Genomic DNA, 144,179 nt, shown 5'->3' on the forward strand with positions numbered 1-144,179 from the left:
ATGTTTTTGCATTTCAACAACAGATGGCGACATTATCTCTGTTGTAGACTTATGTTTCATTTCTCATTGTTGTTACGGAAGAAACGGAGTAAACCAATAAATATAAGCTAAGTTATATTAATAGCTTTGTTTATAAATTAAAGTTATATAATTGGCTTCATATTTTTAAAATGCATAAATTCACTTAGCTCTTATCTCAATTTATTTTATTAAGTTACATTCACTTTTTTATAAATTTTGAGTAAAATTGTGTTTAATCAACATATGCACTTATAATGAATACAACACTCTCTAAACATTATTAGGAAATAAATTTTCGTATAATTGCTAAGCAATCTTTTTGGCGGATTTGTATCGTAATCAAAAATTAAATAGAAATTCAAGATGGTAGTCGAAATTGCATTGGTAACAGAGTAAATTTGTTATGAAAATAAAGCTTTTATTTTAAATTATATTTTAATAAAATGATTATTATAAGAAATGATTAAAGTTCACATATAATTACAGTAAAGGATTTTGGGAACAGGCCATAGCCTAGGTGGGGAGTATACTAAACCCCTAGTAGTTTTCTTCGCTTCCCCTTCCCTAAAAGATTTTTAAAAAAATTATTTAAATCAATATTCTAATTGAAGCAAAAAAAATCATTAATAAAAAAATTTATAATATCACCGTCTAACCCCATTCATAGTGAAATTTCCTATCTATAAAGCGTGGTCATCCCTCTTAAATAGAAATTCTGGCTACGGACCTGGATTGAACGTGGGAAGTGAAAGAATGAATGGAAATAAACAGAATTATTTTTAGTACATATAATTTAAGCAAATTATTTCAATTTTAGAAAAAAAAAATCTATTGAGGAGCAATAATCTAGGGGTTGGTGAGCTGCAGCAAACAGGGTATTTAAATATATTCGAGTTTAAAATAAGAAGATATAAATAAATTAAAAAAAGAATGCGATATTAAAAGCAAATTTATTACTGAGTGATATTCCATTCTTTCTAACCTCACAGCAAAAAGCACTTTGGAAATTGTATAATATCACCGAGGTAAAAAATATGAATAGATTGTGTAGAAAATACACTCAAACAAAACAAGAAAAAGAGAAAAAAAATCTGATTTTTCTTTGTTTTTTTGTTGATAAAATTGTTCCCTTCAAGTCAGTAAAAATTTCAATAAATAATAAAAAATATTAAATGAGAGAGAGAGGAGAAGAGAGAGAGGAGAAGAGAGAGAGGAGAAGAGAGAGAGGAGAAGAAGAGAGAGGAGAAGAAGAGAGAAGAGAAGAAGAGAGAAGAAGAAGAGAGAAGAAGGAGAGAGAAGAAGTAGAGAGAAGAAGTAGAGAGAAGAAAGAGAGAGAGAAGAAAGAGAGAGAGAAGAAAGAGAGAGAGAGAAGAGAGAGAGAGAGGAGAGAGAGAAGAAGAGAGAAGAGAGAAGAGAGAGAGAGAGAGAGTAAAAAATAGTAAAATTGTAAACTATGTTGCCAGAAATAGCAAAGAAAAGTTATTAACCAAGTTAAAAATATATACTTAATACTGTCTGACCAGGTGATTTATTTTTGTTTTACTGATTTTGGGAACATTTTTATAAAAATGAGCAAAAGAAAGACTAGTTGAGTTCAAATACCTGAGTTCGAGATTTCACAAGTAATATTTATAATTTTTATTTTTAAATTGATTTACTGTTATTAAAACCTTCTTGGTATGGGATAAGTATGTCTAATAGATACTAAAAAAAGTGGGAAAAATAGATGTTCATTGAGTAGTAAATTGTTTTATTTTATTAAGTAAATTGAGTTTTAAAAATTATCTTAATTTCGAAGTTCTTTATTACTGCTTCAGCTGGCAATTTCAATGTTGTCATAAAACTTAACATTATCATAATCATTATCGATCTGATAATGGGTAAGTGTCCCAGACCGTCAAGTTAATCACGGTAAGCATTTATAATTGTAAAATAATTGGCTAAGTTTTCAACACAAATCTTTCAACAAGAGATTTTTCTAATATTTGACATAGGTATTCTCTTGTCTTCTGAGTTCTGCTCAAAGTTCAAAATGTGTAGAAGTGAGAGTTTTTTGCTTCAAATACATTACCTGGATAAGCTATTTATGAGAAATAGTATAGTTTGCACGTCTATATTAGCAGTACTGTTTATAGTGCTGAAATATTATCGCGCTGCAAAACAAATTGCGTTGATCATCGTCACACATGTTCAGAGCAGATTTAGATTTTAAAATGTTGTATTGCAAAACAAATAAATGTGTTTAGTAAAAAATTACTTTTATATGTTTAGTCAGTAAATCACATTTTTTCGAAAAAATTTGTGATACTTTTTTGAAAATTTATGATATTTTTTGAAAAAATTTATGAAATTTTAAACATGTTCCTTTGTGTGCACCTTATTACTAGACAAAATCTGTCGTTTTTGCTAGTTAATTTAGTAGCATTTTCGATTTTATTGGTTTTACTGTTTCCATGTATGTCCATGAGGAATTAATGAGTTAAGAAAAAAAGAAAAAAAAAAAAGATGAATGAGATAAGAACATAAAAATGCCCTAGTTATTTCTCCTCATTTCCATTTCTCTTTCTAATTCCTTTTACTCTTTGGTTTTAAAAGTAACGTTCCACAGCATATTGGAGAGTTGGAATAAAAAGATGAATAAGAGAAGGAAAGAAAGATGTCCGTAATGCAAATAGTTTGATAAAAAAAATGAGCGCGAAAAATAATCTACGATCTTAACAAATGGTAATTATTGCCTCTCATTCTCATTTTTCTTTCTTGATGCTTTCTCTCCATTCGTTTTTAGAAGTAATCGTTCCACTGCGTATTGACGATTAAGAATAAAAAGATGAATGAGATAAAGACAGACAAATTTCCGTAGTGCCAACAATTTGAAAAATAGATAAAGAAAATGAGAGTGAATGAAGGAGTTATAAAATTATCTGAGATCTCACCAACATGGTAAGCGTTGTTCTACATTCTCATTTCTCTTTCTTTGTACTTTTACTCTTTCGTTTTTAGAAGTAACGTTCCACTGCATATTGACAATTCAGAAAAAAAAGATAAGGGAGATAAGAACAGAAAAATGTTCGTAATGTGAACAGTTGGAAAAATGGAGAGAGGAAAATGACCTAAAATCTTAACAATATGGTAAATGTTACTCCTTACTTATTTCTCTTTCTCGTTACTTTTATTCCTTCGTTTTTTAAAATTAACACTCCACTGTATATCTGGGGAGTATAAGAAACAAAAATAAAAAGATAAATGAAATAAGGACAGAAAAATGTCCGTAATGCAAACAGTTTGAAAAGTGGATAGGAGAAATGAGCGTGGTGGAAAGAGTGAGAAAAATGATCAAAAATATCAACAACATGATAAATGTTACTCCTAATTCTTTTTTTTCTTTCTCGTTACTTTTATTTTAAGAAAGTATTATTTTTATGCAAATTCAGGAGGAATTGAGGAGTAAGAAAAAAAGGTGAAGGAGAGGGGAACAGAAAAATGTCCGTAACACAAACAATTAGAAAAATGGAAAGGGAGAATGAGCGTAAATGAAAGAAATGATCGAAGATCTCAAGAACATTTTAAATATTATTCCCTACTTTTATATATCTTTCTGTTGTATATAAAAAGAAAAAAGGCAATATATTTTAAATATTAAGAAAAATCGAATGAAATTCCAATTAAAAAATTATTCTGCAAATTTCTTATTCCGTTGGATCTCCGTTCGAGGAACTCTAAGACGTAGTCTTTAAGTCCTTCCTCGCATTCCTTGAGTTTAAAAATGTGGAAAATAAAGGCGTTCCTTAGTTGGATTAGGAGAAATACCGATTAATAATTTATAAAACTTCTATGGATTTCTCTCAAAACTGTAAAGCAATAAAATTATGTGGTTGTTAATTTTTAGTAATTAATTTAATACTATAGGGGAGAGTGGGGTCAATTGTAACATTTTTTAACTAACGAAAAATCCAATATATTATTAGTACTAATTGACAGACGAGTAAAGTAGACTATCCTCTACTAGAAAAAAAATAAATACCTAATTTTAAATATTATTATATTAGTTATTAACAATTTTTGACAGTCGTGCACCTGTTACAATTGTCCCCACTTACGGGGTCAATTGTAACAGTTCATAAATTCAACTAAAACATAGTTAATTATACATATTATCATAGTTGTGATAAATTTTTTATTGATCAAAATAGTAGTGATATTTTAGGAGTAAAAATAATAATGAGCAGAGACCTAAAGGGTTAAACTTTTAACTTTAAGGGGTTAAAAAATTTAATTTATGCTGTGAAAGGTGACAAATAAAATAATGCACATGCAACATAATATAAATGATATAGGAAACTATTGGTGGTTCTTAAATAGTTAAGTAATGGTTTGTAAACATAAGATTATTTATTTTCAGCTGTTACAATCGTCCCTTTACTTATTGTTACAATTGTCCCCAAGACGCCATTTTAGCTTCATTTGTTAAAAACAATGCTAGTTAATTAGCAAAACTAATCTTTTTTTTATTGAAATGTTAATTAAGGTGTCCACTTACATATTCGGTTACTAATTTTTATTTGTTTAAACGAAATTACTCTGTTACAATATAATATTCTAATACCAAAAAAAGTACTTGCGTGCCGTGAAAATATCTTTTGTGATGTAACTCTTTCAAAAGTACATAAAAATGGTTGCCATCAGGGGTGTACATGTGGATTAATTAAATACACCTTGTGCGCCACCTAGGAACCAAATCTAGAGCCCGACACTCGAAATTTTTGCTCTGTTACAATCGTACCCTGTTACAATTGACCCCACTCTCCCCTACAGTTGTTTGATTAATAGTTCTGAATAGTTATTATTGTTTAAAATGATGAATACCAATTTAAATGATGCGATTTAGCTTCTTTAGTGCAAATTACGCACAAACCAAGATGCATATCAATAATCTAAAATCAAACAAGCGTTTAATAGTTTACTAACTTTTTAAAAATGATGATTGCAAAATTGCACAGGCATAATTTAGTTAAAATTTTTTTAATTGAGAACAATACCAGATATCTTCTAATAACTTCTTCTAAATGAAGGAAGACCTTGCATTTTATCTGTTCCAAAAGATATACCGATTAGAGTAAATATCCAGCAATAGTTCATTTGTGAAAATTCAAAAGGATACTACCCTCGTGAGGTTGCAAAAAAAAGCGAATGTAGCAGTAATGGGTTCTAACTAAACAGGATATTCAGTAAGGACTATCTTTATTATGTATTTTTTGAATCCTTGCAAAAATAAAGTCAATGAAGTACACAAATTAAGGTCGCAAATTAACATTTAAGGGAAAACATTATCGAATTTTGAAACTGAGGAAGACGGGTCTGAAAACATCAAAACCTGCTTGATTGCTGGAGTAAACAGAGAGGAGTTGAGTGTCGAGTATATTAGAAACACCTCTAAATTACGAGGTACTCTAACGAGGCAATCAAACTAGTTTTGATACTTTTGTTGAGTCTTCCCAGTGATACTACAAATTCTGATTGCATTTTTGATTTCTCTCGATTAATTTGCTACCCCAAATGCGTATTTTTGGCTTTATTTTTGACAAGATTTTTAAAAGCAAATATTCAGGATAGTAATTAAGAAATAACCTGTATATAATAAAAGCAATCTTTTTTCTACTTTCTCATTCAATTTCTCTTAAGTTTAGCATTAATTGAAGCTGAAGACCTCAATACAATTTGAAATATATACAAACACATTTAATAAGAAAATTATATAAATAATCTTTCAGTTTAGGGAAACAAAATCTAATAGTTAGATAGTTTGTCAACTGCTTTAGAGCATTCAGAGCATGGAATACTACTAACTACTTTGATAAACTATGAAATATGCATTCTGAATTTAAATAGGAGTTACAAAATCAATACTTGACAATATTATTTACTTTTAAGTATAAGTTAGTGAAACTATCTTTTAGCTTCCAAGTAAGATGCAGTTTATCTTAATAATGCAAAGTAAATAATTATACACTAGCTGTTTAAATGCTTCTAATTTGAAGTTCAGTCACAAATAAGTTAAGGGAGTGTGAGAGTTAAATTTATGGAAAATCAGGTGACATGCAAAATTCCAAATACATTTCAAACCTGTTTAAGATTCAAAACGCATTGCTTGAGTCTAATTATAACAGAGACAATTTAGCTGATTATCACGATAAATTAATCTAGGACGCAGTTGAATTATGAATATTCATTATGGCCTTTCTTAGTGTATTTAAATTGCAAATTTTAGATTAGGCTCGTATGTAATTACAGTCAGTCTCGAAATTGGACATTGTATACATTCTGTTTTTAAGGGGGAAGTAAGCTGGATAATTTCAACAATTCCCAATTTTTTTATTTACATATTTACAATAGTCTTAAAAAAATAGTTTTTTTTTTTGAGCCTTAAATCACCAATAAAGCAAACGAAGTTACAGCGGATTTCTTAGTTGAGTGCCTAGTAGAGATGGGTCTGGGCATGCTTTTGACTGTCAGATCCCTTCCGAGTTCGAAGAATTTTAATCCAATCCCACCCGAACCCGATAGGATTACTTAGAGTTTTTGCCCGCCCGAGATATACGTCGAATAAAAGTAAAGTTTTAAGGTCTCGCTATTAGTTTATTTCTGAAAATTCAAAAAGATGATTGAAAGTATATCTGAAATTTCACACTTCGTCTACTACCCTTGAGAGGTTGAAAAGAATGTGAATGTAACAGTAATGGGTACTAACTAAACAGAGTGTTAAGTAATGACTATCTTTGTTATGTAATTTTAGAACCCTTGTAAAAAATAAGTCAATAAAGTACACACATTAAGGTCGCAAATTATTATTTGAGCAATAATACTAATAAACTTTTAAAGGTGTCGGGTCTGAAAACATCAAAAGCCGCTTGATTGCCGGAGTAAACAGAGAGGAGTTCATTATGGTCTTTTTTAGTGTATCTAAATTGCAAATGTTAGATTAGGCTAGTACGCAATTATAGTCAGTTTCGAAATTGGGCATTATATACATTCTGTTTTTAAGGGGGAAGCAAACTGTATAATTTCAACAATTTCAATTTTTTTTAAAATAGTTTCAGGAAATTTATTTTTGTCCTTAAGACACCAATAAAGCAAAAGAAGTTGCAGCAGCTTTTCTAGTTGACTGCCTAGTAGAGATGAGTTTGGGCGGTCAGACCCCTCTCGAGTTCCGACTACTCACTCGTGATCGATAGGATTAATTAAAGCCAGTGTCCGCCTGAGATATACGTAGAATAAAGGTCAAATTTTGAAGTCTCGCTATTAGGCCTTTGATGCCTAAACAAGGAAATAAGTCAGTAAAACATTTTTATCACAAATAAATTTTACATTTTTTATACTTATTAACTGTACCGAACTATTGTTTGAAAATAGTGCAGAAGTTAATGAAAATTTTATCATGAATCCGAACCCACCCGTGCATGAGAACTTTTTTTCAGTAAGCAAATTCACTGCTGCCTCGGGCTCGGGCTGAGCCAGTCTTATCTCTAGTGCCTAATAGACTTTTTCTGTATTTTCTTAGGATTTAACCCTAAAATACACAGACAATTTTAGACTTCTCCCCAAGAACACAATCAAGTTTGTTATACTTGAAAATAAAAAACTTAACTTTCTTTATAGTTGTAGTAGAAGAAAAGCCAATATCTATTCTTTCAAGTTCCTAAAACATGAGAGGGCTGGGATAGCCTGACTGGAAGGACTTTGGGCCCATGTCTGAGAGGTCGTGAGTTCGATCCCCGCCGGCTGAAGACTCCCTGTGCACAAAGTGGTGACTGTTGCACCCTAAATCTGTCGGGTTCACAAAGTTCTCCCCGTTCACATAACAAATCAGTACCTCATGGGGTACTGGATCGGAGACTGATCATACTCTGGTTCAGGTCAAAATTACGATCTGCGGATGGATGGTGCGTGAATATGTCTTTCCCGTAAAACGGGATGTGAAGTATGTATGTTGTGTCCGGATCATCCTCAGTTATGTTTCTCAGATCGTCTCAAATATCTCATTCTACAGCTCTAGTACGACGTAAATAAAAGTACCGTACCGTTTTTTTCTTTGTTTTTGGGAAGAAAATGAAGTTCTTGTTGAAGCAAGAGCATTGCTTCAATGTGTTCGGTATATGATTCGGGATATTGTTGGTTAGATCACCTGCAGGGTTTGTTGATTTAAATCAGCTCGATTTAAATCAAGTGATTTTTTAAAAAAACTCATTGATTTAGATCCACTGATTTATATATATATATATATATATATATATATATATATATATATATATATATATATATATATATATATATATATATATATATATATATTATTGAATTATTGATACTTTAATTATTTTCTTTTCTTAGTTTAAAAATTTTTTTTTAATAAATAGTTGCATTAATTAATTTTCGTAAACAAAATTACTTTTTTTCTTGGTGTGTGTTAAATTCCAACACATGTTAAATTACATTTTTAAAAATCTTTTGATTGTTGAGATTGAAAGTACAGATTAAGGTAAAATTTAATGCTGTCTTAATATTGACTTGCATAGCTGTAGAAAGTAATTAATAAACATGAATTTTTTTAAACAAAGGAATAGAAATAATATTAATTAAAATTCTACCTTTTGATTGAATAAGCATGGAAATGAAATCTACATTATATTTTATTGGTGGAAAATGCATATTTCTAAAGCTTGAGGTTATATTAAAAGGAAATTATCCTAATATGCCAAAACTAGAACAAAAAAAAAATGCTGATGAATTCAGATATTTTTTTCCTGATATAGTGTCATTCTTTCCCTGATATATAGTGTCATTCTATTAAATTAAATAACCCTGAATTAGAATTATGCTGCCTTTTTTATCGAGTATTTAATATTTTTTCTCATAATATGTTTATAGTACCTTTGACATTATCATATTTTCTATAAAGAAATTTTGTGAAAACTTATCTATTTTGCTTAACTTATCTATTTTGGCTTAACTATTAAGCTAACTTAACTTATCTATTTTGATATAGAATTAAAATTGAATGTTTTAATATAAAAATATATAGATTAAATATTTATTTAGTATTTGATGAATGACTAAGCAAAATCTGCTATATTTATTTTGTCATTTTAAAAATCAAGAGAAGAAAAAAAGATATCACAATTTTAAATTAAAATTATGGATTGCTCATTGAAATTTTGTTTTGATTATTAAAGTATTCTTTAAATTCTCTAATTCATCTAGTCTTTAAATTTCAATTATGCATTTGTTTCAAAATGGTTGCTATGCATTCAAATCTATGTAATATAAAAAAAAAAATTGTTTTAGGTAGTCAGAGCTTCGAAATATTGTTATAATATAGTTTTAATATCAATTAAATTTTTTGTTTAAACATTTATAAAGGTTTTATAATCATAAATCAAAGTTCTTACAGTGTATTTGAATAAAAAAAAATTCGATTTAAATAAAAAAAATCTGATTTTTTTTGATTTTTTTAATAAAAATCAAAAAATCACGAACCCTGCTCACCTGGAAATAATCTACGAGAAGAAGCTGAAAAAAAAAAGGAAAATAGAAGCTAAAATAACCTGAAAAAAAGAAAAAAAAAATAACAAAAGAAACGGGGTTGCTCATGGAAATGCATTCTGCCCATAGATGTTACCCTCGGCATCTTGCTTTTGTTTTCATTAGTTTTCCCTTCCATTCTTTCGCTAGTAATCGTACCTCTAGTTGTTTTTAACCTGCTTTTAAATTTCCCTCATTAACGGATTGTCTTGAAGAAGAGGATCATATTTCAAGTGATCGAAATATATTGATTTTTCTTCCATTTCAAGAATAAAGCAGAAGTTTCTACTTTTATTTTCAAGCTTATTTTTGCGTTAGTTTTCTTTTCATTATTCATTTTAGAGTAATTATAGTTCGATAAAGAACTTGCATGTTTTAAATTGGCAAAAGTATCGAAAAAGATACGTTTAGTTTATGGCGTTTTCTAAAAAATAGCAAAATTGGCGTTTATTTTTGTTGTATAGTTTATGTTTTAAAATGAAATATTATTAATCGATTGTTTATTTTGAGGCTTTTTATCTAATAAAATTAGCACCTGACTAGCATAAAATCAGCATAAATTAAGCATGATTCAGAATCGTACGGAAATTGACATACTGAGTTGAAGTAAAAATTTCATCTGAAGAATTAGCACACTCATCTTCAAGAATAATATGAAAATTGCAAGAATGTAGGCATACTCAGATGGAAGTATCCTCAAGCATATTCAGATGGTCCGCTCACGTCATATCACTGTCGCCTGCGATTCGTCTGAAGTAGAGGACATGCAATGTGGAAATGGTTCCAGTGGGACTGTGTGATGTTTTCACACAAGCTGAGGGGAGTTCAGGTTTAGCTTGCAGTCTAATTCACAATGGACATTAATATGGGGAAATCCTGGCACCCATTACTACTAAGACAACATCATTGAACGACACCATTAGGGTGGTGCAGGATTACCCATATCGGGTGGAATTATACTGGGAAAAAGAACAGATCTGCATGTTCAAATCGGAACTATTACTGGGTGGTTCAACGGGACATTATTCTGGAACAACATGTACATTTGTTAAGGTTTGCCAGAGGCGCAGAATTCATGTTTATGGATGACAGCACCTATCATTACCGAGAAAATATCATAAACGAATGCCTTCAACCAGAGCATCTCATTCGTATGGAATGTCCAGCATTCTGATAGAGCATGTGTGGGACATGCTCGGTCGACATATTGCAGCCATCAACCACCTCCTACATGAGTATCAGAACTTCCGGGAGTATTGCTTGTTGAGGCGAGTAATCTTCCCCAATACCAGCTGGATTATTTCATACTCGGAATGCATAGGGAATTTCATCGCAAAGGAGACGTTCAATGTGTTAATTATCATACCAACCATGTAGTATTAAATTTTTATAAAGGAGGTATTTTTTATAATTGCTCCAGGGAGAATAAATCGTAGTTTTTATGAATGGTATTACACATGCACCATCTTTTTTGTTCTTTATCTTTTGTTTAATAAATGGGTTTTATAAATAAGTCACGTTTGTTTTGTTTTTGAACCTTTATTTGTCGGAGCTGGCATATCCTTAATTTCTGAGCATAGAGTGTTTTCATGAGAAAAAAATTTTTCTTTTAACATACTTAGAAAAAAAAATTAAAATAGCGTGAAAATTTCGCGAGATTTTGACGAAGGAACAAAATCATGTTAGGCAGTCATGCTAGGAGAGTCAGATAAAAATATTCAAAAACCAATGAAGGATCCCTAGTTTTTGCATAGTTGTATGAGCTCAAACAATTTCCCATTAGAGTAACTTTTCAAATATTAAAAAAGTTATGTCACTAACGCTTTCTTTTTCACATAAATGTAGTCTTTCTTTTCGTGTTGGCATTTTGCATAATTTTTATGAATAGCTTAGAGAACGCAAGAGAAAAGTCATGAATAATTGTCGCATATTCATAGCAGTTACAAAAGTGTTGTAAAGTGTTATTTCATATGGCGGATGAATCTTAAATAAAAATATTTGAAAGAAAACCCCAGCTAATTTGTCAAAAATTTTTTTTTGGCACAAAATGCTTCTACAGTGATTTTCATCATTCATGAGCCATATGACCCACAACCACAAGTGAATTACCACCAGTGTAGGCTTTAGAAGCAAGTCGAGAGTCTAAGCCAAGTCTTTAGATCTAAAACCAATTTCTGGGAGCGATTCCTTAGACATAGTGAGATGTGTCGATGTTTTTGAGTTCTCTTACATTTTTCACATCTAAGTGAGTGCAATAAAGTTATTTCAAAATTTGTCATCATATTTTTTAATTTAATTGTTAGCGGACCTCAAAGTTTCTTATTTTTTATTTTATAAAATTAGTGATCCGGTGGTCCGCAAAACAAAAAAGGTTGGGAACCACTGATATAAAAAAGAATTTGAAAAAAAATGTACCTATAAGCTTATAAGCAATTTAAATAGATTTTATGTCAATAATTAATTATAATATTCTGTCAACCCGATAGCAAATAAAATATTCCTTCGATTAAATATGCGTCAGACCACCTTTATTTTGCATATAGAGTTTAGAAATAACTTTCCAGCTGTTTAAAAATATTTGAAATTCCTACTTGCTGCATCACGTGAAGCGGAAACGGGTGTCAGAACAAATACTTTATTCTTTTAAGATGACAAACCAACTCTTGAAAACGATACATCGTTTATGAATTGGAGCGAAAATTCAACCTTCAAATATCTATCGATACAAGAGTGGCGCCGAAGTTTGAAATATGCGAAAAAAAATTCAATTCGAACATTTTAAACTTTATAGTAAAAGGTCTTGAATTTTTTTTGACTGAGAAATGAAACTATTTGAGCTATGTATTAAAAATAGCTTTTGAGAATGTTAGAAGTGAACAAAAAAAAGGAGATAAAATAGCTATGTCAAAAAATGAATGTATTCCTATTATAATCTGAGAAAAAAATGTTTCTATTTTTCGAACAACTAAATTATTTAAAATACTTAATCACTATAATAGAATTATTCTAAGGAAAAGTATAAATAAAGAATATTTTCGAGCAATATTTACAAGAAAGCTATTTTTTCTAATAAACCACATTTTCTGACAAAAAAACTAACTATTTTTTATTCTAACTAACAAAAAAAACATTGTTTTAAGCTTTGTGAGGTTTCTAAGGTACACAATGGTACACATTTCAACCATTTAGTTTTTAATATAGTACTTTTTGTCATGTTTGAACATGTCGTAGGACAGGCTGAAAATTATTGTGCAAATATTATGTAGAATATGAATTTTTGTGCTTAATTAGTGTTTAACTAAAAATCAGAACTTGTTGAGAAATTGCGATTATGGGAATAGACTATGATGATTTTATATTTAACCAGGCTGTATTAGATAAGACTAATTTCACCAGGCTAATTTTAATATTTTACTGAAGCACTATTTCGAAAAAGAATTTGTGAGATATAATTAATTGCTTTATAATTTCGCCTATAAACTTAACTGCGCATTTTATAAATTTAATGTTGAATGATTAAAAACTTTTGAAATGCAATATAATTTTGATAAGTTTTAAATTTAATCAAGTTTAAATTTGATAACCAAAAATTTCAAAGGAAATGTCTTTTACTGCAAATAATAAATTGAAATCGTTTATTATGACGTACTTTTAGATCTCCTTTCCAACACATTTTTTAATTTATATAATAAAATGTAAGCATATTTCAATAATAACGTATCAAAGTAAATTGAAAAATTTGATTTTGCAATTTGGGCTTTTGAAATGCAAAATAAATGCTGTACGAACAGTAACTTTAGAGTAAATTCAACTTGGGAATTAAATTTCTTGAATTATAAAACTTTTAAGATAAATAGAAAAGGCGTAAAGGTAATCCTATTTCAATAATAATATTTCTTTTTTCATAAAACTTTTAAAAGCTGTTTGAAAAATGATTTTTACGTTACTAGTTAAAATGTAATAGTTAAAATGAAATAGTTAAGAAAAATGAGTAGATTTTCAAGTTTTATCTATCATTAATCACTATTGTGTAAGCTAGATAGTTTTTTCAGTTACAAAATATTTGATTCCAAAAAATTTTGTGTGATTGATCTTACGTTTTCTCAAATAAGGAATATGGCATAAATGCGATTAAATAAAATGAATAAGTTTATATTTTAAAGACCTTGATTTTCTTACTAGAAATGAAATTGCTTTTAATCACGTTAGGTGATTTTGCTGCAAACAAAATTTAGATTGCGAAGAGTTTCGGAATTACAAATTGTTGCTAATAATTTGTTTTTCCTCAGATTAAAACTTTTTTACGAAGATTGTATTAATACGAAAGCATTAATACAATCAATACAATAAGAAGCATTACAATAAGAAGCATTATATTAATACGAAAAATAGTTTTCATATTAAATTATGTGCATGCATCAATTAAAAATACAGGAGGTAGACCTTTTTAAAAATAAGATTTATGAAATAGGAATGATTCAAGTTTTTGAAGCTTTAAAATACAAAAAATTATATATTTTGACGCTCATATATCACATATGTTAGTTGCAAAATATACACATACAAGTTTTATATATTATAATTTGCATTTAATATAATTTTCTTTTGTTGAGATTCTTTTGTTCAATTAGTTTACTTTATGAATGAAATTTAAAATAAGAATAAATTAGTGTGAATAGAATTTCAAAAATTACTTGTATAAAGATGAATTTAAAATTTATTATTGAAATAAATTTAAATTGAAAGCTATACGCTGCTTTATTTATTGAATTGTAAATGATACATTGCATTGTAATTTTCTGTGCTTTGTAGATCTTAGGTACAGGAGAACATCTCCTTGGAAAATAAATGACTTTTTTGAGCTTTCCTTCAAGGTTGAGGGGAGTCACAACATTTAGTTATGATTTTATGTGTTGGATGCTTACAAAGAACTACACTTAATTGGGTATAATTTTAAGCCCCCCCCCCAAAAAAAAGAAAATATTATTTAAGATTTTCTTCAGGAAATATCATTTTTAAAAGAATTCTTCACACGTTAAAAGTTATTTCATATATTTTACTTCTTTTTCATCTGAAGATTTTTATAGACAGTTCTTAGTCTTTTGATTCAAATGCATTTACATCATTCATGAATTATTTAATTATTTTCGCAACATTTGTCATACGTTTTGATATAACAGTAACCGAGAAGGTGAAAGTTTGTTTACGTTTCACCCGATGCTGAACATTCCATAGAAGCAGTAGTTAATTTTAATAAAAAGACATGCATGTTTATGGTTGTATAATAAAGTTAAATATGTTCTCAAAAGAAGATTAAGCTGTCGATTGTATTGAATAATTTAAAAATAGGTTGATTTTCAAAATATTATTTTTGGAATTAATATATACAGGGTTATTCATAATTCCCTCCTGGGTTTCGAAGCGTTATAGTAAAAAAACGAAGACGAATATGGCAAAAAAGAACCTATGAAATTATTCCGAAAGTACTCAAGTTTTAATTTAAACAGTTGCCGGTAGATGGCAGTAACCTGTAGCACTGAAGTCAGTTGTAGTAAATAAAAATGGCGTTTACAGGTGGAGGGAATTACGAATAACCCTGTACATATATATATATATATATATATATATATATATATATATATATATATATATATATAAACGATTGACAGACTGCCTTTTGGGCTGTTCCCGTTCTACTCTCTCATATCAAAAATATATCCTTCTAATCTTTACCTATTGCAGCGAGCCTCTTATCCCCATGTCTGAAACACTAATACAAAAATTGGAAGTTTAACAAAACCAGGCTCTTAGACTTATCACTGGCGCTGTAAAAAACTACACCTTCTGATTCAATGTTGCTACTCGCTGTTATAAAAGTCTTGGGCTTTGTCTTTGAGGAAAAGGCCATTTTGTTGAGCAAAAAACTGAAGCAGACATATATTTTTGGTTTGAGTGACACACTCCTCGCAAATTTAAAACAGAAAGCGGAGTTATTCAAATCGTGGAAGAGTGAGTGTCAAGGCTGGACATGGATACCTCCTTCCATTTGAAAATCAAATAAAACTTACAAACCTTCCTTGACAGCTTTAAACTAAATGTAAATCTATGTCTTGGATAGAGATTGTAACAAAGGATACTCCCATTGCTGTTTTACACATACTTGCTATGGAAACAATGGACACCATTTACTCTGAACTTCATTGGTTGAAAGTTTTTACCGATGGATCCTATTTTCCTGATCAGTTTAATGCCGGCATTAGGGGTGTTTAGCAATCTATTCGCCATTTATATCCCCGTGGATACTGAAGGAACAGCTAACGATGGTGAAATTACTACAATCTTGGTCACCGTGGAACAACTGTTATACTTTCTTGAGGGATTCGAAAATGTTGTCATTATTTCCGACTCGTTAGCAGCTTTTTACTCAATAAAATTTGTGTATAGTCCCTCTCCTGGTGATATATTAAAATCTAAAATCTCATTTAATAAATTACAACAACTAGGAACTGTCACTCTGCAATGGATCGTTTCTCATTGTAGAATTAAAGGCAATGATTTGCCAAAAAGTATACCTCCATACAACAGGTCAATAATTACCCGGCCATTTTTTTTGACCATTAAGCAAGTTCTCAAAAGAAAAGTCTTCTCTAATCTCCGCAAGCAGCTAATGAAAAGAAATTCTAACAAAAAAGGGAAGGATCTCGAACCCAGTAGCAATCCCAACTGGCAACGCCACGAGACCGTGACTCAGTTCCGGCTATTTTTAGAACATGACTTTTTTTATTTCCTCTAGACGTGGATAGGTACCTAGGTTTGCAAAACCCTTACCCGTATAGTCCACGTCTGGCTACCAGTCCAGCTCGCCACAACCCGGTGAGCTAGCCTAATTATTCTCACTGAATTTTAGAATATGACTGTCTTATCGCTTACTCATACAGATTCAAGCTGACTTCTGATCCATGTTGCTCGATATGGAGCTGCCAATTTGCTATTTGATGACAGCCTTGTTCTCCTTCGCAGTGCCTTCTGTGGAGCAACTATCGCTGACCGATACTGGGAAGCAAGGCGTCGAATGAGGAAATGATCGTTTTTAATTTTTATATCCTTGTTATCTTGAGTTGTGTTAGTTTCAGCCTGTGTAAATTCCTTCTGCCATTAGAAGAAAAAACTTTACATTGTATCTTAAAAATAACTTAACTGTCTTTTAATTGTATCTAATCTTACTGTAATTATAAATTTTAATGTTACTTAATACGAAAAACGACGGTAGCTACTCTATGCCAAGTAGTGTAAAAGAATATTCTCCTGGAAGAATATTCTCTGTAGTGAGGCACCAAGAGCCAGGAGATATCTTTGGGATTTCACTACACCATTTTGGTGTAAAGTAGGTGATAAGATACCCAAAGTGTGACATGCGTCAATATGGTGCAAATCTGTTAACTAAATATTTAAATGTAAAACATAAAGCCTCTTTATGGTCAAATTTCCTATGTTTCTTCTACTTAATTTACTGTCATCATTAGAGAAAATTAGTAAATCTTTAAACAGTTGATTTTTAAAAATATGAACCCTAACCTATTGCGCTTCTAAGGATATATTTTCATCTTAGAGCTCAAATAATTGATAAAAGTTTTTTTTTATGTATAAATAATCTAAAGAAATAAGCGATTATTAAGTTTTGAGACACACACTTTACATTTCATGCTTTTTGACAAAATGTTTCCTTATAATTATTTCGAAAAATGTTTGGTTTCTTTCTTTTAGGAGCGTCAGATTTTTATTAATTACGTGTAATTATGAAAGGAAAGGATACGTTTCGAAATATATTTTTAAGTCATTATTCAGAAGGGAATTGAATAAGATTCTAAATACTTTTTTAATACGTTATTTTTACAGTTAATTAGGGTGTTTCATATTAAAAAATATTTCTTAAAAAATAACAATAAATCCTTTAATTCCCAAATACTTTCTAATGAAAATAAAAAACGAAAAAAATTTCTAATTAAGATATCGGATTTAATAGAGCTTTCAATTTTTTAATATCTAGAATAAAAGAATGTGTAAATGCATTTATTAATTTGATAAAGCTTAAAATAGGTTTCTTGTTTAGAAAAACACATTATATTTTATACTAAATGGGATTAATATTAATTAATAATTATAAATTGTTATATGTTTTGTTTCATTAAATAAATGTTTGGAAGTTCTGGAAAAAATATATGAATGAAAGGTTCTGAGTTGTTTTTTTATGCACTGTAATAAAATATCTTATCATTTTCTATTAATATTTTGATTCATTTATAGCAATTTATATCAAGAATATGTTTTGAATAACAGTTTTTTTGAGGAAAAAAAAGCTAGGTTTCATTTTTCTCTATAAAAAACTTATACAAAATATATTGAAATTAATTAGCAACAAGAGTGAATTACTAATTGATATTTTAAGGTCATAATTAACGAAAGTCAAAGTTCTTCTTTTTTTTTCTTTCAAGAAGATACAATACCAAAAATGCTCACATTTTTATTTGAATAATAAATTAACCCTTTATTTTTAAAATAAATATTACTTAATGTAAAAGAAGATGGAAATTGCATTTCGGACGGTAAATAATTATTTTTCAGAAGTATGCTAGTTCCCGGTTTTATCCAACCTGAACGGATAAAACCGGGTATCTATTGAAATAATTATAAAACCTTGTTTTTTTCCTACTGAAATCTTTATTTTTAGAGTTCAATTAATCCAATTACCTTTGTACACTGAGAGTAATTTAAGGGTTTTTAAAAAAGGAAAATAAGCAATTTTTAATTTAATATATTTGTAATCTTAAATGACTTAACTTAGTTGATCACATTTAAGAACAGAAGTCACAAAAAATCTCCGATAATTGTGGTACCGGGGTTCGGAAAACTCCAATGTTGGCGCATTTTAATTTGAGTGTAGCAATTGTTAACAATCGATAACGAGTTGGCTATTATTCAGGCTGTCTTCAATGTTACTTTTCATCTGCAGAAACTAAAGGTTGCAACTAAAAATATGTATGTATGTTTTTAGCAGTGTATTAAGGACGTTTGTATTTTAATTTTCAAGTTTCTGGAAACTGCATTAAGTAATTTCATAACATATAATTTCTATCCACTCCTTTTCTTTTAAGCCAAGTTCGAATTCATTTTAACATTCTCTGTGCTTCGCGTATGTTTGATATACGAACTCATTTTATTTTAAGAATTAGTGTCAGAGAATTTTGAACTTCAATATGGTTTAAATTTGCTGCATCCTTAATGCGATTCTAACTTGAACCATATGATGGTTCGAATCAAATTATCTTAAGCTTGATTACGCGATACTATGGCTAATTTTGGAGAGAAATATTTAATCTCTTTTTAAGTTTGCATAAATTTTTGAACACTACTATGATTCACCGTTGGAACTTTTAAAAAGTGTATTAAAAATTTGTTCAAACACTTATACATTCTTATAAGTTACAATACTTTTTTTTAAATCTTTCTATTAAAAAACCTTTTTTCTTCTTTTTTTTTGAAAAATCTTTTAAGCTTTTTTTTTAAATTTTCTAAAAATGTTTTTAGATTTTTTTAAATCTTTTAAAAAATTTTTTTTTAAATCTTTTTTTAAAAAAATCTTTTTAAAATATATTCTACAAAAAAATATAATTTTCCTAAAAATTAGATTCATTGCTCCACTCACACACCCACGTGATAGCTTGGAATGTACCTAACTTAAATTACTGATTCTTTCTTAATATTATTTCTCAAAAATAATTTTACCGCTTCTAATGTGTATCATATCTTACTGCAATTATAAATTTTAGAGTTACTAAATAGCAAACATTGTCGTTGGTATCGGCTATTTACACCAAGTGCTGTGAAAGAACATTCTAGGTGTTTCACAGCACTAGGAACAATCCTTGAGTTTTTCTTAGTGGAGCACCACTTAGATGTAAAGTAGTTGCCATTATTTTAGGTGTTCATATACGCGAAAAGTTTTTAATAGTGTTGATTCTACGAAACTTTGGTGTAAAGTTGTTACCCCTATTTTTGGTGTCATTGATACACAAACATTTTATAAAGTGTTGGATTTCTTTTTGCTTTTCCAAGAGGAAGAAAGTTAAGCAGAAAAAAAGAGATGCAAAATATTTCTATTTAATAAGTCATTTTATCAAATGTAAAGTGCAAAAAAAAAAGATTCGTATTGGTGGGTGCCAAGTGAAAGATAAAACTTGCAAAAACAAGTTTTATACAAGTAAAGTTAAGTATAAGATGAAATCATGAGAAAAATGTTTATAAAGTATGAGATATCATTCTCTAGGTCAATTTCAGTGATAAAGGTATTAAAAACATCAAAATCAGCTTAATTGTTGGATTAAAGTGAAAGGCAAAGAAATATGGCAAGCTAATACAAGTTATCAATTTACTCCCATAATCAAACTGATTTCAATATTTTTGATTTTTAATTTAAATGTGATTGACTTTTGACAATGATTCATTAAATTTTGAAAATGTTTCCTCTCCCCCTTACTTCAATAATATTTTCTGAACCCTAATGAATACACCTTTTTTTTATTTTTTGATAAGGAACATAAAAATATATGTTTAAAGCCTGTGGTTAGAAAAAAAAACATACATTAAAATTTTTAAATGGGAATACTTTGAAATTTGTGTAACAGACTATATAACAAACTATAGAAACTAGAGAACGAATTTGCAGGTGATTTTGAGTGTTGTTGCAAGCACCTCTCATTTTCATGTTAATTAGGCCTAAAGTGCCGAGTGCATTACTAAATTTTATATTATTTTCTTTAAAATTTTGTAGAAAAAATTAACCTTTTATCAATCCGTTACCTTTTTGTGATGAAATATTATGCAATATGGTGTTTTATGCACCCAGGTTTTAAACATTTTGTCCTCTACGCCTTGGTTTCCTGCTTTCAAAGAGAAAAAAAATAGCATTAAAACAGGTAATGAGTTAAATCGCTGCAATTTTGTTATCTTCTTACAATTTTAATTTCCATTCCTTGCAAATAGAAAAGCAAATAGCATTAAAACATGTAATGGATTAAATAGTTGCCTGTCTTACGATTTTAATTTTCATTTTATAAAGAAAACTAGAAACCAAAATACCACATAAAAAATTCTGAAACCATCAGAGAAGTCTTTATACTGATAACCTGCAACTGGCTAGAATTACTTCGATTTTAGAATGAACAAAATTCGGAGTAAAAAGAAATACTATAATACTGACGATATTTCTTTCCTATTTCTCTTAAACTCTTTTGGAAATGCTTTGAATTCCGTAGGGTTTAAAATTCACTACCGGTGATTTTGAAAGATTCGGATAGGAGATAAGTATAGAAGGAGAGAAATTGAAGAAGAAAAAAAAAAGAGCGCGAATAATGTTGAGTGCAAAAATGGACGGAAATGGAAATAAGAATAGGGTAGGCATAGAAGCGCGAAAACAAATCATAGATTCCCTTTCTTTCTTGTGTAAGAACATTTCTTTACGCGTCTAACGCATTGAGCATGGATGAACATCGGAGATAGGGGATCTGAGAAGTTTAGTATCCTAAAGACCAAAAACAGATTGTAGACAGAAATCAAAGAGCTTCCGAGAAATGTTTGGGCAATCTTTGACTACGACAATGCAATTTCATTTGCTCTGAATATTTCCTGGAAATGACCTGATATAAGTAGTAAGATAGTTTGAATTCCATAACGTGTATATACTACGTTTCTTTAATGTTCTCTGAGATAGAGGAATAAAAACTATTAGTTTCATATAATATAGGTGCTTTGGCATTTCTTTATAGGTATTTGAATATGGAATGATTATAAGAATAAAAATACTGGTCGGATGCAGAACTATCATCTTTTTAAATACAACTTAAATCAAATCTTAATACAAATTTATACAAATTTTTTATACAAATCTTAATCTTTTTTATACAAATACAAATATTGCTTTTTAATACAAATCTTAATTTCTTAATTTTTTAATACAAATATCTTAGTATTTTTTCAAAAGCTTAGAACAATTTTTTAGTTAATATTAGGTGTCACTCAAGTTTTATATATAAAAGAAATAAAAGTATACAAACGCCTTTGAATGAAACTAAAAAAAGTTTTTTTTTCAAATTTTTGAGAACAAAATATTTTAGGGCAAATAATTTTTTAGTTATAACCGTTTGTTTCATATTGTATATTTTGTTTCACATTGTATATGAAGTATACAACATAGTTTTGCAGCAAAGCATTAGTTGGATAATGCAAGGAGAGACTACTACATGAGCACTTTGGCGGTAAACCAAATAAAAGGAAAAGTTCAACTAAATAGTAGAGCATTAATTAATGGAATTTTTTCATGTTTATCTTCGTATCTTTTTATGCTAAATGCTAGATCGGAACTAAAGGTTAAATAGTCTTTCGCTTTTTCAATCACAGTTTATGGAACAGTAGTTTAGTAATTACAAACAATATATTTGATTTTTAAATTATTATTGTGAGCTGAAAAAATATAATTTTTAGTTTAAGCAAATAGAAAATAAATAAACGTAATTCAGCAAACGAACAAACCTAACTGTGTTCCTCTCTGTCACCCACGTGTTATCCATACTCCCATGGTTACTTCCGTAAATGTCCGAAACATTTGCACTCATAACAGCAATTAACGACATTATAAATGCACTGATGGTGAATGCTGAACAGAAGAAAACATTCATAATTTTCCTCACTTAAAATCCTCCCATCAGCGTCTATTGAATGCCGATATTTGCAGTGTAAGTAAAATATTACAAACGTCTCATCAGTGCAAAATAAACGTCAATAGTTGCAGGTGCATGTCAGTAATAATAATTAACTAAATTATATTTTTTTCGAAATTCACTATTTTTGAAAATGTGAATGTCGTCATTTATTGGCATAAGGGAGAAATAATGACAATATGACAAATGTTTAAATCAACACTTAAATCAACATGCTGAATTTACCGGAGAATGTGAAAAATAATGAAATTTAACAAGTGTTAAATTCAACACTCACAATCAGTGCAGGCTGAATTCACCGGTGTAAATAAGAAATAATAACGTGAAACAAGTAATTCATTCAGCATTCACAATCAATGCATGCAGAGTATGTGCAAAATAAGGACATTTTGCAAATATCCAATTCAAGATTCATAATGCATACCCTCCAACTGCTACGGAATTTCCGTAGTTTCAGAAATCTTCTTTTCAGACGGTAGCAAAATTAATGTCTTAATATTTAAAAAAAATTAATTTTAGCGTAACTTGTCCACTATTACTTATAAAAGTGCATGCCATATGGCTAGATTCTTAAGTTCTGATAAAAGTTTTATGAGGGATCCATTTGCTTTAAAAATTTCTACTTTGGTTCGCTACCACTAGAAAGAATTATTTTCAAAATCTTCATAAGTTGGAGGGTATGATAATGAAGGAATGCTGAATACACCATTATGAAAAATAATGACATTTAACAAGTATTTTACGAACAGTGAATGCTGAATTTACCAGTATAAGTGAGAAATAATGTTAGCTAACAATTATTTTGGGAATTCATCAAAGCGACTATGCAAATATCGACATTTAGTCTTTCATAGTTACATATATATTGGCATTTCAAAACGTCCCCCTTCTATTTTGAATTATCATGCTTTTCATAAGTGAAAATATTTGCTTACATTTATAATCTAAAATAGCTTTTAAGCCATTTAAACGGTTTAAATTCCCAGATGCCATTGTCATGCAATGCAGAGCGGAAATGATATTCAGAACAATGTCTTTTTATCCCCGAAATGACAAATTGGCTTTTAGAAAAGATACATCTTTTGAGAATCGTTGCGCATATTCTTTATTTAAATAGCTATATATCATTGGAACAAAAGATCATCTAAGCCCTTCGAGAAATATCAATGTCATACAAATATTTTGGTACTATTAGATTAATTTTGAATGCTTTTTAAAAGAAATTATAACATTTTGTTACGAAAATGAGTGCGTAGAATTGTTTCATTTAAATGACTTTTTTCTAAACGGAATATATTCCATTTTTTTAAATCTTTATTTTAAAGATTAAATTTTTTATATTTATATCAACGTACTGAATAATACTACAAATTTACAAATTCTTCTTATACTTTTAAATTTCAATACTTTTTAAGTTCATTCGGGTATTGTTTTTTGGTAATAAAAATTGTTGATAGAGTAATTTATTTTAGAACTATAAGTATTTTTTATAGCAATATACATGAATGGATTAAGGTTGCAGTTGCTGGGTGATGCATTACCTACTGCGAGAGCAAAAACGAGTTTACTGGCAATTTTCAGAAACATATTGAAACTTTATCTGACAAACCAACAGGTTTTGAGATCTTCAATCTAACTTTTCTTACAAACTGTTAAAATCTAATTCGTCATATTCCTATAATGTTTCCGATAATGTTTTTCCTAGTTTAAATGCCAATTTGGGACCCCCCCCCCATTGTGTTTACTTTTTGCCTTTATTTTTGACACGTATTTTAAGAAATATTATACACATCAAGGGTGGTGATTACGGAACACACAATACACTGTTAGAATTTTCATTCTAAAATTATGGTAAAATAACCGGTAGCAGTATGTTTATCCAATTAACCGTAAAGTTTACGGGAAAGGAAATTTTTTACCTTTACGGTTTTGAAACAGTTTTCAACTAGTATGGTTAAAAAACCATTATTACAAAACTATACGGTTTTTAACCATTTGCAACTAGCATGCTTTCAAAACCGTAAGAAAAGAAAATTTACTGGTCGGTCATTGGAGCTAGGCTTTCTGTTTGGTAATGGGCGTTGGATTTAGGTTGCGGTTGTTCAAGAAAAAATATTGTGGTATTAAGTCTAGGACTCGAACTCGGCAGATATAAGATTGACAGATCAGCCCTTTCGGTCATATTATGTACCCAGCTGCAAGGAACTAAGTGGCTTCATCAAATGGGCCTAGTTGATGCGATAAAATTTAGGTAGTTTAACCGTATTAGGTCAAGGCAGTTAATAAACGGTTTTTCTCACAGTTGACAGTTTGAATACCATTTTATTTATCGTTATTTGACTGTTTCGCTTGAATTAGTAAAGAAAAGAAAAATATTTAACTATTTTTTCCGAGAAATTTCAAACAGTGTAAAACATATTTTCAAAAATACATTTTTTCGTATATTTTTAAATTTTTCTGAGAAATATGTTAAATGATAGAAAGATGAGTTTTTGTGAACTGAAACTATCCTCCGATTTTTTAGCATATACATATTTTTTAATTTTAGCAAAAATACATTCAATAATTTCTAATATTTCTTAAACAGACTAGAATATGTTTCTTTCGGTAAAGATATCATAAAATGATTTCTAAGGTAAACTTGTTCTGGAAGGGGATCGATTACGACTACAAACAGCAGAATCATCTTAAATGGGGTAATCCAATATTTTTTTCTTTTTTTCGATGTATTTATCTTGTTAATAGTCTTTTCGCTGAGTAGAATTGATTGTATTATTTTGTGATGAAGAATATCATTAAATCAATAAAATATTTATTACGTACGAGTATTTATGTTTTTTTTTCTGATTACCTATAAATAGAAGGATTTTTTTCCTTGGCTCTTAGCCTTTTGTTTTCCAACATAAGATTAAATTATTTGAGTTGCATTCATATAAAATATGCTGTTGATGAAATATGTAACTAGCACAAGAAATTGCATGATTTTATGTAGAAGTAGTGATAAAACTTAGAGAATGAACTTTATATGGAGTTGTGATGAATATTTTTTTGTTTAAATACATGGAATTTTACAAAATTAGCAAAACTTTGAAATGTAATATTTATGTTACAAAACTTTGGGGTGTTATAAGGAAATGAAGAAAATTAAGTAAAAGTTAAAGTTTGAAAGGTTCAATTTTTATCAGACTATTTTACTTTTTTCATGTTTTTACATCCATCGTTGAACAGCTGACCCAATTTTAGGGTCTACGAATGCTCAACTCCGTAGCCATGTAATTTTGAACCAATCCAGAAGAAAAGGAAACTCCTGGATCAGTACCCCCAGAGGTATTGATTTGTTATGGGAGCATGGAGGACTTTGTAACTCGTCAGATTTAACGTGCGTCAGTCACCATTTACTACACGGGGAGACTTCGGTCTGTGGGGATCGAATCCACGACCTCTTGGACATGGACCCAGTGCTCTACCAACCAGACTATCCCGGACCTTAGATTATTTTACTACGTAAAATACTTTTTTGTAATTTCATACTGACCACTACTAATGTATATTTTAGCATTGCTTCTCGAAATTTTGAGTTAAAAAATAAGCATATTCGTGAATAAATATCTAAGCGAGATAAGAAAATAGAAAGTTTCAAAATCGTATTTGGTTGCTGGAGTGAACATAGAAGGTTTAATAGGTAATTATATGAAAAATAGTCAAGTTTCATCAAGCTATCAGATTGGCTTTAATAATTTTCATTCCTTTCTACCTTCATTCCTTTCATTCCTATAGATAGTGATTCGACACGTTTCAAAAGAGGTTTTAATTTCGCTTAAATATTAAAATTAAATTGCCTATAATAACCTAAATTAATTTTACATTATTCTTTTGTCAAATACTTAATTTATTAATTTAAGACTACTGATATGTATACTTCTTTTACTTTAATGTTTACTGAAGAAAGATGATTGTTACTTTTTCTGCTCTGTTGATCCTACTAATAATCTTGTTTAGATAACAATCTCATTTGTTCCTCTGATTTGATTTTTCTTACTGGGGTCAATAATACACGAGTGTATTTTTTTTCTTGCTTAACGTAACTTTATGACCTAATCACTGACACACTCCTCTAACACATTTAACATTTTGTTTCGATCTCATCATTGCTTTAGTGTTTTATCCCGTATTGTTGAGATTACACCAAGAATAGTTTTCTTCATAGAGTACACTTTTCCGATCTCTAATTTCTCGCCAAGGATAACGCCAAATTTGAAAAGTTCTACAAGTGCTTGTGATTTGAGCGAATTATCTTTATCAGAGATTTTCTAGCTTTTTCTTGGATTATGTAGCTTAAGCTGAAGAAATTGGCGAATTTGAATGTCTTTCAGGAAGTAGACAAATTCTTTTTAACCTACTAAAGAGTTCTAAGAATGGTCAATTTTTGACATGTATATAAAAAGGTTATCATGATGCAAAGATAGTTATTGCATTTTTATTCTAATTTAAAAATAAAATTTTTATTTCATTTAATGTTCTTCTCTATAAATATAATACGTTTTTCTCAGTAATCGTCATTCGATTGACAATCAAAATTTATAAATAGATTATCCTTATACAACTGCCTGAAGCATTAAAATAAAAGGTTTGCTACATTGTAGCATGCGTATAAGTTTCAATTTTCGCCAAATTATTTCAAACTTGTTCTAGTGAATGGATTCTGAAACCTATTGCTTCAGAATTAATTTTTGATCTAACACATGGTTCTTTGCGCCCGAGGCCTGTTTATTGTATCGATCGTAATTTCAAAATTTCAGAATTAAATAAGGTCTTTCAAACAATGTTTACGTTTCTGAAAATGACAATTCCTACTGTTTTTCAGGTGGTCTCATCGGTAATGATTTTCTTGGAAACAAGATATTTTCTTTAATATAAAATGATTGGATTTTTAAAAAAAAATGATTATGGACTTCAGTTGTTAATTGGGATTTTCTTTTAATGGAAAAAAGAAACAAACAACAAAATTCTTTGATACATTAATCATCATTTACAACAATCACCTTTGAAAGGAGGAAAAATTATTTCGTTTAAAATTTTCATATTGTTATATGAGATTAATAATATAATTAATAGATTAATAATATTGAAAGGGTTTAAATTTAAATATATGTTTTCCTCTTTTTAGACACTTCAGCCTGTTACCGGCTAAGGCCGTTTCAGCCAGTTCACTCCATCTAGATCTATTCGATGATATATTTCTCCATCTATTAACTCCCAAGTCCTTTAACCACTTCTCCACTCTGTCTAACCATCCTAGGTCTTCCTCTTTTTCTTTTCCGTTTTTCTTTTAGAAGTTTATTTTTGAATGGGATTTTCATAGAGATATCGAAATACATGAAAATATTTGAAAAATCTTGATAATTTTTACTATGTTAGGCTCTTTGTATTTTGATTTTAATTCATGGTTGTAACGAATTCTCCAGGTTCCGTTTCCTCTTAACTGCACCAAACATTTTTCTCCCAAAAGTCATCAGTTTCTCTTCGTCTGCTTCGTTAATTGCCCAGCATTCGCTGCCATGTAAAGAAATTAGTCTCACTTATGTATTTAGACTTGAATTGGTATCTCAATCCATGATAACATCAGTAGCCATGTTCATTCCATCTTTAATTTAAATTTTTATGTCATTAATTTGCTGACCGGCCTGTGTAGGGGTTAGAGAACTGCCCTTGCATCAGAAAGGTCTGGGTTCGAATCCCGGGCAAGGTATGGATGTTCTTTCCTTCTCTGTACTATCTGTCCTTACTGTGAGAGCAACGTTGGCCCACCTAATATGGTGCCCCTGAAAGAGAGGTCAACAAAATTGTCCTGTAAATGCCTGAATTGATGAAAAATGTTAACACAGGTGGTCATTGGAAAAAAAATGTCATTATTGTTTACTATTGTACTTAAATATTTAAATATTAAAAATATGTTTTAAGTAATGTAATCAGTCATTATTTCAAAAGCCAAAAATGAATGATGCTGATGCTTAAATAAAAAGTCAGAAAACAAAATCTTCAAGAAATTTTTATGCATGTTTTAGGTAACAACAGTAAAAAAACAGCTTTATAAGGATAATTAACTTATGACGCTAATATTTGAGCAATTTGTTAAAAAAGCACATTAAAATGTTAAAATAAAGAAATATTTCAGTAAACAACTTGTTGAATTTCTTGGCATAAATATGTTATTCAGGTACTTAAAAATATATAAAAGAACTAAAATGAATAATTTGATTTTCTTTCCTGATCAAATGCCGGAGGATAATAAAATAGTAAGTTATGCTTCTCAGTTTACTTTGTGGATGAATATATATGCTAACTAAAATGAAATTCTAGGTAAGTTATATTTCATATCCGAGTTCTTTTTCGATTGTTATCATATCATTCGTGGTTGGATTCTTTTCCTTTTATGAAAGTAGATATGAATCGATTTCAATTTTAAGAAGACAATGGAACAAAATTTACTTAAATTTCAAAGTAGTAAAATACATTTTCCGAATTTTGATATTATTTCTTTATCAAATTATCATCTTAATTTCTGTTCACATGGTAGAACAATGGAGCTTTAGCATTCAAAATATACTGTAATTGACACTCTTAGTACATACCTTTAGAAACCTTGTTAAAAATGAAGTAAAAAAGTGAGCTCATTAGAGTTAAGGTAATAATTTATCTAGGAAAAAACATAATATTAATATATGACGAGTCACTATTGAGGAAAGAAACGGGAAAAAAGTTTTAAAGATAATTATAATGGACACCTTCAAGTATCAACCGGTTTTGGGGACGAAAAAAAAAAGCAGAATGATAAGGCAACTGGTTTTGGTTTTGTCCTTACGTGAACGTGTTTTTATTTTATTTTTTTACCACTACGACATTTTACTCGAGCATTTTACAGTAGAAATTAAAACTATGAAAAATCATTAGTTTAAAACATGTCACATTTATGACATATTTCAGACAAAATTCTGTCATATTTGACAGGATTACGCACTATTCTTAAAAAGTAGAGTTAGTTGGGAAAGGAAATGTACAAAATAATTGTTAGAAGTGAATTTTCAAAAAAAAAAAAAAAAAAAAAAAGTATATTTGGTTCATCGTTAAAAAATTATATCTGTTTAAAGACTAGTGTTTCTCTTCCATCATTTTTTCCTTACCTTTCTTTTCAACAAAACAATAAAAAGCGAATGGTTAAAAGTTCACGGAATCATGCGATAAATAATTATATTTCTGATGCATGCCAGTTTTAAAAACATATTTTGGAATAAAACTTTGTTGTGATGTTTTAAAATTTCAATCTAAGTGTTGGAGGGCTTGGTTTACTACATCGTCGCTAAATTATGCTTATAAAATGCTAACACCTATAAATGCTGAAAAATTTTATTAGGTTAAAAGTATTCGTAATTTAAACATCGAAAACTGCATTTTATTGAAATTTTTATTTCAGATATTTGATTGAAATTGTTTTTCTTTAAATATGAAGGTAAAAATAGAAATTAAATTGAAGTCACGACTCAGCACTTTTGAAAATTCACTCCAGTTATTTTCTATTTTTCTGTATTGTTAAAATAAAATAATGTACTTAAAAAGTTGTTTTTCTATAAACAAAGTTGTTTATTCCGAAGAGCAATGCAATTTTCCTGTTTCCAAGGCAAGTTGATAAATTTGAACCATTAATTAAGTTCAAATTCGGGTACAATAACATATCGCTCATTTGGTGAAACAATGACGTAACTGCAAAATCAAGTTACGTCATTGTTTCACCAAATAAGAGATATATAGAATCCTCCATTCCCGCTAAAATATAGAAAGAGATGTTAAAAAAATAATAAAAATAAAATAAATAAAAAAATAAAAAATTAATCCAAATTTATAGTTTTTTTTGCCATTGGTCGTTGTTTTTCAAAGGAAAAATAATATTTTGTTATATCGCTCATTTGATGAAACAATGACGTAACTTGATTTTGCAGTTACGTCATTGTTTCACCAAATGAGCGATATTTTCTTTGAATAAACATTAGATATTTGATTTTATTAATACAATTTGTAATAAAATAGTTTGAACTAATAAAAGTTTTTTTCAAATAACCTCGTAAATTTCACAATTGTTGACAGTTCTATAAAATGATAAAATTAGAAAAAACTTTTGCTGCGTATATGACGATCCTTTAATATTGGATAAAAATCTCAAGTGTTAGATTTCGCTTAAGGCATGTAATGCATTTTTTTAAACAAGAACTACCTACAAAGTGAGTTGAATAAGACTGATGATTTTCAAACACTTGTGGGAAGAAAACCAACAAAATAAAAAATGTCAAGCATCCAAACTTGCCTAATTTGGCCGATTTTTTTTATAAAAACTGGCTCTTAGCAGTGATTACGGTAAATGACAAAAATTCGAAGGTTTCAAATAATTTAACACCTTTTGAGGCAAGAATTAGCTTGAACATTTTATTTTTTTAATTAAGATGTTCCCAGCGTATATTAATCTTTCTGCGTAACTTCAGTGGTATTTCATACGTCTGGAGTCTACTTTTAATATTGTTTCCTATTTTCTGCAATTGCTTCACCGAACGGATTGGAAATTGATGCATCATATTAATAAGAAATCATTTTATTTCCATAAAATATATCTTCAACAAATTTATTAGGATTATACCGTCTTTATTTAATTGTTTTTTAAGAATTTTCACATCTTTCATTTAATTAGTAAATATGAATATCAGGTGTCTCCACATCCAACGCTTAAAAGAATAAAGATGAGATTGTTTTTTAGTTTTTTTTAGCATTGAACATTGATGACAGCTTATTTTTCGTACTTAATTTTATTCTTGTCACTAAGAAGCTGATTCGCGCAATGAATAAATAAGTTCATGTCTGTAATGGTAATAAATCCCTTTGTGTTTTAGTAATTTTGTACACAGACGACAATGGAGTTCTTTCAGTTTAATGTAGTGACAGATTTAGCTTTATGTTAGTGCTAGTGTTCAATTAAGGAGAAAACTATGAACATTTCGAAGGTACATACATAGTAAATAGCCCAGAAAAGCATTAAATGTCAGCGTAACAAAAACTGGATATTTTTAATCTCCACCTAACTCCTATTTAAAAATTATGTGAAAAATCTATTTATTTAGTTCCATAATATTCTTTTATAATCGTAAAAATGTTATTCGACAAAAATCACGATTAAGTATTAATGAAGATTCAAGATAACAGAATTTTAATTGAAATTTAAGTCCCTATTTACACCCTTGCCAATAACTTTAATGCTCATGTTATCTTAATTTGATTAAAATAGACTTACTGACATCTTATCTGTTCAGAGGAGAAAACTTATCAATGATAAATTGCATTAAATTGATGTCACATCTTTTAAACTTTTTGTGCATTTCGTCATTTTGAAGTAACTTATAATTGATTTTTTTTTCTGTTTGATTGTGATTTAACGTTGGAGTATTATTTTTAAGAAAAACTGTGTATTTTTAAAGGACTGTCTTGTTATATCTTATGACGTTAGGTTTAATTCTACTGTCATAATTAAGTCAAATGTTTGTCTATCGTGGAACTTTCACTAAATTTAAAATAATATTTTTTAGTAGCGGGATACAATTTTAGTTAGGATAAAATTTCAAGTTTACTTTGCGTGGTTGCTACTAAAGCTAGTGCTTTTTCTTGAATTATATTTTTAATAATATCTTTTTAATAATATATTCTTAATAAATATACTTTGCAAATAAACTAATAATTTAAAAAAAAATTGCTAACACTCTTACTTTTATCCATATGACTATATATAGAAATTGCCAACTTTCATATTGAAAAATGTGTTATGTTTAAGTTGTATACGTGAAATCATCTCATCTTTTTCTAAGTAAGGCTTTTTTCCAGTATTGTAGCGCTTGTTAAACTTTTCGGCAAATATTGTCTGTTTTAAACAAAAAAATTAAAATAAAAAATACCGGAATTTGTCAGTTGGTATTTTTTATATCAATTTAACAATTTATAATATTTCAAAATTTAAAAATTCATTATTGTTTTTACAGTAACGGTACATATAAAGAAAAATCTGATTTTTCGAAAAGCTTTAAGCAAGTGAATTTTTATGTCAGACTAAAAGGACCCTACTCAGACTTTATGCTCAAAAATAGCCAATGTATTTTTTACAATTACTGCATAAGCTGTGCATAAAAAATAAATTTTTCTGAGAAATTTAAAACAAGTAAAAATCTATGTCAGATTAAAAGGACCTTGATCAGACTTTATGCTCAAAAGTAGCCATTGTCCTATTTCTTTTAATAATTAATTAATTAATTTTTACAATTTCTGTATGAGCTGTGCATTAAAAAATCAGATTTTTTTAAAAATCTTCCAATAGGTGAAAAATATGTCAAACTTAAAAGAACTTGGTTAGGCTTTATGCTCAAAAATAGTCAAAGGAAAAATGGTGATCATATTAAATTAAGATTCAGCATATATTCTGAGCCTTGTGGTATTTTTAGATGCACTCTAAAGAATTTTTAAATACCTGAATAAATATTATTTCTGAGAGAAATACGAAAGTTTTTGTGTATTTGAAGGAAAAGTTTTCGAGGGGAAAAGATTATTCTTAACTCAGCAAATGCTGTTTTTGAATACAGAGATCAGTTGAAATCGAACGGTAAAGATTTTCGATTTTAAATTATCGTTTTTGTCAGAATCTGTTTTAGGTCAAAAGAAACTTATATTTTCTGTTCGTTCTTAAAATATCATGCCAATTCTAATGTGTGAGGCATGTACCAAAATTTACTTTGAAACGAACACAAAAGATAAAGTTTACCACAAAAAAAAAATTAGAATTATATTTTTATGTTCTTAGTTTGGGCATAAGTAAGCTTATTATTAAACTTTAATTTGAAAATATAGTTATGAAAGCTTTCACTTTTTGTTGAAGTAGAAATAAATTAATTTCCTAATAAATAATCTTAAAGTACTATATTACAAGCTTTAAGATCTGTATTGGATAAAAATTACAATTCTGAAACGGAGGAAAATGCGGTTTACTTGAAAAGTGTATTTTATGAAATTAAAACTTCACTTCAACAGAAATATTTGATAAAAGTTGAATAAAAAACATATTTAGATTTAGGTGCATATGTAACTTGTGCATGAATTTTTCAATTTGAGTAAGAAAATAATATTTAGATTTGCTAAAATTCCATTTAGTATCTCAAGGATTGTGGTGTAAGGGTTCAATTTCGGAAATTTTAGTCCTGTATAGTCTAAAATTAGTGTCATCTTGTCCTTGTGAGGACATATGCTTTAGTGGTATATTTTATCAATATAATTTTAATCATAGAAAAACTGAATATTTAAACTTCATTTATGAAATATAAAAAGATATATATTTAATAATGCAAACCTTTCCAGTAATATATCCTCAAAATTAATGGCCTGCCACCTGGTGTGGTTTCGAAGAATTAATTGGAGCTTCCAAAAGAGGACTACATTCAAATTACAGCACAAATGTGAATCTTAATAACATTACGATGCAAAATATGTATGTAGGGGAGAGTGGGGTCAATTGTAACAGGGTACGATTGTAACAGAGCAAAAATTTCGAGTGTCGGGTTCTAGATTTGGTTCCTAGGTGTATTTAATAAATCTACGTATACACCCCTGCTGGCAACCATTTTTATGTACTTTTGAAAGAGTTACATCGCAAAAGATATTTTCACGCTACGTAAGTACTTTTTTTGGAATTAGAATATTATATTGAAACAAAGTAATTTTGTTTAAACAAATAAAAATTATTAACCAAATATGTAAGTGGACACCTTAATTAACATTTTAAAAAAATATTAGTTTTGTTAATTAACTAGCATTGTTTTTAACAAATGAAGCTGAAATGGCGTCTTGGGGACGATTGTAGCAACTGAAAATAAATAATTTTATGTTTGCAAACCTATGTTTACAAACACAGAAGATATTTTCACGCTACGTAAGTACTTTTTTTGGTATTACAATATTATATTGTAACAAAGTAATTTTGTTTAAACAAAAAAAAATTATTAACCAACTATGTAAGTGGACACCTTAATTAACATTTCAAAAAAAAAGATTAGTTTTGTTAATTAACTGGCATTGTTTTTAACAAATGAAGCTGCAATGGCGACTTGGGGACGATTGTAACAATTAGTAAAGAGACGATTATAACAGCTGAAAATTATAATCTTACGTTTACAAACATAACATAAATGATACAGTTTCCTATATCATTTATATTATGTTGCATGTGCATTATTTTATTTGTCACCTTTCACAGCATAAATCAAAATTTTTAACCCCTTAAAGTTAAAAGCTTAACCCTTTAGGTCTCTGCTCACTATTATTTTTACTCCTAAAATATCACTACTATTTTGATCAATAAAAAATTTATCACAACTATGATAATATGTATAATTAACTATGTTTTAGTTGAATTTATGAGCTGTTACAATTGACCCCGTAAGTGGGGACAATTGTAACAAGTGCACGACTGTCAAAAATTGTTAATAACTAATATAATAATATTTAAAATAAGGCATTTATTTTTTTTCTAGTAGAGGATAGTCTACTTTACTCGTCTGTCAATTAATACTAATAATATATTGGATTTTTTGTTAGTTAAAAATAGTTAAGTAAAAAATGCTACAATTGACCCCACTGTCCCCTTCTCATAGGCCCATATACACGGGAAATTAAATTTTTGAACTTATAATTTCAAATTCGATTTGAGATAAATATCCATTTTTATAAAGAAATGTTTATTTTTCTTTAAAGCTTTGTTAACTACTATTCAAACGTAAAATCACATAAAATTATATATTAGCTTAATTGTTTGAAAATTTACCTTTAGTTTTATGAATAAACGGATTGTAAATGCTAAAATTTGTCAACTGTATTTTAATTTCTCGGGCGTATTGAAATGGCAAAATCTTTTGAATGAAAGCAGACATTTAAAATATTTAAAATCTATTTTCAACATAATAATGCGTATAAATTTATTATATTTCATAACTGACATTGTCAAAAATGAACAAAAACTAATTTGCAATAGAAAAGAATTTTAAAGTTCGCTGTTTTCTCCTCTAAGAAAAACCATACCAATATAAAAATGAAAATTTTTAGATTTCAAGTACAGAAAAACTCCATTATTATGCCTGCTATTTATTATAACGAACATTTCCTGAATTCTAATAAAAGCCTTAAAAATATCCTTGAGAAATTTTTTTTGTTTAAAAAATAATGGTTTTCTTGGTGATAAAAAATTCAATTCCGAACAATAAATGAAGAAAAATTGAAGTTTGCAGGTAATGTTTTTTTTCCACTATCATTAACTATACACAACGCAAAGAAAGTTTCTTTTTAGCTTTTTTTTGCATCGTGTCAAAAAGTATCACAAAAAATTACATAAAAGTTTTAATAAGAAAAAGAAATAATGAAATTCATGATTAGTTTCTCAGCATTCGACTTAGAAATATAGTTTCAGTCAAAATAAGACAATTCCAGCGCTTAAAAGAATGAAGGTGAGGTTTTTTTTAAAGTTTTTTTTTAAGCAATGGACATTGATGACTGCTTATTTTTCGTACTTAATTTTATTCTTGTCACTAAGCATCTGATTCACGCTATAAATAAATAAGTTCATCTCTGTAATGGTAATAAATCCCCACAATCTCTGTATCTTAGTAATTTTGTACACAGAAGACAATGGAGTTCTTTTAGTTTAATGCAATGACAGATTTAACTTTATCTTAGCGCTAGTGTTCAATTAAGGAGAAAACTATGAACATTTCTAAGGTTGGCATGATTTCAATAGGAGCCTAACGTATGATTTACCTACCATGACTGATTTTTTATGTCTCTGATAAGCGAATCGTTTCAGGTAAGTCGATTGCATCATATTGAAATATTTAGAATCAACGGAAAAATTAAAGAATTTAAAACTCTGAGAAAAATGTTGAGTGATGGTCGAAAATTCGATAGTGGATATTTCTAAAGTACTGCAATGTCATTTTCATTCATTGAAAGGCTTCGAAAGATTATGATGTGATTTTCAGTTATTTTTCTTTGATTCTCAGGTCTTCTACTTTACGCGTCATAAGCTGCAGGTTTTTGAAAACGAAACAGGAATTCTGGGAAGAAAATCTTATGTTCTAGCACCTGAATTTGCAGCAAGAATTTTTTGTAACCACAACTGTTTTTCTGTAATATATTTTTAAAAGCTGTTAGCTTAATTTAGGGCACCTTGTAGGCACCAGATTGATTGCTAGCAAAATTAGAAAAGAGTTTAAAGGTGGTTATTAAGAAAAAAAAAAAACTCCAGTTTTACCGAGCAGCAAACATTAGTGCAGTAATAAGTAATGAAAGCAAGTCTGTTTGCCCTGTGAATACTTGTTCTAAGATGAATTTACAGGCTGGTTACATTTTTGGCGGAAAACTGCTACATGACGGTCATATTAAACCTGATAATTTTTTAATCGAGCAAACACGTTTGATATTATTATTCACGTCACTCTCAATACATATTTGTTAGATTTCGATAGCGTTCTTGTTTTACTCTCATTTAAATATGTGATCATACTTTATGACCGATAGTGGTCATATTTTATGACCACTATTGCATGTATTTCTTACTTTGTTTTTGAGTAGGATTTTAAGAACAAATAGAGTGGTTATTAGGGAATACTAATAACCACTCCGCTTTTAATGTATTACAGAGTTCTAGTGAAAATGAAGCGAAAGAAAATGATTCTAGCCAAACACTTGAAAGAAACTTATAAATGATAAACGAGGGACAATAGATACTAAAATTATCAAAGCCAAATTAATTGTCAGAGGAAACAGAAGTGGTAAAATTTTATTATTAGAAACAAGTTTCATACGTAAATCAAACTGGTTGTGATTTTTGTATTCCTGCGATCTAAATAGCAATACACGGTGTCCTTAACTAATGTTATTAATTAACGTAAAATTTAACAAAAAATGCAATACAGATATACTCATTAAGATATTTAAATTAATATTTAATTTAGAAAAATATTATAAGAAAAAGTTAACAAAATTGAGAAATTAAACTGAAAAGAATTTCTGATCATATTCTTTTTCCTCCAAACGACAAATAAACTGGTTCCGATTTTTTTTAATCCAACTTCTCCATTTTTGAATTCTATAATGATTTGTCCTATTTTAAGAATATTTTTTTTTTCATTTTTATGTGACGTACGGTCTTTAGAATTAATTGGTTTAAAATACTAAAAATAATTATTCAAAATCCGTCATAGCCTACTTTTAATTAATTTTACTTTGACGTAATTAGTTCTAAAGCTTATCATTAATGAATAAATATCTTAAAGTAGTGCAAAAACATGATTTTGGGCTAATTTTTTTGAAATTGAGTTTATTATAAATTTAGAATCCTTGTACTCAATTAGCTTTCTAAAAATAGTTTACTTTTGTCTGCACTCTAATTATTTACTAAGTTATAGCAGTTTTTGTTAAAGGTGATAACGGTGTTTAGACTAACGATTTTAAATCTTTTAAAAGGCGTTTATCTCAAAATCAGATTTTTTCAGATTTTACATCATCTTAAACACGATATCTCGTGTTGTTTTCAAAATAATCGTCTACAATTTTTCCTGAGTGTTTCTGAATAGAGAACATATGTTTTGAACTATAGACTGACAAAAAATGTGGAATTTCATTTCAATGCATTTCCTTTCGCAAAGAAATGTGCGGAAATTTTTAAAAATCTGCTTTTTTAAGTACATTGATCAGTAACTCAGTAGTATATGCATTTGCTTTTCAGATAATAGTTCAAAACATAGTTGATAGCCTTCTAAATAAAATCCTCAAAGGGATTTTTTGTCTTAGGTTATATAAAGTTTTTACAGTGCTTAGCGTAAATGCAAAAAATGCTTTATTTTTTTTTATGAAAATGGCCATTTATAAAAAAAATAAAAATAATAATTTTTATGATAATTTTATAAAAAATGATAATTTTTTTGCTAGTTTTATATGTTTTCACACAGAATAAAACCAATAAATTAGCTTTTAAAAACTTATAATAACATACAAAAAAAATTTGTTCAAAATAGTCGAATACTTTAAATGAAACGAAGACATCCCTTTATTTGAACTGCAAAAAATCAATCTTAGATTTTCCTAATCAATTAGTAATACAAAAAATACAATGATTTATGATGCAAGAGTTTTCAATTGATTATAGTCTCCAAAAAATTAGAAATGGCAAATCGTTAGAAATGAAATTAAAAGAATTTTCGCTGGAAGACTTTCGAAAGTGTTTTTTTGTTTTTGTTTTATGTATACTATTACTCCTGATGCGTTTTCTAATTTAAGAGTTAAAAAACGAGTTTTAAAAATGTTTCACAGAATGTTTATTCCGATAACTTAATTGCGAACATTTTCTTAGAGTTCTACATTTTGCTTCTCTTTCGTCATGTCTGTAAAAAAAAAATAAACTCATTGTGAAACTACTCCAAAATACTGTACTTCACTAAGAAAGATTGAAAGTCTTGTTACTGGATTTCTAAGACTGCTTCCTAAAAGGTTGTTTGATATTTTTTTTACTTTTTAATTTTACTTTTAAGAAATAATTACGAATTTTCTTTGAAAATCTACGTGTAAGTTTCTTTCTTTCGCCAAACGCATATCGATTGTAAGTTATTTCTAAATGATTTTTTTTTTGGAATAATTGCTTCATTTGAAAATTAGATCGTATTGAGAGTTTAAATTGATTGAATATGCGCAAGTATTCGAAACTTAGTGTTATTACCGTTTTCAATTAAACAAAAATACTAATTAAAAGAAAAACATGTAAATGAAATATACAAACAAGTTTTGTTAACGATAAGTGTTATACCAGTTTCGAATGTTTAGAAACAGATGAAATTGGTTGAATGAAGCATTTAACTTTTCTTCTTGTTAAATTGGATTTAGAGTAAATGCGGTATAAAATAACTTATAAAACATATTATATTTTTGTTTTTCCACATTTCGTTAACTCTAAATAAGGGAAAGGGCTTCCCCCAAAACATTACGAGTTTTGATATTTTTCTTTATTAAAAAAAGTGATGATAATTCCTTTATGTTGATAATCTCCCGACGTAAAATATTTTCAGAGGTAGACGGATCATCGGTTAGAATCTTCCGGTCAACGAACCAAACGTGGTAAGTTTCGTGGCTTTCCTCTCCATGTAACGCAAATGTGGTTTAGTTCCATCAAATGTCCTCCAGGAAGGCTAGTTTCTTGCCATTCTTGCTCCAGAAGTTCCCTTGTTTTATGGTTTGGGTTGAAAATTACAGGGCTACGGAGTTGAACATTGATAGTCATAAGCTCAGATTTGGGGCTACTGTTTTAACGCCGATTATAAAATAAATGAATGTGGCGCCTATAAAAAATATTTTTATTTTAAGCTATTTTAAATGCAAAAATCATGATTTGCCCCCTGAATATTTACTAAATTCCACTTGTGAAGAACAAGGAGATATACAAATGGTTCATTACTATTTGATAAAAATATGTAGCTCTTAGTGGCTAATTCAATAATATTTTTAGTCAGTGACAGTTGAAACAAGTAAGCTAAGAGAAAGCTAGGTACTTGGGGAAATATGAATTAGTAATATACATTTCTAGAAACCTAAACATTAAGCTACACAAATATGTAAAATATAAATTTAATATGCTTTGTACTTACATTGAAATTTCGAAGAAATATCTGACCGTCAGGTTAGGGGCAGCGAATGAGTGTGACGCTTTAAACATTTAAATTCAGCTGATATTCAAAATAATTATGATGTATTAAGTTTAATATTTTTAAAATGCGTAATTGGGGAACTTTAAAAATTTAAATAAATCTTTATAAGGAAAGTAAATTTATTATAGGCAAGGAATACAGATATTATAGTTTTTGGAAATATACCCAGGCATTTTCTTCTTTTAAAATGATATCATACATTATTTTAGTTATAAAATTGAAGGAAAAAATAGCAACTCTAACTAAGCTAGAGGTAAAAAGATAATGCAATTTCTAAGTTTATAAAAATTTTGCTATGAAGATTATTCTAAGCAATAGAATATATTTTTTTCTGGAAAAAAACATTTTCTGAATTTATTCGAATCAGTACTATTTGCATAGCCAGACAGCTAAGAAGTAAATTTAAGATGTTTTCCTGAAATAGTTCGAAATGATCAAACAATGAGATTGGGCAAAATTCAGATTTCTTAGTACTTCGAAAAACACAATGTAGAAATTGAATTCTACATTTACAATAGAAATTTTGCATTTCTTCAACTGCTCAGATTTCAGGATAATTTTTTTTCTGTTTAGTTCAGTTCAAATAGTACCGTTAAAAATTTTCGAACAGTTTTTCGCATATGTCTTTGAATTTATTATTAATAGCTAAGGAAAAAAATGTTTTTAGTTTATCACACAAGTCTGCCGCTTTTATTACAAATCTCATGCATTGAATGTGAGTTAAGAACTAGAGAATTTAAAAAAAAAGAAGAAAAGTTAAAGATATTTGAAATTTAAAATAGGCGACATATCGGAAATGTCAAATGTTTGCATACTGGCATTAAACGCTTTATTCCGCAATCATTGTTCTAACAAAGATCAGATACTTTGTAAACCTTACAATTTTAGAACCTATTTCTTTTTAAGGTTAGATCCCTCTAAAATTTTTGAAAAAAAATAGTTTTTTTGCTTAAATGGTGTCTTAGTTCCTTAAAGAGATATAATCAAAGGTTTAAGAGTAGAAAAATATGTAGCTAGATCAGTGATCAGTTATTTTTGTAAAACTTACAATTGTATATTTTTTATTGTTGCTTAAAAGATATCTTAGTTTCTTAAAGCAATAAACCCAAATATCTATTGAATAGAAAAATATCTATTATCTACACCGAATGTATTTAGATCAAAGATCAGTTATTTCCGTAAACCTTTCATTTGTATAATGCAATATTTTTTAAGGTTAGATCATTCCAGAATTTAAAAAAAATAATTTTTTTTTATTGTTTTTTAAAAGGTGACTTTTTTTTAAAGCGATATACGCAAAGGTAAAAGAAAAATATCAAAGTATGCGATTCTGAGAGAAATTTCTCAAATTCCAACTCATGTGTCATTTTAAAGATACATATTTTAAGATATTCATTTTTATTCTAAATTCACTCTTACACTAAATACAAATACGCTTTAAAAACTGTGGTGTAATACCTATCCGAATTTGGTGATGAAAAAAATCTAAAAATTTTGTGTTATTTGAAGTCAACACCGAGTTGAGAGTTCATGCATGCATTAAAGTGTTTGCAGTTAAATCTAAACTCCAATAAATGAGAAAGCTTACATCGAGGATACATTAACTCCATTCATGATTTATTTTCGCCAATTTTGGCGTATGTTTTGAAACCGTCAGACGATAACTATAGATTGTAGTCAATTCGAGCATGAGATGGTAAGAGTTTTCGCCTTGCTGAGCATTCTGCAGAAACGGAAGTAAAATTTTGTAAAAGGCATGTATGTTTCCTGTTGTAAAATAAAGATAATTATATCCTCATTAGAAGATTTACATAAATTTATCAATTGTATTAAAAAAAAGTTTAATTTCGATCAGCTTCGGTTTTGTTAAGCCTAGTTTGAATAAATTCATATTAGTATTCGCTTTGTGCTGTGTGAGTATTTGATTAACAAACGAATTTCATTTTAAGGAATATTGCATCGATACATCCTAAGTTAATGATTTTACTTTATATTGCATCGTAAATTAACTTTACTGACTCTTACAGGTATCTCACTGTATTTATAAATTTCAGTGTTTCTCAGTAACAAAATTTGTGGCGGCTGCTTTATACGAAGTACTGCAAAAGAACATTCTTGGGGTTTAACTACACTACACTGTAAAAAAGGGGTGTAGTATTTTATTATGTAGTATTTCAAATATGATGATGACCAACCCGAAAAATTGTGTGAGGAAAAACTTTGTTCCAGGTTTGCACCAAATTAAGCTTTCATATACTATTTAATGGATGTAATTTAAATCTTTACATTTCAAATGGAATAAGCTTACATCAAACTTTCGCTCCAAGCAAAACGAGGATTATATTTATTTTCAAAAACACAGATGTTGGCGATCTTTTAACATCGCTAAAAGTTCGTTTACAATCGAGAATGAGTTGTGAGTAAGTAAAGGTCTTTGGCGCTGCTATGCATTGGAAAAATATCGTTAACTAAATGCATCAACCAAAATGAAAGTTCGTCTTTAAATTATGTATGTATGTTCATAATTGTGTAATAAAGATAATTATATTTAAATCTATTTAAGCTGTACTAAATAATTTTATCATGCATAGTTTCAATCCAATAGTTTCAATCTCGAATTTATCTTTAAATTCTCTCTGTGCTACGTGTATGATTGTTGTACAAACTAATTTTATTTTAAGAATTAGTATATATATGCAATATAAATTGAGGATTCTTACTTTATGTTGTATCGTAAAAATAACTTTACTAACTCTTATGTGTATTTTATCTTACTGTAATTATAAATTTTAATGCAGCTGAATGCAAAAAAAAAAAAAAAATGGTGGTGGTATTACTTTGCGGCTACTTCACACCAAGTAAGTGCAAAAGAACATTTTTCATGTAGTGGAATACCACTTTGCAGTAAAGTTGTTGCCTCCATTTTAGGTGCTAAGATCATAGATTTAAAATATAGAAGACTGCTCAGGATGCATTACATTCGGAAACCAGCAACTATATAGTTCATGCAGGAATTTGAAAGATTTATAATGTAACTGATTCATAAATTAAAATCTGAATAAAATGTTCCTAACCGCATTAAATGCTCCTTTACGGTTTTAATTTAATCGGATTTGCAATTTATGAACTGCTTAGAAAAATTATTATCTTAATATATATTATTAAATTATTAATCATATTTTATGTGTACATATTTGCAAATAACAAATTTCTTGAACTTTGATAAGCATAACAATTTCTCAATGAGAAAATTGTGGCAGAATTGAAAGAAGAAAGTTAAAATATATAAATATATTTATTTACCCAATAACATGTACTTCAAAGTTAAGTTATGAATTGTTTAGTGATTAGTACATTAAGTTATGAAGCGTTTATTAGAAGTTACTAAACTTTGCTCAAAGTATTCTAAAATTTTGCCCAATTGCTAAATGCCAGCGATAAAAATATACGAATGAAAGCTGAATGTTGGAAATATTTATTCCATTTTTGATTTTCTTTTAATAAAAAGCAATTTTGTCATTAATGGTAGTGAACATTTGTCTTTTCTCCGCTATGAGGAAAATGCGAAATTCCAGATGCCTTCTCAAAAAGCATTTGATGACATGCAGAAGATTAGTTTTTCTACCTACTATTACCGCCAAATATAGAAATAAGCCAACATTGCTTACCATTCCTTCGTTTTTCCTGATTTGCTGATTGATTAAATCAGACAAGTGTTGATTTCAAAGTATGTGTGATTTTACCATTGCGAGGGCAGTCTACTTATATTATTAGTCTATGGTTTTATGATGTAGTGAAATACGTAGCTCCAAGAGCCATGTATCCACCATACCACCTTGGTGTAAAGTAGTTACTACCATTTTATGTGTTGTTTAGATGTTTTAACAGAGTAAGTATGTTCTTTGGACTTATGAAATTACTTGATAATTGATTATTGAATTTCAAAATTACTTGTTACTAATAAGTAAGCCGTAAAAATAATAATAATGAATTCAGCAGTATTGAATAATTTTACTTTGGAAAAAAGATTAATTTAGTCTTTTTATTTTCTTATTCTTAATAAAATATTTTTTTTGAAAGAAAATAAAATGAAATATAATACTTTGGACTTTTCTTTTAAAAAACACTTTTTAAATTTTTTTTTCTATTAAAAGTTTGGTGACGAAAATGCAAATCCTATTTTAAGAAAAGATTTTGTTTAAAAATTTGTTTTACTTCATACTTAAAACATGCAAATATGAATAAAGAAGAGAATTTAATGATGCGAATAAACGTCGCGTGCTTGTAAAAGTATGTTATGAACGTCAATTATTGCGAAAAAATGTCTCAAAAATATCCTTTTAAGAACCATATCTATTACTTTAGATAAAAATAATTTACCTCGTTATTTAATCTTAAAGTGGGAAACTGAATAAAAGTACATTTTTATTTTTCAAATGTTATAATTCTTCAAATTAAATAGATGCATTTAAGTATGTTAAATAAATATATCTAGTTATAATGACATATTTTTCATGAATCTTCAAATTATCATCCCATTCTATCAAATGTAAATATATATGTTTGTCATTTGATATGAAAAAAAAATATTTTACTGATAGTTATGAATGGTTTATTTTCTAAATAAGTATATTAAAACAAATTGCTTTGTGTATTTTTGGTTATTTTTTTTAGATATTCACAGATGAATGCTATTACTTTAATTAGTCATGACATTGATAACCGTCATGATGGCTTTAATATAATTATCAATATGTAAGTTTATTGAAACTTATTTATAAAAGCTTATGAATGATATTTGCGATTATACAGTAAAATTTTTCGTTTCTCATTGCACCATATTTATAAAGAACAATATAAATTCGTTTTCTACCTTAGTATCTTACCATCTGTATTGTTTTTTACCTTTAATTTTATCTGTTTATCTTAGTTTTTGATCCGTTGGGTATTTTTTCTTTGATGGCGTTTGAATCGCATATTGCATTAATTTTTTTTATGTAATAAAAGAAGCAAACGTTGAAACGTGCTGACAATAGCTATTCCTTGAGACGAAACATCTTAAATGACGAAAAAAAAGAAAAAAACCCCAGCCAAATCAAAATATTACGCCTGATTTTTAAGGGGTTTTGAAATCTAACTACAGCCTAAAAGTGCATAAGATTTACAGATCAGTTATCAAAGATAATATACCTTCTTCGGCAAAATTAAATTGGATACATTATACTGTACAAACTGTGGTATAATACCAAACCGAATTTGGAGTAAAAAAATCCAAAAAACAATGTCAATGAATGATTTATTTCAGAGTAATACCGAATCGAGCATTCACTCATACTTTAAATGGTGTTGATAAATTTAAACACCTATTATTGAAAAAGTTTACATCAAGCTCAGATGCATATACATTGCAGATGCATATACATTCTTGAATTATTTTCGCCTGTTTTGTCAGCATTGTTGTCAGACTACTGTCAGACAATACTGCTGGATTGTTTACAAAACGAGCATGAGAAGGTTGAAGCTCGCGTGGAACTCACATGATGCTAAACATTTCACAAAAACGTCATAGTAAACTCTTTTAAAAGTCATAGATTTTTTTTAGTTGGATAATAAAGATAATTTTCATCCCATAAGATTTTTACAAATCTGACAAGTGCATTAGATAATTATATAATGTTTAATTTTCATCCGCTTTGGTTTTGTAAAGTCTAGTTCAAATTCATATTAATATTCTCGCTGTACTGTGTGTAAATTTGATAAACAAACTAATTTTATTTTAAGAGTTTCTGAATATATGAATCTCCTGAACTAATAATTTTTGCTTTATAATGTATCGTAAAAATAACGTTATTGATACTTATATGCATCATACCTTACTGCAATTATAAATTTTAGTGTTACTGAATAGCAAAAACAGTGGCGACTACTTTACACCAAGCAGTGTAAAAGAAAATTCTTGGTTTAACACTATACCAGGAACCATCTTTGGTTGTGGTGTAATGAAGCAGATAAATCCAAGAGTTACGTATGGTGCTTCATTACACGTTTTAGGTGTTAGAGTTTCCACCATTTTTGGTATTGAGATACTATAAAATTTTTTTCTGTGTTTAAAAGGAACAGAGACTATGAAGAAAATGATTCTGATGGTAGTGGTTTCTTAAAATGAAAGTCACTGGCACAGTGCTTTATAAATAAAACTAAAATAAGTATCAATTAGTCTTATTGTCTAATTAAAATGTCCTGAAATTATTTTTTAAAACAAAATCATATCGCTTAGACTTCAATTCTTATTTCTGCACTATTAATATATCGCAATTTATTGGAGATATTGGAAGCTTATATGCAATATTTTTTAATTAAGAGTAAAAATAGCAAACACTTACCATGATCGATGTAAGGATTTGCTTTAAAAATAAAAACACTTAATACAATTGACGTCAGATTTCGCTCTAAGGGTAAATTTTTGCAATAACAGAGCTCAGATTTTGCTCTAAAAGTGAAAACTTACAAAGCTATACGTCAGATTTTGTCGATGAATTTGTAGCTAAGAATAATTTTTTCTGGTGTACGCAAAAAAATAAGGAAATAAATAAAGGCTTAAGATTATGGACTCATTTTATTTTTCAGTAAAGATAATTTTCATAAATATGATCCAAAATTTTAAAATAAATTTATTACTTTACCTCTATTGGTTATTAAACAGTGCTGTTTTTTCAAAGAGAAAAAAAATTTCAACCATTGCAAACCAGTACAGCCATTAGTAAAGGTTTTTTTTCTTCATGAATTGGACACTTAAAAAGGCATTTTCTTTGGAATAAAATGTTTAAAGTTGAAAATAAAATACAAAATCTAAATTATAAGCAACAGAAAAGTGATTAGAAGTAAAAGCAGATTTTTAAGTTGATTTTAATGGATATAAATTTCATGCTAAGACTAGAAAAGACCAAATAAAATTTAAATGCGTACAAAAAGAATAAACGATTGAAAATCAGTAAATAAAGTCTAGAAGGTTAAATACTGAAAACAGACTCAAAACCATTAAAGTGAGGTTTCGAATTCAAATTCAACGCATTTATATTCAAGAAAAATACATTAAATGTACTAACGATTAATTCTTTCGCAGTTTCTTCTCAAGAAAAAAGTAAGAAAATATTTCCAAGTATTTTAGAGTTTACTAACGCTTTATTTTTACTTATTTTAAATGGAAACAGCTTATAAATGAAAATAAAGGATTTAAGGGGCACTGTTTCCCGTATTATACATAATGTGGCATTATGCTTTCTTTAGAAATTACTATTTTATTTTTAGTAGGGGAAAGTGGGGTTAGATCGGGAAGCAAAGACTTGAAGGCCTATTGTGCTGAACTATTTGACCTAGCAACTGTCAAATTTAATCAAGATGCTCATTGTTTAGAAGTGTATAATATATTATTCCTGAAAATTCATTGACGTCCTACTTTTTCTTATACAGGATTTTTTTCTAGAAAAAATAAAATCAATCAATCAGTCATATCTCACTCATGGCGTAAGATTGGGTACGCTTGTTAACTCTATAGGAAACTTTAAAATACCAAGATTTATGTGAAAAAGGAGCAGATATTTTTGTTTTGTCTGACAATATAAGAAAATTTTGCACGTCATTTGCATGCTATATAGTCAATTCCGTACTCAAGGAGGGGAGAGAGAATGACAATCGTCCTGAGATCTGAGGCTGCTGAGGGCCCAATAATATTCTTTGCATAAAATAAAGTGCTAATTAATTAGTTTTTTTAGAAGAAAATTGCAAATAATTTCTTTATACCAATATAAAACTACAATTTTGTAAAAAGGGTCATCAAAAAGTCTACAAAATAGGAAAATAAGTCTTGTGGTTTGAGGAAGGATCCCGTAATAAATTTCATCCTGTTGCCCGTAAATCCTTTGCTCAGCCTTGCATGATATCTTCTTCCTACTCTACACTGCAGCTTTCGTGGGCCCAGCATGCACACATCAATGCAAGGGAGCAAGACCGGGTAGTACTTGGCCTTACCCTGAGAGAACAGGTAATTGAAACGAAGCAGAACAGTGCTATTATTGGACTAAATCTTTATTGCTTGTTGAACCGTATAATAAGCTGGACTAAAAACGTATAATAAACGTCTAATGAGCTAGACTAAAATAATGTTTGTAAATGTAATGACCAATAAATAAAGTTAGCTAAAAAATGAACATTAGAGAGTTAACATAGTAAAGCAACTTACCTACACAGACGTCGTAAATTAACAACAACTCGCTAATAAAATAAGTTCTTTTTAACTATTAAAGTATAATTCGTTAGAGAGAAAACAGAACTAATTTTTTTCACCACCGAGCTATCCACTATCCCTACTTAAATATAATAAATCTAAAATATAATTTTATTTCAAGTTTATTTTAGTTAATTTTGTGAATGCATGTCAAAAAATTCTGGGTAATTTCATTTACTTTTCTAAAAAGGCTCTGGGGCAATACTTTAAGTTTCGTTTATGAATTCTTATTAAAAATTCGAAATGAGTAAAAATCAAAATTTGCACAGGTCATTAATTGCTTTTGAATTATTTTTCGTGAAAATATTTTTAAATTGTTTTATGTTTTTTTGTACTATACTCTACTTTCTTTCCATAATGGAACTCATTTTAGGAATTTTTTTCCAGAAAAGATTAGGATTAAAGTATTTCTCTTGTTTCGAATCTTTATTATTATATTAAATTTTTTTTCGCTTTACAAAATGTATAAATGCACAGTAAAATAGAATTATCTAAGCATCTTTGACACTCAAAGCAGCTTAAAAATGTAAGTATAATTAAGGTTGCTTATGCATAAAGTGGCGTACAAAAGTTTTCGCCCAGTAAATTGTTAATTTAATTTGATTACAGTAAAAAAATAAAATGAAAATTATTTGTCTTTCATTACAGTCTTATGTTTTCAATACATCGTAGTTTTTATAAGAATAATTTACAAACTTACATTTCTTTTTTAAGTTACTTGTTAAATTGCCAAAAGAAAGAAGTTATGAAAATATACGGGTTGTAAGCTTTTGCAAACCACTGAATTACATATCGAGTTTTTTTTCTGTAAGAATAAATAATTTTAAAAACATAAATTAAACAAGGTAACATTTCTAAGAAAAAAAAGAAAACTGAGAAACCATACAATTAAAATGGGTTAATACAAGGAAATATATAAAGCAACTTATAGGAGCACGTGAAAAAAATGAATCAATACATAAAAAAAACTGAAACTTTGTAAATATATAAGGAAGCTAATTTATTTTATTTAAACATGCACTGACGTGCTGAAATCCAGTCCATTATATTGTTATTTTGATTTAAAAAGATTAACGCACCGAAAAACCTCACACGGGTGATAATCCTGTATTAAAACTTCATGTATTACTTTAAAATCTAAAACTTCATGTATTGCTTTAAAATGAGGAGGATAATTCCACCGTTAGTTCTGCTCAAGGAGCTGACAAATATATGTATTGAAATTTACGATTGTCCCGTACTTTAAGTGAAATTTTAAGAATGATATTTCGCAATAAGGAAGTTCGGGGAACTACAAGATAAAGATGTCCTCAGTAAAACATTCAATGTGCAGTCAAAGTGTAAAGTTTAAGAGCAGCTTAACAAAAAACAACTTTTCCACTGAAAATAATGCAGCAGATACCGTGAATAAGAAGGTCTCAGTCGCATACATTCAATATGTAGAAGTTAAAGTGCAATGAAACATAAAATAACTTTTGCACAAAAATATATCTTGTATTGAATACTCTTGAATTTCACTTTCATTTGTACGTTTGAATTTCACTTAATCTGATAAGTTATGTATTTCGAAAATAAATAAAATTTTAATGTTGAACTAAGAACTGTAGCCTATCTACCACTACAAAATTACAACTACAATTCACTAGTATGTAAGACATGTTAACTCGACTCTATGTCGGGGTACCTTTTCATAGATGAAGGTTGACATGGTCTGTAACTACTATCACCACATTGGTGACCTTCGGACGTGATGTGAACACGCCTACCTAAGCAGTAACGCCCACTTCGATATGAACACGCCTACCTAGACAGTAACGCCTACTTCGATGGAGGATCCACATTAAACACCTGCTACTTGTGACTGTGACATTATCCACCTCCTCGCACTGTTGCTACTCAGTCTCGTCTCGATCACGCACAACGTCGGCTTGCATACTTGTGATTACTCGACTGCTAACGGCAACAGAGGAGCGACTACGACCGTGAAGTTAATACACCTCTCGCATTCAGCACTAAAAAAATACGGTGATCTTAATGCAGCTCTCCCGGCTTCTCACAAAACAGCAATGAATCAACTAGTGGTATTCGTTCATCGAATTCTATCGCAGATATAATTCTAGTGCGGGAGTACTGTAGCCTATCTACCACTACAAAATTACAACTACAATTCACTAGTATGTAAGACATGTTAACTCGACTCTATGTCGGGGTACCTTTTCATGGATGACGGTTGACATGGTCAAAAGCTACTCTCCCCACAGAGCTATTACATGCCCAGAAGAATCGGTTCAACCTAAAAACCATATTATTAGTATCCGTATACATTAAACGATGCAAAATTGCTCCAACTTTAATTAGGTGTTTAATTGAAACATGCTACCATTCAAGTTGAATTAAAATAGTTAGAACCCGGATTTAACAAGTACGGTAACAGATTCGGTCACATGGCTAAAAACTGCCTAAACTATGAAGTGTCTGCCTACTGTAGTACGGTGGGACACAAACGTGCAGCATGCAACAATATGAGCTCATTCATTAACTGCAGTGAAGCCAACTTGAGGTTCAAGCTTGGACTAAAAACGCACCATAGTGCATTGCATCCTAGCAGCCCTTCTACCCAGTGGGTTAAGAAAAAGATTCAGTCAAGAATTCGTTACAAATTCGGGGATGGTTTCGGAATTATCAGCCTCTTGGGACACTCTTCAATCTGCTGCGCTATATCCTTTTATTGATTTTAATTATTTTTAGCTGTTTTGTAAATTTTATTTTAAGCCACGATTCTAAAGTCTTTTAGTCGGAGGGCTACTTCTGTTACTCGGGGTGTGGTGGCTCCTGTTCTGAGTGCAGTCCGGTTTCAGGCCGTCGTCTGCTGCCTGTTAGGCGTCTCCTCACTGTGTGTTCTGTATCCGGAGTCTCGCCCATTGTTGTCCTCCTTCGCCAATTTATATGACTTTTCGTCGGTCGTGTCTTAGGGCCCTGTGCCCGAGTGACCGAATTTCCTGTGTCTATATTTCCTGTGTTCCTGTGACCCAAATGAGCAACATGCAACAACAAGAGCTCGTGAATCCATTGTAGTGAAGCCAACAAGAAGTTCAAGCTTGGACTAAAAAACCAACCTAGTGCTTGACATTCCAGTTGCTCCTGTGCCCAGTGGGTTAAGAAAAAATCTAGGCCAGAACTCGATATTTATTCAAGAATGGTTTAGGAATGGTCAGCGTCTTGGGGCATGTCTTCAATCTGCTACCCTCCATCCATTTTAATTGTATTAACTGATTTTAGCTGTTTTTGGATATTTTGTAAACTTTAACAATAAAGATTTCGATTCGAAGTTTTTCCAGGACTGGGCTGCAGGACGGCCGAGTTTTTGATCATCGTCTGCTGTCTGGTTGACACCGCAGCCTTGTGTGTTCCTTGACCGGAGCTCCATGCGCATGGTTGACATGATTTGTATTGCCTTTTGTCAGGCGTGACTCGGGGCCTTGTGCTCGGGTTAGAGAATCGGACTTCGGTAAATAGGGACCGGGGTTTGATCCTCAACTCCGCCAAGACAAGAGTTCTCGCGATATACATGCTCGTAAAATCTGTGGAATCGAAAGTTAAGAGATCAGTCGCTAAGCATCACCATGGTTACAGTGATCAGGAGATAATTTCCTTCCCTTTCAGATTCATGTCGAAATTTAGAAATTGGCTTCACGAATAAATGGAGCCGCCATCTATCCGTGAGGCTCTTCTCTGAGCTAGGACGTACTTCCCGTAATACGGCGCTCTCTTGTCAAACGAAAGGCCTTCCTGTCTTGATTCGAAAAAGGCCCATGGCTGGCGAGTTTGGCTTGTCCAAGTGTCATTAAAAACAACAACATAGTTGTTTTTCTAATATTTATTAGGAAAACTCAGTCAGTTCTGTAATTATTGCACTTAACAACAAAACATTTATAATGATAATAAACTAAAATTATCAATTCTTAAAAAATCATCTTTTTCTAATACTGCAAAATATTAGATTTATACTTTAAACATTTTAAATAGTTTTATCTACACACGTTAAGTTGTAAAAATATCATATAATACATAGAAATATTTATAATGAACGAATCTTTCTTCTCATTTTGAAAGGTAAAATTTGAAATTAAATAATATATTACTCCGTTATCCAAAGGGAACAACTCATATTTTATATTATAAATTTGTATTTAAGTATTTAAAGCCAGTCTTATAGCTTAAGCTTTAAAACAATTTCCTTTTTCACAAAATTTAATAAGCTTTTGAGTCCTTTTCAGATTTAGAATGTAAATAATAAAAGACTGGAATGGAGTTGAGCTATTTGTTTATTTTCATAATAAAATAACTAAATCAACAGTGTTCTTCGAGATGAAATAAAATTTAATTAGCGTAAGCAATGTGTTTGTGGTGTTATCTAAATTTATTTAAATAATGCTATTTTAAAGACTTAAATTTGTTATAAATTTATTGATTTTATTTTAATTTATTATCTACAGAAATTAACTTGCTGCTTCCAGCAACTTGTAAGAGAATAATTATTTACTAGGAATGAACTCAATTATTTCAGCATTTATAAGATTTGAATATCTGACTGCGGCCAACACACCTAAATTGTATTCATTAATAATTTTACATGGCTGAACAAGTTTGATTAATTTAAATGGAAACTTAACACAAATTCAACAAGAATCTGCGTTATCTTAATAATTCAATCTTACTAGAACCTCTCCGGTCATACTACAAGGAAATAAATTCATTAATAAATAAATTTCAAATTTCACGCTGAAATTAATTTATCGATTTTAGATGCCTAAGTTATTTGCTATTTTGCTCCATATATGAACTGTATATTTGATCAATAACATTCAATGTATTCGTAACTTTACCATAAATGAGTTTTATAAACATTTATATACAAAGAACATATTATTCATTTGTTTTCAAATAAGCTTTTTTGATCGTTATTTACGATATACATTTAACATGTTAACTTAAATTGCATACATTTAACATGTTAACTTAGGAAAATGACTTTAATGTAGGGTATGAAATGAATTTATCGATTTTAGATGCCTAAATTATTAGCTGTTTTGCTCCATAGATAAACTTCATTTTCGATCAATAAAATTTATTGCATACATAATTTTTTTCATAAATGAGTTTTATAAACATTTTTATAGAAACAGCATATTATTCACTTGTTTATTAATAGGCTTTACTGATCATTATTAAATTATACACGTTGCATAAATTTAGCAAACTAGCTTAAGAAAATGATTTCAATGTAGAATATTAAACGTAGAGTATGAAATTAATTTATTGATTTTAGATACCTGAATTTATTGCTCCATAAATGAACTATATATTTGATCAGTAATATTCATTGCATCCCTCACTTTCACATAAATGAGTTTTATAACTATTTATATGCAAAAAGCATATTCATTTGTTTTCAAATAAGCTTTTCTATGGCTATTTACAATATACAGGTTACATAAATTTAACGAGCTAGCTTAAGAAAATGACTTCAATGTGGAGTATTAAATTAAGGTTAAGTAAGTAACAATATTCAATTTTAAATTTTAAGAAGTTGTAAATGGATTTCAAATAATATTTAAAATATTTGTATTTATTGTTTTATTTTGAAAGTGTTCTGTTATGTGTTCATTATGTGTTACCGGAGAGGAAGTAAAATAATATTCTGCTTTAATTTATACTTTAGCGATAAAAATAAAAAATAACAACTAAATTTGACAAATCACTCTTGAAGAAGGCAGGATCAAAACCAATTTTATTGCCGGATGAACTTTGAAGGTGAGTCTAATAATTACCTCTGCAGTTTCTTCCGGCAATGAGAAATGTTTTTAATACTATCTTTCTCAATGGTAATTAATTAGATTTTGATAAAATTTCTGCTCTCCTTTTAATATAAGATTTTAACTCCTAATGCGCGTACTTTTTTGACCAGGATTCTAATAATACATATTATGGATGGTTATATTGGTTTCTAACTCAAAAATTACTTTGATATCATGATGATGTAGATACGGTTTAAAACACAATGTTTATTAATTTGCAAAACTTTGCACTAGCTTATGTTAAGGTAAATTATAATATTATGTAGTTTGGGAAGTATTTTAATTTTTTTTGTAACAAAGGATTTAATTGTATTTTTTAATTGCCAACTTCCTACTTAAGCCACATAATAATTATATATTTTAAAAGCTAACATAGAAAGACTTGCTTGTGTGAACGTTTGACTGATTCTACTCAGTAGAGTTTGGTTGATGCCCTTTCAAATATGGAAAGTGAAAAACGGAATTTTTGGTAGATTTTTCCTTTTTTTTTTAAAAAAAAAATGCTGTCAAGCAAGAAAAAATTATCGATTCGTTTGAAAATAGTTTATTGGCAGTACGTCAGCGTCAAAATTGATATTCAAAATTTCGTTTAACATACACGATGATGCATCACGCCAGTTTAAGCTAATAAAGACGTAATAAAATCATTAATTGACCCTCGAATAACAAACAACTCTTTAGACTGCTAAGAGCTTTAGTAAAAGCTTATTAAAGTTTCTCTTTTTAGCGTTTTCCTCCACTGAATATCATAATAAATTAGTGATTTGTTCGTGCAGTATAACTGACAAGCCATATCTGACTACATGCATTTGGGTATTTGTATTTTGTATTTTGTAAAAGTTTAACTTATTAAAATGTAATATTGTGAATTCTAAAAATGCATAAGAAGCTGAAGAATTTAAATAAAAAGGCTGCATAGAAATTAAAATTAAAGCCTAAGTCAAACTCAAGATAGCGATAAAGCAGCTAATATTTATCTTTGAATACAATTTAAAATTTAAAGTAAATGCCTAATTAATAAAGTGAATAAAAAATTAGAAAAAATTCAAAGATTTATACCGAAGACAAAAAAAATATTTATATTTCAATGAACACTTTAAATTGCATTAAAAATGTCCCCGATGAAGTCCTGTTATGCATTCATATTTTGTTAATTTTTTTTTCTTCAGTATACATTTTTCAATTTTTTTCTGATTTTGTTATTCAAATTTTATAAATTTTTCATTAATTTTTTTAAAATTGCATTTAGCAAGTTAACTTACTGTCCAGTACTAAAAGGTATATTTCATAATCACCAATAAACAGACCATGCAAGTTCTCGTAAGTTAATGTCAGGAAACAATGCTTTCCTCAATATGCGTGTTATTTTGCTCAGTTCTTAAGAAACCAGCAGTATTCTTTGCAAAGAATAGGAAAAACTTCATTGCGTGACATCATTTGCCTTTTGTGTTACACTGAGAAAACAATGACTTGAAACAATGAAAACAACTCGACTGCAATGTTATCCGATGGTCCTCCAACTACTGTAGATAGTATACCTCAACACTGGAGTTACTGTGGTGCATGAGTGTTATATATGATTCCATGAGCAATAAACGAATGTGCCAAGATTTGAAATTAAAAATTCTGTTTCTGACAATACTTGAGAATACTGCCAAAAGTGATGAAAAATGTAATTTGCAAGAATTAGATATTGTATATAAATCACTTTCGTATCTCTTAAATTTTTGGGAGATAGGCTCATGTAAACGTACTTACAGTTCTGTAGTATACAAACTCAAAGTATATTAAGCTTTAATTCCCAAAAAGGTTACAGACGATTAAACAATTTAGATACAGTATCTCATTTCGACCAATTATTGACATGACTTCTTTTGGCAGCATGCTTTTGATATATTCCATGAGGTACTTCATACATTATGAAATGTTTCACTTTAACTTGAAAGAAAAGTTGAAAAAAATTCAAAAAATATAAAATGCAACAATTATTGGGTCTTTTCTATTATTAAATTTTTCAAATTATTTAATATCAATACCATAGTTCTTAAAACTAATACAATCAAGGGAAATGCATGAGTGAGCATTATATTGCTACAACGCATTCAATAGTAGAATTTAAGCTGTAAGTCCTAGAGAATGGTTTCAAAAATTTAAATCGCGCAGCCATCATTGAGTCCTACTATTTTCTGGTCAGAGACCGCCTCTGTTAGCCTTTAATTTCCCTTGAGATAAACGATTCTTTCATCTTTCTGGTAAGCGGTAAACACGTATTTTCTTCTTTCATTATTTATAGTATAGACCATTCTTTCATTTAGGGAATTCCTTATCCTCGTAAATAACGTAATTTAATCAAACATATATTGGTTAGAATATTATCAGAAAATATGTGCCTTAACTTAATCGATGAAGTTAAGTATAGTGCATTATGCTCATTTAAGTTTAATGATTTAGGTTACTTAAATTATTTATTGGTATGAGGTAAATTTCAAGTAATTTGATACTTTTGTACGATTTCTTCCGTTTATGAATATTTTCATGCTAGCATAAGTCTACTGACTATTATAATATATATACAGGGGGTGGGCAAAATAATAGAAACACTTCTATACTATTAAATTTTTTAATATTTCTCAAGAAATTCTTAAGGAATAATTTTATAAATCAGAAATGTTTAGATCACGCGATTTATGATATTTTTCAATGAAGTTTAAAATTTTCAGAGGTTTAAGGAACCGACAATATATTGCAAACTGAAAATAGTGTTTTTGAACACCCTATGCCTAAAATGTAACTTCAGTAAATTATAACTTGTAACAATTGCTTTGGTTATTATATGAATTAATTGCACAAAATGTTGTAAGTTTAGCTTAAATATTTATGGAGACCATAGACATTTTTATAAAAAAAAACTAATTTTTTCATCCGAATTTTTTTTTGTTATAACTTTAAAAATATTCAATAAATATAAACAAATTGTTAGAGACGTTTAATATTAATTATAAAATTTTTGCATTGAAATTTGAACAAAATTCGTCGAAAACTGGGCAATATACGAGCAATTTAAGTAGTTCTCTTGTACTTCGCTGGTGCAGAAAAAATGTAATTTTTTCTTTATAGTTTTGTAGTGAATCGTATTTAGTAACTAATGAAAAAAGTCTAATGTGTTTTTTAAGTAGTTTTTTATTTTTTAAGGGATACTCAAAATGATAAGGGGTTTTCTGCAAATATTATTTTATATCATAAGACAAAATTAAATAAAAATGATAATAACTTACAATAAACGTTCGTACTGCGAAATATGATTGTATATGGAAAGAAAACATGCGAAACAAAAGATGCTGTTATGGAAGATCATTACCAACGAAGCCGGTGTAATTTTTATTAAATCTTGTTTAATAGCGCAAATAAAATTTGTGAAAAATCTTTCATCGTTTTGAGCTTTCCTTTTAAATGTACGAAAACTAATTAGAAAATTGCTTCAAACTTTTTAAATTTTTTAGATATTCAAACGGACTTTTTTTTTATTAGTTGCCGAATTCCATTCACTATTAAATTAAGAAAAAGCAAATGTAAATTTTTCCCGCGCATGTGCAGTATAAAGGAATTACTTTAATTATTCATATCTGGCACAGTTTTAAAAATTTTTTTATCACATTTTAAGGCAATAATTTTGCAATTAATTTTCAATTGCTCCGAAAAGTTTGTTTAGTTTGTGATTAAAAATAGGAACAATCAAATGTTTTTAGTTTTTATTTTTCTTTATTGTATTTAAGCAACTTTAACCTACTTCTAAATGGAAAAATCTTATTAAATATTAATGAGATATTTACACGAAAACAATTAAATAAACATAAGTCATTTAATCTGAAAAAATTATAAATTATTTAAAATTTCAAGTCTTTAATATCCTTTCAAATATTAAAAAATAAAATCATGAAACCTATTCCTTTAAGAAAATTCTTTTCAAATTCTATTGAAGAGATTTCAGAACCTCAGAGAAATTTGTTTCGATTCAATTCAAATTCACTACGAATATTTCCATTTTTCTTAATGAAATGGAAAAGAGAAAAAAAAATGAAACGTTCCTTTTTGGAATATTATCTCTCTTTTCTTTCCCCAGTGTAGAATTTTATATAAGAATATGAAATACAATTCTGAATACGAGCTTCATAGTCATTGTGATCTATCCCTTCACGTTCAGCATCAACACTGCATCTCCTTTCCGCATCATCTCTTTTTCTCATCTAAGTTTTTCGAAGTATTAACAGACGTTTTCTATTCTTTAACGTATATTATGGAATTCTAAACGAACGCAGGGGTGCGGTAAATTACATTCCGTAGCGATGAAAACCTATCATTTCATTTATTTTCGAAATGTCTCAGTCAGCTGTCTTTTTAAAGTTGTCGGTGGCTGGAAAATAGATATCTTTTTCTTGCCCACGCATTCTATTAACCTCTTCAAAATTCCCTGATTCCGTAAACAATAGCGAACTGTAATATCTTATATTTATCTTTTTTTTAAAAAAGAAATACTGACTTTAAGTTAATAGGTTTTTAAAATTTAGAAGTATCATATCTATCTGCTTGCTATTCTGGAAAAGAAAATTTCTAAACTTGTTTTGGCGTGTTTTTGACATGCAATAGGTATTTGAATCTTTCATACATCCACAGAGCGCTTGGAATTAGGATCATGGTTATAAAATAAAATATGTTTTGAAATTCGAAGATTATGTTTTTAATATTAAATAAGAGGGCTAGATGAAATAATAGATTGTGTCATTTCATAAGGCCGATACCATTATTTAAATAGGAACTTTATATTATCCAAAGTTAAAATTATGGAAATAGTTTTTTTCTTTGCTTCACTTTTGTTTAATGTAAATTTCATTAATTTATCACTAGATATAATCTATGTTAAATCTATATAAATTTTTTGAGCATAATAATATTTATAAAGACTTTAAATATTATGATGAAAATAAACATTTTCTCGATTTTCTTGTACTTTTTAAAACATAATTATCAAAAATAATTTTCACTATAACAAAAACTATGGAAAATCTTCGTTAGTAAGTCATCTTCCATATGAGTGAAAAGACGATTAAAAAAATTTATTATAAGTGCATAATTGATGATGACTTCTTTATTGAATGCTCCCATTTCGGGAGCTTTGGTCTGAAGTAGCAAGTTGTTTTATTACTTACTCACCTTACAGTTAAACCCTTTCAGGTTAGTTTTACTCTTCTAATGTCAAAGAGTTAATAGCAAATCTAACATATAAACTCCTCTTATCATCAAGTATAGACAAATATTTGTTTTAATAAGCTTATGAAATGAGATGGAGTGGAGAGATTATCTGAGAATTTAATCATATAAATCATAACATACATTTTATCATATACAGTAAAAATTCTGGATCAAATAACGGTAAAAAATACCCTTACTCAGGGTGCCGGTACTTCTTACCGAAAAATCCATTTTTACCCGAACATTTTACGGCGCAAAAAATCCGTTATACCGCAATTTTTACATTAATAACTACCTTAAATTTACTGAAATACTCTAATTAAATAAATAATACTGTATACGTCATTGTTTTTACGGTAAAATTGATTTTGCAGAAGATGCTCCGAAAGTGCCGGTACTTTATATCCAATTTGATCCGGAATTTTTTACAGTTTATGTGTTTATACGTTTATAATAGGAAGTATGGTTGACGATATTTTGAAAATCTTGACCATTTGTTTGTGACCTGATTTTCTCTTATTTCAAAATCCTTTTTACCGATTGATGATTGTTATGGGGCCTATATACGGGGTCGTGCTCAGGCATTGTGGAACATTTTTTCTTTGTTTGTGAAACATAAAAAGATGAAAAAGATGTAATCCATCCTATCAAATGGGAAACATGTCAAAACAAAATAATTATGTGAAGTTTAGTGGATTAAACTATTTTATCGAAAATGGCTGTAAATGATTGATGTAAAACAAGTAAAATATACTATCTGGTTCATTCAGGTCAATATTAACTTAAGTGAAATCCGTTAAGACGTTACATCATAGAAAATTTAAAAGGAAAAATAATATGAAAACCAAAATGGCAACTTTATTTACTGAAAAGTATTTTTTATTTTATGTTTTAGAACAAAATAAAAAAAAGCAAAAGGTTTTTCATGCCTTGGATGAAAAATCAAAGAAATTGAGAAGAAAGCGGATAAATAGGTTACCTACCGATAGATGCAAAAGCTCCCATACCGAAAACACATAATAAAGATAAAACCATATATTTTGCTCAAAATCTATTGTTCAGCTTCACCCCACTCTAAATAAACCTTGTAGTTTTAATAACTAAAGAAATGTTATCATAGCGAAGGTTATTGAACTTTAAGCCTCCTGAATGTCAATTCAACATCATTGAATAATTCCTGTCAAGAAGTATGTTGTAACTTATTATTTACAGTAATTTATTATAAATTATTAGACGCACTATAAGATTCTATGTAAAATCTTAATTTTCAGGTAATACTAAACTGATTTATTGATTTCACGTGACTGAAACCGGTTTGCATTTGTTTACGTTCGTGTATCAATTGGTTAAATTAGATTATTTTCGTGTATCAATTAATAAATAATATAAATTCCACTATTTAATATATTTTATAAATATATAATGTTTATTATATCAGGTATTATATTAGTATATTATAATAATTAGACCAAATTATTAGATGCAGTGCAGTGTTTTAATAATTACATGTTTAACCTGATTTTGTATGCATTTTTTTATGCTTGAACATACATGTAATGTGTTTTAATTTAGGAGATTTTTTGTGTACTTTCAATGTGTACTTATTTTTAACATATTGCATTACAATGTTAACTAATTGATACACGAACATAAGCAAGTGTAAACCTGTTTCAGCCGTGCAAGAACTATAAACCTGTATAATATCATCTGATAATTAGGAATTTAAATAGAATCTTAAAGCGCATCTAATAATTTGTCCAGGGTCTGTGTATAAAATATAAAAAGATTATTAACTTAATATCAAAATTTATATATCTACCTAACATTTTTTACATCCTTATAATTTTGAAGATTTCTAAGTTCAGCTTTTATCGCAATAATCAGGAATAATTACTGGATTACACTCAAATTTTTGCATGAATTCAACCTCCCAATAGCAACCGATAAAAAATACTTTTAACTTGTTTTAATGAGCTGGAACATAAATTAATATTTTTTTTTCTTAAAAAAAATATCTGTCTGAAGTACTTATCCAGATAAATAATTCATTAAAAAATTTATGACCAAATAAAACTGGCGAAAAAAATTATTATCATACTGAATATGCATGATAGTGTGATTTTGCACTAAAAAGTTTTTCATAAGAAAATATTTGCTTTTAAAATTAGCCTCCGCATTTTCTTAGTTGAGTTATAGAGATAATTTCTTTCCCTTCCTTTCCTTTTTTCACTTTCACTCTAGTGTTTTCTTCTAAGACCTGTGAATAATTTCCGAAGAAATTTTAGTTAAATATGAAGACGGTCTTACTTTACGTTAATAGATGATTACTTTAAAAAAAGTTTATTTTTCATAATTAAAATAATGGTATGCGTAATAACATCGCCATTATTCCTGAAACTTTAAGTTAGGATATATGGAAGTAAAGTTGGTTGTTTCTAATTTTTTTAGGGATATAATTAATAAATAGCTATTTTTTTTCCTTTTAAATTGCTTGTAATAGATTCTATTTTTTTTCCGCTTCAATTCTTTTTTGTTTGCCTTTTATTTTCTTGTAAAATTAATATTCAACAATTATGCAGTTACGAGTTGTTTGTTTCTTTTGCTGACAAAATCATATCACATGCCAACCGGTCTGTGTAGGGGGCAGGGAACTGAATCCCGGGTAAGACATGGATGTTTCTTTCTCCCTCTGTGTGTTCTATGTCCTTTCTCCTTTGTGTGTGGATGTGAGCCGCCCTATAAACGCGTTGTGCTTGTGTGAATGGCGGGGCAGAAGTTGAATTCCTGGCCATAGATGGCGCCGATGAAAAACACGTACAATCGCACCCCCACTGCCTAAACAGGCATACGACAAAAAAAATCATATCCCATCCATAATTATTAAATAATTCCAAGAAAAATATGCGGTAAGATATTACCTGATTAAAAACTTCATTCGCTTCAAAAATATATAAATAGGAAATAATAGTCGACATATTTCAAGCGCTTAAAAACAGGCACCCATCCTCAAGACTCGTCAGATGTGAATGAGAAGAAACAAAAGGGATTTAATATTTAAAGGGTAAAGTTGTTAACGAAAAATGGAAAAATAAAGGTGAGAAACAAAACCAGTAAAACTATAGTAGCCGAGTGTGAGAAACCATAGCTGTCGAGAGGGAAAAATTAGATTAAAATGCATTTCCAAGCAGTTTAGAGAGATGGTGAGGAACTAATGTTATTAACAAAGGAATCGGCATTAATATGAATGTATTCTCGGAGATGGGCTTTAATATTTTAGCGCTTGAAATATGTCATGCTTGAGACATGCCATCACAATTTCAATCTTCTGCAGAGGGGATCACTTGCAGTTGAACAGTTTTAACGAGGACCAATACCGCACAACCTGAGTCCCTACGCAGGCTTATCAAAGTGTTCACCCACCCGCTGACTAACCGCATCCAATGATGCTTTACTAATATATATATATATATATATATATATATATATATATATATATATATATATATTTGAGTAAAGTTCAACCGGTTTGGAACTCTTAATCGTGGTTCCATCAAAAGTTCAGAGTACGGCGTTTAGAAAAACAATCCCGTGCCTTTTTGTATGATACCTAGCTAGGAACTTTAGTTTACAGACTACAAGAGTTATCTCATTCTAGAGGTGCAAAACATTATGAAACGTTTACCAAAAGAAAATAACCTTGATCATCAGAGGCCCAGCACAGTTATCTCATTGTTGCACATACAAATATGTAGGCTTCTATGCTCAATAAAAAAGAAGGTTTCTAAGTCCTTGTTAAGTTGAGAAATAGATGGCACAATTTAGAGAAGAACTGCATTAATATGCTTCTAGGAATACGTTGGGATTCGAACTCCTCCATAACTCAATGCTTCATAACGTTTGGCGATACCCCGACATAGTTGTTTGTTATTCATATTTTAAAAACTTGACTCACAAGATACAATATAATCTAAAAGAGGGCCCAAGAAAAAAAGCATGCTAGATTGATTTCGGCAGAGAATGCTACAGGTTCATGATACTAAGTTACGTATTTTTCTGCGCCGAAAAGCAAATAGCATATAAATACTTGATTAGAATAGAGGGTCTTGGTAGCCTAGTGGTTAGAGAGTCAGACTCCAGTCCGGAGGGGCAGGTGTTCGATCCTCGACTCTGCTAAGCCTAATCGAGACTTAACTGAGAACCGATACACGTGCTCGTACAATCAGTGAAAAAAAGTCTTGCGGTCGGTCGGTGATCAGTACCATGGGTACAGCGATGAATTGTGATGGCATGTCTGCGGATCATCCTCAGGGATGTTTCCCTGATCTTCGTCAATAGCCCATTGTGCAGCTCTAGTGCGACATAAATAAAAAGGAACCTACCTCTCTACCTTGATTAAAGTAGAATAATAAACCATTGCCTGCCTTGCACAATGCTCTCGCCGTTCTGGCGAACGCTGTTCAGCTGTATAGGTAGAGGGTTCGAATCTTGCCGTAACCCTAGAAGTATTTTTGTGATGTCATCCTGTGTGCTGTCTCAGCTTCAACTTGACAAGTGATTACAATCAAAGCTTTGTAATGAGCTGATAAGCCTGTATGTGTAACTCATATTGTATTTTTAACTCATAATGCATTCTAAACTCATAATGTAGTATGTGCAACTCATAATGTATGTGTAATAGTAAAAAGGACAATCTAATCTAAATAAGTCCCACTGTGAATTTGTCCCTCAGTGGACTGATCGTTAAAACACGGTTCTCAGCAGATTACCGAAGTCAAGCATCACTTAATGCGTTCAGTGTGCGGATAGGTGACCACTTAGATCAGTCTGCGTAGGGACTGAGGGTGTGCGATATCAGTTCTCGTTAAACTGTACTACTGTGAAGTGCTCGACACACAGGTGGTCGGGTTACTAACGTGGGGAAGCCATCCTCATTGTAGATGATTAAAATTGTGATGGCATATCTTCGGATCATCCTCAGGGATATTTTCCAACCCTTGCCAACAGCTCATTCTGCAGCTCTAGTGCGACGTAAATTAAGTACTACTACTACAATTCAGAGATAATTTGTTTTTAATATTGTACCACAAATTGGAAATACAGAGCTCTAAGAGAAAGCAAAGAGCTTGTCGCACCCTACAAATAATAAACAAATAATAAAAATACCTTGATATGGGAGTTCCCTGTTGGATTCCATTTTAGCATGTTGCATTTGAAGAAGAGCCTCAGAGCTCAAATAAATCTTCATAGGCTAAATTAAGCCTTACCTATTGAAACGCAGTGCTATAAGCGAAAGCAGAGAGCACGCCGCACTTCACTATACTCAATACTCAACCTTGATATGTCGGAAGACGATTGCTTGAGTTTGACGATAGTGAACTGTGATAGTGAAAAAATCTTTCGAAGTTTAAATAATGTGAATCGACATAGACAAATTGTTATAAAGTAGTTTCATTATATTACTAGTAACGGATACTTCACCTCGGTTACTGATAAGAACTTTGCAATTTTTTTTTTCCCGAGTTGGGAGTTTTCGCTCGTCGGGAAAGGAACCGCCCCCTTTACCGACAGACACTTCTGTTTCTTCCCAGGAAAACTGTAAGTTACAATTTCCTGTATTATTTGGAAATGTAAATTATGGATCAGAATGAATTAATGGATGAAACTGTTGCAGAATATAGCAGTCGTCCTGTGAAAACTAATACCAACATTCTCTTAGAATATGACGATACGATCCAGGACAAACTGACGTACACAACGGACAATGGTCTAAATTCGCACGCATTATTTTTCTCGCCAACAGGAGTTAACTCGTTTCTAGTTCTAGATCAAGTTCTAGATCACGTTACTAAAACCGAATTTTCCTTCGTGGCCGACACTGAGTCATCCACACTGAACATACCCACCTACTTCGAAGCAGAATCTCGTCCAGAATCTTCAGATACTCAAGTGCAGGGTCCAGTTACACCAGTTAGAGGCATAACTTCAAGGTCACAAAATAGAGGACAAACTCAAAAGGTCTCGCAAGTTCAAACAAAATCATCGACCAATAAAACAACAAGTTAATATCTACTTCTTTACTGAAATTGACAATACAACTTTCTAGCTACCTTATGTACATTCTTCAACATACTAATTAACATCACTTCCTGGAATTGCCGAAGTATCAAAAACAAACTTCAATGGCTTAAAGTTAAAACTTTCTCTCAATCACATATAATAGCTCTTCAGGAAACGTTTCTAAGTCCAGCTGACTCATTTTATGTTCCGTCCAAAACAATCTTCAGTCAGGACCGAACTAGAGGTCGAGGTGGCGGACTTATCATCGCAGTTGACCGTGACATTTCATCGAAAATCATTCCAACACCAAATCTACAAACATCAGATAATCAAATCTTAGCGGTGCAGATCACAATGACGGATTTTTCATTTTTACTAGAGAATATTTATTCCCCTAAAGGTCAAATTTCAAAAGACTGGCTGCAATCCCTAAGACGAACGTTAACGAACTCATTTATTTTAATAGGGGATTTTAACGCACACCATGGTGCGGTAGGAGCTCAGACAGCATCAAGAGACGCGGATAGGCTCATCGAGTGGATCCTAGATGCACAATTCTCTCTACTAAACACGAAGGTCTCCACATGCTTCAAACCAGCGTGCCAACCCTCCCTTCTAGACCTCACAATCACATCAGATGACTTAGTTCCCAAAATGAATTACGTAGTGTCCCCAGACACATTTTATAGCGATTATGCCCCTGTGAGCATGTTCCTTAATATCCCGAACAACAACCCTTCTTCGAACAGACAAACTCGAGTGCACTGAAAGAACCTAACCCGTGACCTGGAAGAAACTATTCTAGCCGAAAATACTCTCTCAACTCAAAAGTTTCAAACTATTTTCCAGCAAAAAATAAAGAAACACACCTCTTTCAGACCAGCGATTAATCCACTCTTCCCACCCTTCTGGAACAGTCTGTGCTCCTATTTATTAGGTAAGAAACGTAAATATCTAAGAATCGCGCGTAGATCCCTCAACCCAGATATGTGGAAAACATACAAAAAAAAAAAAAAAAAAAAAACAGCTGCTGAGCTACGGAAAACAATACACTCAGCCCGAAGATAATATTGGAATGACGTTTGCGTCAACGCATGCCAAACTAAATCCATTGGAAAAGTACTCCGCTCAATTACTAACCGCCCAGAGAACCAAAATACTTCGTCGAAAATGCAAGTCCCCTGGGCCAGATGGCATTCCTTTAAAAATTCTTCGCTCCCTTTCGGATGCAGCTGTTCAGAAGCTACTAGATGAGTTAAACTATATCTGGGTCTCAAGACAGATCCCAGAATCCTGGAAATTAGCCCACATCATCCCTATCCATAAGAAAGGGAAACCACCTGATCTAGTATCATCATATAGAACCATTTCGCTTACATCCACCTTGAGCAAATCCCTTGAACGCATGCTCTTAAAGAGACTCGTTGATTTTTCACTCAAAACTGGAATTTTCCATCCCTATCACTGTGGATTCCTGCCATTTAAAGGTGTAGACTCGGTTCTCACCATTCTTCATCATGAAGTTCTCCAAGCTCGGTTCAAAAAGAAATACGTAATATGCTGCTCCCTTGACATTCACGCTGCGTTTGACAGTATAAACCATGAATCTTTGATCCCCAAACTTTTAAAGTCTGGAATTACCGATCGAGCCTCCAAATTTATCCACAACTTTGTCAACCAAAGAAAAATAGACGTGCGATGGAGGAAAGCGCTTTCAGCCAACTTCCCTATGAACAGAGGCGTTCCACAAGGATCAGTTCTTTCCCCGTTCCTCTTCATGATATATATGTCAGACCTGCATCCCATCCTCCCAGGGGACATATCTTGCCTTATTTTTGGAGACGATATCTACCATATGGCAATCGCTGAAACCACTTACGAAGTAAGACATAAGATGCAATTCTCACTCCACCTTATTCAGAAATCGTGCAAGGACTGGAGCGTTGAAATTGTTCCGGAAAAAAGCGCCGTCATCAATTTTTCTAGAAGACGCTCAGGTGATAACTTCAGTCTCAACATCTTCAATAAACCCATTCCCTGGGTTCAAAATCTCTGAATTCTCGGGCTTCACTTCTCCAGCAACCTGAGCTTCCACCACCACTTCAGACAATTAAAACAAAAAATCTTAAAGAAACTCTCCGCTCTTCACTGTATTTCCACCCCCCGTTGGGGAGCTCAGTCAGATCATCTTCTTCAAATTGTAAACTCATGCATCAGAAATGTTTTAGACTTCGGTTCTAACATCTTTACCTTCTCAAGTGTAACAGGTTTACGAACCCTAGAAATCCTATACAACGCGGCTCTTAGAGTAGCAACAGGTCAGCCTCGATGGACACCCATTCCATTACTTCTCAAAGAAGCGGGAGTGAGTAAATTAGCTTCACGTCACAAATGGCTAGCACCTACATTCTACTTCCGCCACACCTCCCTCCAGTCATATTCTCCAGTTTTCCATCACCTTAATCTCCCATTATCCAACCTTCCACAAGGTAAATTGGATCCTCTTATACCATATATGCATAAATGGATGAATAGCAAGAACCTTTCCCAAAATAACATTATTAAATACCATACCCATATTCAAATTCCCCCAAACGTCTTCATTAATTTAGACAATTTTTCATTCCAAGAATTTAGCCCAACCTCAGATAAGAGCCTTATTTGAAGAGTTTCGCTATCAAAATCTTACCAACAGCATTGTTCTGGCAACAGAAGGATCAAAACAATCGGGCAAGACCAGCGTGGGAATATATTCCTCTAAAGGTTATACGGTCTCTGGCCGAATTCCTTCACAAACATCAGTCCTTACCGCAGAAGGATTGGCGATCTTCCTCGCCCTGAAGCATTGTGTTACCAGCTGCGAACATTATACCTTACTGACGGACTCAATACTTCAGTCTCTCTCCAAAGGCACTAGATAATCTCCAAGAATCACACTCCTTCTCCTAGACCAAGACCAAATAGCCAAATCAAGTCAAATTGTGAATTCTCTCTCATTTATTTGGGCCCCATCCCTTACTGGTATTATAGAAAACGAACAAGCTGACCAACTCTCAAAACAGGCACTAAATCAAGATTTTATTTCGCACCTTTCATCACCCCAAGATCTTAGTCAAGTGTTTTTGAAAGAAGAGTTCAATAAAGAACACAGAGAATGGAAAGAGTGCAAATACTTCCATTTCTTTCCGCACCTTGACGAATCTCAAGATTACCGCTCACTTATCAAGTCCCGAAAATTAGATGTACTAATAGCCAGACTCAGGACTAAATCTCTTCCAACTAATGCGATTCTATATAAGTGAAAGTTAGAAGAAAGTCCTAAGTGACCCAACTGCGGACATATAGACACGAACGAACATTATCTCCTGGAGTGCTCCTTTTATCAAAATGCTCGTAAAGACCTCTATCAAACCTTATCCCTGCAGAGCCCAGCTTTCACTGATCTGGTTAACTTGTCTCTCAACCCCCGGACCAAAATCCAATCCATCTTAAAATTCTTCCAAGCTACTAACCGATTCTAGCAGTTCGCTCCAACCTTGTGCTATCTACTCAGCCCCAACCTTAAACCTTACCTATTGAGATACAGAGCTATAAGCGAAAGCAGAGAGCTCGTAGCACTTGACAATACTCAATCAAAAATCAGTAGAATTGTGGATTTGATTTCTCGGAGTCGTCAGTGTCGGACGTTTTCTCGTCAGCGAAAAATTTTGTTTGAAATTCTTAGTGCCAACATCTGTTTTCATCCATCTCGGGTGAGCAGATTAAACATTACCCATTGGATTAAAATACAATCTTGTACTTTGGAATACCGAAACTTGGATTATTTATATCAGCAAATTGATTTTCTTATTTTGTGTACCGCCCACTAATGCGGGCCGAAGTAACTGTTGGCGACAACAAGGTAAGCGAATTTCATGTTTTCTCAAGTATAATTATTTCCCCTTCTTTCCTCAACATGAGGGAGGAAGAGATGGATTTGTCTACAAACCTACACTACTCTCGAAAGATTAAAGTGTCCTCTGAAACAAATTTGGAATTTAATGATACGGTCACTGAACAACTCGAATATGCTACTGCCGGTGGAGTGTCTACTTACGCAATAATGTTTACCCCAATGGGACAGAATTCTTTCCCGAAGAAACCTATCATACTGAAAGAGGATCTGACTAAAGCTGTCACAGAACCTAGAAACATAATATCTTGTATGCACACTAGAAATGGCAAACTTCTTATTAAAACAGCAAATTTGAACACGGCAATCGAAATCTCTAAGCTAACTAAAATTATGGAAGTCCAAACCCAACCTAGCATCTTAACAGAAAATATCCCCTCAAAATTCCTACTACAAGAAATCCCCCTTGACCATGCACTCACCGAACTAGCAGCCGAATTATCATATAATGACATAACCGTGCATAGCATTCGCAGATTTACAAGAAGAGGCTCTTCAACACTATCTGAGACATGCCTTATCACAATCTACGGCATTTCAATACCAACGGAAGTAAAATTTTGGTACAACCTCGTAAAGCCAACTCCTTTCTATGACCGACCTAGACAGTGCACCAAATGCTTTAAGTTCAACCATGCAACAAGAAACTGCTCCGCCAAACATCAAAGCTGCTCTTACTGCAGTGGGACACATGCCTTCTCAGAATGCGCCAGCACTGAACCAACCTGTATTAACTGTGCAGGGAATCACCCTGTGGATTTCCCGACATGTCCATCTCGGTTGGAAGAAGCAAAATTCTTAGAGTTCAAAAGCAAAAACCACCTATCATTCTCAGAAGCTAGACGCCAGTTCAAGCCCATACAACACACCTCTACCTACGCGTCTATATCAAAATCCGAGCAAGTAACGACAGTGGAAAATATAAAGTCCATAGTCAAGAGCGTAGTGTCAGAAGTAGTTACTACATTCGATTCCAAATTGCAAGCACTCTCCCAACGGCAGGACGTTCTATTTGAAAAGCTATTTACAGTCATTGATAAATTAACTTCCCGATTAGACAATTCAATCGAACCTCACTCCTCCAGAAAGAAATTCCGCTCTCTAGAGCAAAACAACCAAGCCTCTCTTCTGACGTCTCTCGAACCAGTTCCCATTCCTCCAGCTAAACCTACAAAAGATCAAGTATCCCAAAACAGGGAATCTTCTCTCATCCCCACTTTGGAGCAATCGCAACAAAGCATTTCAAGCCCGGCCTCATCCCAAACCTCCACAGATACCACAACTAAGAGCTCTCTCAAAAATACACCACAAGCCAGATCAAATACTTCCATCAGTGACACAGTGAAGTTGGACAAACGACACACTAGAAATCTTAAGCGATAATAATCTCCCAAATTTTTCTCTGCCGTTTATAATTCAAATGATACAAGTGTCTTTTTGTTATCTCTCTGCCTTTTTACTCTCCATTAATTTCATGTTCCAGATAGTTTCTTGGAACGCCAGAAGCCTTGCAAATAAACGGCAATGGTTACGAACATCTTATTTTAATCACGCAAAATGTTTATGCATCCAAGAGACCTTTTTAAAGCACTCAGATGCATTCAACTTACCACCATTCTCTATTTATCGCCATGATCGTAATGGACAACGAGGCGGTGGTCTCATCACTGCAGTTAACAGCCGTTATCCCTCCAGACTAATACAACCTCCTCCTTCCCCCTCCATAGAACATGAATGCATTATAGTAGAGACGGGTGTCGGACCACATCTACTAACTATTATTAACGTCTACTCCCCCCAGGAAGGCTGGATCTACATTGGATCGAACTAATTGTCCGCCAATCAAAACCACAATTTCTGATAGTAGGCGATCTCAATGTACGCCATCGGGCCTTGGGCAGCTCCAGTGACTCACCAGGGTCTGCTCAATTCCTCGACTATGTAATATCAGAAAACCTTTGCATGCTCAATTTATCGACCCCAACCCGTTATGATCAGCACCATAGACCATCGCTGCTTGACGTGGCTCTTGTATCTCCCGACTTATATCTACTCTGCACCCATGAGGTCCATGCGGACAGCTTCGATAGTGACCACGTGCCCATAAAAACGTCCATCAGCCTGGGCCCCGGCCATGATCTGAATTACTCTCGTCCTCGAATTCTTTGGAACACCTTTTATACTCAAATCAACGCTACCTTAAAAAATGTGGCAGTAACACAATCGCAGAATTCACTTCGACGTGCACTAACACACTGCAGGAAAATCGCAGATGGCAAAAATTTCCGAAGGATAAATACCCCCCCCCCCATGGTGGTTCTCCTACCTCTCTCACCTACTTGGAAGAAAAAGACAAGCATGGAGGCGGGCCAAACGCTCTGGTGACACGGCCCTATGGATCAAGTTTAAGAAAATTGCCGCTCACCTCCGACTCACGATTAAAAAGGAATAAAAAAAATACTGGTCTCAACTTTGTTGCTCCTTAGGCTCCTCCCCAAACATCTTTAGGTTACTTAAAAATCTTCAACGCACACAATCTCATGTGTCCGACTCTCATCTTTTCCTATTGCGGGGAAATCAGCACATCTTTGACGTAAATCAACAGGCTGACCTTTTTGGTCAGTTTTACGCCAGAGAACCAATAGTTATGTGCATTCCGTACGACTCCAGCGAATCAGACTCATACTCAGCTCTATCAGAGCCTTTCCAACTCGTGGAACTCCAAACAGCCGTATCCTTAGCCAAATCAAGATGGCCTTGCATACAAACTATTACAACATAACATCAGGGGATCTCCTCATAAGTGGATATGTGGCTTCGTCACGGATAGATCCTTTCGAGTGCGCTGGAGGCATACATACTCAAGGGCTTTTAGCAGCAGCAAAGGCGTTCCACAAGGATCAGTGCTATCGCCTCTCCTCTTCATCTTATATATAAATGACATCTTTGATATCCTTCCCGACGGCGTCAATTGCTTTATCTACGCAGACGATATATTCCTCCTAATCTATTCCCCGAATATGCCGTCTCTAACCCGCAAACTTCAGCTATCCCTTCTACGTCTACAGAAGTGGTTAACAGAATGGCACCTTTCTGCAGACATTGGGAAATGTCGAGCAATAGATTTCTCCTATAGAGCCATCGAATCCCTTCCCACCGTTCACTTCCAGGGAGAAACCATCATATGGACGCCACATATCCGCATTCTAGGGGTTTACTTTTCATCGAACCTCAGCTACCGCCATCATTTTCAAGAAAAAAGAATCTCCACACTAAAAATGCTTAACATACTAAAATGTATATCAAGAAAATCCTGGGGCGCACGCTCCTTCCATTTACTCCGAATTGTCCAGTCATACATTATGCCTACGCTCGATTTCGGCTGTCACCTGCACTCCCTCGCCAGCAAAAGTGAACGCAAGATATTTGACACGGTGTACCATGCCACCTTGCGGATAGCTACGGGCCTACCGAAGTGGACTCCACTACCGCTACTTTACCAGGAGGCAGGCTGTACGAATCTCCAAGAACGGCATAACATGATCTCCACGCGGTTTTATATCAGACAAATCTATTATCAGTCACTAAGTGCAATAACTTACCAGAATCTGCACATTCCGAATACCTACAGGAAATCAGCTCTCCCCTTACAAGCAAAACGCTGGCTAAATGATCACGGCATAACCATTAATCATATGATTAAAATGCACCATCGAACTCCGAAAATACCCTCAAAAGTCCGTATACATCTCACAAATCTCCCCTATCAAAACAAGAAACTACCACCGAACTTAATACCTACTATATTCTGGGACTTCGTCCGCAATAATTGGCAGCACCACACTCTGATCTATACAGATGCCTCCCGAATATCAGACAAGGCAGGAGTGGCAATATACAACTCCTGCTCCGGGTCAGCCATGTCCGGATCCGTTCCACCCATTTGCTTGGTCTTCACAGCTGAGGGAATAGCTATATTATTAGCACTTCAAAAATGCCCTACAAGTTCCCGAATTATAATTTTTACAGACTCACTCTCTGTCCTGACAACACTAAATTCTGCTACAGACTCTCCTCAAGGAATCATACACCAAATCATAGTCTCGATGGAAGCGCTCCCATCCTCTTGCCAGTCTGTAGACATAGCATGGGTTCCTGGGCACTCCGGGATACTTGGCAAGGAAATCGCTGACGAGCTGGCAAAAGCAGCGCTCTCCAGACCGAGAATTTACGATAAATTTACCATTGAAGATACTTATCAATCAATTAAACGAATCCACCAACTATCCAGGCAATCAGCCTTCAAGCATAGCAAATACTATACTGATTTTCTTCATCTGAGCCAAAATAAAAACGAACTTCTACCCCTCTCCAGCAGGCACCAAGACGTTACGTTCTCCAGAATCCGTACTAGATCCTATCCAACTAAAGCAAAGTTATTCCGCTTCGGACTCGCTCCAGACAAGAAATGCAACTGCGGTTCGATCTCCGATATCGATCACACTATTCTAGAATGCCCTCTCTTTGATCAACAGCGCACCATCCTAAAAATACTGCTTGGACCTGGGGCATTGTCGTTCTCATACCTTATGGAAACAACGGATAAACGAAAGCTACAATATCTTATACATTACCTAAAATCTATCCGCATACTATAACCATCCACCTATCTCCGCCACCTTGGATATAAGCGAACTATAAGCTGGAAATTGCAAAAAGCTCCAAAACTGATCGTCGATAATCATCATCATCATCAGTAGAATTGTGTGGCCGACTGATTGATATTGCAGTGCATGATCTGAGAAATGCTGTATTTTGATATTTTCTCTAAAAATTGAATCACAATAAAAGTAGTGATCAAAACATCCCAGCATAATCTGCATTCGACCATTAAGTTTTTACTGAATCTGGCCAACGAATCGAAATAGTCCAGTCTTTTTGATTTTATCACTCAAAACATGCCAGTCTGTGTATGTGTGTATGCAGTATTTTTGTTAATAATTTACAGTGACTTTTAAAAATTTGTATATACACGTTTATCTCAAAATGCATGAAACAGAGTTATGAAATAAGCATAGACAATTAAAATTCGAGACAATGCTTAGTCAAAGACTTTATTAGTGATATTTGATAACCAAGTTAAGCTAAAGGAAGTATTCGTTATTTTCTGACAGACAATCAAACTGAAATTACAAAAAATGGTATGGGACATTTCGCAAAGTTTGTTTGTAAAATGGAAGAAATAAATATCAGGGGATATCTTCAAGTAAATACGAATTCTACCATTCCAATTTACGACAGTCTATTCCTTCGTCAAATTTGGTTTATGATACTTTTATTTCATAAGTAATGTCGTCAAAGCTGTAAAGCCGATTCTTTCCCTAGTGCTATAAACACTTTTCACTTAAATGATTCCATTTTTGAAAATTTTTTTTAAGTCAATAAATTTTTTACATATTTTTCTCATGATGAGTTTTACTATATTCGATCTCCGTTTTAGTGATCTTGCATTTTCTTCTTGTAAGTTATACGAAGATGTTTTCAATTGAAATTTCAAGTTTTAACTTAACACTAAATTAAACTTATGAGAATTTTTTTCCCTGAAACGTTCTTCCATGGTTTATTGTTTTAAAGCTTTTGAAAGTTTCACAGCAAAGAGATATAACAGCAAAGAGATTATGATAGCAAAGAGATATAACATTTCAGCAAAGCAACATCATTTAGTTTAAGGTAAAAACTTTATCTGGAAAGTTCTTAAAACATCATTTTAAAAACGTTTCTATGAAAAGTTCAGCTGTATTATCCGTAAAATTTTTGCATTTTTTTTTATTTACTTCAAAATATTAAAAGGTTTTGTAGAATAAAATAATAGCATCAGCAAATTTTAATTTATGGTAGAGGAAACATAGTACAAAATAAAGATTTCTGTAAACTGTAACTAACTTCTTAGTTTCTAAGTGTGAACTACGAACTACGGTTTTGTTTGTGGCTAATGTTTTGTTTATGGAATTGACTCCAGAAGACGAGACTGTGGTGCAAAATATACCTCAGCTCGTTCTATATCCTACGTAATTTTAGCATATGTGCTAAAGACCTTCAAGACTATTTACGAATTTTAAGTAAGCAGAATATATTGTATAATATTAAAACTGTTTTGTGAAAGCTTTTTATCAATTTACTTTCATTAAATATTTCGGACCAGTCATGTACCAAATTATTTTAGCTTTGTAATTTCAGTTTGGTTTCATTCCCGGTTGTGGTTTGAAGTTATAGCTTCAAATAAATGAACATTAGCTTGCCTGGAAAATAAAGGCGGTTTATGTGCACTGCCTGCTGCCATAATGCAATTGGTCACAAAATTAATGAGATTAGAGCTCCCTCGCTCACAACAGGCTGTAACGGGAATGCTTGGAATGCCATATTTTTGAACTTTTTTTGTTGAAAACTTGCTTACGTTTCTACTGTAGTCTATGGTCGAGGGTAAAGAAAAAAAATCTCTTGATATAACTTTTGAAAAAGTAGAAAGCTAGGATTACTTATAAAGCTGTCTGCCCACTTCATATTCTAAGAGCATGTTCATGGATATTTAAACTGGTCATCTTTAATACTTCAATGCCTTTACCTTCATAATATTACCATTAAGTTTGCTCGACTTAAAATTTTTGTCTATATGTCAAGAGACAGTGGCTTTGTAACTTTTATTCTCTGGCAAGGACAAAAAAATATTCATACAAAAATACTAATCAATGTAATTGTAATTTAAAAGTATACCGTAATTCTATATTTGTTTTCAAGTACTTTTTTCTTACGGAAAATTTACTTCGAAAAGTTCCTCAGGGAGATTGCTTTTCTGGATGCAATTGCGAATAACATGCACCCGAAGTTCCCTAGTGATTTTAAATTTTCTTCTTTAGCATTTAAATGCATTTTCCCTCATATTACTCTTTAGTGTACTTAAAATTTATGGCTGTTTATAAAGCTGTAGTGGTTTTGGAAATTTTTTCTTTGCTAAGGACCATAAAATACTTTGTTTAGGGATATAAAGAAAAATCTAATAAATGGAGTTTTATTTTAAATAGTTTCATATTTGCTTTTGCCTTTAAAAAATTTTCTTTGAAAAGCTCCTCAAGGGGATTGCTTTTCTGGAAGAAATTATGAGTATTAGCAATTATGGGAGGTAACCCAGTGATCTTTTTTCTCACCTAACATTTGACTAGCCTAAATCTGATGTCTGATCTGACAAAAACATCTTTACGTACATGCTGTAAAGTTGTTAACTATTGTTTAAGCATGTCATTTTCAACACTGCGACCTTTTCGCTACAGTGAAATTTTTTTTCAGCAAAGAGGAGCAAAAATTAATCAATTTCGGATATAGACGCCATAATAATTCAAACGCATATTTAATTCGATAGCTATGAGAATGCATGTTGGCAGTCGTTTTCTTTCGTCCTTGGTAAAAAATTTCTTACTTTTAACAATACAAGAATTAATTTAGTTGCTTCAGAATTTTCAAAATTTTGAGCTGCTAAACTATCTACCTAGTTTAGATATCGATGCACAAAACTCTTTATAAAAATGCGTCATACTTTGTAACTGAGGTGAAATTTTCTGAGAAAATTTCAGCTCAAATTTCATGTTTTATTTTATGTTTAATGTATTTTATTATCTTTATGACTTGATTTATTTTATTAACATTCTAATGAACACTTTTGAGATAGATTACACAAATTTGCATCACAAGAATTAAAATTTTTATGTTCAAAATTTTCTACTAGCACTATTTAATTTTGTATTGAATTAGAACTATTTTCAGGTGAAAATACCTCAATTTCAACGTTAAAAAGGTCACTCTAGATGTAATTTTATAAATTTACCTTGCAAGCATCATATCAGCTTATGAGAAAGCAATGTTGTTTAAATCCGGAGCAGTATAATCGATTCAGGCCCGTGTCCTTAACACTAGAAAGGAAAAAATTTACGAAAAATGTTAAATTCTTTAGTAAATAAAATAGTATTTTGTTACACTCAATTTATTTTTCATAACTTATTATTAAATTCTTATAATAAATTCAGAATTTTCAGAAAATTCATGTCCCGCAGTGGATTGATTGTTAAGACACGGTCCCAAGCAGATCACCGAAATCAAGCATCACTGGATGCGGTTAGTGTGCGGGTGGATGACCACTTGGATCAGTCTGCGTAGGGACCGAGGGTGAGCGGTATTTGTCCTCGTTAAGCTATTACACCGTAAAGTGCTCGACTTCTCGTGCAGTCCGTCGGGATACCGAAGCGGGAGTGTCAGCGCCTCTGCAGGGGATCAAAATTGTGATGGCATGTCTTCGGATCATCCTCTGGGATGTTTCCCAGACCGTAGCCAATAGCCCATTGTGCAGCTCTAGCGCGACGTAAATGAACTACAACAACAACAGAAGATTCATTTTTAAGGTTTAGATAAGTTTCAGAACATCGAAACATACATTTCTATTTTTGCGCGCTTTCATTTCTCTTATCTAATTTATTACGTCTGAAAATAAATGCATCCCCATCACTTGAAAGTTATAAATAGCATTATTTTGATAAAATGTAAACAGCCTTTAATTATGGTTAACCCCTAATGGTAATAAAATTTTGCAAAAAGAAGAGGGTATATTGCAGATACATTTTACTAAGGATAAGCATATATCCAATTTTATTGAAAGGGAAATTTCACTTTACTATCTATAATTGTAAGAAATAATTATAAATTTTAGATCATTTTTGCCTCCTTTAAATTATTTTTAGTTTTTACACCTTTACTACCATTATTAGTTAATTATGCACCGAGATTAGTAAATATACTGTTTTAGCTTGGTTCCCAAACTAGTTTTATTTTAATTGAGAATGTCGATCGATGCAATATACACTGTTCGAAATTTTTCAGAAAAAAATGGTTATATAATTTATTTAATTGTAGTTTTACCATATTCATCCAAACCAGTTAAATAACCATAAAAAAGATATTCAAACTGTAAAATGTGAGAAAATTCATTTATATACTCTTTTTTTACATAAAAATGGTTAAACAACTATAATTTTATCGCGTCAACCTTATGAAGCCACTTAACTTCTTGCAGCTGGGTACATACACTAGCCGAGATTGCTAATTCGTTCCTATCTGTTAATCTAGTGACCGGCTGAACCGGGGTTCGAATCATAGCCGTGACACCACACTATTTCTGTTATTCCTTAAAACACGAAGATTTTCCAATGCCCATCCCTTTTCAATTGGTGTTCTTGGAATATTGAAATACGAAAGTCTCATTTACGCATAGATGCTAGCATCACATAGCTGTTTAACACAAAACCTTTGGAATTTAGATGGACCGTATCATCTGCAGATAAACCATTTAAACCACCTTCCATGATTCATTTAACAAAATATAACTCAACACATCCTAACTCCAATGTCTATTGTCCGACACAAAAAACCTTACATAACCTAACTCTAATGGCTAGTTGAATTTCCTTTTTATTGTCTTGAAGACATGCTATGTATGAATCACGGTTTTTAAACCTTACCAGTTTTAAATGGTTTCATAACCGTAAAGGTAAAGAAATGTTCCTAACCGTTAAATTTAACGAATAATTGGATGGACAATCAGCTGCTGGTTATTTTGCAGTAATTTTAGAAAAAAATTAACAGTGTAGCATTGACTGTTTTTTGAGCCAGTAACTTCTGTGAAAGAACCAGACTTCATGTGGAATTATTTGAATAATAACTTTTCTCTATACTTCTAAAAGTCAAATAAATAGAAAAAAAAAATAAACGGTTCACCCTAAATAACTTTTGATCTAAGAAACGGATCTTTACCTTCTGGGACTTAATCTTAATGGTTAGAGAGGGTAAGCACAAATATTCCAATTAATTGGTGCAGATAATATTTTAAGTTACGGAATCAGCCACAAAAACGTAATTTTTCTGAATAAACTCACCTTTCGACTGATTTGAAATTTTTGCCCCCCAAAATATTGGGGGGGGGGGGGTAGCTGCAATCCGAGAAATATGGTCCGAACAGTTTAGTCAGGAAAGCGATCTAAAGTTTTAACCTCTTACTGTTAATTTGATTTTTTGAATATTTCTCCATCTCTCGAACTGTTTCAAGTGAATTGAAAAACTGCCACACATAATTATAAAATTAGTTTATCCTAAGATAATATCATGAATTTTTACATCATTTTAAAGAACATAATTTTAAATAGCAAAATACGAGTTTGAGTGAAATCGGCCAAGTAGTTCCTGTGAAATCAAATTTTAAAAAATGCGACTTAAAATCCGATTTTCCATGAACTATTCATCTGAATTCACTCACAGTTTGTCCGTTTTTAATTTTGTGCTCTGTACATCTAACTAATAACGAATAACTACTGACAAATTCAAAGTATATACCAAAAAAGAACAGTTTTGAAATAAATGACCCACTTGATTTGAAATGAATTACACCGCAAAATAATTTCCATTTTTTAGATAACTAGGTTTCTATGATCCCCAGTGCAGAAAGAATATTTTCTTTTATTTGAGTACCCCTTTTTCAGTTTTTAAGCTATCTTTATTCAATTTTCCTAAATACAGTCTTCCGTTTTTTGCACCAAATTCAGTTTATAGCACTATTTGATTTGTGTCAAATTACATAATACCGTTTTTGTCAGGCGTAGTGTAGAGAATTTCAGAACTTGTACTATTAAGCTCTACATTTAATGCAACATCATTTAATATTTTTAATCGTCTAACATATTCTTTTAGCATAAAAATAAATCTGTATTTCTTTTCTTTTCCCCTATGATCTTTGTTGGGTAAAAAGAATTTGTACAGTCACTCTTTACATTAATATTCATGACTGATTTTATTATTACATTAATATTCATGACGATTTAAATTTTATTTGAATTGTCTCAATGTCATTTCACAATGATATAAATAAATAGCTCATCAGAATTTTTTGTTTTATATGTATGCTGTAATCCTTTAAAGCGCGTGTTGCATAACTACATTTATTTCTCTAAGAGTGTCTCATAAAATATTTGTTTTATTGCAAGCATCTGCGCTAAAACAAACTATATTACATCGAATTTAGTATATAAACTTATAGTTTTGCTTAATACCACAACAAACAATTTCACTGATACTGAATTGTTTTTTATTCTTTTCAATTCGGTAAGTAAGAGGCAAATGCTACTTTAGTATTTTTAAATTATAAGAGTTAAGAAAATCACTATTAATCATTTAAAAAAAAGTATAAAAAAAGAGAAAACAGTAAGAAGGGAAACTATGCATTGGTAGAAATATAAGTAATTATATTTAGCTACATAGTGATCATTTTTTTTAATTTCTGATGTAGTAATTTTAATTTAATTTTTTAACTTGAATGTATTTTAAAAAAACATGAAAATGCTATTGATATAAGAAAAATACTGAAGCCAGCACATTTAAACGAATGAAGTTATTTGTAATAGCTGTCGTAAGATCCACCACTTGGAGTGTCATGAAATGTAACGAATCTTTGTGATGCAAAACATGACTTATTCGGTATTTTTAAGGAAAAGAGCTGAGCAGAATACTCTTTTTTTTAACTTTATTAAACTTAAATACTTGAACAATCATCCATGCAAATACAATTTTGAAATTTCTTGGAAAACCCATTTTCACTTTTGGATTAGCGATAATTTTAACGGTATTTAAATGTTGGTTGCTTCTGTAATTAAATATGCATTGTAGACAATTGTAGAAAATGACCTATTTTTTCTTTGGCATCAAAATGATCATGCGTCTGATATAAGTGCTCAGTTTTTATTTTAATTCTCTGAGAATTAACCCAGATGTTCACGCTACTTAACTGAAAAGCACACCAGCTCTGCAAATGCGACACCCTAAAGCCAAATTTTTTCTTAAATGATCTTTGCCGCCTAATCAGGGGGTGCGTTGAGTATTTGTCTAGCTCTCTTTGGATTGGGGTTCAATTCCCCTGCTAATCCTAGTTCTTACGCCAAACAATTTTAGCACTCACACACAAGTTCTGAAGGCTAGGTGTTGGATTGCGCCTTAGCTGAGTTAAGAATTCATTTTAATGTAATTTCCCTGGCGGCTTTAAAGTCTGAAAAGTCCATGCATGGTTAGGCAGTTGGGAGGCATGGTTCAGTGTTCGGGTTATTACTATTATCATCTGATTTCTTATCTAGTTTGTAGTAGTGAAATTCTCAAATGCTTCAGCACCGTCTTTGAATCATTATTAAGAAGGGATTCTTGACCGTCGCAATAATCTATTAGTACGACGTTAATAACAAAATAGAAAACCTAAATATACGATTTTTTTTAAACATTTCGAATCATTCTTAAATTTTGTCTATTTATAGAATCAGAAAAATCTAAATCCAATGCAGAGATAAGTTAGATTGAAATTCAAGTTGCCTCAAACCCTTATTTGATGTAGATAAATAAATATATTCTTATTTCCTGCAATATTTGTTTTTCGAAGAAAGTGCTATATCATGTATGGAGAAGTTTGCATCAGGCGCTTAAAGATTGTGTAAATTCTACGTAAAAATTGCCCACGTGATAAAGCCCAGGGGACTGAAACAATATATCTCAATCTCTTATTTTATTATTGCCCCAGAAAGTTTCTTTTTGTTTTATATTTTATAGTGTATATTTTATGCAACTTACAGTTCTCTTTTTTATTTATCTAGAGTTCTTTTTTGTTTTAGAAGTTTCTTATTTAGGTAGATGAAAATGATGTGGAAAATACTATTTTTGGGGCTGATTGGATTGACTACTGTCAACGCAATAGTTTGTCCCCCTGGATTTTGCGATAAACAGAAATGTCCAGAAAATGTTAAATGCGGTGAAAATCAACGCCTCAAGGAAAATGCTAGTTTTTGTGGATGCTGCAGTCAGTGTATAACAGTATTGCGTAAGTTAAATCTTGATATGGTTTTCTTGAAGCAAATACTAAACTTAAATTATTTCATTACTTGTGTTTAAGTCCAACAGTGGACAGATCGTAAGACGCGGTTTCAGTATATCATTGAAATCAAGTATCACTGGCAGTGGTCACTGAGCGGGGGATAGGGGTCACTTCTTTGAACTGTCTGCAAAGGAACTGAGGCTGCGTGGTATCAGTCCTCATTAAACTGTTCGACCGTAAAGTGCTCAACTTTGAGCGCAGCTCGTCGTGCCACCAAAGCGGGAAATCCATACTCTAGGATAAAAATTGCGATGGAATTTCTTTGGATCTCTCGCAGGTATGCTCCCTAGACTGTTGCCAATAAACCATTTTGCAGCTCTAGTGTGACGTAATTGAAGCACTACTGCTACTAATGTTCACAATAAAAAATACTTTTTATTAAATAAAAGAGAGTATAGATCTTGTAAACTATTTTTACGTATACCGTCGCCTCGTAGGCAGGTGATCATACTGCATCTGCAGAGGTGACGCCTGACGAGATTATCACTGAGGAACTACACCCAGAGTATTCAGTTTTACAATGTGAAGCTTGTGCATCAGAAATATATACTTTCTCAAACACATGAAAAATTGAACATCTATACAGATTCTAAAAGCTGTATTGTTTCACTAAACAACAATTATAAGTCCCATTCTATCCACACAAATGAAACTACACAATTCGGGTTATATAATTATGTTATCTTGGATTATTGGTCACTCTGATATTCTGGGTAACAAATGCACAGATGAGTTTGTTAAATTCACCCAAAAACTTACGAGTAGACCATTAACCTATTCAGGTATTAGAAACATACTCAGTCTAAACATTGCTGTCAGAATGACAATAAAATTGGAATGAAAAAACGAATAACAAATTGCACAGTCTTCGATTAAAATAGAACCATTTACGCGTTTTACTCTGCCGAGGAAATATGAAGTCATTGTGAATTGTTGACGCATTGACCACACATGCATAAGTATCTTCTACTAGAACTACTACTAGGCGAACTTGCACGAGACTACCCTAACTATAATAAGCTTTTAACAGTAAAATACTTTGTAACTCAGTGCCACAAATTTAATTTTAAAAGACAGCATTATTTTGGCTATTACTCTACTTTATATTTATTCGTTAGAGACAATCCTTACTATAAACTTTTCTTTTACTTTAAGGACGTTGGATTCGATAATTCGATCCCCCCAGGGGCACACTCTTGTGTGACGGGTACGGCGCACCCGGGGCCCCGAGCTGAACCTTACCATACTTCAATTTCTCTCTTGTGACGGTCCTGTTTCGAGTTCCTGACTTTCACTTTATCATTTTATTGACCTAGTGAGCGAACATTATTTTATTTACTATAAAATTCTGGATATCATTTACAGAACATTGGTTTCTAAACTTTTGATTAGTTTTTTCATTACGTTGATATATTTATTCCTTTTTTTGCAATTCATTATATGTTTATGAATTCTCATCCTTATCGTGGTTGCCAGTTTAACTGGTAAGGACTTTTCGTCTTGGCTCGGTGTTATATTGAACCCTGATGAGAAGAAACCACCCGCGTGTTCGCCGTGCGTGGAGACCCGTGTCCTTGGAAAAGGGGATCCTGGTAGTTGAGGGGCATCCTGGTACCCCAATACACTGCTTTGGCCCCTGCTCCAGGTAAACGGGAGGTGCATATTGGCCTGTATGCATCAATCGGCCAGTCACGAATGTCATCTGTTGGCTAGGGTCAAGCCCGGGGTCACTTACTGAGCACCTCGTTAAGGGTGGAGGCTGCTCCAGGGGTGACCTTCGGGCGTATAGCTATTGGCTAGCATCGTTGTTGAGTAACAGATTTCTATCTATTTCTCACATCCCCTAAGTTGGACTCTGTGGTGGGTGGTGCCGCCGATAGTGGAACTTGATTTATTTTTTTGTATGGCAGATAATGAACAGATGGTGTTGAGTTCCGCACACCGAAACAAAAGCGGAACAACCCCTTTACCTAGTTTTAACCTATCTAAATGTCCAATTTACGACCCAGCTAAAGCCAGATTCCTAATATTGAGCTCAACCGAAAAAAAACTATCTAATGTATCCCCATTTCTTGTCCAAAAGTCTCTTGAATCTTCAATAGGCAATCCCAAACATGTTAAACAGCTTCCCTCAGGTGATTTATTAGTGGAAACTATCTCTGAAAAACAGACTACTTCACTCTTAAAAACACAAACTATAGGCAACATACCCATAACAGTCACACCTCATAATACATTGAATATTTCTAAAGGTGTAATTTCTGATAAAGCTCTCCAGTCCCTTCCAATCGAAGAAATCCTAGAAGGACTATCAAACCAAGGTGTTATTGACGCCCGCCATATAACAATTAAAAAAGGTACAGAGATAATAAATACTCAACATCTAATATTAACATTCAATACTGCTCAATTACCTACTGATGTCAAAGCCGGTTATCGCAACTGTAAAATCCGTCCTTATATTCCTAATCCAATACGCTGCTTTAAATGTCAAAAATTCGGTCATTCAACTAGTAACTGCCGAGGAAAAGAAACTTGTTCACGCTGTAGCCTACCTGACCACACTTTTAGAACATGTAACCTTCCCGAAAAATGCATAAATTGTTCAGAACCCCATTCTGCAAACTCTCGAATTTGCCCAAAATGGAAACAAGAGAAACAAATCCTAAATATAAAAGTTACACAAAATCTGACCTATTTCGAAGCTAAAGCAAAACTACTAGGCTCCCAACCAATACCTAATGTTTCATATGCAGCAGTTGTTGCCAAAAAACCAACAAAATCAATAGGAACACAATATGACATAGCTGAATTAGATGCGCAAAACATGAGATTAAAAATTCTGAAACTAAGACAAACATCTACTAAATCGAAATCAACGGCATCCCAAGTTACTCAACAAGCACCCAGCACTTCAAAACCCACATCAACTCAATCTAAAGCTCCAAACAATACAGAAAGTAACAAATATCTAAAATTAACTCCTCAAATAGTAAATGCTTTGCATAAAAAATTATCTCAACCTTCAAGTTTTAGCAAACATACATACATCCCGAAAAGCAGACAAAATAAATTTAAATTCCGTCAAAAACAGTTAAATGGTACTCAGCAAGACCAGCAGTTGCTTTCGGACGCAATGAGTACAGATGAAGATAATACAAATGACCCGCCAGAACCAGAAATGCAAGTAGATGAAGGGTTAGAAACGCCAGCTAACCTCATTCCCAAAAAATCAAAATTAAAACTTAAAAGATAATGGAGAGGAAAGTTTTAACCTGGAATTGTCGTGGATTTTATTCAAGCTGTTCGGACATTAAAAATTTAATAGAGGTGTATAATCCTGCGTGCATTGCTCTACAAGAGACATTTCTTAAACCAACTCATACGGCTACTATACGAAAATTCTCACACATAAGAAAAGACAATATTATTGGAAATAAAGCATGTGGAGGCGTATCTCTTCTCATTTCAAACAGTTATCCATTTTCAAGTATTAATCTTCAAACAAACCTTCAAGCAGTTGCCGCTCAAATAACAATAACTTCGCTTATAACTTTCTGTTCTGTTTACCTTCCCCCAAACGAACATGTTTCACAATTAGACATTGACAATTTAATAAATCAGCTCCCCTGAGGGGGTTTACCTTCTTTAGGTAAATACAGGGAGTCACGCCCCGGGGTACCCTAGTGGTCTATCCTCCCTTCCGTTTCCTCTCCCTTTTCTCCTACTTTCTCCTTTCTCTTCCCCCTTGTCGTGGTTGCCGAATTTACTGGTAAGGGCTTGTCATCTGTGTTCGAATACCACCCTGTTGTATCGAACCCAGATGGGAAGATACCACCCGCGTGTTTGCCGTGCGTGGAGACCCGTGTCCCTGGAAAAGGGGATCCTGGCAGTTGAGGGGCATCTTGGTACCCCAATACACTGCTTTGGCCCGTGCTTCAGGTAAACGGGAGGTGCACATTGGCCTGTGTGCACCAATCGGCTAGTCACAAACGTCATCTGTTGGCTAAGGTCAAGCCCGAGGTCACTTACTGGGCAACTCGTTAAGGGTGGAGGCTGCTTAAGTGGTGACTTTTGGGCGTATAACTATTGGCTAGCATCGGTGTTAAATAGCGGATTTGTGGCAGCACTAATTTGTTATTTGCACCCCCTTAGTTGGACTCCGTGGTGGGTGTTGCGGCTGGTAGCTGAAAGTTGATTTAATTTTCTATGGCTGAAAATGAAATGGTGGTCAGTTCCGCACACCAATACAAAAACAGCGGAACACCTTTAGTACCATTTGAACACGCTCAGTTCTTCATGATAGCTTTGACAAATCCCACAGTACCTAATACGTCATTTAGTAAAGTTTCTCCATTTTTGATACATAAGGCTCTTCTTTCTCTTCTAGGAGATGTAGCCTCAGTTAAAAAATTACGTTCAGGTGACTTGTTAGTTCAAGTCTCATCCGAGAAACAAGCTACTACACTGTCTACTTGTACAAACATATGCTCGTTCTCTGTTAATATTACTCCTCATAGAACTTTAAACACCTCACGAGGCGTTATATCGCAGTCTGAATTTATCAATGATACCGAAGAAAATATTGTAGAGGAATTGCGTGACCAACACGTTATTGCTGTTCGAAGAATAAAGATTCGTCGAGATGGTCAACTTATCCCGACAAAACATCTCATTCTTACCTTTGCTACTCCAAACTTACCATCTGCCGTCAAGCTTGCCTGGTATAACTGCCCGGTTAGACCATATGTTCCAAACCCTTTGAGATGCTTCCAATGTCAAAGGTTTGGACATTCAAAGGCATCTTGTCGAAGCAAGCCCATCTGTGCCCGCTGTTCTAGCAGTGACCATGCTGATACAACCTGTGAGTTACCGCCCCATTGCGTCAACTGCAATGGTGACCACGCGGCCTACTCCAGGAATTGTACAAAATGGTCACAGGAAAAGGAAATTCAGTCCGTCAAAGTTTTGCAGAATGTGACTTTCAATGAGGCACGCCGAATAGTAACCGCCCGAACCCCACGTCCAGGCGTGTCCTATTCTGCGGCTATAAAGGTAACCAAATGCTCTGTCAGTACGCAAACGAACCTTCCACCTTTGCCTTCTACATCTCATCAGGTTAAAAATACTGCTCAAAAATCGAAATTTAACTTTAATGCACCATCAAACAGAACAACATCTCCTCCTCCTAAAAAAACTTCAAAAATTGACAACTCAGAAAAAACCTCACCTTTCCCCAAGCAGCTCATATCAACAAAAATACCCCTAAGTAAAAAACCTGGCATATCTCGGAAGAAGAAAGATCCTAAGTACAATCAGTACGTCAACCAATCAACTTCTGGTGCTCCGAAGAAGATGGATCTTGACGTAGAATTGTCCCTTCACCCTTCCGACGATGAATTCATACTTGACTGATCTTTTTACTTGGCGTTAAATTACAAAAATATCAATCCATTCCATAATGTCTATTAATTTTATATCCTGGAATTGTCGTGGCATAAGAAATAAGCTTTCAGATATCAAGGATATTATTCATAAATATCAGCCTGCATGTTTCGCTCTGCAGGAAACTCATTTAACGTCATGTCATAATTTTAAATTTCATAATTACTCTTGCACCCGACATGATTTTGATGATGGAAGTCATCCTCATGGCGGCGTTGCAATTTTAACCTGCAATGCATTACCATCTACTCATTATTTATTATCAACTACATTACAAGCAACTGTTGTCCAAATTCACATTAATGTACTCCTCACTGTTTGTTCAATTTATCTACCTCCTAATACACCTGTGTCTCAAACAGAACTAAATTCATTGATTATACAATTACCTTCACCTTTTATTTTGCTCGGGGATTTTAATGGCCATAGTGAATTGTGGGGTAGCTCCGTCTCCAATGATCGAGGACGTAAAATAGAGCAACTTATACAGGACCATAATCTATGTTTGTTAAACCAAGACGAGGAGACTTACTTTCATATGCCGACCCATACCTTTCACTCCATCGATTTAGCATTATGTTCACCATCTCTCTTGCCTTTCATAAACTTTTCTGTGAGTAATGATCTTCACAATAGTGATCATTTTCCACTCATAATTTCATATTCTAATAATGTTCCCATGAGTCCTAAACCATCAGTTTTCATACATCATCGCGCTAATTGGCACTTATTTACTCAACTTGCTCAGATTACTGATGCTATGGTAACAGGTAACAACGTAAATGCCGCAGTAAATACAGTTACTTCTGTAATTATAAAGGCTGCAGAAGACAGTATTCCAAAGTCTTCAACTACTCCTCCTCGTCATCGTAAGCCTTGGTGGAATTCAGAGTGTTCTACCGCTTACAAGGAACAGAAACGACTTTGGAGCCTCTTCCGTCGTTCACCTTCCACATCCAATCTTGTAGCATTTAAAAGAGCTAAAGCGTTTGCTCGTAAAGTCCGACGCCGTAGCCAAAGAGAATCATGGAAACGCTATGTCTCATCTATATCATCAATGACATCTCCCAAACAAGTTTGGTCGAGAGTAAAAAAGGCAAACGGCATATACCGCGAATTTCATTTCCCTATATTAGAAAAGAACGATACAGTCTTCTCTGCTCCCATTGATGTATGTAACATGCTAGGTGAGACATTCGCCGCTATCTCTAGTACAGAGAGTTACAGCCCGGTTTTCCAAAACCATAAACTCAACGCTGAACGTCATAATATCAATTTTCACACTCGTCGATCATCTTCATACAATGGCAATTTTACATTTCTGGAACTACAAAAGGCCTTATCAACAGCTGCGAACACAAGCCCTGGTCTCGATGGGATAACTTACCAAATGCTCCGCCATTTGGATATTACGTCTTTGGATAACGTCCTGGTTCTATTTAATAGACTATGGACGGAACAGACTTATCCATCATGTTGGCGTGAGGCAATTGTCATCCCCATATTGAAACCAGGCAAGGATCCTAAGGACCCGGAAAGCTATCGCCCTATAGCTTTAACAAGCTGTCTGGGAAAGACCTTTGAGCGCATGGTTAATACCCGCTTAGTATATTTCCTAGAAAAGAACCATCATATACCTGAGTTCCAGAGTGGTTTTCGAAAAGGAAGATCTACTACTGATAACCTTATTGCTTTAGAGTCACGAATTCGTAACGCCTTTGTCCGACGTAACCATTTTGTCTCTATCTTCTTTGATATTGAGAAGGCTTACGATCGGACATGGCGATACGGAATTCTTAAGACACTCTACGATATGGGACTTCGGGGAAATTTACCCATCTTCCTGAAGAACTTTCTGATGAAACGGTATTTTAGGGTAAAATTGGGTTCTACGTTTTCAGACCTCTTCGTTCAGGCCGAAGGCGTTCCTCAAGGCAGTGTTTTAAGTGTCATTCTTTTTATTACTCATGTTTCACTCATTTCAAACATACTACCACCTCATGTATTTGGCTCACTTTATGTGGACGATCTAAATGTTTCATGTTCTGGCTCTGATATGCGCGTTATTGAGCGTCAACTTCAGCTGGCCGTCAATAAGATTTCAAAATGGTGTGAACAAAATGGTCACACACTTTCACCCACAAAAAGTTCTTGCATACATTTTTGTCGATTGCGCAGATTACACAATGATCCAGTTATTTCTATTCATAACGTTAATATACCTATTGTGTCGGAGACAAAATATTTAGGCGTAATTCTTGACAGCAAACTCACTTTCCTGCCCCATATTCGTTATCTTAGAAAACGTTGTGAAAAAACTTTAAATGTCCTACGTGTTCTCTCAAACACTTTCTGGGGTGCGGATCGCATCGCCCTAATTAGAATCTACAAAGCGTTGATATTATCACGCATTGATTATGCTTGTTCAGTCTATGGCACTGCAACTGCGTCAAATTTGAAGCTGTTAGATACAGTGCATCATACTGCAATGCGAATCTGTAGCGGCGCATTTCGAACGTCCCCAGTCGAAAGTTTATATAGTATATGTAATTTATCATCTCTCTATTTTCGACGTATGCAGCTCTGTCTTGCATTTTACTTTCGTGTTATGTCATCTAAATATCATCCTCTTCGACAGGAGGTTATTCCATTAAGCTTACGACGATTATATGATGCGCGACCCTCATACACACCTCCTTTTAATGCTCGTATGCGTACAGTTATTCAGACATTCAATTTTTGCGAATCACCATCTCAATCAACCGATCACTTTCTTAACAAACCTTGGATTATTCCATCATATCACTTTTATTCTCCATTTGCTTCATACAAAAAATCCAGTATATCTCCTAGCGTGTATATTCAGCTATTCATCTCTCATCGTCATGAGTATTCTCAGTATGTTTCTGTTTTTACGGATGGGTCAAAATCTCCAGGGCATGTTGGATGTGGAATCATTATAGCTGATCGAACATACAGTTATATCATACCTGCCATATGCTCTGTATTTACTGCTGAAGCTGTGGCCATTCTCATAGCTCTACGACTTATCTCATCTCTGACCGCACGAAAGTTTTGCATTTACTCTGACAGCCAAAGTGTTTTACGTCAGCTGAATAATCATGTAAACAACGAAGCTCACCCTATTTTATGTATCATTAAACATCTGTTAGTTAGTCTTCACAAAAGTGGTTTTAACATTTTATTTTGTTGGATTCCCAGCCATGTTGGTATTTCAGGTAATGACATGGCTGACTCTGCTGCCCGATCTGCTACGACTCCATTAACACTATCAGTCCCAATTTCTGACATGAAGAATTACATACGACAGTTTACTATGTCCTTGTGGCAACAACACTGGGATTTACAAATTGAAAATAAACTGCACACAATTAAATCCACGCTAGAACCTTGGCCTGTGTTGCAATTGCGCGGAGCAGATGTCAAGCTCACCCGTCTACGTATAGGACATACTCGGCTGACTCATCTTCACTTGCTGTTCGGAGAACCGCCTCCTCGATGCGATACTTGTAACGTTTCACTTTCAATTCATCATGTCTTAATCGCTTGCCCATGTTTTAACCAACAACGCCTTACCTTCTTTGGAAGCACGATTTTATATATAAAAGACTTGTTAGATAAAAATCACCATCCTAACATCTTTGCATTTTTACGCGCTATTGGAATTTTAAGTTGTATATAATTGTTTTATACTATTTAGTGTTTTAGTAAATTTACCGTTTTATTGATTTGCATTTGATTAGTAAATTTACCGTTTTATTGACATGCAGTTTTATTGATTTTAATGTATGTAACTTTACAACATTGTTTTAGAATTTTCATTATATCTGATTTTATACGTGTGCTTTACTTGACCTCTTAATCTGTTTTTAAAACCGTGTGTTTGGCGCAGTATGTCCGTTTTTGGACCTTGTGCCACTAAACCCCACATTCAATCAATCAATTAATAAATCAGCTACCTGTACCTTATGTTTTATTGGGAGATTTTAATGGTCATAATACTATTTGGGGAAGTAAAGATATTAACGCTCGGGGTTCACAAATTGAAAAATTAATAGATGATCATCAACTGTGTTTACTGAATAGCAATGAAATAACTCATTTCCACTTTCCATCCAGAACATATCATTCTATTGATTTAGTTATTTGCAGTCCCAACATTTATACCTTACTGAACCTAAATGTTCACGATGATTTAGGTCAGAGTGATCATTTCCCTTTACTTCTATCTATTACTGGATCTGGACAAAGGAATCTTCCCGCATCACCTAAATTTAAGTTTGAACGTGCTAACTGGACCTTATTCCGAAATTCAGTTAATTTAAATGATGATTTAGTCAATAACTCTGTCAACGAAGCTACAACATCAATTACTAATGCTATTCTGGCTGCTGCAGAGAAATCTATACCGCGCACTACTGGTAATTTCCCAAGGTACCCTAAACCTTGGTGGAACCAGGAATGCAGCTCCGCTCATAAAGCACAGAAAAGAGCGTGGAGAACATTTCGCAGGTTTCCCACCATCGAAAATCTTATTATTTTCAAAAAATCACGAGCCCTAGCCAGAAATATTAGGAGAAGAAGCCAAAAGAATTCTTGGATACAATATGTATCGAACATAAATAGCAGCACCACATCCTGTGAAGTTTGGCGAAAAATTAAATCCATATCAGGTCATTATCAAAATCAATCTATCCCTCATTTAGAAATAAACAACAACAAAATATGTGACGTTAAAAATATAGCAAATGTTCTAGCCGAAACCTTCAGCAACTCGTCAAATCCAATTAACTATTCGTCAAAATTTCAATCTCACAAAAATAAAATCGAAAAAATACCTTTGAAGCCACCAAATTATCCGCTTAATGAATATAATTGTCCAATAACATTCTCTGAATTAAAATCCGCTCTCAGTGTATCCCGACTTACAACTGCAGGACCTGACAATATTCATAATTATATGCTGAAAAACCTTTCAGATTCTGATCTTCAAGTAATTTTAAAACTATTTAACAAAATATGGTTGGAGAGAGACTTTCCATCTTCTTGGCGAACATCTATCATAATAGCTATCCCCAAACCTGGTAAAGATACTAAAAACCCATCCAATTACAGACCAATAGCATTAACTAGCTGTCTTTGCAAACTACTTGAGAGAATAATTAATAATAGACTCGTACAATTCTTGGAAATCCAAAATATTTATCATAATAAACAGAGTGGCTTTAGAAAATGCCGATCAACTATCGACAATATACAAAACCTCGAAACTGAAATACGATTAGCTTTCCTCAAAAAACAACACCTCATAACAGTGTTGTTTGACCTTGAGAAAGCGTATGACAGAACTTGGCGACATGGTATTCTAATGGACTTGATCAAATATAATATTTCAGGAAACATGTTTCATTTCATCAAGAACTTTTTAGCTGACAGGACTTTTCAGGTACGTATCAATTCAATTTTATCCGATAATTTTAACCAGCTTGAAGGAGTTCCACAAGGAAGCGTTATTAGCGTAACGCTGTTCCTCATCAAAATAAACGAGCTTTTATCTATTCTACCAAATACAGTCAATGGAGAGTTATTTGTAGATGACTTCCGTTTAACTTGTAGAGCTTCATGCATGCGCACAATTGAGAGGCAACTACAACTTTCGATAAACAAAATTATACAATGGGCTGAACTCAATGGTTTTACCTTTTCATCTTCTAAAACATCATGCATTCATTTTTGCCGAAAGAGAGGAATTCACCCTGATCCAGAATTATACATTAATCATGCACAAATTCCTATTGTTCAAGAAACGAGATTCTTGGGTGTAACACTAGATTCTAAATTAACATTTTCAGCTCACATACAAAACATACGAAAATCCTGTTATGCAAAATTAAACATCTTAAAAGTACTTGCAAATACATCATGGGGGGCAGATACTCAATCCATGATTAGAATACATAACGCTTTAATCCGTTCTAAACTTGATTATGCGGCTACTGTTTATGGATCAGCTAGAAAGTCTGTTTTAAGGTATTTGGACACCATCCGTCATCAGGGACTCAGAATTGCCACAGGAGCTTTTCGCACATCACCTATTAGTAGCTTATATGCATTGTATAACGAACCTTCTCTTAGTTCGAGGCGAAATAAACTGTCTCTGAACTTTTACTTTCATATAAAATGTCATCCTTCACATCCATTGTACTCTCATGTTTTAACACCATCATGTTCTACGCATTTTAGCAACCGACCTGCCTTAATTCCTACTTTTGGATTAAGGATCAAAAAACTCTTGACTGATTTATATTTAGAAGATTTTAATGTTTTAGAGATTGCAGAACTTATTCCTTCTTGGAATAACATCAAAGTTAAAATTTTCGATATTTTTGAAGGTTTGACTAAGGACGAAACGTCTCCAGTTATATATCAACAAATATTTTATGCTTTCTTACAGCATTTTAATGACTTTCGTACAATTTATACTGATGGCTCTAAATTTGATAATCATGCTGCCAGCGCGGTTGTGTGTGACTCAGAGGTAATTTCAGAGAAGCTACATTCCGCCTTTTCCGTTTTTTCTTCTGAATGCAACGCTATTTTGCTTGCTCTTCAGTTTATTTCTAGGCAACTGTACAAAAAATGGTTGATTTTCTCTGATTCTAAAAGTTGCATCGATGCACTTAAGAATCTTGACAATAAACCTCACTTTATCATACATCATATAATAAATACATATTTAAGCCTCAGTAACAATAGCTTTGAAATAATATTTGTTTGGATCCCGGGACATGTAGGCATTCCAGGTAATGAAAAAGCTGATTCAATAGCCAAGTCAACACACAATCTTACAAATAAACCACACTGTTTACCTGACATTCGAAATTTAGTGGCAGACACTCTTACCCAACTCAGACAGACCAACTGGGATAATGAAATAAACAACAAATTACATGAGATCAAATCAGATATTAAACCATTTGCACCACTGACTAACTACAACAGAAAAACCCAGGTACTTATCAACAGACTACGGATTGGGCACACCCGCTTGACACACAAATATTTAATTTTAAATGAAGCACCTCCACAATGCAATTTTTGCAAAGAGTCTCTTACAGTAAAACATTTTCTGACCCAGTGTATGAAATTTAAATCTAAAATATGACAGTACTTTAACTGTGACTTTCCGACTTTATCATTTTTACTTGGAGACACACCTCATCCTAATTTAATTCTGTACATCAAACATATCGGATTTTACAATTTGATTTAGTTCTAGATATAACCTAGTTGACACATTTTAAATTAGTTTTAATTTTGAACAAGTTGCTCTTTTCAGCCTAATTGTTCTGATTTTAACAAAGCTACAGTAATTTTTACCTAGGTTTGGGCGCGGTATAGCCAAACCATGGCTCTTGCGCCAAAAATTTACATCAATCAATCAATCAATCAATCGATAATTCGATTAGTATAAATATAAAAATTTATTTATTAGCACTAAATTTGTTGGAACTTGTTTATGTACTATAGGAATCTGTAATTTATACCAAATTAATGATGTGATATTGAGAGTTTTGACTCTTTCGCCAAAACTGCAAACTAACACAGATATTTCGTACCTGCCAACTCTTCCGAATTTTCCGGAAGATTTTATTTTCATATATAAAGTGGTAGTAATTATATACTATTTTTTTCTTTTATAATCTTAATTTTTAAATGATATTGATCACCACTATTCTTACAAAAATTAAGCACATATATTACTATGCGTTACTGTCATGGTTGTCAACTTAAGTTTTCTCAAATACAACGCATCTGTTTGCTTAAAATTGAAGTTTTAATTCCATTTTAATACCACTGGGAAAAATAATAATGGAAGGGATTAAAAGTTGGCAGGTATGATATTTAGATTATAATATGCATACCCTCCAACTTATGAGGATTTTGAAAATAATTCTTTCTAGTGGTAGCGAACCAAAGTAGAAATTTTTAAAGCAAATGGATCTCTCATAAAACTTTTATCAGAACTTAAGAATCCAGCCATATGGCCTGCACTTTTATAAGTAATAGTGGACAATTTACGCTAAAATTAATTTTTTTTAAATATTAAGACATTAATTTTGTTACCGTCTGAAAAGAAGATTTCTGAAACTAAGGAAATTCCGTAGCAGTTGGAGGGTATGTAATATGTTAAAATAAGAATGGATTCAGTTATGCTTTACGATAGATTATATCGCCGAACTAAAAACATAGCATCAAAAATTCATGAATTTGAAGCATGGAGAGGGTAAATTCAACAGAAAACTACACAAGTTAATTTTAAAATAAATATAACGTGGTTGTTACCACTATTAAATTGCTATAGAAAAGCATAAATGACCATAGACCAATTGCGCATTGAAAATATATGTATGACAACGAACACTTAATTGTAAATAAGCCTTTTCTGTTTAATGCACTGCAGTAAAGAATTTAGATTTTTACCACTTGATTTAGTCGCAATATTCCACAAAATATACACAACTCACAGCTGAAATTGCTAACCTAATAACGAATATAAACAGCAGAGTGGTATTTATTGGACATATAAAGTATAGTAGAAAGAGTAAGCGATTAAATTTACAGAAAATGATGCTGCATAGATACAGTGAAATTAGTACCAGAAACAATATCAGATAGAAATAACAGCAATTATCCCTTAAGACAAGGAGTATGCAGTAGGAAATATATACATTTCATTATCTTGCTAAAAAATAACATTAGTGATCTCCGAATAGCCAGGGGTGAGCCACAGGTCTTAAGTTTTAAATGTTACGAATTTCGGTCAAAATGACAGGAATGAAAAGAAATGATTGACTCATGTATCCAATAACTCCTATCCAGTATACTCTCTGTCAGTTCTGTATACCGTACTGTATGACAATGTAAGTTGACAACGTGCGTTCTCCATGATGCCGCCGAACAAGAATATGGCCATTACTGTTCTGTTTACAGATTCAGTATTAGTCTGTAACGATGACAAGCCGCCATTTATAGATCCAGGTTGGTAATTCTTGAAATTTAATTTTTTAAGCTTAATTAAAAAACATAGTCCTTTGAAATAATTCTTTAGAAGAAATGAGGGTTTAATGTATGAAATATACAATTTTTGACTTTCCTTTTGCTCATAAAATATTTATAACATCAAAACTATTAGTTCTATCAAATCAATTCTATTTTTTTAATGTAGTTTAAAAAATACATAATAAATAATGTCTATACTACTAATGTCTTTCCTTGTCTATACTACAATGTGTCAGAATTTTATTGTCATCAAATTAATTTACATTGCATTAAGGAATCATCACGCCCGGTGGCTGAGCGGTAGCTCTTCGCGCTGTCGTGCCACAGGTCCCTGGTTCGATCGTCGGGCCGAGCAAGGTTGACTCAGCCTGTCATTCCTTCAGTGGGTCGATAAATGAGTACCAAGCATACTTGGGAGCTAAACACTGGGGGTTTCACGTATGGCTGACTACCTAACCGGAACAAATGCTCCTGCATCCCAGAGCCCAAAGGTCAAGAAAACTGAGATGGGCACAGAAGGCCTTGGCCCTCTGTGGGCTGTGCCGCTGAGTTTAGTTTAGTTTTTAAGGGAACATCAATTTTATTCATTTACACATTGCATATCAGGAGTATCACTTTTATGAATATTATTTTTTCCAATTTCCAAAATTGTTTTTTAAATATAAGAGGATTTTCAATGTCATACTTACAATTTATTATTGTAAAATTTAAAACATTCTTCATTGATATGAGATAATTTAATTAAAAATTATAGGATTTATTTTAGGACAAATTTATTGTAATATACAGTATATAAATTAAAATTTATTTATAACTATGAAAAAAATAACAATATTTTATTAAGAACATACTTTTTATGTATCATATTATTTTGTTACAGACTTTTACATGTTTTGTTTTGCATTTTAAATAATACAAGAATCAATTTAAAAAACAAAACATTTATTGTCAAGTGAAACATTTAGAACATTATTCATTTTCATTTCTTATTTTTTAATTTCTTTCATAAAAACAGTATTGCATCTCTTTCCTTCTTCACCAGACAAACCTTACAGGATTATACGAAATATCTGAAATAAAAGAAAGAAATCACTTTCATGATAAAATTTTACCAACACATTATTAGAATAAGAGAGATTAAATACCATTAATTTGAAATCATTTAAGTCCTTAGGTATCCCCTTTAAACTTATTTTAAGTTTGACAGATATTTTGATTAGAGTTCTAAGATTATTCTATACACTAATGAAAGATGGCAGGTATATTTGGTTTTGTAGTTCTTATGTTTGGATTGAAATTTGTTTTAAGAAAAATAGATTGTATTTATGATCGAAGACTATTAAAAATTTATGTATATTGAAAAATTAGTAAGGTACACTTACATACTTACTGTCATTGTAGAAAAGCTAAGTATCAAAATATAAATGTGAAGTATAAATAAAAAGTAAAGTATCATTAGTAAATCATCATACACACATAAAAAAAAAGAATTGAGGGGATGAATGTAGAAACAGACAAGGAGATTGGAAATTTGCATTTTAGATTTTCAAAAATTAAAAGAATTCTTAGGGAAGAATAAAATAATTAATTCACAAATAATTATAATAATAAAAAAATTTCAAATAATCGGACACATGCTTTTACAATCAACAGTAATAAAGTTTAAAATTTGAAAATAAAGAAATATAATCATTATTATATTTTATGTTATAATAATGTAACAAAGTTTGGCGAGTTGCTTGGCGAATATTTCAAAGTAAAGCTTTTCGCCAGTATAAATCTTTACATATATAAAAATAGAAATTATTTCTATTTAAAGTAATTAAAACTTTGATCGGAACAAATTACAATAAGTTTTAATTTTATTAGCTTAAAATAAATAAATATTTTAAAAGAAAATTTATCTAGAAAATAGTGTACTATACTCACCGATACTAAAATGATGTGCAGGTTCCTGTTATGGTAGTACATCAACTGCATTGAGATGGTTATTTCATCGTGTGAAAGTATTTTTATTACTTTGATTTTAAAGAAAATGTTATTATTAAACTAAAAAACTGTTCCGTTTCGTCTATAAAAAAATTTCATCCGATCATCCTCTTCACCAACGTCGCCGCCATTTTTATTTACATTTGTATACGTCATCACATAAAATTGAAACGTCATAAAAGCAAACGATCTGATTGGTTCATGAAAGAAATTGCCTGAACGGTTGCAGATATTTCGTGCAACCGTGATTTCTATATCACACGAGCAATTTTTGGAGAAATTTCACTTACAGTTGCACTTACACTTGCAGTTACACTTGCAGTTGCACATATTTTCTCTCGTGTGATATAGCCATAAGACTCGTTTCCACATAACTCATGTTTTACTAATGAACTACTATGGTTTCGTCCTCAATTATTTTATTAGGGTGGCTGTACTATACTTTGTAGCATACCAGCCATTTTAAAATTATAGCCATTTTTGAATTATGTGTTTTAGGAAGCGAAGGTTACTTAACACTTTTGCTGTTCTGTGTCTATTCTTAGACACCAACGCTTATTAACTCTTCCAATACATCTGCTCGCAAAAGTCACTACAAATAACCATACTGATCTACCATATTCTTCACTCAATTTGATAGGCTTTGGTGATATATAAAATTCCAAAGCATATTTCTCTAATTGGTTTAATAATGTTTTTGTCCTTAGAAAGAAACATATTCGTCATTATCTTACGTATTACGCTCGTCAAACAAAAATTAATTCTAACAAGCTTAAAATGATCTTTTCATGTCGAGTAAACAAAAGGAAAAATGTGCGTTTAAAACTCAGATAAAATTATTGCACATATTAAATTGTTACAAAAACCTTAAATATTACTAAAGATTAAACACTGGAAAACATTAAAGATTTTTAAAATTTCGTAAAATGAAGACTTTTTATTACGAAATTGTTTTATTTCTGATGTAGGAAAATAAAATATTTTTAGCTGTTTTATAATCAATTCTGAAACATTGGCCTCCGGATCAGGTAAACTATGAGTCATTTATGGAATATACGATTAACAATTTGTTAGTGAATTCTGTAATGAAAGCTTAAGTGCTTAAAAATCAGCAGCGATGCCACAGAGGTCAATAAGTCACTGAGTCGTAATTGTTAAGTATCGAGGTTTTCTCCCCAGGGACGGCTTGCAATAGTTCTAGTTTCAGGTCGATGAGTGTCTACTTGCTAGAAAGTAAGAATGATCGTAGCGCAATGGTGACCACAATGATGACCTCATCATGGCGTTAGAGTCATTGTGGAGTTTTAACCTTCATGATTGTCAAAATTGCCTGAGTGTATCTTTGCTCAAAAATTAGGTATTTGAAATATTGTATACGATATAAGACAATTAAGTGCTAATAAAATTATTTATAATTGTCTTAATCTCTAGACTTACATGCAATTGAAAATCTATGAGTAGATTTTAAGGATTGGATAAAAATTGAAAAGCAATGTAATATATTATGCAAGATAGAGTATAGAATATTTCATGTAATTATTGTGAAAATTTAATTAAGTACGAAATATTTAAAACTATTACAACATATGAAGGTTAACCAAGAAAATAATGAAGTTCCATTAGTGTTTCTGTTCAATTAGTGTAGTAGTAGAAGTTCAATTAGTGTATATTACTGTATTTGTTTCAATTTTTAAATGAAAATAATCTTAATTGTTTTTCAGAGAACGGTGCCTCATGTGGAGCTCTACTTGAGATAGGAGTGCCTCCTCTAGTAGAATGTGGCGAAAATTCGCATTGTGACTTTGAAACAATAAAATGTGTACCAAATTAAACGGGAAACTAAGTTAAGCGAGTTTATTGAATTATGGAAAGCAATATGATTTCCGTATTGTTAATTTATCCGATTGATGTATTTTTAAATAAAGTTATAGCACATCATTACGTTAATTATAACCTCCAGGGGCACATTCTTGTGTGACAAGCACGGCTCACCCGGGGCCCCGAGCGGACTTGAGCATTTTTCTCTTTCTGTCTTCCGACGGTCCTGCTTTGAGTTTCTGACTTTAACTTTTTAATTTCAATTAATCTAGCGAGCTAACATTATTTCATTTCCTTTAAAACTCTGTTTATCACTTACAGAATATGGGTTTCAGAGTTTTGAATATCTCTTATTTTGTGTTGCGTTTCATAAGATATTTTGTTTCACTTTCTTATTCGTTATAAAAAACATTTCTCCCTTGTCGTGGTTGCCAAGTTTACTGGTAAGGGCCTTTTTGTCTTAGATCGATTACTACCTAGTTGTATCAGACCCTGATTGGAAGAAACCGCCCGCGTCATTATCGTGCTTAGAGACGCATGGCCCGGGAAAAAGGTATCCTAGAAGTTGAGAGGCATCCTGGTACTCCAACACACTATTTTTGCCGTGCTTCAGGTAAACGGGGGGCGCATGTTGGCCTGTATGCAACAATCAGCTAGTCACGAATGTCATCTATTGGCTAAGGTCAAGCCCGGGGTCACTTACTGGGCACATCGTTAAGGGTGGAGGCTACTTTAGGGGTGAGATTCGGGCTATTGGTCAGTATTGGTGTTAAGTAACGGATTCCTATCTGTTGCTTGCATCCCCTAAGTTGAATAGCGAGGTGGGTAGAACAGCTGATAGTGGAAGTTAGTTTATTTTTCTATGACTAAAAATAAACTGGTGTTTAGTTCTGGACACAGAAACAAAAGTGGATTAAACCCTTTACCTAGTTTCAATCTTGCTAAATGCATAAATTATGATCCAACTAAAGCTAAATTTCTGATATTAAATTCCATAGAGAAGACACTCTCTCTTCTATGTCAACATTTCTAGTAAAAAAATCACTTGAAACACACATTGGTAACCCAAAAAGTGTCAAACAGATACCATTAGGAGACTTAATAGTCAAAACAAGTTCTACTCAGCAAACAACTTCACTCCTAAAATTGAACCCTGAAATTACAGTTACTCCACAAAGCGCATTAAATGTATCTAAAGGCGTCATTTCAGAAAAAGCATTGCAACCACTACCCATTTCTGAAATAATAGAATATCTCTCTGTTAAAGGTGTTACAGATGCACGGCCTCATAACAATCAAGAAAGGTTCAGATAATTTTACTACACAACATATAATTTTAACTTTCACCACTACTGTTCTACTTATTGATATTAAAGCTGGATACCGAAGTTGTGAAGTCCCTCCATATATTTCAAATCCTTTACGATGTTTCAAATGCCAGAAGTTTTACAGTTCAATCAACAATTGCAGATGGAAAGAAACCTGCTGGGGCCAAGCTGGGTATTCTTTAAAATCCTGCTCATCCCCTAAAAAATGTGCCAATTGTAATGAAGTATATTTTGCTAATTCCAGAAGATGCAGAAAATGGAAATAACGAAAACAAATCTTAAACATAGAAGACAGTATCTCTTCTACTCTGAAGCTGAACCTGAACTCACAACCAAGACCACATGTTTCGTATGATGCAGTAGTAATGAATCCAATATCAAATACCAAACATACTAAATTAGTAGGCTGTCAATATATTAGAGAATTGGAAACACAGAATGCTAAGCTAAAAGCATTATTTCCCAGACAAACAGTAAACAAAACAATATCCTCCCAATCTCAACAAACTCAAAATCCTAATAAATCTGCATCTCGTTAACCTGTAAAAAGCACCTCAGAAAACTAAAAATACGAGAAATTGACGCTACAATGAATAAACAAGTCACAACAAAAAGTAACACAATCTCCTTTAGTCAGCAAACATAAATATATACCAAAAAGTGGACAAAATAAGTAGCATAACGACAAGTTTAAGAGATTAAAAAAATAAAGAACATTCGCAATCTGATACAATGAGCATGGATGAAAATTACTCAAACTGCTTTACCAACAAATGCAAACTGACGATGGGTTGGAGGCTTCACCAAATCTTTGCCCAAAAAATAAACTAAAGTATAAAAGATAATAAATGGCTAAAATAATATTCTGAAATTGCAGAAGCTATAATACTACAAAACCTGACATCATTGATAACATAAATAAATTTTCCCCTTGTTGCATTTGACTCCAAGCTACCTCGTTAAAATCAACTCAAACAATTAAACTCCATAACAAAAATATAACTAGAAAAGATAATATCAATAATAATAAAGCTTGTAGTAGAGTCATGATTATGACTTCTATAATATATTTATCTGTTACAATCTCGCTTATTACTAACTTGCAAGCAGTTGTCGTTCAATTATCTCTTCAGTTTCTCTTAATTGCTGTATCTACCTTTTTCCTGGAGATAACGTATCAAAAATTGGCGGTTGTATTGGCGGTAATATGTTTTATTTTATCGAAAGCATTTTATCTAAGAGAAATTTTAGAGTGAAAAACAATTCCGTTTTATCTGTTGTTTTCTCTCAAGAACAGGGTGTTCCTTAGGAAAGTGTTTTAAGTGTGACGCGTATCATATTGAAAATAAATGTTATTTTATTTCAGCTTCCTGTAACAATACATGGTAAATTATTTGCTGATGACGTTCGGATTTCATGCTGATCTACAAACATGGCAATTATTGAACGACACATTCAACTTGCTGTAAACAAAATGTTTAGATGGGAAAATGAAATTGGTTTCACCTTCTCACCTCAAAAAACTCACTGTGAACAATTTTGCAGCAGACGCAGTTTTCATCCGAATCCCGAAATCACACTAAATAAGAATTCTAATGCGGCTATTGGCGAAACAAAGCTATAGGACATAATTTTTGATTCGAAACTGACATTAACACCCACGTAAGTTACTTAAGGAAAAAATGCTCATAGTCATTAAACATTCTCAAGATCCTCACAAACTGTTCGTGGGGGGCTGATATGAACTCAATGTTAAAAATATATCGCACAGTTATACGTTCTAAATTTGACTATGGTATTCTCGTAGATTCACCAACTCTTTCATCTGTTTTAAAATATCTCTACACAATCCATCATCAAGGTCTAAGAATATCATTGGTTGCATTTAAAACATCGCCAGCTGAGAGTCTTTATGTGTTCTGTTCTGAACTATCTCTTCAGTTTCACTGCTTTGAGCTTTGTTTGGATTATTATTTAAAAATTAAATCGGTTACACAACATCCGTTACAATCAAGTATCATTGGGCTACAATATATCACTCATTTCTCCTCAGGCCCATCTTTCATCACTTCATTTGGTATTAAAATCATCGATATTTTAAATGACCTTAACATTTCTAACGTAGAATTTTTTACTATCGCAGAGACTATACCACCTTGAGTCGATCTTCCAATTTGTGTGATAGACATTTTTAATGATTAAAAAACAATCTGACACGAGCTCAGCGCTTTAATTCAAAACTTTGAAGAACATCGTCATCAGTAACTTGATTTTAAACCAATTTTTACTAACGGGTCGAAACACGACAGTCGTGCTGGTTGTGGTGTTGTTTCGGATAGTTGTACTGTATCTGAGAAATCTTCAAGTTTTACCGATGAATGTTATACTATTTTGTTTGCCTTTAATTTTAATTCTGACCAAGTTTATCATAAATGGATAACTCGACTACAAAGCTAAAGAAACTCCTAGAGTCACTATATCGGCAAAATAACCTAACTAACCCCATCCAAGGAAATCTGGAAGAAAATTTGATCAATATCCGGCAACAACAGTACATCCTCTATTAGTCATCTTGAAATAAACAATAAGAAATCATTGAAATTAAAGAAACAGTCAGCTGTGTAGCTGAATATTTCTCAAGCGTATCCAGTGAAAAAAAAACTTTTCTCCATCCTTTCAGCAATTCAAATCTAGAATAAAAAAAGACCATTAAAATGCCCGTTACAGCCATATGACAACTATCACACTAATTGAGGCAAAATCTGCTATTAAACATTGTAAACTAACTTCACCAGGAACAAAAAATATCCGCTATAGCATGCTGAAAAACCTTTTAATTATTCTAAAACTGTGTGATAAAATTTGGAGGGAGAGAGTATACTTATTGGATTGGTGAAAATCCTATGTGATTGTCGTACCTAAACTTGGCAAAAATCTGAAACGTCCTTCTAAATATAGACTAATAACACTCACAAGTTGCTTATGTAAATTATAAGAAAAAATAATAAAGGCCAGATTGGTTCATGAGCTTGAGAGCCGTAACATTTTATCAGACAGACAAAGTGGATTTTGGAAATGCTGCTCCACACTAGATAACATTTTAAACTTAGAAACAGATATAAAAGAGGATTTTTTCAAAAAACACCTGGTTGCTGTCTTTTTTGATTTATAGAAAGCTTATGACCGGCATGGCATTTTGGAATTTGAAAAGACTTATTGGTGTATAATATTACTAGAAATATGTTTTACTTTATAGCAAACTTTTTAACTGATCGAACATTTAAAGTTAGATTGAATAAAATTTTATTCGGTGATTTTAACCAACAAGAGAAAGCTCTCCAGGGGAGCGTTAGAAGTGTCTCTTTATTTTAAATTAAAATTGAACAGCTTTTAACTGTTTTACCTATCACAGTCAACGGGGAATTATTTGTTGATGATTTTTGGTTAACTTATAAGGCCACACACAAGAGAACTATCGAGAGACAATTACAACAGGCAATCAATAAAATACTTGACTTTGCAAACATTAACAATTTCAGATTTTCTGAAGCTAAAACATGATGCGTACATTTTTGTAGAAAACAATATTTTCATCCAGATCCTGACTCCTATCTTAATTTCCATATACCCGTACAAATTGATGGTAAATTCCTTGGTCTCATTTTAGTGAAAGTTTAGTCAAAGTTGAATTTTCTACATTTAATTAAATATTTAAGAAAAAATTGCAGTAGCAAAATAAATTTACTTAAAGTTTTATTAAATACCTCTTGGAGAGTAGATACTTCCTCGATTCTAAAAATTTACCATACCATAATTCGTTCAAAAATAGATTATTAATCAGTTATATATACGTCAGCTCGTAAATCTGTACTACGATATCTAGATTCTATTCACAATGAGGCTCTTAAAATTGCAACTGACACCTCTGAAACGTCGGCTATCAAAAGTCTGTATGTCCTACATCAAGAGCCACCTCTACGAGAGTGAAGAAATAAATTGGTACTTAGTTATTACTTTCACATAAAAAGTCATTCCCTTCATCCATCAAACTTAAAAATTTTATCCCCTGATTACGAAACGCTTTTTAAGAATGGACCAACCTCAATTCCGACTTTTAGACATTAATATTTTATTAAGATGTGTTTTATTAAGACATTATTATTTTATCATCTGTTCCATTTCCACTATTCCGCTTCATATCATTGATATCTTTGGTATTCAATCATAGCAAATATTCTTTATCCAATACCCAAAAAAGACGAGCATCTTGCTTTACATACGAATTTTAATCCCATATTCACCGACGGCTCGAAAAGAGAAAGATCATGTGACATTTGTCTTCGTTTCACCAGATGCAGTTATTTCAGAGAAGTTTCACCTTGCAAGTTTAGTTTTAACTTCTGAATGCCATGCCATCTGTTTAACTCTTGAATATTTTTCTACTCAGAAATATAAAATTTGAACAATTTATTCAGAATCTAAGAATTGCTTAGCAGCTATGCAAAACCCAACTATAGATCTACATTCAATTATAATTCGTAATTTAAAATTTAAAATTGATCTAGATAATAAAAGCTTTAAAATCTTATTTTTCTAGATCCTTTGTCACGTAGGAATTCCAAAAATGAATTTGCCAATTCTACAGTAAAATCCTCTCACAAGATTCCTAACATGCCAGTTTTAAGACGCGATTTTTGAAATGAAATAATACATGCTTTAAATACTAATTATCAGACAGAATGGAACACAGATAAAAAAATAAACTGCATGAAATAAAACCGCTAATTTCTCCTTTTGAAATCCTGGATCGCGTCAGAAAAATAGAAGTACTAATAAAAAAATTACGTATAGGTCATACAAGATTAACACGTAGACACTTCTTACTAAATGAAACAGCACCAGTTTGAGCCATTAACTATAAAGCACGTTTTGATTATTCAGTGTTTCAATCTTAAAATTACGAAACGACGATATTTTAACAGTGAATATCCTGAATTATTGACTTTAATTGGAGACAATCCGCATATAAACTTTGTTGAATATTTTAAAGACACTGGATACTTTCTAAACCCTTAAACAGACTTTTAATTTTGACCAAGTATTGAGCGTGGTATAGCTTTATTTTTCTCTTGCGCAAACAATTTCAACTACCTAACCTACCTTCTACAGTTTATAAACAAAATGATATAATAAAACAATAAATAGCTTTTTTTAAAGTTTTAATGAGATTCGATATATTAGTGACAATTTATGTTGCCTTACATTATCATTTATTTGACCCTTTTTGATTAATACAAACAAACATTGCATAGTTTAATTTGCCAATTTTGAGTTTTTAAGATAGTGGTTAAAAACATTCCTAAATATTAAAATTTTTAGTTGCAGAAATGCGGCATATTTTCACGATACTGTTCGATAATGAGTTTTATATTTAAATAGAAAACGTTACTTTTATATTTTAAGTAGCTTCAAAATGTCATAAAATACAAATTTTGAGATCATAATTCCTACGATTACTCGTGGAAACTTCTAATCCTACATAAAGTATCTATTCAAAATAACTTCCAGTTTTCTTAAATTCCTATACTACCTATGTGTTACAGATTTACATTTTGTCAGAAAAATCGACTGAAGTTAGAACGAAATACAGAAGCAATTTAAAAACAAACTTATATAGTAAATTCCCAGAAGTTCTTTCTTTACAGTTTCTGACACGTCTAAGTAAACAGAATGTCTTAATAACTTCATTTGGGGACTCACGGAATGAGTTTCTTCTTATTAACTGTCACATGAAAGAAAACGTTCTTAAATCTTGACTACACTTTTCTCATAAGTGTGGTCACAAATATTAAAATTTATCTCCGTCATTAGCATTTTAAAAAAATGACGCATGCATCTCAAAAGAGTGTGTGGTTAAGCCATACTTTGATTGCAAAATGAGAGACGCAAATTTTTATATGAAAGCAGAAAATTTAAAATGACCATAAATTTCTATTTGACGGATTATTTCAGATATGTTTTTGGTATATGTTTTTGGTATATGTTTATGATAACACTAAAATATTTTATGCAGATTATATCAAAATACACATCCGAAGCAATTTTGATATAAAACGCAGGTTAACTGAAAATTGCATTTTTTATTGATTCATGGAGATTTCTTTGATTCATTGAAAATAGGGTTATGTATGGCATTGCATGATGGGTAAATGAATCACGGTTTTGTTGCCACAGACTAAATTTTTTTGTCGAAATAATCGTTTGACTGGTTGCTGACTTGTGGGTGTAAACTTTAATTATAAATAAACCACTCCACTAAAAATAATTTTAATATTTTCTTAAGAAAATATCCTTTTCTTAGGAAATGCTTCAAAAATTGAATTTCTCATGGCTCGTTGAAGTATGTAAAATTATTTACTGTTTCAATATCAATAAATATATTTTAATTTTATCCAATTAATTTTAGACATATTTATTTTAGTACAAACAATTTATTAAATGCGGAATTAATGTATATACTTGTAATAAAAGATTTAAAACTTTTTCTGCTAAGAATAATTTAATTTAAAAATGCTTTCTGATCTAAATAATCTTACTTTTCATATGAAAAATTGATTCTCTGCCTTTAAAATTCATTAAAATTTTGAGTTTGATTGCAAAATGTAGCTGATTTCATTTATTCAGTAATTAGTTTCCCATAACTAAATATAATAACTTTTTTAGTATTGTAGGTGTTAAAAATTTTAGTTGCAGTATTGTTGTTAAATGATATTAAGTATTATTTATAGACTTTATCAGTGTTTTAATCAATAAATAAGAAAAGAATTTAAAAAAAAATTGAGTTAAAGTGTAAAATCTGTGGCTCCTCGGATATTTGGCGATTTGTAAACATGCTTATACACAGGAAAATAAACCAAGAATCAATCACATAATGGTAAATAGAAATTGTGGTAACCCGATGCTGACATCATTAAAGCAGAGACAGCAAGAAAAGAATATCATGGTAACCAGAAACTGAGTTTCAGCAAAATTTTACAATTGAATTTTGTCGCTAAACCAAGAGGACCCCGATTCCACTCTTTAACAAAATATTATTGAAATAAAAAAATCCAAAGCTTAATATATATATTTTCAAATAAAACATGATTTTGATCAACTCTGCTAAAATGCCCCTATATCTCGTCAAGGGCAGCTAAAACCTTAAGCATGGTGCTGGTACGAGCAGTATGAAAAAGTCACTTATTATTTTTTTAACAAATGAATACGCTGTACGAAAATCAAAGCATTAAGAAAAACTCTCAACTACTCCTTATATATATGTATCTTCTTTAAATATCTCCTATAATATATTTGGAAATTTAAGAAAAATGGAAATTTGCTAAGTTTTAGAAACAAACCTAAAACTTTTATTTAATTAAACCATGTGTGTTTCTCTCTAGTGATAATATATATATATATATATATATGTAGATAGAACATGAGGTAGCAATGTCATGTATGTAATGCGAATTTCTGTAGGATAAATATAAATAAAAACGCTAAAAAGAAAAACACATGAAGAAAGTAAAAAAAAATAATTTTATTTCAGAAACTTCAAGAAAGAAATAAGTAACATGTATTAGTGTACTAGTTCTTTGCATATTATTGTGAAAAAAGAAAATCGATTCGCAAAACTGGAAAAGTAGTCATTATATCCTGGTATTCCACAATCCGAATATCATCCTTAAGTTAAATCAATGTAAAATTAATCTAATAAGCACATGGATTACTTTTAAAACAAACTGTTTCAAGAATTCTCAGGAAATTTAATACTTTTTTAGCTAGATACTATGATTTTAGATAACATAAATAGTAAATAGTAGTCCCTTTGATGAGGTTCACATTATTGAGGTTAAATTCTATTAATTTAACTTTTCAAATTAAAAGAAAAAACATTCTTTATATTCATTAGCGATGCATGATCACTCTATAAAAATCTTTAACAGATTACAAGATGACAATATGAACTGCCAATTTCTTTTGCAAATGATTTTCTTATTTATTGAGTACATAAAGTAACAAATAAGAAAAGTTTGTATTAAAAATATCGATATTTTTAAAAATGTGTAAAAATAAGATGTGATGTCTGCCGAAATTTGATAGAAAAACAATAGAATTATCATGTTAAAATTGAATACTCATGTGAACAATTAATATTTCCTGTATCATAATTACATAGGGATTTTAAAAATACAATGTGAAAATCAACAGCAATAACTACCAAAAAAAAACCCTATCAAAATGCAACGTAAATTTAACGTTAATAAAGGGTGCCAAAAAGTAATTTCAATGTGCAATTTAAATTTCTTGTTTATATTACATCTTAATGATATTACACAAAAATATTGGGTAGTAATAACCGTGAAAAAGCCAAATGAGAAAACATGGAAAGTGACTGATAAATGCACGTATTGAAGTTTGCATGTCATAGTTATAATAATGTGGAAAAACTATGGATTAAAAAAAAGTACATGGAGAAAATACAGTCTCCTTTTCTTGAAGTTCACATGAAGTTATGTTTATCTCTAGCAAATGTGATTCGTGTGTGAATGAGAACTTAAGATGATAAAAAAAGAGGGTGCTGGTAAGGGCGATATAACTGTCTTCATAAAATGATTTTGCGTGAGTAACAAAATTAACATTTTAGGTTAACGAAACTTCATGAAAATTTTATTGGAATTTAAACTATCGATTTGCAGAAATCTGCTAATCAATGGTCTTGAAATTCACCAAATTTTATTAATAAGTGGAAGAATCACATGCCTGACAGAAATTTTTCTTCAGCATGATTTAATATTGGCACAAGATAATAAACATTTTCAATTTCTATCTGAGTGTATTTTTGCAGAATAGATTCTGCATTAAATACAATTATGGATTTTTGAAACCTACTTTCTTGACTGTCATTTTTAATACATAAAATACCTGAACAAAGATCATGTGGCGTAACTACCACTACGAAAATTAAACGTGAATTCACTCGTATATAAGACGTGCTAACTTGAATCAATCTAGGATAGATGAAGGATACCCTTTGGTAGATGAAGGTTGGCATAGTCGTTAACTCCACTCGTCACATTGGTGACCCGGGCGTGATTTGAACACGCAGTAACGCCCACTTCGATCTGGTAACGCCTACTTCGATAGATAGTCCACATTGAACAGTTGACTTGCTACTTGTGACTGCGACATTATCCACCTCCTCACGCCGTTGCTGCTCACTCTCGTCTCGATCATACACAACGTCAGCCAGCATGCACTCGACTGCTAAAGGCAACACAGGAGCGACTACGACCGTGAAGCTAATCCACCTGTCACATTCAGCACTCAAAAATCCGGTGACCTTAAATCCAGCTCTCCCGGTCGTTCACAAGTACAGCAACTAGTGGTATCTGTTCATCGAATTCTATCCCTGATAAAATTCTGCTGGGGGAGTATTGTGGCGTAACTACCACTGCGAAAATTAAACGCGAATTCACTAGTATATAAGACGTGCTAACTTGAATCAATCTAGAAGTACCCTTTGATAGATGAAGGTTGGCATAGTTGTTAACTCCACCCGTCACAATCACCAACATCAACATCGTTCTTATAAAATTTTCTGGTTTTCAATTTTTTCCCTAGGAAAATGATTTCATCATTGCAAACAATTACTTTGATTATTTCAATAAAATGAATCTTTGAAGTGAGAATGGAAATAATAAAATTCATACGATTAAATTGTTGAGAATATTCCTAAGTGGAGAATAATATTTTTCATGCATTGCTCTTTTAAATGTAAGGACTTTATTTTTACCTAATGATAGATTTAAAATATTTTCAAGGGCTTTTTTTTTAATTTTATGAAGTATTTCACTCGTACCAGATCCAAACTGTACAACGTTTTTTGTTTCTCTCTTACCACGTTTCATATCTTCAATGAATTTTTTTATTCTATCATTTCTGATGCCTTTTAACCCTAATGTTTGAAGTAATGTTTTTCTCAAAGAAGCAAATGAAATTTGCATGGTAACTCCTTTTGTACCCTGATGGGAAATTTTCTATTTCCCCAGAGCATCCTCATATGTAAAGCAGGATGAAGCCCATAATGGACCCCATGAATTTACTTTGTCAGGAAGATGTATTAGTAAATGAACATGATATGTTAGCTCCCTCTTCACCATAAATTTTAACAACACAACGCCTGTCACAAATTTCTGAATGGCAGATTCAGATGTCTGCAAATCATTGGATTTGATATTTGTGCCTAAAAGAAGAGTTACAGCCTGCACAAGTAATATTCACTGATTATTTGTTGTATTTAGAACATTTAATAATAGCACAGGTGAAGTAAGCAAAGAAACTTCCTTTCTGATGCTCTTCAATGCATAACATCTGCGAAGGAACAGAGTTTTCTTGTTACTTCCTTAGGCTCTTTTAAATTATTAATTCTTTCATTTAATTCAGAAACATCTTTCTTTTTCAGACAGTAAACTTCATCAGAAGTCGACAACCAGACACTGACAAACTGTCTTGCAATGCTTAACAAAACAGAATGCATGTAGTCGGGGACAAATCCCTCGAACATGTCAAGATAAGGGTACAGTTTCATTAAAAGCGAAGAACCCGTTACACTTTTTACTGATTTATCAATATTTATTGCTCATTCTGCAGGCTGTACTCTACAGATTTACTAAATGTCCGTTTTGCACGAAGAGGGTTTGAAACTTTATAAATTCTACTGTGACCACGCCCTCTTTCAATTCTCTTCCCCTCATATTCGCAAAATCCACAACCAAATTTTTCATTATATTGGTTAAAATTTTGCAGCATGGCACGTGCAGGAGCCTCTGCAGTGCATAGAATATTTTCCAGTTATTTCTCTATGATAGTCTTTTTTCACATAAAGCTTGAAGTTCTTCAATGAAAGGCTTTAAATATGTTTCAAAAACATGTTTGTTTAAACCAGACCATAGGCCACACATCATGATATTTTCTTTTCGTTTTAAAGGAAGTAGCTCATTTATCATGCAATGTATACGCCGCCAATGTCATATTTTGCTTTTTGGTACATTGGAATACTATCCCACATTGTATTGCAATGTTAAGTTAGTAATTTGTTATTTCAGATATTAAATAATTACCACTAATAATGCCCTTATAGGAACCTTCTTGATTAGCACAGAGAGCACGATAGTTCTCTATATCAACAAAGAGAGCCCGCTTTTCAAGTTTTTTTTTCTTAATTGGTCTTCTAACGGTATTTAGATAAAGAATTTTCCTTCATCTAAGAGCTCAGATGATAACCTTTCTTCCTCACAAAGATTTCATAAAACTTTCCTATCACACTTTTCCATTTCTGAGATGTAATTTTTACAAATGGCACAATATAGGCGAATTTTGTAAAATTGGTCACCTGTCGAAGATTGTATTGCTTTATTTAAGAAATACTTAGAACCTAGAAAAGTACATGGTGGCAATAAAATTTTAAATAATCGCAGTAATTCCTCAATGCTTGCGCCAGTTAAATTAAATCGTACACAAAATGACAAGATGCTTAAAAATGCTTCCGAGTTTGATGCATCAGTTAAATGATTCAGAGGAGAAAAAGAATTTTCCACGCCAAAATTATTCTCAAAATTAAGTGATTCATTAACTTTCCCCTCCATTTCTGTTGAGGAACAGATTTCATCTTCCGGCTAATTTTTAAGAATATTTTTTTTCAAAATCCATAAATCAGCTGGAATCACTTGTCGAGCCATCCATCAAAGAATCAGTAATCACCCTGTAGAAAGAAGTAAAATTTTAAATGAATGTTAAACCTATACCAATGTATAAAAATGCATTTTGAAAATTTCATTTTGCGGTTTTTATTCTTTTTTTTCCCACATGTTTAGTCTGATAGCAATAAAATGGGGAAGATTTCCGTATCGTGATCTATGGCAGAATAATCTCCAAATCTTGGCAACTTCTAGGCAGTGGCCTGCGAGTAACGAAAAAAAAATAACATAAGGGCTCTGGCATAGTTTAGTGAGTATTGTAAAATGCTAAGCAACCATAATGAAAAAGTCATCTTTGAACTTACAAGAATTTTTAATAAACAAGAAAAATTATGTAACTAAACATCTCATAACTTTACAAGATAAAACAATTCACGAGAGTATTCTACTCTCCATAACATGAGGTAACTAAACTCACTCCATATAGTCAAAAGTTACTCCACAAGCGGAAAATCACCAAATCTTGGGTTCTTGGGTTGAGTGAAGTAGAGGAACTTTGCTATTCGTCTTTATCCTCTGTGCTTTAAGGGGAATTGAGTTGAGTTGTTGATGATAATGAAACAGTGAAAGTGCAAGATGTTCAGTTTTCTGAGAATTTAAAATCCAAAATTTTGTGGTTCCCATACTTTTGGAGAGAGACACGTTCATCAAAGGGAAACTCTTAGCAAAAAACACTTTATCTCCCAGGCGATTAGAGAGCATTACACCAATGAACTTAAAAATTTGTTACTGTATTAAATTAGGGATTTGTAGACTGGAGACTAGAATCGTCTAGTTGAAATTAAAAAAAACCTCTAAGTTTTCTAGAAGATTATCATGTTGGTCATAAGTCAGTAGACGATGAAGGGAAAGTGGAAATATCCCGATTGAAGCACGTAGTGCTTGTCTCTAAGATTCGAACCTTTTGCATTCAAAGAGGAGGTGGTTAGCAAATTCTGGAGATTGACAATGATCACACAAAGGGGAGTTCACGAGCCCTATGTTTGCATATATTGCATTAAGTAGGATTGTGTTGCTTCTGAGACGTGAGATTAAGATGTCGTATTTTCGGTTTCCGAGTTGATTGAGGGAAGTTTTATTAACAGGGCAAAGGGGAAACGTTTGTGGTATTTTGAGTTGATCCAGAGGTTATAGAGTTCGCAGTTTGAGTCTAATGATGTTTTGACTCAGCTAGTGACGTTTATTTCTAAGATATCTAGCATTCCATTGAATTATATTAAATATCGGAATTGACATAGTTCATAAGAAATAAAGAAAAAAAAATTTTTTTCATAAGTTTCTCTAAACGCCTGGAACAGAGTATGTAGGAAGAGTTTTTTTTTGTTTAAAAATAAACATTCTCTTAGGGCTCAAGAGATAATTCATCCTCATCGTTATTCAACGGTATTAGAACCATTGATAAGGAGTTGTCCATAGGCATATACAGATCTTGGACTACAGGTTAGCCAGCTGCTGGGAAAGGTTTTGTAGTGAATTGCGCTTAAGTTGGCGTGTGTTCGATTTCTTCTTTTTTTGCCTGCTCTGGAGAACAGTCGGATGGGTGGGTTGCGATTTTGGTTTCTGTAAATGCATCCTGGGGAATGGTGCTTCGTTGGATATTTGTTATCGCTGGGATAAGAATATTATTTATAAAGGCTGTCAAATTCTCAATTTGGACCGCCAGTATAGAAACTTGTTTCGCGCAGGTATTCTCAACTAGTTGTTGCATTGATCCCACGATCTTGTTAAGTTCCGATTTTAACTCAGCGCGAGTAATATATCCTCCAGGCACAGACTGAGTTATTTTTGCGCATGAGGTTTTTTTTTAAATAAGCTATTCTTCTAGCTTCACACATCGGAACATGATGAGTAGACCAAATTCTAATTAGTTTTTCAAAGTTTAAAAATGCAGGGCAATCCCGCTGAATTGGATTATGACTGCTGTTACAATTTCTGCAACACTGGTCCCTAGTGCACGGGCCCTGGTGTTCAGAGTATAGGCCTCAACAGTTGTGGTATCTGGATTGGAATTTACAGTATTTGTAGGATGACATAAACCCCAACAGTTCTTGCATAAAGTCACACTACCGTGGAAGAGTTTAGTTTCATAGTATTGATACCAGAGAAGGATTTTCTCTGGGACAACTGTACCTATGAAGTAGAATAGGATTGTGGTTGTCGGTTTCCCATTTTTTTAAAAAACCGACGAATTTCTAGAGCCTGTGTCTTGTTTTCTAAATTGAACTCCCGACTAATGTCCGAAACCGAGGTTTCAACCGGAAAGTTCCGGAGGATAAATTTGGTGGAAATACATTCTAGTAAGCATTTAGCTGCGACAGGAATCTCGCTTTCGCTTTATTTAAAAAGAACTGGGCACTTGGGCCGCGCAGCGTCCCCTATCCCATACATCGTGACATATGTACATTGTGTTTAAAAACATTTTGAAATTTTGCTACATTGTGGTGGCAAAAACAAAAAATAAGATATATAAATTTACAGTTGATGATTTAGAGTTTACAGATTGATTATTTACATATTTGAAAATTCTATTGTAGTATTTTGTAATATAATATAATTTTTATTAGAGTTCTATTTGAAAGTTCTGAGTTTATTTAGATAATATACTGCACTGGAGTTACTAGGTGGCAGCACTTGCTACTGTTGGTTTTCAGGATTCTGGATAATCTAGATGAATGAAGTTGATGAGGAATCTGGACACATGATGAAGAATAATCTGGATGAAGAATTGAGGAAGTTGATGAGGAATCTGGACACATGATGAAGAATAATCTGGATGAAGAATTGAGGAAGTTGATGAGGAATCAAGATCATGGATTGAAGACTTTGATGATTTTTTACAGTGAGAAATGCTTTGTTGTGATACTGGATGAAGAAGACGATGCAGGTTGATTTTCGGATGATTCTGGAGATTTATTGGAAAAGTGATGTCGGCTGGGGTCGAACCTGGGATCAGTGTGGTGGTAGGCGGATACTCTACCAATGAGGCTGTGATGATATATTACTATTTTTGTTGGTAATGATGAAAGGAGGCATCTGATGTATAAAAAGCTGCTATTGGTCTGAGGTGAGAATCTTTTTTGTAGTTTTCGAATGAGAGGATCTGGTTGAAATTGGCTGTTATGCATTCTTCGGTTTTTTGTAAAAATCTGCGTTTAATTTGTTGATATATTCAGAGAGAGGAGGGATTTTGAGGTCTTGGTGGATATTTTTATTTCGGATAAACCAGCGGGCACGGGTGATTTTTCTGAGGAGTTTATTCTGGGCTTGATTAAGTTTTTTCATTAAGTGATCTGGAATTGTTGCCCAGGCAGGAGAGGCATAGGTGAGGATAGGTCGGATCATGCTTGTATAGAGCAGTTTTCTGAGATTTAATGAGACGTTGGAATTTTAGATGAGTGGTTGTATGGAATATGCTGCTGCCATTGCTTTGTCGGTGATTTGTTTAACATGATCTGACCAGGAGAGTTTGCTATTGATGATTAAACTGAGATATTTTGCTTTCTTGACTATTGGAATAGGGGTATTAAAGAGTTTGGGTTTGTAATTTTTTTGGATTTTGATTCTTCTTTTTTGGATTATGAGGAGTTGTGATTTTTCTGCATTTACTTTGATTTTCCAGTGGTTGCACCAGTTTTCGACTTCTATTAGTTCATCCTGTAGTTTAAGTAAAGCTTGATTTGGATTTCTTGATTTAATTATAATTCCTGTGTCGTCTGCATAATAGGCTGTGATACTATTGTAGTCTGCTTTGTTTATGGGGAAGTCGTGTGTATATAGAATGTATAGTATCGGACTCAGTATGCTGCCCTGGGGGACTCCAGCTGTGATTTTTCTTTGAGTTGATTTTTGATTTTGTAGGTTGACTTGAAAGGTTCTATTGGTTAAGTAGCAGGATAGTAATTTAATGATGCCGGGAGGAAAGTTTAATTGGATGAGTTTGTAGATTGTTCCAGTATGCCATACTTTGTCAAATGCCTTCGAGATGTCTATCATGAGGAAAACTATTGCTTCTTTGTTAATGAGTGCTCTGCCAATGTAGTCGATTATTCTAAGTAGCTGTTTTGTTGTGTCGAGTTTTTCACGGAATCCATATTGTTCGTCTGGTAATATTGTTAAAAGAGGTTTCATTCTATTGTATATTATTTTTTCGTAGATTTTTCCGATGATGTTCAGTAGGCTTATTGGTCGATAGTTCTCAGGGCAGCTTGGGTTTTTGTTTCCTTTGAGAATGAGTATTACTGATGCGTTTTTCCAGATGCTAGGGAAGTAGTTTAGGATGAGGCAGCTGTTGATGATATGAGTGATTTTATTAATATAGTTGGGGGGGAGTAGTTTGATCATTATATTTCTGATGCCGTCCTCTCCAGGTGCTTTTTTATTTTTTAATTTTCGGATTATATTGATGATTTCATAGTTTTCAGCTGGTTGGATGGTTTCGTTATTTGGATGGTCTTCATAAAATTTATTAACTGCTTCCTCTATTGTGTTATGGTGGTTTGTATCAGAGTTTGAGTTTGGAGAGAACTGGTTTTGTAGTGAGTCGGCGAAGATTTCGGCTTTTCCTTTGATATCGTAGATGAGACTTGTTGGCCCTTTGATGGGCCTATTGATTTGTGGTTTAGTTTTGAGAGATTTAGCTATTTTCCATATTGAGTTGTCTGTTGCGCATAGTGAGGCTAGTTTATTTTTCCATAGTTGATTTTTATGAGTTTTGCTGAGCTTTTTAATCTGTTTGTTGAGTTTTTTCATTTCTTGTAGATACTCAGGGTCTGCTGTTCTTTGGTATTGTTTTCTGAGATGATTTCTTTTTCTGATGATGATTTTAATTTCTGCCGGAAGTTTATAATGGTGAGCTATTTTGGTGGTTTCTATAGTTGCTGTTTCGTATGCTGCTAAAATTTCTTGTTGAAGTTGATGAATATAGTTTTCTATTGCAGTCTCATCTACTAGGTCAGGTGGGTTATTATTGTTTGCTTTGAGGATATTCTGATATTGAGTCCAGTTTGTTTTTAGTTTTGGTTTTTCAAAATGTTGAGTGGGTAGGCCGACTAGAAATTGGACAGGCAAGTGATCAGAGGATAGCTGGTTGTGGGTGTATGCAACTATTGGAGCTTGAATATTGGATATGGCAAAGTCTAGGATATCACAGGTGTTGTTGTAGTTTGAAATATAGGTTGGGGTGGTTGGAGCAATGACTGTTAGGTTATTTTTTAAAACATGATTTCTTAGATGGGTTCCATTATAATTGGTTTTGTTGCATCCCCAGATTGTGTGTTTACTATTGAAATCTCCAGCTACTATTGTTGGTCTGCTTGATGGAAAAAGTTGTTGAATATCTTGATCTGTAAGCTTGTTTTGAGGTGGATTATAAATGCCAGTTATTTTGATGTCTTGGTTGTGGTGATTTAGAAGTATTGAAATCTGTTCATATCCTCTGTCACTTGTTTGGTTATATGTTGTTGTTGTGAGACTGTTTTTTGCTAGTATTGCAACTCCTCCCCCTCGGTAGTTTCGGTCGCATCTGTATGTTCGGTAGTTGGCTATTGTGAAGTTGAAAGTTGGATTTAGATGGGTTTCTGTGATTATTATTATGTCCGGATTGTATTCAAGGATAAAGTTTTTAAATTCATGTTGTTTTTCTAAGATTCCATTGGCATTCCAGTTTATCATGTTGAGTATTAATTTATTTTTGATTTTAGTATTCATCCTGTTCTTCTTCTTGGTATACTATGCTTTGTACTTTTTTGAATATATTTAATCCCTGGTCTTCTCTTAAGAATCTGACTATGGTTCTTAATTCTTCTAATATTGATTTTGCTTCTTTTATTTCTGCTGTGTTTATTGCTTGGTTGTTAGATTTCAACTTATCTGCATATGAACTGAATTTGACATTGGACGGGGAGAACATGGGTTGATTTTCATTTCTTCGGGTTGATTGGTTTATGGGATGTTTGGTGCATTGCTTATAGTTGGCCGGATGAGGTCCTCCGCAGTTTGCGCAGGTGGCTGGGGTGTCTCTTGTCTTTTGGCATAGGTAAGTAAGGTGCTCTTTTCCGCATTTTAGGCATTTGGGGGTGTGTCTGCATGAGGCTTGTACGTGATTAAACTGTTGGCATCTATGGCATTGTGTGTAGTTCCTCCGTCCTCTGTAGCTTGATACTGTTACAACTAAGTCCATAAATCTAGTCATGTGATATATTGCTTTGTTTTGTTCGGTTTTATCCAGGGTTATGATATGGAGTGGCAGGTTGATTGGTCCGTCTTCTGTGTATCTTTTCATCTGTTTGACCTCTTTAGCATAGTATCCGTATTCTTCTAGGTTTAATCTTACTTGTTCAGATGTTATTTCTACTGGAACGCCTTTGATAACTATTTTCAGTGGTTTTTCAGTATTAAGTTGAAATGTGTGATATTTTACTTGCATCTGGTCGAGTAGGTCTATTGCTTTACGCCTGTTGTCTATTTCAAAAAAATGTAGTTTTAGTGATTCTCCAGTGTACTTTCCCTCGAATCCTGTTATTTTTTCTTTTTGTAAGGTTGATTTTAGATTTATCCAGTTTATTTTTGGGTCTTTGATTATTATTGGCGGAATTCCTCTTCTCCCACTCTTTTGGTATTGGAATTCAGCTCCTCCTTCCATCTCTTCCTCGTTGGTGACGTCATTTTTGTCGTTGTATCCGCTTCTCTCAGGTCCGTAGTTCTTGCTGGTACTTGCCTGTGGGATGATGTTTTCTGGCTGTAGAGGTTTGGTGGCTCCATCTTTTGAGATGATCTTTGCAGTGTTAAGTTTCTTGTTATTTGTTATATCTTCGTCTTCAGAGCTGGATGAATGATTTCTTTTCTGCTTTGGCGGTTGAATTGGGTTGTTTGATGGTTGTTGTTCACTTTTGTTTTTATTTGCTGTCTTCTTTTTGCTTTTTCTTGCAGATAATGTTGTTTATTTGGCTGTATTATCTGGTATCTGGATGGGTGTTTCGGCATTTTGTTTACTGACTTTGGATAAGTGTTTATTAGTTGATTTCAGATTTTCATTTTCAGCTTGGAGTTTATCTATGGTTTCCTGTAGTTTATTCATTTCTATTTGGAACATTTCTTTCATGTCTTCCATGTCCTTTCGCTGTTGTGTTAGTTGCTGGTTTAATAGATTGATCATTTCGGTTGCCCAGGGGGGCGGTTCACTGTTTCTGTTATCCATAATGAGTTATGAGTAAAGCACTTGTTTACGAAAATAATAAAGTAGAATTGAAATAAAGTTTTTTCATCTACCTGTTGTTCTCCAAGTACGTTTACTGTTGATGCTATTTACACAATTTGAAAACACTGTTCCCAAACTTCGTGATAAGAAAATAGTAAAGTTGATGAATTACATGCACTGCATATAATAAATTATAATGAAGTAACTGTTCACATAATGATAGGTATAATCCAATGGCGATGAAATAATAACACTTTGCAGTTTCGTTTTGCTGTTGTCGAAAATGTACACAAACACAATTCGAAGAAACTTTTCCCGAAGACGCCCACTTTCACTTTCAAAATAATAATAATTTGTAGTAACTTATTTATATACCCATTATTCTGCTATCTGAAGTAAACAAAAACACTATTTAAACTTCACTTGGCGAAAACGCCCACTTATTCGATGCTTTCACTTAACGACGATGCTACACTCACGGATGTAAACATCTGAATTGAAATGGTCAAATGGTCTGGTGATATCGGGTTCTACAAATCAAAAGGACTGGGAACTGATGAGGACAGGAATCTCTAGGATTGTGTTTATCTTTAAGATGTGTTTCGCAGTTTCTAAGTCGTCACATTGAATAAGGAGCGACCCCTTGTTTTGGAATCTTATACTTTTAATTCTTTTGGTCGGTACAGAAGCATTCAGGTCTGCTTTAAGGCGTACCGGTGAGGCCTGTGGTATAGCGCAAGATTTTTCTTTTGCTTCAAGGCTAAACCAAAAGTCTGTTGTGCCGTTGTTTTTGGCTTGAGCCAGTATATCTTTTATGGGCTCCTTGGAACACCACTGGTAATTTAAGAGATTGGTCATTTTGAACGGATGGCCCCCAAAAGATAAAGAGTCAAAGCGGCTTACTTTGATTTTTGGTAATCCTGAAATAAGGAGGGCTTTATTTATCACCTTACTTTAAATACATGGATGCTCGCTTGTCATCCAAGACAAAAGTAGTGATACTCTGGAATATTATAATAATTCGAACAAAAACTTAAACGTGGCCTTTTTTCAGTCACGTTAGAATTAAATAAAACTCCAGCGACTATACATATTCACCAAAAGTCGTGCACATCGAGTGAAGACTCCCTGTCCTCCACCAAATAAAATCTTGATATGTCTTTTATGTATGCAGGCATCCGATCAAAAAATAACCTTTGCATAATGAGGGTAGAAAACGTAATATACCTAAAATTATATCTTTAAATTATTTTTAAATGTTCGAACTCCCTCTTTCTGTGGTTTTTCGAGCTTGTGGTTTCTAACTCGCCGTTCTTCTTACTCGAACCTTGTTCTTTGAAATTCATAGTCTGACAAAAGGGACCAGCTTAAAAGGTATAACTCATAGCCACCCCCTGACAAAAATTTGCAGCCTTGACGATTGTAGTTGGCGCAACAGATCACGATTCGGAAATATCCCCATAAAATGTAGGGGCCTATTCCATATAAAGAACAAGGTTTGCAAAATGACTAAGCTTTCAATCTAAACACTATTTTGAAATTACTCAGGTAATTGAGTTGTAATTTGTATAAATTTAATGATTACATATATAGGAGATTTTTCTTTTACTTACAGGCAATTTAAATTGCTAAAATAATAGCTTAAAAATAATAAAATAACCTTAATTACAAATTTCTGATATTGGTGATTTCTTGAGGTGATAAAAATAAAAATTTGGACTTTTATGCTTCAATTTTCGATATCTTAATTTTATTTTTTTTTTATCATTAAAAGCGCTTTAAAAGTGATTTCAAAGTTTCATACAACTACTTGTTATTAGATAGATATTGAATTTGAATATCATAACAAATTTATTCGATTCAGAATCAGTTTAAAGAAAGATCCTGATACAAAAAATACTCGAGTAATTACTATAACTTTCTCATAGATAAAATAAAGTAAAAATTACAGAAATGAAACATATCTCGAATTAACCGGGTACACAATTTCAGATATTGTATCTTTCTCTTTTACAAAATTTTCTTATATGCGAGTTCTTCTTGAAATGTCCTCATTCGATAAGAGAAATCTATTATATATTTTTTAATTTAGGCATTTCTAATGATGAACAAAAAGTTCCCTGCTATTATCTAAAATCTTTTTAGTAAAAAGAGGCTAAAAATTTCGGAAGCAGATATATCTGTTTGCATTCACATTTCCATTGACACAGTCAGCGAACTACTGAATGGAAGATTAACCCCCATTAAATAAAATTTAAAAATTATGAATTGTTCTGTTGAAAGATCGAGTTTTCAGAATAAAAATATTATTAAGAGTCATAAAATTTATTGAAAATATTTTTCCTAGCTGTGAGCTTCGCGCTTATTTCGGGATGTGTTAAAAGTCTGTAAATTTGTGAAATATAATTTACTTTCGATTTCTTGTTACTGATTATAGTCTGAGCGGCTGGGAACGACGATAAGTAGCCGCCGAACGATTTCTAACCTTACTTTGCATTTCCACATGTCTTCTGGCTTATGATAACGGACATTGTTTCTTTTCTTTTTTTATTATTATAGTTATATTATTATAATTATCTAAAATTATCTATAATTTTTTAAGATCGACGAATTTTACGATTGCAAGCAAAAATTTTTCAATTTACTTAAGTTCCCGGGAAAATGCAAAATACACAGAAAATAAAATTAACATTAAGGGGTTTAAATTTTGGACTCAAATTTATCTGATCAAACTATTGTTAACTCATTTCCAAGATTGTAGCTACCTTCTACATTTTGGGGTTCAGAAATCCAAATCTGTCAAAATAAGTTATGTTTTCTAATTAATTAGCATTTTTGAGATCACCCCCGGAAACTATTAAGATAGTCCTAGAGCTTGAATATCTGGTCATTTGAACAAAAGTTATCTTGTGTGATCCATTTTAGATACTATCTAGAGCACGATAAGTGCATTAAAATTAACCTAGCTGATCAGTACAATTGAAATATTACTATTTCTGCTCAGAAATAATCGTAAATTTATCAAAATATTATAATTTAATTTATTTTTCACTACATAATTCTTTCATCCTTAGGTCATTTTACAGTGAGTAAAAAGAACATGGAAATATTTGTAGATCGCCTAATTTCTAATGAGATATCTCCTGAGTATGTAGACTTAATTCAAAGCGAAGAAGTTGCCAGGCTTATTTCACAACTTATTTTTTTCAGATCTCATAAGAATGAAATGCAGTTTAAGTTTCCCCATAAAGTACCATTTTTCTGTGGTGAAACTTTTTTTTCGTCATTTATACATCATAATAGCCAGAATTCTCTTCGTAGTATGTTTTTTGTTTGTGCATTAAATCAGGATGTAAATAAAAAAACTGGTATTTTAGAAATCTTTAAATATATTAATACTGTATACTATGACTAATGAGTTTGGCGCTTTTTAAAATAAAAATACTAACCAATTCAATTTCAAGCACGATTACCTAATAAAGGTATCATTTATTGAAATGTAGATCTTTTTAATTTAAACTAGTACAACTTTTCTCAGATTAAATTAATTGAAAACAATGCATATTATTATTTATGTTTATAACGTAACAATAAATAGCTGATTATTTGTAATTATTTTTACATTTATCTTATTTTTAAAATGATTTTTTTATTAGTTTTCAAAAGATATATGTCCCAATATATCTGGGGAAACTGCAGTTCAAAAACAAATACTGAAACGCATTATTTATTTATCTTTCTGAAAGAATGAAATCAATTTAAAAACTTTCATCCCAAGCTTTTTTGTGGGTTCTTTTTGTCGCAATTACACGGGCTTCTTTTTGTCACTTTCTCCGGAAAGTTTTATTTCTCTTTTCCTTGAGATATTGACTATACACAAAGGAAAACATGATGCTTTAGTAAACATTTTATCCGTCTCGAATTTTTAGAAAAGGAAAATATTTTTTATGGAATTGAATTTTGTTATCCGAATTGAAATATTGTGAAAATAAGAACATTTGAAGTATATATGCTATGCGTGTTAACGTAGAAAAATATTTCTGATCCACACTTAATGTCAGTAGATTTGTCTTCTTTAAGTAAACACTGAGCCCACGATCCCAAAATTCTCCTCTTCCTCTTTTATTGTATTTTTTTCTGGTTTTTTAGTTGGCTTAGAACTAGTTTAAAATCCAATTGGTCTAGCTTTCATCTATATTAACCAATTATAGGCCTAACATGGAAATTTTATAAAATGCCATATTAATTTTGTTGAAATATGCTTAAATTACTTTCATGAAGACACGAAAAAAGTTTCGTGAGTGAAAAATAGTACATAATTTAAGAAATTAAATGACGCTTAAATTGTAATAATCCCTTACTAGTAATGGTGTATAAATGGTAACTTAATTTACAGAACTTTCAACTTTAATTCACAATTAAAACCTTGAGTAGAGTACTTATATATTTTCAGAAAGTCGCAATTTGTCAATAACCATTTTAAGTTAAAAACAAATGTTCTAAAATGAAAAGTGTTAGAGTGTAACTGTCCAATTGAATTACTAATATTTTATAACTTCAAAACCCTTAAAAAAAACAAAAAATGAAATTAGTGAAAAATATACATCATTGTGGCAATAAAAAATATTTATTGAAATTTTGTGGTTACGCACGTTTGACCGAAACAGGGTTAAATTCGCAACTGATTTATTCAAATACAAACATATTTTTGCTGTAATGTACTTTCTGCTTGGAAAGAATAATTTGTTTCTATATGTTCGATATGTTGGTTCGATATCTCCTTAGATCTTGTGCTACTGAACGGCAATTGAATTCAATGTAATCAGCACTATACTTATATTGAATTCGTAATTGATTTATCAATTACAAGCATATTTCTGCAGTAATTTATTTTCTATTTAGAAATAGTTCGGCTCCACCTTTTCCAGTTAGATCTTTTGTTACTGAAACAAAATTAAATTCAAAGTTACCCGCACTTGAAATTAATTCTTAAATAAATAAAACGAACTTTGGGTTTTGTGCAACTACTGCTTAATGTAAATTTTATTAAACATAAGTCTTTTTTGAGATCCACAACTTGCAATATGTAAAACTCATTTGAAGATATATAATTTTTGATAAACAACTATTTTACTATCTCAGAAAAAAGACATTTTCCCATATTTTCCCCATGCATACTTTCCAGCATTGCTTTTTTTGTAATCCTATAACTATATATTACCAAAAGTTTCTTTTTTAACCCTAAGTTTGCCTATTCAAGGGCGAAACTGTCTTTTTTCACAAGTGAAATTGTTTTACTGTTTTACGTTGATGAACCAACACAAATGAAGTTTTATCAACCCGAAATACCATAAAAATCGGATTTTTAATGGTGCTTTTAATACTGAACAGCGCTTCATAATCGGAATTGAATTGGCAACTTTTTTTGATAAATCGCAACACGAAAAAAACAGTAGGTTTTAACGGATTCTTATAATGGACCAAAAAGAGCCGTGATAGCTCAGGGGATAGAGCGTTCGCCTTCCAATGAGGTGGACCGGGTTCGAATCCTAGCATTGGCTGGTCTATACGAATTCCGCATCCGACCACAGTGCTGACGTAAAATATTCTCAGTGGTAGACGGATCAAGGGTTAGAGTCCCCTTGCCACCAGGTTAACCAGGGGAACTTTTCGTGGTTTTCCTCTCCATGTAACGTAAATGCGGGTATGTTACATAAAAAAGTCATCCTCAAAGGCAAATTGCTCACAACACTTGATCCAGGAGTATTCTTGTTTTCTGGATTGAGCTCAAAATTTCAAGGCTACGGATTTGAGCATTAGTAGTCGTAAACACAAAAATTGGGTCGGCTGTTCCATGACGATTATAAAATAAATGAAATGGTCCAACAAAAACATCGATTTTTAAAAAGTTTAACTTGTGGATTCCTCCTGAATTTTTAGACAAAATCTAAAAGGTTAACGAATATCGTAATTGGAAAAGAATTGGAATGTAGAAATATAAATACAATTACTTGGCATGCTTAAATGCCCGAAATATAAATTGATTTTTTCTCATAATAAATTAAATCGCACTTGACGCTATTAAACGCAAGTGGAATACCATTTTTTTAAGAAGCAGTTTGATGGGTTTACTCATGTTGGTTTTCATCAATTCGCGACGGAATTTTAAAGTAGCATAAATTCAGCTGGTTGTTTTATGATGAACCAAATGATCAATCGTCCGTTTCAACTGTTCAGCCAAAATGAAATCATATAGAAAATATTAAGTTTTGTGTCAAATAACTGAAAATGTGAGTACACAAATGTAGTTTGATTCGTATCTTAAAAAGCTTAGGCTGTATTACACAATGCAATTTCTGATTATTCTAAACGTGACTTGATGATACCAAAATATTAAATATTGTAATTAATAAGTTTTGTGTCAAATAACTGAAAATGTGAGTACACAAATGTAGTTTGATTCGTATCTTAAAAAGCTTAAGCTGTATTACACAATGCAATATCTGATTATTCTAAACGTGACTTGGAGTTACATCATAATTGAGTTTAAAGGAGACGAAAGTTGATCGTTTAACGGACAATGCTAGATATTGATTTAATACTTTTTTTCAATTTCAAAAGTTTATTTTCGGCCATTGTTTTTTTATTTACTTGCCTTTTACTGAAATAGATAAGAAATTTGCGCTTAGACAAATTAAAATTTTCGATTGTTCCTGATGTGACATGAAGCTTCTTCTTATCAGAGTTTAGAGGTTATTTAACAAGAAAAATTAATAGAGATGAATAAGTTTCACAGACAATGCTGAATACTATTTTATTTCTAAATTTGACCAGTTGATTTCGTCGCAATTGCTAATTATTAGTTACCTTTTAATATCATTTATTAAATCTGGATAAATTACAATTTCTGATTGTTTCCTATGTGAAGTGAAATTGCATTAAAACTAAGTTTAGATGATACTCAATGAAAATATACTATAATAAATTAAATAGAATGAGTAGTTAATGATAGATATCAGTATTTTTTAAACCCTTTGACGAAGATAGGACATCGGTGTCCCTTTTATCTATTTTTACAACAATTATTAAAATTAAAAATATATTTTGATACTTTTTTATTATAAAAAACAGTCTAATAGTTATTAAAAAATCTGTTAGATTATCGGAATTATTTCTAAAATATAAAATTAAAAAAAAAGGTAATTAGATTTTTTTTTCATTCATGCTCAAAAATTTATCAAAAATTGATTTAGTAAATCAAAGAAATTTCAATAATGAGTAACTGTTTTTCTTAAATGTAAATAACTGAGAATAGTGCAAATTTGAAATATTATTGTTAAGGACTGAGCCATGTTTGGAAGATTTTACCTTTAACACGGAAAAAGACGACCGGTGTTTATTGTTGTATTTCATAACTGTAAATTATTTAAATGATGGAAGAAGCAGAAAGAGATACAGTCTTTATTTCCTAACATAAATTATTAAAATGCAAAATATAATATTTTTCACTTATTTTGACTTGAATTAATACAAAATAATGAAAAATGTATGAAAAACACCAATTCTGCATCAATGGGTTAGTTTGACTAGTTAATTTTTGCAACAATTGCATTTTACTAATTTTTTTTCTGAAATGAACTAAATTTATTTTTCTACTATTCTAAATAAATTGCAATTTCTTTTTAACAGAATAAGGCGTGGAATTGCTTCGTAAATAAATTCAGAGTATAGAAAGGTTAATAAGTTTAACAGCCTATACATATTGAGTTACACCCTTTTTCAATTGAACTGGTTGATTTTTCTGCGATTACTTTTTATCCTTTAGCTTTTACCGAAATGAATAAGAAATCCGGAATAACATTTTAGCAGAGTAACACTTACATTCAACGCTTTTCAGAACTACATTTCTGAGCAATATAACTAATGTAGGAACTACGATATAACGAGCGCAATAACCAATTTAGAGAAGCAATCTCATATTTCTTTCAAGTATCGAGGTAAATCTCGCAGAAAAGCACAAAAGCCGAAAAAGAAATAATGATAATATTCTTCTTAGATCTCGTAGTCTTGGTGTAATGGGTACTTGAATACCATGAAACATGAATCACAAGATTTCTCGACTTTGCTTGCTTGTCAAAGGAAAAAGCTATCAGTTTTCCTACCATTATTTTATGTCTCTTACTTGGCATTCTGCCGCTTCTACCTTGAATAAGTTTAACATTTTACTAGTCTCATAAATAAGAGATTCTATATGCCTGAATGCTTAGAGCTTTAAAAGATCACTGGCTTACATTTCACCAGAAAATGTATTTAAAATATGAAACACTTTTCTTTAAATCATTCCTGAGATATGTTTTCCTTTTAGTTATTTATAGACCTTCACTTTTAGCAAAAGAGTTTGGAAGATATTTGTATGAAATGTAACGAAAAATAACATCTCGAAAAAGTTTGAAATGCTAATGCTTAAAGGTTCTGTAAAAAAATGTCATCCAAATTTGATTTTTTTTCCTTGTCACATTTTGTTTGCTATCAAGTTAATTAAATAGTTTTTAAATTTTTTTGAATATGTTACTGAAATTAGAAAAGTTTAATGTTTCACTGATAACAAACCGTTTGAAACAATTAAACGCATCAACTATTTAGTTCTTTAGGAACATGACAGTAAATGAACTGAAAAGTCCCTCTTCTTGCTGTAACACTTTCGCAAGAGTTTACTTTAAGGCAATACGAGTATCACGATTCTAATGTACCCCTTTTGTTTCACCTCTGATTTAAACAGTAGTCTTAGTTCATAACACCGTTTTATTAATACATTTCATGGAGTCAATAATGCGTATGCTGCAGTATAGCTATTTTTAGCTCTTATGACACAGGTCTTAGAAAAGACTTTTGAATTAGTGTATACGTTGAAAAGGAAATAAACGTCATTTAATGCATAAGTGACCACCTCTATATGGAAAGCTACATTCACCACTATATGGCAAATAAAACATATCTGTCCTTACCAAACCCCTAAGCATTAAAGTGGTATCTTAAAAAAGCTAATTTCTACTAGCATAAATGAGAAATTACTACCACTAATTAAGTATTCTAAAGCCTAATGGCAGCCCTGTTGTGTAGTTAACTCTGATTCAACATATCTCAAGTCAAAATTCTTGGTGGTCCTATAAAAAAATTTTGATTGTTTATGTTGATAATAATGTGATTCATGATGGTCCAACATTATTTGATGGTCACCATCATCCAACATTTTCCAGTATGCGTTTATAGTTTTTGGTATGCCAACAAATTTCTATCATGGAATGAAGGAAAATGCTACATTAATACTATGATGGTAAACTGAATATGAGTAATTGGAAAATAGAATTGTGTTAAAGTTGAGAAATAATATTAACAACTTCTTAAGAAAATTGTTTTCAACATTATTCTTTTTAAAATGGCAACTTTCTTAAAGTTAGAGGGCGAGAATAAGTTAAAACGCCAAAATAAAATTGTATGTTCATAATTTTTCGTTCATTTAAAAAACAATGCAAACTATTGTATTTTTTGCTATGCAAATATACTCATTTACTTTTTATTACTCAAATAAACACGAAACAATAAAAGAAAACAATCAATAATTTATCTTCATTTTTCGAAAAAATAGTATGCTTGATAAATAGTCAGCTGTTTTGGGTATAGAACAATTTTGATCAGCAGAATATTTTTACCTTCCTAGCAGGATTTAGTTCTCAGCAAGCTGGTATTAATTCTAAGTTTCCTTTTAATAAAAACTTGACAATAATTTGAAAAGGAATTTACTTAACCTAAATTAAATTACTAAAACATTTGATTAGTATAATAACGAAAAAATTATATACGTTGTAGTGTAAAGATAATATTTTGAGAAATGTTAACATTTAATTAAACAGTTACTAAAATAATTCTGCGAAACACCCACAGATAGGTAATTAAAAAATTACTTTAATATTAAAATTATATTTAAGATGTTGAGAAATTTCATGTTGTGTCTGATTTCGTAACTTAATTAATAGTTAGAATTACATTATTAGCGAATTTAAAGTCACTCCCAGGAACCATTAAGATTGACACTTAGTAAGTGAAAATCTGATCATTAGGTACGAAAATTATTCAGGGTGATATATATATATTTTGATTACTCTACAGTAAATCTGATGTTGTTCCCAGCATTTATCAACAACTCTTCACTTCTCACCGTCATCAGTATTCTGAGTATATGTCTATTTTTACTGATGGATCAAATTTTTCTGGATATGTCGGCTGTAGTGTCATTATCGCTGAGGATACTTTTAGCCACAAAATCCAAGATATTTCTCCTTTTTTCACGGCTGAAGCTGTTGTCATCCTCTTGGCATTGCGGCTAATTTCTACGCTCTCTTTCACACGGAAGTATTGCATATACTCCGACAGTATGAGCGCTTTGCACCAATTGGAAAATTTTCGCAGTAGTACGAATCCAATTTTATGCTTCATTAATCATTATTTAATCACCCTCCACAAGAAAGGGCTTGACATTTTATTTTGTTGGGTACCGTGTCACATCGGTATACCATTGAGCGACTTGGCTGATTCGGCTATTTGATCTGCTGCCACTGTTTTAACTCACTCTATACCTTTCTCTGACCTCAAGACAGTTTATCAAATCTCTATGGCAAAAACAATGGGACCTTAAAATTAACAACAAACTACACGCCATATCCTTTCCTTTATTTAGCAAAAATTGGGTGCCTGGGCCGCGCAGCTGCCCCTACCCCATACATCATGAAAATTATTAAAAACAATGAGTAAAAACATTTTGAGTTAAGCAACGTTATGGTAGCTTTAAAAAGAATTGCAGACTTTGTATAATAATTTACAGTTGTGGGTTGAATTTACAATATCAGAAAATTAACAATTCTATAGGGAAATAATGCTTATCAAATTAATAGAGTAAATATTGAGAGTTTTTAAGAGTTCTATGGAAGTTCAGAGTTTATAGTTTTGTTTATGCTATTTCCATCTGCTCTAGAAACACTCTATGGTGATTCACAATTATTGATGATTCATAGGGAGCGATGATGCACTGATGATAATTACAATGATCGATGATTCTATGCACGAGGTTTCACTATGTTATGCTTCAGATGATGTTTTGAAAAAGTAAGTTTTCAGATGGGATCGAACCAGGGATCCTTGGGACTGCAGGCGAGTGTTTTATCCACTGCTCGATGGCGCTGTACTTCTATTGGTGTTGGTAGTGATAATAGGATGCGTCGGATGTAAAGTGAGCTGCAACAGGTCTGTATTGTCGGTCTTTTTTGTAGTTTTCGAAGGAAATGATCTGGCTGAAGTTTGCTGCTTTACATTTTACTGGTGAAATCTCTCCTGCTACTATTGTTGGTATGCTTGCTGGGAAAAGTATTTGCATGTCTTCGTGTGTAAGCTTGTTTTGTGGTGAGTTATATATGCCTGTTATTTTGATATCTTGGTTCTGATGGTTGAGAAGTACTGAGACTTGTTCGTATCCTCTGTCATTTGATTGGTTATAGGTTGTAGTTGTTAGACTATTTTTTGTTAACAGCGCTACTCCGCCCCCTCTTTAGTTCCGGTCACATCTGTGTATTCTGTAATTCGCTATGGTGAGATTTTGAGTAGGGTTTAGATGGGTTTCTGTTACAACAATTACGTCTGGATTATGGTCTAGGATAAAATTCTTGAATTCGGGCAGTTTGTCGATAATTCCATTTGCATTCCAAAGTATAAGGTTGAGTATGAGTTTTGTTGTGATTTTAATACTCATCTTCTTCAGGTTCTTCTTGATTTTGGTGGACTGCTTTTTGAATCGTTTTGAAAAGATTGAATCCCTCGTTGTTCTGTAAAAAGTTAATAAGGAGCTTTAGTTCTGACATTAGTGATTTTGCTTCTTTTATGGCTGCCGTGTCCATTATTGTGTTGTTTGCTTTTAGCCAGAGATGCCAACTGCTCCGGAGGCGCCAAAATAATTAAAAAGACGGTAAATAACTGAAAAATAAATTTTGCAAATATTTTATTATTTTTGCTTGCTTTTTAAAAGGGATAGCATGACATAATTTCGCTTCGCTTCGCTTTATTTAAAAAGAACTGGGCACCTGGGCCGCGCAGCGGCCCCTATCCCATACATCGTGACATATGAACATTGTGTTTAAAAACATTTTGAAATTTTGCTACATTGTGGTGGCAAAAACAAAAAACAAAAAATAAAATATATAAATTTACAGTTGATGATTTAGAGTTTACAGATTGATTATTTACATATTTGAAAATTCTATTGTAGTATTTTGTAATATAATATAATTTTTATTAGAGTTCTATTTGAAAGTTCTGAGTTTATTTAGATAATATACTGCACTGGAGTTACTAGGTGGCAGCACTTGCTACTGTTGGTTTTCAGGATTCTGGATAATCTAGATGAAGGAAGTTGATGAGGAATCTGGACACATGATGAAGAATAATCTGGATGAAGAATTGAGGAAGTTGATGAGGAATCAAGATGATGGATTGAAGACTTTGATGATTTTTTACAGTGAGAAATGCTTTGTTGTGATACTGGATGAAGAAGACAATGCAGGTTGATTTTCGGATGATTCTGGAGATTTATTGGAAAAGTGATGTCGGCTGGGGTCGAACCTGGGATCAGTGTGGTGGTAGGCGGATACTCTACCAATGAGGCTGTGATGATATATTACTATTTTTGTTGGTAATGATGAAAGGAGGCATCTGATGTATAAAAAGCTGCTATTGGTCTGAGGTGAGAATCTTTTTTGTAGTTTTCGAATGAGAGGATCTGGTTGAAATTGGCTGTTGTGCATTCTTCGGCTTTTTTGTAAAAATCTGCGTTTAATTTGTTGATATATTCAGAGAGAGGAGGGATTTTGAGGTCTTGGTGGATATTTTTATTTCGGATAAACCAGCGGGCACGGGTGATTTTTCTGAGGAGTTTATTCTGGGTTTGATTAAGTTTTTTCATTAAGTGATCTGGAATTGTTGCCCAGGCAGGAGAGGCATAGGTGAGGATAGGTCGGATCATGCTTGTATAGAGCAGTTTTCTGAGATTTAATGAGACGTTAGAATTTTGGATAAGTGGTTGTATGGAATATGCTGCTGCCATTGCTTTGTCGGTGATTTGTTTAACATGATCTGACCAGGAGAGTTTGCTATTGATGATTAAACCGAGATATTTTGCTTTCTTGACTATTGGAATAGGGGTATTAAAGAGATTGGGTTTGTAATTTTGTTGGATTTTGAATCTTCTTTTTTGGATTATGAGGAGTTGTGATTTTTCTGCATTTACTTTGATTTTCCAGTGGTTGCACCAGTTTTCGACTTCTATTAGTTGATCCTGTAGTTTAAGTAAAGCTTGATTTGGATTTCTGGATTTAATTATAATTCCTGTGTCGTCTGCATAATAGGCTGTGATACTATTGTAGTCTGCTTTGTTTATGGGGAAGTCGTGTGTATATAGAATGTATAGTATCGGACCCAGTATGCTGCCCTGGGGGACTCCAGCTGTGATTTTTCTTTGAGTTGATTTTTGATTTTGTAGGTTGACTTGAAAGGTTCTATTGGTTAAGTAGCAGGATAGTAATTTAATGATGCCGGGAGGAAAGTTTAATTGGATGAGTTTGTAGATTGTTCCAGTATGCCATACTTTGTCAAATGCCTTCGAGATGTCTATCATGAGGAAAACTATTGCTTCTTTGTTAATGAGTGCTCTGCCAATGTAGTCGATTATTCTAAGTAGCTGTTTTGTTGTGTCGAGTTTTTCACGGAATCCATATTGTTCGTCTGGTAATATTGTTAAAAGAGGTTTCATTCTATTGTATATTATTTTTTCGTAGATTTTTCCGATGATGTTCAGTAGGCTTATTGGTCGATAGTTCTCAGGGCAGCTTGGGTTTTTGTTTCCTTTGAGAATGAGTATTACTGATGCGTTTTTCCAGATGCTAGGGAAGTAGTTTAGGATGAGGCAGCTGTTGATGATATGAGTGATTTTATTAATATAGTTGGGGGGGAGTAGTTTGATCATTATATTTCTGATGCCGCCCTCTCCAGGTGCTTTTTTATTTTTTAATTTTCGGATTATATTGATGATTTCATAGTTTTCAGCTGGTTGGATGGTTTCGTTATTTGGATGGTCTTCATAAAATTTATTAACTGCTTCCACTATTGTGTTATGGTGGTTTGTATCAGAGTTTGAGTTTGGAGAGAACTGGTTTTGTAGTGAGTCGGCGAAGATTTCGGCTTTTCCTTTGATATCGTAGATGAGACTTGTTGGCCCTTTGATGGGCCTATTGATTTGTGGTTTAGTTTTGAGAGATTTAGCTATTTTCCATATTGAGTTGTCTGTTGTGCATAGTGAGGCTAGTTTATTTTTCCATAGTTGATTTTTATGAGTTTTGCTGAGCTTTTTAATCTGTTTGTTGAGTTTTTTCATTTCTTGTAGATACTCAGGGTCTGCTGTTCTTTGGTATTGTTTTCTGAGATGATTTCTTTTTCTGATGATGATTTTAATTTCTGCCGGAAGTTTATAATGGTGAGCTATTTTGGTGGTTTCTATAGTTGCTGTTTCGTATGCTGCTAAAATTTCTTGTTGAAGTTGATGAATATAGTTTTCTATTGCAGTCTCATCTACTAGGTCAGGTGGGTTATTATTGTTTGCTTTGAGGATATTCTGATATTGAGTCCAGTTTGTTTTTAGTTTTGGTTTTTCAAAATGTTGAGTGGGTAGGCCGACTAGAAATTGGACAGGCAAGTGATCAGAGGATAGCTGGTTGTGGGTGTATGCAACTATTGGAGCTTGAATATTGGATATGGCAAAGTCTAGGATATCACAGGTGTTGTTGTAGTTTGAAATATAGGTTGGGGTGGTTGGAGCAATGACTGTTAGGTTATTTTTTAAAACATGATTTCTTAGATGGGTTCCATTATAATTGGTTTTGTTGCATCCCCAGATTGTGTGTTTACTATTGAAATCTCCAGCTACTATTGTTGGTCTGCTTGATGGAAAAAGTTGTTGAATATCTTGATCTGTAAGCTTGTTTTGAGGTGGATTATAAATGCCAGTTATTTTGATGTCTTGGTTGTGGTGATTTAGAAGTATTGAAATCTGTTCATATCCTCTGTCACTTGTTTGGTTATATGTTGTTGTTGTGAGACTGTTTTTTGCTAGTATTGCAACTCCTCCCCCTCGGTAGTTTCGGTCGCATCTGTATGTTCGGTAGTTGGCTATTGTGAAGTTGAAAGTTGGATTTAGATGGGTTTCTGTGATTATTATTATGTCCGGATTGTATTCAAGGATAAAGTTTTTAAATTCATGTTGTTTTTCTAAGATTCCATTGGCATTCCAGTTTATCATGTTGAGTATTAATTTATTTTTGATTTTAGTATTCATCCTGTTCTTATTCTTGGTATACTATGCTTTGTACTTTTTTGAATATATTTAATCCCTGGTCTTCTCTTAAGAATCTGACTATGGTTCTTAATTCTTCTAATATTGATTTTGCTTCTTTTATTTCTGCTGTGTTTATTGCTTGGTTGTTAGATTTCAACTTATCTGCATATGAACTGAATTTGACATTGGACGGGGAGAACATGGGTTGATTTTCATTTCTTCGGGTTGATTGGTTTATGGGATGTTTGGTGCATTGCTTATAGTTGGCCGGATGAGGTCCTCCACAGTTTGCGCAGGTGGCTGGGGTGTCTCTTGTCTTTTGGCATAGGTAAGTAAGGTGCTCTTTTCCGCATTTTAGGCATTTGGGGGTGTGTCTGCATGAGGCTTGTACGTGATTAAACTGTTGGCATCTATGGCATTGTGTGTAGTCCCTCCGTCCTCTGTAGCTTGATACTGTTACAACTAAGTCCATAAATCTAGTCATGTGATATATTGCTTTGTTTTGTTCGGTTTTATCCAGGGTTATGATATGGAGTGGCAGGTTGATTGGTCCGTCTTCTGTGTATCTTTTCATCTGTTTGACCTCTTTAGCATAGTATCCGTATTCTTCTAGGTTTAATCTTACTTGTTCAGATGTTATTTCTACTGGAACGCCTTTGATAACTATTTTCAGTGGTTTTTCAGAATTAAGTTGAAATGTGTGATATTTTACTTGCATCTGGTCGAGTAGGTCTATTGCTTTACGCCTGTTGTCTATTTCAAAAAAATGTAGTTTTAGTGATTCTCCAGTGTACTTTCCCTCGAATCCTGTTATTTTTTCTTTTTGTAAGGTTGATTTTAGATTTATCCAGTTGATTTTTGGGTCTTTGATTATTATTGGCGGAATTCCTCTTCTCCCACTCTTTTGGTATTGGAATTCAGCTCCTCCTTCCATCTCTTCCTCGTCGGTGACGTCATTTTTGTCGTTGTATCCGCTTCTCTCAGGTCCGTAGTTCTTGCTGGTACTTGCCTGTGGGATGATGTTTTCTGGCTGTAGAGGTTTGGTGGCTCCATCTTTTGAGATGATCTTTGCAGTGTTAAGTTTCTTGTTATTTGTTATATCTTCGTCTTCAGAGCTGGATGAATGATTTCTTTTCTGCTTTGGCGGTTGAATTGGGTTGTTTGATGGTTGTTGTTCACTTTTGTTTTTATTTGCTGTCTTCTTTTTGCTTTTTCTTGTAGATAATGTTGTTTCTTTGGCTGTATTATCTGGTATCTGGATGGGTGTTTCGGCATTTTGTTTACTAACTTTGGATAAGTGTTTATTAGTTGATTTCAGATTTTCATTTTCAGCTTGGAGTTTATCTATGGTTTCCTGTAGTTTATTCATTTCTATTTGGAACATTTCTTTCATGTCTTCCATGTCCTTTCGCTGTTGTGTTAGTTGCTGGTTTAATAGATTGATCATTTCGGTTGCCCAGGGGGGCGGTTCACTGTTTCTGTTATCCATAATGAGTTATGAGTAAAGCACTTGTTTACGAAAATAATAAAGTAGAATTGAAATAAAGTTTTTTCATCTACCTGTTGTTCTCCAAGTACGTTTACTGTTGATGCTATTTACACAATTTGAAAACACTGTTCACAAACTTCGTGATAAGAAAATAATAAAGTTGATGAATTACATGCACTGCATATAATAAATTATAATGAAGTAACTGTTCACATAATGATAGGTATAATCCAATAGCGATGAAATAATAACACTTTGCAGTTTCGTTTTGCTGTTGTCGAAAAATTACACAAACACAATTCGAATAAACTTTAGGCGAAGACGCCCACTTTCACTTTCAAAATAATAATAATTTGTAGTAACTTATTTATATACACATTATTCTGCTATCTGAAGTAAACAAAAACACTATTTAAACTTCACTTGGCGAAAACGCCCACTTATTCGATGCTTTCACTTAACGACGATGCTACACTCACGGATGTAAACATCTGAATCACATTTCCGAATCAAAATGGTCGAGATCAAATGGTCAAAATTTCATGACATAATTTCTAAAAAGTGGTGAATTATATAAGCCTATGAATTATTTAGAAATAGTGGTGGATAAAAATCTACTAAATTGATTTTATTAAATCAAGAATCACAATTGCATACCTGCCAACTTTTACGCATTTGGCGTAAAATTTTATTCTTATATTTAAAGTGGTAGTAAATATATATTATATTTTCTTTTATAAACTTAATTCTTAAATGATTTTGATCACCACTATTCTTAAAAAAATTAAGCATACATGTTAATATGCGTTAGTATCATGGTTGCCTGCTGATGTTTTTTCAAATACAGCGCATTTTTTTTGCTGACAATTGAAATTTTAATTCCATTTTACTACCACTGGGAAAAATTATAATGGAAGGAATTAAAAGTTGGCAGGTATGCAATTGATAAACAACCACTTTAAAATATATATTTGCTGTCCGGAGCAAGTTGGCATCTCTGTTTTAGCTTATCCGCATAGGAGCTGAATTGTACGTTGGTGGGATAGGTTGGTTACTGTTTCTATAGATTTTATGGTTGATTGGATGTTTTTCGCATTGTTTGTAGTTTGCCGGATGCGGTCCTTCACAATTAGCGCATGTTGCAGGTGTTTCTTTTGTTTTGGTGCATAGATATGTGAGATGTTCTTGTCCGCATTTTAGATATTTAGGCGAGTGCCGACAAGATGCCTGCACATGGTAGAACTGCTGGCATCTGTGGCACTGTGTGAAATCTTTTCGCCATCTGTAAATCGTTACAGAAACAACGAGGTCCATAAATCTGGTCATGTGAAAGATGGCTTTGTTTTCTTCTGTTTTTCTTAGTGTAACGATGTGAAGTGGAAGATTTATTGTTCCCTGGTCGGTATATTTCTTCATCTATTTAACATCTATTGCAGAATATCCATAATCCATAAGGTTTGTTTTTACATGGTCAGACGTAATGTCTAAGGGAATACTTTTGATTACAACTTTTAATAATTTTTCTGTGTTAAGTTGGAAAGTATGATAGTTTACTTGTAGCTAATCTAGAATCTCTATTGCACCGCGTCTATTGTCAATTTCGAAAAAGTGTAGTTTTAATGTGTCTCCAATGTATTTTCCTTCAAATCCTGTTACTTTTTCATTTTTTAGTGTTTCTTTGAGCTGCATCCATGTTACTTTTTGATCTTTTATAATTATCGCCGGTATCCCTGCTCTGCCGCTCCTTTGGAATTGATATCCGTCTTTCTCTTCCATTTCTTCGTTGTCCGTGACGTCATTTTCCCGACTTGAGCCGCTTCTCCCAGGTCCGATGCTGCTGCTGCTGGGCGTTTCCTTTCGCAAGCTTTTCTGAGGGTGGGCACATTTATTTGCATTTATTAAGCTAAATTTGCATTTATTAAGCTGATTATATTATTCCTGTGTCCTCTGCGTAATATGCTGTGATGCTATTGTAGTCGTCTCTGTTTATTGGGAAGTCATAAGTATAAAGGATGTAGAGGATCGGACCCAGTATGCTGCCCTGAGGGACACCCGCTGAGATGCTTCTTTTTGTTGATTTCAGGTTTTGAAGGCTGACTTGAAAAGTTCTATTGTTGAGGTAGCAGGAGAGTAGTTTTATAATACCAGGGGGGAAGTTGAGCTGCATTAATTTATATGTTACGCCAGTATGCCAGACCTTGTCAAAGGCTTTTGAGATGTCTATCATAAGGAATATTATGGCTTCTTTGTTTACTAGTGATCTGCCTGTATAGTCAATTATTCTGAGTAGTTGTTTGGTTGTGTCTAATTTTTCTTCGAATCCATATTGTTCGTCTGGTAGTACATTTCAGTGAGGTTTAATTCTATTGTAGATAATTTTTTCAAAGATTTTTCCTATTATGCTTAAGAGACTTATTGGTCGGTAGCTCTCAGGGCAGCTTGGGTCCTGAAAGTTTTGGCAATTTTCCGTATTGATTGATCAGAAGTGCATAGAGAGGCGAGCTTATTTCTCCAGAGTTGGTTTTTGAATTCTTTACTTTGTTTTTTAATTTGCTTATTAAGTTGCTTCATTTCATTCAGATATATGGGGTCAGCTGTTCTTTAGAATGTTTTTCTATAATAATTTCTTAGCCTGATGATATTCTTGATTTGTGTTGGTAGTTCGTAATGATGAGCTATTTTTTTAATTTCGGAGGTTGCTGTTTTGTATGCTTCAGTTATTTCTTGCTGTAGCTGATGGATATGGTTTTCGACAATGAGCTCGTCTTCCAGGTTGGGTGGGTTACTATTATTTGCTGTGAGTATGCTTTGGTGATGATTCCAGTCAGTTTTGAGTTTTGGTTTTTCATGATGCTGCGTGGATAGTCCTATTGAGAATTGTACAGGTAGATGATCGGAGGAGAGCTGGTCGAGTGTGTAGGCTGCTATGGGAATTTGGAGGTTGGTAATGGCAAAGTCCAGAATATCGGAGCTGTTGGTTGAAATATGTGTTGGGCTGGTTGGTGCTATGACTGTCAAATTATTATCCAGAACTAGTTTTCTTAAGTGATATCCATTGTTGTTGGTGGTGTTGCAGCCCGATATTGTATGTTTACTATTAAGATCTCCTGCAACTATTGTTGGTATATTTGGTGGAAAGAGAAGTTGAATATCTTTATCTGTGAGCTGATTTTGTGGGGAGTTGTAGATTCCTGTAATTTTAATATTTTGATTTTGGTGGTTTAGTAGTATAGATATTTGCTCATATCCTCTGTCTGAGGTTTGGTTAAATGTGGTGGTTATTAGACTATTTTTTGCCAGTAGCGCTACTCCTCCTCCTCTATAGTTTCTGTCGCATATATGCACTCTGTAGTTAGCTATTGTAAGGTTGAATGTTCGGTTTAGATGTGTTTCAGTTATTATAATGATGTCTGGGTTGTAGTCGAGGATGAAGTTTTTGAATTCGTGTTGTTTATTTAGGATTCCATTAGCGTTCCATATTATGAGATTGAGAGTTGGTTTTGTTGTGGTTTTAATATTCATCCTGTTCATCTTCTTGTTCTTGATTTCTGTCTATGATGTTTGCCCTGTTTGATGTGAAAAATTTAAATAATTTCATTCCCTCGTCGTTCTGCACAAAGTTTACAATGGACTTTAGTTCTTCAATTACTGATCTTGCTTCTCTGATTTGGTCGGTGTTGATTGTTTGGTTGTTTGATTTAAGCTTGTCTGCATATGTGGTGAACTGAGCATTGTTTGGAGAAAATATACGTGGATTATTTTTTCGTCGGGATGTTTGATTTATCGGATGCTTGGCACATTGTTTGTAATTTGCAGGATGTGGTCCACCGCAGTTGGCGCAGGTCACTGCTGTTTCGCGTGTTTTCTTACATAGGTACGTTAGATGTTCCTGACCACATTTAAGGCATTTTGGCGTGCGCCGACAGGATGCCTGCACATGATTGAATTGCTGGCACCTATGGCACTGGGTGTAGTCTCGGCGTCCTCTGTAACTTGTGACAGTTACGACGAGGTCCATAAATCTTGTCATGTGAAATATTGATTTGTTTGCTTCTGTTTTTTCAAGGGTAACTATGTGTAGTGGTAGATTTTTCTGTCCTTCTTCTGTGTATCTTTTCATTTGTTTTACATCTTTTGCGTGGAAGCCGTATTGTTCTAGGTTTATTTTTACTTGTTCAGCTGTGATGTCTGTCGGGATGCTTTTAATAACTACTTTCAGTGATCTTTCCGTATTGAGTTGAAATGTATGATATTGAACTTCCAGTTGATCCAGTATGTTTATTGCTTTACGTCTATTGTCAATTTCAAAAAAAGTGTAGTTTAAGTGCGCCACCTGTAAATTTTCCTTCGAATCCTGTTATTTTTTGTTCTTGTAGGGTTTGTTTAAGTTCAGTCCATGTTATTTTCGGGTCTTTTATGATGATTGGGGGTAATCCGGCTCGCTCCCGTCTTTGAAAAACAAATTCGCCTTCTTCATCCATTTCTTCGGTGTCCGTGACGTAATTTTTTCTTCTTCGCGGCCGCTTCTCACAGGTCCGCTGGCTTTTCCTCTTGTTTCATTTCTGACGCTTGCCGGTGGGAGGGAACTTGAAGATGGTTGCGGTGTGGTGGTGCCATCTTGTGGTTTTGAGGAGTTTTTCAATGTCGTTAGTTTTTTGATTGTTGTGGGTTCTTCATCATCTGAGCGAAGGGATCTGTTTCTTTTCTGCACTGCATTTTGGCTTTCACTCTGTTTGTTGATGCTAGGTTTTTTGTGTTCGTTTTTGTTTTTAGTTGCTGTCTTTTTCTTGTTTTGTTTTTTAGGTGATGATTCTGTTATTGGAGTTTCTGGAATCAGGATTTGTGCTTCTTTGTATTGCTTTGACATTTTTTGCAGATGTTTGTATTCATTTCGTAGAGTTTCATTTTCTTTCTGTAGTTTGTCCACTGTTTCTTGTAGCTGGTTGATTTTTTGTATAAGTTGATCGTTCATTGCCTGGTTTTGTTGCGTTAAAGTGTTTATCAGGTTGGTGACCCAGGGGGGCTGTTTGCTGTTGATGTTGGCCATTTTTGCACAATTTAAATTACAATTCTTGCAGTATTAAATAAAAGTAGAATGAAGTAAAATAAAAGTTTTTTCATCTACCTGATGATATTGTTGTTATTCCAGAGGAGTTGGTACTGCTATGATATGAATGTATGCACAATATGTTTTAGGCTTGTTTAAGCAATCACAAACTTTGTGATGCGTGGGAAATAAGAGAAATTTCGCACTCACTGTTGCGATAAATCATATAATATCCAAAATGTAGAAGAGTAGCGCTTGCACTATGAAATAATAATAATTTGCTGTTTCTCTTGTTATTCACATGTTGTTATCGAGAATAAGCACAAACACTATTTAAAATATCATTTGACGAAAACGCCCACTTAATCGTCGCTTTCACTTCTTTAACAAAACTACGTTGCTACTCTCACAGATCAAAATCCAAAAAATGGTCAAATGGTCCTGAGTGTGGGCACTTGTTGTCTGTTGCTGTATGGTGTCGTCCTCTGTTATTTTGACTGGTATTGATGTGTTTTTTTGAGTAGTTAGTTTTTTTGTTGATTACTGGATCTTCATCTTCCGTACTGGATGATCTGTTTCTTTTTTGTACTGCAGGTTGCTTTTCTTTTTGTTGATTTCCGTTGCTGGATTGTTGCTGTTCTGTTTTGTTCTTGATAGAAGACTTTTTCTCTCTATTTTTTCTCGGTGATGTAGCTGTTTCCACTGCTGGTTTTTCTGGAATTAGTACAGGTGTTATCAGCATTGTGTTTGTTTGCTTCTGATAGATGCTTGTTTTCATTTTGCAGGGTTTCATTTTCTGTTTGTAGTTTTCCAATTGTTCCTCGTAGTCGACTCATTTCTTCTTGAAACATCTGTTTCATTTCTTCAAATTGCTTTATCAAGTCTTTATGAGATTCTGTTTGTTGTTCCAGTTGTTTTGTGAGTACGTTGATTGTGTTCATTATCCAGGGGGGTGTTTCATTATTGTCG

General features: G+C 32.2%; 1 protein-coding gene across 2 annotated transcripts; it reads left to right on the top strand.

Moving 5' to 3' along the window:
* Nucleotides 1-28,707: 28,707 nt before the first annotated feature.
* LOC107445719 (uncharacterized) lies at nucleotides 28,708-101,043 on the top strand. 2 transcript variants are annotated; one of them, XM_087155388.1, is made up of 3 exons: nucleotides 28,708-28,730; nucleotides 82,328-82,533; nucleotides 100,827-101,043. In XM_087155388.1, the coding sequence occupies exons 2-3, from the start codon at nucleotides 82,347-82,349 to the stop codon at nucleotides 100,934-100,936; spliced, it is 297 nt and encodes a 98-aa protein (XP_087011514.1). In that variant the 5' UTR covers nucleotides 28,708-28,730; nucleotides 82,328-82,346; the 3' UTR covers nucleotides 100,937-101,043. The 2 variants fall into 2 exon arrangements, with proteins under 2 accessions (XP_087011514.1, XP_087011513.1); XM_087155387.1 differs by lacking the exon at nucleotides 28,708-28,730 and adding an exon at nucleotides 80,632-80,780.
* Nucleotides 101,044-144,179: the final 43,136 nt, after the last annotated feature.

Source organism: Parasteatoda tepidariorum, chromosome 11 (genome assembly GCF_982258835.1).
Source record: "Parasteatoda tepidariorum strain Cologne lab strain chromosome 11, Ptep-v5.0, whole genome shotgun sequence".
NCBI classification, from domain to species: Eukaryota; Metazoa; Arthropoda; class Arachnida; order Araneae; family Theridiidae; genus Parasteatoda; species Parasteatoda tepidariorum.

Coding starts and splice junctions, on each gene's coding strand:
- LOC107445719 (XM_087155388.1), top strand. CDS start 82,347: ATGAAAATGATGTGGAAAATACTATTTTTGGGGCTGATTGGATTGACT. Junction 82,534..100,826: donor TCAGTGTATAACAGTATTGC/GTAAGTTAAATC, acceptor ATTGTTTTTCAG/AGAACGGTGCCTCATGTGGA.